The 135,560-nt window shown below is 56.8% G+C and overlaps 7 protein-coding genes across 15 annotated transcripts; 2 read left to right on the top strand and 5 right to left on the bottom strand.

The window, feature by feature from the left end:
* Positions 1–5,938: 5,938 nt before the first annotated feature.
* L1CAM (L1 cell adhesion molecule) lies at positions 5,939–30,024 on the bottom strand. 2 transcript variants are annotated; one of them, XM_032397485.1, is made up of 30 exons: positions 29,941–30,018; positions 29,176–29,304; positions 20,113–20,303; positions 17,344–17,358; positions 16,684–16,789; positions 16,245–16,447; positions 15,147–15,269; positions 14,862–15,032; positions 14,557–14,668; positions 14,258–14,442; positions 13,984–14,115; positions 13,700–13,843; positions 12,973–13,084; positions 12,694–12,860; positions 12,422–12,578; positions 12,117–12,241; positions 11,885–11,995; positions 11,427–11,624; positions 11,152–11,222; positions 10,750–10,972; positions 10,120–10,235; positions 9,735–9,936; positions 9,524–9,646; positions 9,231–9,404; positions 9,012–9,131; positions 8,765–8,917; positions 8,271–8,405; positions 7,880–7,952; positions 7,763–7,774; positions 5,939–7,241 (listed from the first exon to the last, which is right to left on the bottom strand). In XM_032397485.1, the coding sequence occupies exons 3-30, from the start codon at positions 20,186–20,188 to the stop codon at positions 7,010–7,012; spliced, it is 3,771 nt and encodes a 1,256-aa protein (XP_032253376.1). In that variant the 5' UTR covers positions 20,189–20,303; positions 29,176–29,304; positions 29,941–30,018; the 3' UTR covers positions 5,939–7,009. The 2 variants fall into 2 exon arrangements, with proteins under 2 accessions (XP_032253376.1, XP_032253377.1); XM_032397486.1 differs by lacking the exon at positions 29,176–29,304 and having other exon boundaries at positions 29,941–30,024.
* A 16,300-nt stretch (positions 30,025–46,324) lies between these two features.
* Positions 46,325–48,037, top strand: AVPR2 (arginine vasopressin receptor 2). Its single transcript, XM_032397389.1, has 3 exons — positions 46,325–46,349; positions 46,764–47,647; positions 47,834–48,037. Exons 1-3 carry the CDS (start codon positions 46,325–46,327, stop codon positions 48,035–48,037), a joined length of 1,113 nt encoding a protein of 370 aa, XP_032253280.1.
* Positions 48,038–48,586: 549 nt separating this feature from the next.
* On the bottom strand, positions 48,587–66,014 carry ARHGAP4 (Rho GTPase activating protein 4). Of its 2 annotated transcripts, XM_032397524.1 has the most exons (22): positions 65,886–66,014; positions 61,364–61,571; positions 61,124–61,286; positions 60,665–60,727; positions 60,193–60,393; positions 59,386–59,514; positions 59,084–59,305; positions 54,406–54,507; positions 54,055–54,255; positions 53,879–53,963; positions 53,609–53,636; positions 53,252–53,354; positions 52,438–52,498; positions 52,261–52,338; positions 52,043–52,177; positions 51,828–51,933; positions 51,498–51,731; positions 51,341–51,414; positions 51,070–51,253; positions 50,826–50,897; positions 50,432–50,546; positions 48,587–49,149 (listed from the first exon to the last, which is right to left on the bottom strand). In XM_032397524.1, the coding sequence occupies exons 1-22, from the start codon at positions 65,950–65,952 to the stop codon at positions 48,895–48,897; spliced, it is 2,886 nt and encodes a 961-aa protein (XP_032253415.1). In that variant the 5' UTR covers positions 65,953–66,014; the 3' UTR covers positions 48,587–48,894. The 2 variants fall into 2 exon arrangements, with proteins under 2 accessions (XP_032253415.1, XP_032253416.1); XM_032397525.1 differs by lacking the exon at positions 50,826–50,897.
* Positions 66,015–70,144: 4,130 nt separating this feature from the next.
* On the bottom strand, positions 70,145–75,238 carry NAA10 (N-alpha-acetyltransferase 10, NatA catalytic subunit). The gene is made up of 8 exons (XM_032397523.1): positions 75,029–75,238; positions 74,500–74,598; positions 74,182–74,240; positions 73,306–73,351; positions 73,105–73,220; positions 72,871–72,915; positions 71,523–71,607; positions 70,145–71,115 (listed from the first exon to the last, which is right to left on the bottom strand). Exons 1-8 carry the CDS (start codon positions 75,047–75,049, stop codon positions 70,879–70,881), a joined length of 708 nt encoding a protein of 235 aa, XP_032253414.1. The 5' UTR covers positions 75,050–75,238; the 3' UTR covers positions 70,145–70,878.
* A 262-nt stretch (positions 75,239–75,500) lies between these two features.
* Positions 75,501–82,151, bottom strand: RENBP (renin binding protein). 2 transcript variants are annotated; one of them, XM_032397522.1, is made up of 11 exons: positions 82,076–82,151; positions 81,674–81,783; positions 81,440–81,515; positions 81,162–81,237; positions 80,843–81,015; positions 80,050–80,274; positions 79,373–79,454; positions 78,834–79,009; positions 78,049–78,180; positions 75,749–75,836; positions 75,501–75,654 (listed from the first exon to the last, which is right to left on the bottom strand). In XM_032397522.1, exons 1-11 carry the CDS (start codon positions 82,100–82,102, stop codon positions 75,512–75,514), a joined length of 1,308 nt encoding a protein of 435 aa, XP_032253413.1. In that variant the 5' UTR covers positions 82,103–82,151; the 3' UTR covers positions 75,501–75,511. The 2 variants fall into 2 exon arrangements, 1 of the variants encoding a protein (XP_032253413.1); XR_004298518.1 differs by having other exon boundaries at positions 75,525–75,654; positions 78,834–79,302.
* Positions 82,152–84,202: 2,051 nt separating this feature from the next.
* Positions 84,203–109,553, bottom strand: HCFC1 (host cell factor C1). Of its 6 annotated transcripts, XM_032397458.1 has the most exons (27): positions 107,866–109,552; positions 101,551–101,699; positions 101,211–101,371; positions 100,382–100,590; positions 99,385–99,469; positions 98,779–98,885; positions 97,429–97,608; positions 97,268–97,326; positions 96,967–97,060; positions 96,537–96,697; positions 95,860–96,057; positions 95,252–95,476; positions 95,039–95,143; positions 94,558–94,777; positions 94,197–94,339; positions 93,909–94,047; positions 93,508–93,728; positions 91,329–92,859; positions 90,853–91,016; positions 89,761–90,322; positions 89,106–89,429; positions 88,778–88,896; positions 88,557–88,694; positions 88,018–88,203; positions 87,104–87,404; positions 86,527–86,590; positions 84,203–86,309 (listed from the first exon to the last, which is right to left on the bottom strand). In XM_032397458.1, exons 1-27 carry the CDS (start codon positions 108,056–108,058, stop codon positions 86,270–86,272), a joined length of 6,078 nt encoding a protein of 2,025 aa, XP_032253349.1. In that variant the 5' UTR covers positions 108,059–109,552; the 3' UTR covers positions 84,203–86,269. The 6 variants fall into 6 exon arrangements, with proteins under 6 accessions (XP_032253349.1, XP_032253346.1, XP_032253343.1 ...); XM_032397455.1 differs by having other exon boundaries at positions 89,761–90,319; positions 96,967–97,326; positions 107,866–109,553; XM_032397452.1 differs by having other exon boundaries at positions 96,967–97,326.
* A 2,788-nt stretch (positions 109,554–112,341) lies between these two features.
* On the top strand, positions 112,342–114,327 carry TMEM187 (transmembrane protein 187). Its single transcript, XM_032397473.1, is given in 5 exon segments — positions 112,342–112,385; positions 113,587–113,792; positions 113,795–113,989; positions 113,992–114,118; positions 114,120–114,327. Coding segments are annotated over 5 exon segments (780 nt in total).
* The last annotated feature ends 21,233 nt before the right edge of the window (positions 114,328–135,560 follow it).

The raw sequence follows: 135,560 nt of genomic DNA, 5'->3' as shown, positions 1-135,560 counted from the left end.
ATTTATGTTTTGGGTGTTGAGTTTTTTAAGTTCTTTATATATTTTGGATACCAATCCTTTATTAGATATGTCATTTGCAAATATCTTCTCCCGTCCAGTAGGTTGTCTTTTAGTTTTGTTGGTTGTTTCCTTCACTGTGCAGAAGCTTTTAATTTTGATGTAGTCCCTATAATTTTGCTTTTATTTCCCTTGCCTCAGGAGACATCTAGAAAAATGTTGCTATGGCTGGTGTTAGAGAAATAACTGCCTGTGCTCTCTTCTAGGATTTTTATGGTTTCAGGTTTCACATTTAGGTCTTTAATCCATTTTGAGTTTATTTTTTTTTATGGTGTAAGAAAGTTGTCTAATTTCACTCTTTTGCATGTAGCTGATCAGTTTTTCCAACACCATTTGTTGAAGAGACTGTCTTTTTTCCATTGGACATTCTTTCCTGCTTTGTCGAAGATTAGTTGACCATAGAGTTGAGGGTCCATTTCTGGGCTCTCTATTCTGTTCCATTGATCTATGTGTCTATTTTTGTGCCAGTACCATACTGTCTTGATGACTACAGCTTTGTGATATAACTTGTGATATCTCCAGCTTTGCTTTTCTTTTTCAAAATTACTTTGGCTATTCAGGGTCTTTTGTGGTCCCATATCTTAGGATCATTTGTTCTAGTTCTGTGAAAAATTCTATTGGTATTTTGATAGGGATTGCATTAAATGTGTAGATTGCTTTGGGTAATATAGACATTGTAACAATATTTGTTCTTCCAATCCGTGAGCATGGAATGTCTCTCCATTTCTTTGTGTCATCTTCAATTTCATCAATGTTTTATAGTTTTCAGGGCACAGGTCTTTCACCTCTATGGTTAAGTTTATTCCTAGGTATCTTATTATTTTGGGTGCAATTGTAAATGGGATTGTTTTCTTAATTTCTCTTTCTGCTGTTTCCTAATTGGTGTATAGATGTACAACAGATTTCTGCATGTTAATTTTGTATCCTGGGACTTTACTGACTTCCTTTATCTGTCCTAGTAGTTTTTCAGTGGAATCTTTTGGGTTTTCTGTATGTAGTATCATGCCATCTGCAAATAGTGAACGTTTTCCTTCTTCCTTACCAGTTAGGATGCCTTTTATTTCTTTTTATTGTCTGATTGCTGTGGCTCGGACTTCCAGTACTATGTTGAATAACAGTGGTGAGATTGAATAACAGTGGTGAGAGTGGACATCCTTGTCTTGTTCCTGACCTTCAGGGGAAAGCTCTCAGGTTTCCTCATTGAGGATGATGATTGCTGTGGGTTTTTCATAGATGACCTTTATTATGTTGTTTTTTTTTTTTTAAGATTTTATTTATTTATTTGCCAGAGAGAGACACAGCAAGAGAGGGAACACAAGCAGGGGGAGTGGGAGAGGGAGAAGCAGGCTTCCCGCTGAGCAGGGAGCCCGATGCGGGGCTCGATCCCAGGACCCTGGGACATGACCTGAGCCGAAGGCAGACGCTTAACGACTGAGCCACCCAGGCGCCCCGACCTTTATTATGTTGAGGTATGTGCCCTCTAAAACTACTTTGTTGAGTTTTTTTTTTTTTATCATGAATGGATGTTGTACTTTGTCAAATGCTTTTTTTGCAACTCTTGAAATGAGCATATAGTTTTTATCCTTTATTATTATTATTATTTTTAAAGATTTGATTTATTTATTTGACAGAGAGAGACACAGTGAGAGAGAGAACACAAGCAGGGGAAGTGGGAGAGGGAGAGGCAGGCTCCCCGCTCAGCGGGGAGCCCGATGCGGGGCTCAATCCCAGGACCCTGGGATCATGACCTGAGCCGAAGGCAGACGCTTAACCGACTGAGCCACCCGGGTGTCCCACTAACTCTTCTTTAAATGTTTGGTAGAATTTTCTTGTGAAGCCATCTGTCTGATCCTGAACTTTTGTTTGTTGGGATTTGTTTGTTGTTTTTTGTTTGTTTGTTTGTTTTATTACTGATTCAGTCTCCTTGCTGGTAACTGGTCTGTTCAAATTTTCTATTGTTCTGACATCTTGATATCACTGAATTTAGGTCAGGATTGAGTTCAAGTTTAAGTCAACCAAGCAAGTAAGCTGCATGGGCTAACATTAAATACAGAATCTCTGGTAAACACACCCAGCTCAATAGACTGTGTCTTACTCAGTGTTCTATTCTATCCTCCTTGGTGTAACATCTCTAGAATTCATTCCCACACATATTCTCCCAGCTTTCTAACAGTACTTACTAACAAAAATCTTGCTATTCTTTTGGTGTATAAGCTATTTCCTCTTGGGTCTTAGTGTGTGCCTGTTCCCCTGGAGCTTGCTGAGAGTAGACCCTAACTATGGGTTTAATGGCAACAGGGGATGGTTGTGGTGAGTCTTGAGGAGAATGGATACCCCCTTGCAAGGCACCAGAGAACTTTCATGAAAGCCCTAAACATTCTCTTACTTTTCAAGGGGCATCTGGCTAGCTCAGTCGGTAGAGCGAGCAACTCTTGATATCTGCGTTGTAAGTTCGAGCCCCACGTTGGGTGTAGCGATTACTTTTTTTTTTTAACAGATTTTTTTTTTTTTTTTAAGATTTTATTTATTTGACAGAGAGAGACATACTGAGAGAGGGAACACAAGCAGGGGGAGTGGGAGAGGGAGAAGCAGGCTCCCCGCAGAGCAGGGAGCCCGATGTGGGACTCGATCCCAGGACCCTGGGATCATGACCTGAGCCGAAGGCAGTCGCTTAACCAACTGAGCCAACCAGGCGCCCGGGTGTAGCGATTACTTAAAAATAAAATCTTTAGGGGTGTCTGGGTGGCTCAGTCCGTTAAGCGTCTGCCTTCGGCTCGGGTCATGATCCCAGGGTCCTGGGATCAAGCCCCGCATCGGGCTCCCTTCTCCCCCCCTCCCTCTGTTGCTCCCCTTGCTTTTGCTCTCCTTCTGTCTGTCTCTCTGAAAAGTAAGATTTTACTTATTAATTTGACATAGAGAGACACAGTGAGAGAGGGAACACAAACAGGGGGAGTGGGAGAGGGAGAAGCAGGCTTCCTGCGGAGCAGGGAGCCCGATGCGGGGCTCGATCCCAGGACCCTGGGACCATGACCTGAGCCGGAGGCAGACGGTTAACGACTGAGCCACCCAGGCGCCCCTTAAAAAATCTTTAAAAAACAAATAAGATAAATAAAAAAATTCTCTTCCTTTTTGTAGCCATAGGGCTGCTAGTGCTGGGGATCAAGCACAAAGTTGCATTGTGCAGGTTCAGTTGATTCCCAGCCTCTCCATGCTTCTCAAACTCAGTGGTGCTTTCAAGCCTGGAGATGCAAACAAACCAATCCATATGGCCCCTCTTTTGGGATAGGATTCCTGACACCACCCCTGTTACCGGTTTCTCCATCAGTCTGGATCTTACAAGGAAGCCAAAACAAGGACAGGTCCTTCCCTAGTGCCTGGGGAGGGAGCACAACTCTGCGGAGACCTTGATCCTGGACTTCTGGCCTCCAGAACTAGGAGACGCTACCTTTCTGTTGTTTAAGCCCCTGGTTTGTGGTCCTTTGTTACAGCAGCCCCTGCAGACTCATGGAAAAATGGGTAGGGGCTGCAATTCCTCAAACTGAGCAACTTAGAGACAGGGGCAGGGCCTAGCTAGTGCTGGGGCTCCTAAGGTCAGAAGAGGGCCCCGGGGGGCTGGGACTCAGACCTCTGAGGACGAGCGGCATTCCTTGCCTGGTGATGGCGTCTCAGAGGTGGGATGCACCAAAGCTGTTTTCGTAAGTGCTGGGAAATTTGAACATTTGGTTCAGCTGGTGCCATGGGAGAAGAAGACTGCCAGGGGGACACACGGAAGGGGCACGTCCCTTCCTCCTCCCCCAGCCCCCCTCTAACAGCCTCGGCAGCAGAGCCTAAGATGCAGCCAGCCAGCCAAGCATGTGGTTTGCACAGTCCCCATTCTGGCATCACAAAGCGGGTGACAGCAAAGTAGGTTGACCTCTGAGGAGGGACTGCGTGTACCCACTTTATCCATAATAGGCAGACCGGAAACCGCCCAAATGTCTACCAACAAGAAAATGGATACGTAAATTGTGGTGTATCCATACAATGGATGCTGCTCAGCGATGAAGAGGAGGGAACTGACACCGAGAGCCACACGGATGATGTCACCGGAGAGGTGCTCTCTGGAGCAGCTTCTCAGCCGAGTGGAGGCACGAAGGGGCTTTTCCACAGCGATGCAAATGTTCTACAGCTTGATCTGAGTGGCGGGTTTGTGGGTAAAAAATGCAGGTGTGCACTTTATTTCATGCATGCTGAGTCTCAGTGAGGACATTTTTCGGGGATTTCAGGGCAGCAAAATAATTCTGTATGATACTGTAAAGGTGAATCAATGTCATTATACGTTTGTCCCAATCCATAGAACACACAACACGGAGAGTGAACCCTAGTGTAAGGTGTGGAGTCCGGTTAATAACAGGTTGTTATTGGTTCGTCGGTGCTCACAGGTGGCCCACATCAATGCGAGATGTTAATAGGAGTGAAAACTGAGGTTGGGGAGTGACGGACTCTATGTAGGAACTCCACTCTCTGTTCAATTTTTCGGTAAACCGAAACTTGCTTTATAGTTTTTTTTTAATGTTTTAAGTAGGCTCCACACACAATGTGGGGCTTGAACTCACGACCCGAAGATCAAGAGTCACACCCTCTACCGACTGAGCCAGCCAGGCGCCCCCTTAAACCTGCCTTAAAAACCAAAGTCTGGGGCACCTGGGTGACTCGTCGGTTAAGGGTCCAACTCTTGATCTCAGCTCAGGTCTCGATCTCAGGGTCGTGAGTTAAAGCCCCGAGTTGGGCTCCCTGCCGGGCATGGAGCCTACTTAAACAACAAGAACAACATCTAGGAAGGCAGCCCAGGGCTGACGCCGCTGATGCCCCAGGACCCCGGGCTCCTTTGGTGTTGCTGCTCAGCCATCCCCAATAGTCAGCTTCGGTTCAGTGGTCTAGGATGGCTCCTCCCAGGCCACCCAGCATTTGTGTTCCAGGGAGGAAAGAACGGCTCAGCCTGGAGGTTACGCATCCACTCACATTCCACTGGCCCCACCTAGGTGCAAAAGAGGTCGGGAAATGGACCTTCAGCTGAGCAAAATCCTATTGTTATGTCAAAATAAGCGCAGATCCTGGGCTGAGAAGCAGACGCTGACCGCTACAGCTGGAGATTAAGCAGGGATGATGAGCGGAGACAAGTCTTGAGGGGATTTGCTGTCAACCGGAGCACAGAAACGGGACAAGTGCCAGAGGGGCGGGTGTTCTTAGTGATGTAAGCTGTGATAGCAAGTTTGCCCACAGGACTGATCAACAGCGACAGGAAAATTAGAGACGCAGAGAAGAGAGCAATCCCTGAGCGGGTCACGGAGTGGGAGCCATTCCCTGGGCAGAGGGGCTGACCTCAACGGCCTGTGGCTCAGCCACAGGGGCCGGGAGGGCAAAGGGTTCGGGTCCAGGGCTGGGGGACCGATCTGGCAGTGGGAAGGTGGGAACTTGGGGAAAGAAATTCTCTTCTGATGCTTTTTGTGCTCAGTTACAGACGAAACACAGGCTACAAGTGAGCTGTGGGGAAGGCACGGGACCTCACCTTGGAGAGCCAGGGGTCGGACGGACTCAGAAATCCCCAAGGCCGGCTGGTCAGCCCTGTGGGTCCACTTAAGGTGGTCATTCCTTTAAAGTGTGTTTTAGTGGTTGAGAGGGTGGCCACCCCAGGGCAGCAGGCAGCCAGGCAGGTGCTCCCAAGTCAGTTATGTCCTATTACACAGGGAAGAGGGGCTCCCGCACCTGCCCCTCTGGTGGGAGCACACAGGTGTCTCGGAGGCCAGCAAGGCCCACGGGAGTGGAGGGCAAGGCTCTGGAACCTTCCAGTGTGGGACGCGGCCAGGGGAAGTCGTGCTCGGTAAAATGATGACAGTTCCTCTTCATTCGCAGGTTTTTATTTGCCTGTCATAATTCTGATATTTATGTACATATATATATATTTCTTTTGTTTTTTGTAAAGGGCTCATCAACAGACCAAGCAAAGGCATACAGGGAGACCTTGGCTGCCAGGCAGGAGCACAGCAGAGCTGGGAGAACCAATCTTTCCTTTTTCCTTTTTTTTTTTGTGTGTGTGTCTGTTTTTATTTTTCCTAGGATGGGATCATCAAAGCTAATTGCTATAAAACCTAGAAACCACCTAGAGACTCAGACATCTGCCTACACACTAGTGGCATATGGGGAAAGGCAAGCGCACAAACTTTCAAAGTCACGGTGTATTTACATTCCCAAGGTTGAGGGGCAGGGGAGGCTGAGGAGGGGCACTACTCGGACCGGGCGGGGTGGCTAGAGGGCCCTGGGCTGCAGGCGGTGGCAGGGGCAGCGGGGAAGTGTGCCCGCCCCACACCCTGGCAGTGACAGCGGCCACCTGGATGTTGTCTGGTGGGCAGCGAAGGCAGCGTGTGTACAGAGCTCCTGGAAGCCGGCCGCGGGGTCGGGCGCGCAGCGGGCGGCAGGTGCCCACGAGTGTGATAGTGGCAGGTGGGGACTCTTGCCCACCTCCCATCCTGCTTGGAGCAGGTGGTGGGGACACCGAGTTCTGTCCCCAGTCCCAGCCCGGCTGTCCGAAGAGCGGCCACCCCTACTTCCTCTCTGCCCAAGCACGGCCCAAAGGCTGACGAGGCAGCATCTGAAGGCTCCTGATGTGCGGGGGATTGGCCCCCGAGCTGGAACAGAGCAGTGCGTGCCCAAGAAGGGGTGCAGCTGGGTTTTGGCAAAAAAGTGGGGACCGGGTAGTCAGAAGGGGATTAGCAGTGAGTTCCTCTCCTCTGCCCCCAACTTCAAGCCTCCCACAGGCCCAGGGCCAGAGGCTGGGGCCGAGGCCTGGTAGGGGGTGGACGGAGCCTCGGTCCCAAGGGCAGCACAGGTGCTGGGCGTGGGGGTCTCGGCCTCTGACTCCCCTGTGGCCCGGCCCTGGACTTGGCCCTGCCTGGCCTTGCCTGGCTGGAACGCGCTACTCTAGGGCCCCGGCAGGGTTGATGGGGGAGGCGGCCCCTGAGCTGTCATTGCCTCCTGCCGCCTCCTTCTCCTTCTTGCCGCTGTACTGGCCAATGAAGGAGCCGTCCTCATTGAACTGGACGTCCACGCTGCCCCCATAGTCAGCCAGGCTGTCGTCGCTGCCCAGGGGCTTGATGTCTCCGTTGAGGGAAGGCTGGCTACTGCCAAAGGCCTTCTCCTCATTGTCACTGTAGGGGCAGAGGGCAGGAGGGAGTGGGAGGCTGCCCGGCGGAGCCCAGCGGGAGCAGGTGGGTGCTGGCCTGAGGGAGGACGCCTGGCGGGAGGGCGGGGCCCAGGTTCCACCTGCCTCGCATTTGCTCTGAACGCACCGGGGAAGAAGTTCTCATCCTTGCCGCGTGCCCGGGACGGCAGGTGGTGCGCACACTGCCAGCGGGGCAAGGCTTGGGCATGCCCAGGATCCCGGGGGGCCGTGAGGAAGGAAGTGGGCGCTCAGCCTGTAGGTGAGCCAGGCATGGGGGTGGGGGTGGGGAGCTGGGAAGGTGACAGGTAAGCCCGGAAACTGGGTGTCAGTGCGGGGACCAGTTGGGGCACGTTGGCTTCTCCCTGAAACAGGGGTCTGCCGGGCCAGAAGGCTGGGGGAGTGCAGAGCCCTGGCAAGCGGGGGCCGATGGCACTCCCAGGCACACCGTCCGCAGGAGGGCCCCCGCCATCAGGCTCTGACAGTATCTTCCCACCACCCCCATCTTACCTCTCCAGGGACCTGACATCACCCAGCAGCACAGAGAAGAGAGAGAGACAGGGTCAGATATGAAAGCGAGGGTGGTGCTGGGCGGCCGGCCGACACCTGCTCTTACCCCCGGCTCACCTGTACTCGCCGAAGGTCTCGTCCTTCATCGGCCGGGCCTCGGAGTCCACCTGGGTGTCCTCCTTATCCTTCACTGGAGACACAGAGAAGGCCCGGCTTTCTCTCCCACCCCTGCCTGACTCTGGACGCTGGGTCCCATCCCCAGGTTGGAGACACGGGGGAGGCTTCCCCTCTGTGCTCTCTCGACAGCACTCAGAAGCCAAGAAGCCTTCGAGGTATACCACTCACCCCGCGTGGGCCTGAGGGCCATTTGCTGCTGGTCTGCACAGAAGCTCCCTGTGGGCCCCCTGCCTGCCCCCACATGCCCATGCCATCCTGCCAGAGGCTCAGGGACCGAGGACGACTTGTAGAAGCTCTACCACCCGCGCCTGAGCCCCAGGCCAGGGGTTACCTGAGTATTTGCCGCCTTTGCTGCGCTTGATAAAGCAGAGGATGAGCAAGATGAGGAGCAAGAGAATGATGGCGCTGATGAAGCCGATGAACCAGCCCTCAGTGGCAAAGCCGGCGGGAGGGAGCCTCACACGGCCTGCGGGGAGGTCAGGAAGACACTGAGCCTGGGCCCCAGCGAGACACCTACTCCCAGCCCTCTGCCCCTGGGGACAGACACCACAGGGGCTGGGGGCGGGTGGTGGTGATGACCTGGGGCTGAAGCATACTTGAAACTGACACTTGGCGGGGGAACCCTCCGGGGGGCAGGGGGTGGGGAGGAGGAGGACCTCCTGCAAAGATGACTGCCCCGGAAACAGTTAAAACAGAAAGATACTGAAAGGGGCCATTTCAGGGGCCTGAGCTTCTGCATCACGGGCCAAGCAGCACTCAGATTCCAGGAGGAGGACACTGGAGCCATGACATGGGGCCTGGAGCTGGGACAGACGGAAGCCTCACCCGTGCCGTTGGTCTTCACGGCCATCTTGAGGAGCACCCTCTCCTTGAGCAGGTGGATCTCATAGTCGGTGTCGGGCTGCAGGTCCCACTGCGTGTACGAGCTCTGGTTGTAGCTGACGTACTGCGGTGGCAGATGAGGGCTCATCCTCTCGTCTGCAGGGGCGAGGGCGGCAGGGCTCAGCGGGAGTGCCATGCAGCGGCCCGGTCCCATGCCACCACCCCGGGGGGGGGGCCCTTTTGTGCTCACCCCCCAGGGCTTTGAACCAGATCTGGAACCCAAAGTTGCACTGGCCCTCCTTGGGGACCCAGGAGACCACGCTGTAATTCTCGCCGGCCATGGCCGAGATGTTGCCGAACTCCGGGGTCCCTGGGGAGCAAGAGGAGGTTGTGGGTCCTCGAGGCGGCCCAAGGCTGGCCCTCGTGGGCCTGGCTGTGTGCCGGGGCCTCCTCAGCCCCTCCAGCTCACCGGATAAGGCCATGGTGCCTCCCTCCCGCACAATGGCCTCTCCGGGGCCCTCCTTCGTGGTGGCCTGCAGCTGGAAGCGGTACCGCAGATGAGGGCTGAGGTTGGTCAGGTTGTGCGTCCGCAGCTCAGGGTCCGGAAGGTCAAAGGACAGCTGCTCTTTGTCCCCGTCATCCACTGCGAGGAGACGCAGGGAGTTGGCTGTGGCTTCGGGCTCTGCCTCCGCCCCCCACCCCCAGCTCCCCTCTACTCGTCGGCCCAGCCGGGCTGGGACGCGGGGCGCACGGCACACGCACGAGGCTGGTAGGAGAGCACGTAGCCAGTGAGCACGCCGTTGTGGCTGAGCGGGGGCTGCCAGTGCAACAGCAGGCTGGTGTCCGACTGGCACTCCAGGTGCAATGCCTCCGGGTGGCCGGGCACTGTGGGGCACAGAGAGAGCGGCAGGTCCCGGGCCGGGCCCGCCCGGGCGGGAGCGGGGCGGCGGGGGCGCGGCGGTACGAGGCTCACCTCCCTCCGGGGTCCTGAAGGTCATCTCGCTGGCGGGCCCCAGTCCTCGGCCGTTAAAGGCCTGCACCTCCAGGTGGTAGGAGCTGTAGGGCCGCAGGCCTCCCAGGACGGCACTGGTGGTATTGGCGGGCACCACCACGTGGCCTTTGTGGACATGCCTTTTGCTGTGCTTCCTCTGACTGCCCTCCCACCAGTATGTCACCTGCAGGGGGGCGGGGGCAGGAGACCCAACTGCCCTCAGTGGGGACCCTTTCCTCCCACCCCAGGGACTCCTGGGAGAGCAGTTCGCAGGTGGCCGAGGCCCACCCCAGATGCTGCTACTCCTGGTGGCCTCACACCTCACCCTGGGGATCCCCCCACCCCCATGCCTTGAACCCTTCCTTACATTGTATCCTCGGAGGTGGCCCTTGACCTGGGCTGGGTCCACAGGCCACCACCTGACCAGCACAGCACTCGAGTTAAGGATCTTGATGCCTTCCAACTCAGGGCTTGCCTGGGGGTCTGGAAACAGCCAGTGACATGGATGAGGGCCTGTGGCGCCTGGAGGCCAGGCCAGAACCCACCCGCAGAAAGAAGATGGATTTGAATGCTCTATGGGGGGCAGGCAGTTTGATGAACAAGGCGTGTGCATTGTGTCAGGGTCTCTCCTTGCAGACCGTTTATTATTTGCAAGGGACAAAGGATCTGGACCAGGTGATCAAAATTAATATCTGGTAATGTTTCAGATGCAAGGAAAGGAAAGGCGCAGGACAACTAGACTTCATGGGGGATCCTGGACTGGATCCTGGACTGGGGGAAAAGACTGATAGAATTGGAATATCAGCTGCCAACTAGAAAAATATAGTGTATCAATGATAAACTTCTGTACTTTCATGAGGGCACTTTGGTTATGGAAGAAAATGTCCTTACTCCTAGGAAATGTTCTACTGAGAGCCCCAGCATGGAGGGAGGGGTGGGGGCCTCGCACGGGCATGCGGACTCCACCCCCTGTGGGCGGGGCCAGCCGGATACTCACAGTCTTCCCCCGAGTATCCAATGGTAATCTGGGGCTCAGGGCCCTTGCCCTGGCTGTTGACGGCCTGGACTTTGATCTCATAAGGCACAAAGGTGGAGGTGTTGGACACAACCAGGAACGGGTCGCTCACGATCTGTTCCTGCCAGGCACCCCGCGTCCCCTGAGGGCGCCACTGGACACGGTACTGAACCTGGGGGGCATTCCAGTCCATCCACCTAAGGGGCTAGAGGGGGGTGAGCAGAAGAGGAGCTGGTCGGCCAAGAGCACCCCCCTCCTTTGACCCACTCCCGAGCCCAGCCTCATGTCCTATCATCCTCTGGTCCTTCGCACAGCCAGGGGGAGCAGCCAACACCTGGATCCTGGCCTGATGTCCTGGGGCATGCTCAGCCCGGGGCCCCTCACCTTCCAAGTGATGACCATGTTGCTGGTCTCGTTCCCTTCCCCCTTCACATCCACAGGGTTCTTCTCTGGGGCTGGAAAGTAATGTTAACACATCAAAGCTGTGGGCTCCTGCCGAGGCTGTGAAGGTCAAGGCCCAAAGAAGGAAGGGCCCTTTTTGGCCCTGGAGGCCAGGAGCCAGCAGCTCTGAGGGAACCCTGCCTCCCAACTCCCACTGGAAACCTAGAAGCAGAGGGGCTCGGGCAGGTCATTCTTCCCCTTGACCCCAGGTGGCTCACCTGCCTCAGGTGTGACCACAGTCTCGGAGGCTGGGCTGGGCTCTCCAGGGCCGTACTTGTTGATGGCAGTAACTCTAAAGGTGTAGTGCACATAGGGTGACAGCTTGAGGGTGGTGGAGGTCTGGTTCCCGGGCACCTTGCCCAGACTATACCATTCCTGAGGCGCCATCTCCTTGTCCTCAAATTCGATGTCATACTCTGCCAAGAGGTGAACGGGCAATTAAGCGTGTGGTATATGGGGGAGGGGTAAATGGGGGTACAAGTCCGGCTCTCCCTGAGGGGGAGAGGCAGTGCCCAAGGCAACAGGCAACTTCAGAGTCCCATGAGGAACTGTGAGCCCCAAACACAGGTGCAAGCCCCCGGGAGGGGGGCAGCCATGGCGCCACAGTCCCGGGAGGAGGGAAGGCTACCGGGGTGGCAGGAGGGAGGTGGGGAGGCACCGCGCTCGGGCCTCTTACTCTCGATGGGGGCGTTATGGTCCTCGGCGGGTCTCCAAGACAGGCGCACGTGGCTCTGCTTCAGCAGGTGACGATCAGACAGCTCCAGCTGAGGCACCGGCCCGGGGCTCCCTGAGGGTCACGGAGGGTGGATTCGCACTCCGCAGCTCGGGAGAGCCCTGCAGTGTGACCGCGGGCTTCTGTGCACCCCCCCGCCTCTAGGCCATGAGCCCGGTACCATCCCAGGACTCACCCACCACCAGGAGCTCTGCCCTGCTCTCCACCATGTCCAGCTCGGTGCCAGCCACGCAGCTGTAGTTGCCCTGGTCACTGTAGTCCAGACCGTGGATGACCAGGCGCCCGTCCTCTATGAAGTACCTGGCGGGGGGGGGGGGGGCAAGCTTGTCCTTTTGTTCCGCTCCCCTCCCTCCCTTTCTTCCAGAACCTCCCTGCTGAAAGCAGGAGTGCTCCCCCATGGATGAGGCCAGGAGGTCCGGACATCCTCCGTTCCCCAGTCTGCCCCCTCCCACCAGGCCCAGGTTGGGGCCGGGCCCGCACTTGTCACTGTCTCCAAACTCCTGGAGGTGTCGACCCTCCCCTCGCCAGGTGATGCTGTGCTGCAAGGACGGGTCAAAGGAGGCCTGGCACGTGAAAGTCACTTTTGAGCCTTTCTTCTCGATTGCACTCTGCGGCCCCTGTGTGATCCGAGTGGCATCTGAGGACAATGAAGGAAAGGGAGGGTCACTCCGGTGTCCTCCAGAGACCGTAACCCTCCCTCCCGGAGGTGTTGCTGATCACATCAGTGAAGCTGGGGGGGGCTATCACCTGACCTTTGACTTGCAGGTTAGCCACAATGGTCACATTGTTCTGGTCATTGGCAGCCTGGCAGAAGTAGTGGCCAGTGTCATTGGCCTGGAGGTCCCGGATGCCCAGGGTCCCGTTGGTGTAGGGGAAGAAGCGCTCATCTTGCAGCACGGTCTTCCCTTCCTTGTCTAGCCTAGAGTGAGCAGGGCAGGCCCGGCTCAGACCCCACCCGGCGCCCTGCCCTCCCCGGCTCCCTGGCCCAGAAGATGGCTTAGAGGTGCCCCCTTTGGGGAGGGGTCACTCACCACTGGACGCTGGGCACGGGGGCTCCAAAGGCCTTGCACAGAAGATAGGCAGTGCTGCCCTCGACCGCCATGTAGGTCTCGTTGTCTGAGGTCAGGATCTTGGCCGGAAGCTCTGGGGGAGAAGTAGTTACAGAGGACAGGGCAGGGCTCAGGGCAGGGCGAGGGTCCAGGAGCCGTCAGGGCAGGTGCGGGGCTCAGCAGGACGGCCTCTCCCAGGAGGGCTCAGGGGCATTCTCAGGTCCCCAAGAGCCCTGCCCATCTTGCTTCCCCGCACCCAGGCTGAGCCTCCGCCTTCCAACATGCCTCAGATATCCCTCCCATCCCAAGCACCTAAGTTTGACCAATCACTTGAGGCTCCACTGACAGCCCACCTCTTCCTGAAAGCCTTCCTGGCCCGTCCCTGTCTTCCCCGAGGCTCCGGGAGAGGAGCCACCAGGCTGGCCTCAGGCACATCCTGGCCAGGGTGAGGCTTCGCTCAGTGACACATGGTGGGCCAGAGCACTCTCTGAAACCCCTCTGTGACCTATAAATGGTGGCAAGCCCCCGCCCTTCCTCCACACCACCACCCCCCACCCTCACCGCACGCTGTTGATGAAGGAGGGTGAGAGATGGGGTGAAGGACCCCGGGGAGGAGAAAGGCAGCCATGGTAGGCGAAGCAGCTGTTGGCTGAGTCAGTCCGGGGGCCTCGCCTGGTGGGTTTCGGGGACAGACAGATGGGTTACTCACGAACGACATAGATGTAGGCATTGGCCAGCAGGAGCCCATGCCGGTTGCGGGCCTCACACTGCGTCACCATCGTGTCGCTGGGCTGCACGTTGCTCAGGATCAGGGCCCCACGCTGGATCCGGTACTTCTGGTCCGTGGCCAGTTCTGCATGAGCAGCAGGTGGGCCCCGGGCGGTGGGGGGGTGCCCAGGGCAGAGCAGTGAGGCACGCTGAGGCCCCACTCACCCTGCCCTCCCTCCCCAGGGTTCCCCCATGCTCCCTGTCCCTGCCTGAGGCCCCACTCACCGTCCACAGGAATGCCGTTGATTCTCCAGGTGACCTCTGGTTGGGGCCTCCCCTGCACTTGGCAGTCCAGGCGGGCAGTCTCCCCTGGCCCATACAAATGGCTCTGGGGCTTGTGTAGCCAGTAGGGGGCAGCTGCGAGGGGGAGGAGAGAGCCCTGAGCCCAGGGCCGGCGCCAGGCCCACACCCCGCCCCCTGCCACCACCACGGGCATTGCAGACTGCGGTCCCCGGAGGCGATTCCTGGGAGCCTAGGCCGCCCACTGGAGGCGTCCTACCCTCCACAGTGACGTAGTAGGTGTGCCGGTCGCTGCCCAGTGCGTTCTCGGCCAGGCAGCGGTACTCGCCGTCGTCCTCCTCCACCACGTCCAGCAGCTGCAGGGTCTTGTTGTGGTTCTGGTAGGTGACTCGGTCAGCTGGCATGGGCCCACTTGGGCGCAGCCACTTGATGGTGGGTGTGGGGCTGCCCGGGGGGAGGAAGGGAGAGCACATGGGAGAGAGCACAAGGCTGCTCAGCACGGTCCCACAACAGAGGCCCCACTGATCCGCCCACTGTCACCCAGGCGCCCAGACTCACAAGCCCTCAGCGATGCACTCCAGGACCAATGGCTGCCCCTGCAAGGCCACCACATGGCTGCTGGAGTTGCTGGGGAAGAGTAGGCGTGGCTTCCTGTCAATCATGCTGTTGGCTGGGAGGAGAAAGGAAGTGGGTGGCATGGCCCGCTCCTCGCTCCACCCACGAAGTTACCAGGGAAGGGGTCTGGGCCGGGTGGAAGTGGGGGCCGAGCTGTGCAGGAGGAAGACTGAAGTCATCCGATCTCTGGGATGGGCCGTGCCTGAGGGTGAGGGGGTGGGGCGGGTATCCGGGTCTTTGGGACTCACTGGCCTTGACCCGGAGGTCAATGGGCTCCTTTTGGATGATGGTCCGCGTGCCAGGGAAGTGGGCGTGGCAGATGTAGTCGGAGTGGTTGTCCGAGGTGAGGACGTTGGCAAAGTAGAGATTGCCGTTCTGGCCCATTGTCACCCGCTCATCCTGCTTGATGTGCAAGATCTCTGCGGGGGTGGGTGGGGGGCACGGAGGCAAAGGTCAGGCCCCCATCCGGGAAGATGTACCCAGTGCCACCTTCTACCCAGTCGGCAGCCCCCCCCCCCCTCGCGGGCACCCACTGCTATTCATCCAGTAGATCCGGAGTGGCTCGGCACTGGGCGGGGGGTGGCAAGGCAGGACCACTGACTCCCCTTCCTCTGCCTCTACAGGTCTCACTGTCTCTTTCGGCCACTTGGGGGCACCTAGAAGGGACAGAGAGGCTGGCTCTAGGGGTCCCACCTCTCCGGGGAATGGAGGAGGGACAGCCAAGGGCATGGGAGGGCCACGTGGAGAGGGAGTTGATGTTATCAGGAGGCAGGGACTCCGGGGCCTTTCTGGGCTCAAGGCTGAGGAGAGGCTGGGCAGGAGACCCGATGGCTGTGAAGGGTTAACCTGGGCGGGGGTGGTGGGGGAGGCTGTGGTGTAGGGATGGGGGAGGGGAGCTGTGGAAGGATGTGGGAGTCACAGACCCTTCCATCATCCTGACACAGAAACCATGGCAACAGTTCCCAAGGTAACCAGAGGGGTGGAGAGGAGAGAGGAGCATGCTCCGGAGGCAGAAAGCTCAGGGAGGATGGGATGCAGAAGGAAAACCCCAGGGAGAGGACAGCACAGATAAAGACAGAGCTGGAGAGTGGCGGCGTCGAGGAGGGAGATGGAGGGCCAGGGGGGAGGTGGACACGGACGCAGCAGGGAGGAGGGAAAGCGGAGGAAAGAGGCCACAGAGTGATGGGGGAGGTGGCATGAGATGACCCGAGAGCCATGGAGAACAAGATGGGACTGCAGAGATGCAGAGGAGAAGAGGGGACAGAAGGCCAAGCCCAAGCAGTGACTCAGGCAGAGACAGAGCAGACCAGAGGGAGGAACAGGGCAGCTCAACAAGCCTGAGCCCGCGCGCAGGAGCCATGCGGCGGGCCCCGGAGGACAAGACGAGACAAAGCCCAGGGGAAGAAGCAAGGGAAGGGGAGTCAGGGGTGACCAGAAAGCGGAGAAAGAGACAAAGCACGGAAGGAGGAAGGTGGCTGTGGCTGGCAGGGCCCCCAGTCTCTTCCACACACTAAGCCGCCAGCTGAGGGTGCACGGCTTCCAGACCGGACTCCCACACCAGCTCCCTGAGACCTGTTCGGGGACCCTCTCATGTGCCCCAGGCCCTCCCAGGCCCCTGCGGCGCCTCGCACCCTCAGCCATGAGCTGGATCTCATGGGACATGGCCGTGCCCAGCTTATTGCTGGCAAAGCAGCGGTAGGTGCCCTGGAACCTCTGGGCAAAGTTGCTGTTGTTGCCCGTGATGGTGAAGGAGCCCGAATGCGGTGCCTGGTGCACGGTCACACCCAGTTCCTCCTTGGGTTTGAAGTGGACGCCATCCCGAGTCCAGCGGAACCTGTGGGCAGAAAAGGGCTCAGAGGCCTGAGGCCCTGGAACCCAGGACAGGGGCTGGAACAGGCCAGAGGCCAGGCTGTGAGGGCGCCGGGGATGGACTGGGCAGGGCAAGGACCAAGGGTGGTGAGAGAGATGTGGGGCATCTGGGCACAGAAGTCGGGTGGCCCTGGGAGGCACGAGGACTAGAAGCCGAGGTCAGCAGCCAGCAGGAGGGCTTAGAAGGTGAAGGTCACTCACTGCACTTCAGGTTTGCCGCTGGCCTCACACTTGAGGCTGACGTCATCTGTGGGGAAGACGACCAGGCGCCGTGGAGACTGTTCCGTGATGACAGGTGGTTCCATCACTGGGGACAGGATAGACAGAGACGTGGTAAGGATGGTGTCTGGCTGGCTTCGGAGCTTCCACCCCTGTTCCATTGTGAGGGAAGCAGGGTTTGAAACCCTTAGAGCCCCAAGGCTACGGGGGTGGGGGGAAGGAAGAAGGAGCTAGAGAGCCATAGGCTTGTGGGTCATGAAAAGAGGGAGAGAAGGGAACACGGTACAAAGGTAGAGAGAACAGAGAGAACAGCAACAAAAAGTACAAAGACAGACATCTAAGAGAGAGATGAAGCCAGAGACAGTAACCAGGAAGTCCCGGGGAGAGAGGGGAGCAGAGAGGACAGAGCAGCGGCAGGAAGCAGGAGAGTGAGCGAGGAAACACAGGCCAGGGCAGAGGCGAGGGCAGAGATGGAACAAAGACGGCCCACAGGTGAGAGAGCCAGAGAAGCGGGCAGCGCACATAGGGCACCGGGCTCCCGGGGAGAGCTGAGTAGGTGGAGCGTATGCTGGAGGGGGACTGGCTGGCACCCCTCTTTCCCTCTCTCCCTGGCCTTCTGGGAAACACCCTCCCCCAACTTACCACGGTATCCTTCATCTAAGAAATCCAGGCAGCAAGGGAGAGAGCGGAGAGAAACGCTGACACTAAGCCCCAGCAGGGAGCCCAATGGCAGGGGCCCAATAAGCCCCAGCAGACCCCCTGGGGAAGGGGAGGGAGGGAACCGGGCCACGGGTGGTGTGACACGGGGGTTACATGACAGGCTGGAGTTGTGGCAGGTCAAGACCCAGAGGACAGGACAGTGCCCCGATCACTGGTGTCAGGAGTGGGGTCACGCCCACAGGGGGCCAGGCTGTGGGGCTCTCGGCAGACAGGGAAAAAGGGAGAAATCTGTGCCTTTTACAAGGAGTGCCCTTTGGACAGACCCTTGCAACCCCCCACCCCCCCCACCCCCCGCAGGGTCTGCATAACTGACCGCCGTTCCACCCAGGGTGCCTCCGAAGGTGGGGAGGCAGGCAGCTCAGCATCCAGGGCACCCTCCCCTGCTCCAGCCCACTTCCCTCCTAATCCAATTAGCACAGCTCAGTGTTTTCAATTACCAGGCCCAGCCTTCAGAGCCCAGCCGCCCCTCCCCCCGTGAAACCCTCCCAAAGGCCTGGCTGCATCCGAGTTTCCATCGCCTGCAGGGCTAACGCCAACCCTCTCTTTCTCCCCTTCCTTCCTCCCCGCCTGCCACCAAGTTCCCTGGGGCGGAGGCCAGAGCTACTGCCTCCCCGCGCAAGACTCAGCCCGGCACTGGCCTGGGTGGCTGTGAGGCGGGAGAGGAGGCAGGGAGGCAGGACAGGGAGGGCAGTAGTGCGCTCTGAAAGCTTTGTCTCTGCATTAGACCTCCGTTAAGGGCCCACAAGAGAGAGGATGAGGCTTCCTGGGGACACTGCAGAGGGAGCCCTGAGCTGGGGAGGGGCCAGTGCAGGCAGCCCAAGAGCAAGAGACGGTGACTGGGATGGGGAACAGGATGGGGAAAATCGACTGGGTGGAGGAAGCGGGAATAGAGACAAAGGGGCCTGGAGCGGCAGGGAGGGAGCCGGTTCTAGCTGTAGGATACGTTCCAACGGGGAAGCACCAGGCCACTCAGCATATTGTATTGGGGTCAATAACAAGTGCTGGCCGGTGCCCAGGGCAGCCCACTTCTCTCTCCTCACTCCTCCCTTTCTCCAAATTCTCCCTGCCCCTCCACACACGGACACACCCGGCCAGATGGCCCAGCCCGTGTGGTAGCAGGGCAGGCCAGGCTGGTGCCCAGGGTAAGGCCTGAAAAGCAACCAAGAGGAGACGGAGGGGAAGGAGGACAAGTACGTGTATGTCAGTGTGCAAAAGCGTGAATCCAGGCAGACATGTGAATGCTCCTGGGTGAACTGCCTGAAACATGTCTGCCCGGCAATGTGTTTGTATATGGGTGTGTCTTGCCAGAGAACATCTGAAGGCTATGGGTGTGCGTGCCTGCGTTCAGTATTGTACACCTGCCTCCATCTGTGTGGATGACTGCTCCTTTGTGTCTAAACCCCTTGCTTGTGTGTGGTGTGTGTGTGCGTGCACGTGCGCGCGTGCGCCTCTTACGTGTCCTCTTGGGGTCTCTGCCCTTCTGTATGTGCATCTGTAACCGGGGTCCGCACAGGTGTGACTGCATGGGCCTCCATGTGCATATCTAAGGGGTCATCCCCACCCTTTGTCCTGTCGGTCCCTCTCCACCTTCTCCAGACCCTCAGCTGCCTTCCCCCAATGCCAGGTACCTTCCAAGCGCACCTCCCTCCACCCCTGTCCCATTCCTGGCATAGACAGCCTTCCCCACTGCCAGCCCCCAGCTCATCTTTCAGTGACACTGGCCTCCTCCAGGTCCAGGCTCAGAGACAAAGGTGGCAAGGTGAAAGGAGAAAGGATTGGAACTACCAAGGAAGGAGCAGGCTCAAGATAAACATCATCATGGTAACACACACCCCACACGCAAATGGGTACTCACATGTGGCCCCAACTCACATGCATACACGACCCACTATACTCAAATGCTAACAGTCAAATACCTGCAGACCTTCCAAACCTGACCAATAAGTAACAGTTATAGTGACTCACAAACTTACACATATAGGAAATCAAAATCACACTCAAGAATATCCACACTTTGTCAATCACAACCACATACTTCCATACACACAAAATATACAGTCTGTGCAACTCACAAGCATGTGCAAATTCTCATGTTTTGTCTCAAACCTCCAGCCATACTCCCCAACACCCACACACCTACCCATGACCCTCCACAAACGAAAGGTTCCAGCAGTCCCACCCCTCAGCCCCACGCAATCATAAGGATCCAGAAAGCTGCTGGGCCTTTGTAAGGTGTCTTGTCCTGTCTCACTTCACAGACAGGGCTACCAAAAGCCCGAGATGGAATTACTCGTCAGAAGGAAGGCAAAACTTGAATCCAGTGCACAAGCTAGCCCATAACTGGGGCCCGTCCACTTCTCCTGCCCGCCACAATCCTGGCGGCGGGGGCGGGGGGGGAGGGGTGTGCGGGCCAAGGGAGAGCGCGCAGAGGGGGGCCGGCCAGAGCCAAGCCCGCTGTCCGTGGTCCTGAAACCGCCCGCCCCGCCCGCGCCTGTTCCCTATCCATGGTGCTGACACACCCCGCGTCTTCCACCCTGTCCTCTCCAGAGGTCCTGGGTACCTCCCGCCCACTCTGTGCCCAGGAAAGTAGGAGTGAGGGTCCAGAGCCGGCAGAAGGTGAGGAGGCAGAAGATAAAGAGGAGCCCAGCGCGGCGGCGAAGGGAGGCGTCAAGGCTCCCTCCAGCTACTCACATTCGTCGGGGATCTGGATGAGCAGGCAGGGGCTGCACAGAAGGAGAGGCCACAAGTACCGCAGCGACACGGCCATCTTCCCGGCGGCGCCGGCAGCTCGGCACGGCACAGCCGGCCGAGCTCGGCTCAGGCTCCGGCCGGAGGGAAGGGGGCTGGTGGGCGGCTTGGGGCGGGAGCCGGGGGTGGGGGCACTGGGAGAGGGAAGGAGGGAAAGGAAAGGTGGGGGAGGAGAGAGGAGAGAACGGACGACTTTAGTGACTAACATCTGGGCGAGCCCGGGCTCCTGGCCCCGCCCCCCGCCCCGCCCCCAGCTGGCCGGCTCCCCCATCCCTCCCTCCCCCGCACCTTAGAGGGAGAAACCTAGAAGAGTCTTAGCACCGGCTAGGCCTCCAGGTTGCCTTTCATTCCCTTTCTCCTCTGTCTGTGCCTTCTGCACCAGCTGCCTCTCTAGCATCAACTTGTTGCCCCAATCAGCTCCCCTGGGCATGCCACAGGCCACCCTGTGCGTGAGTGTGGATGTGGGTGGGCACGGAGCCAAATATGCATAGTAGTATTTCTGTGGCTGTGTGTGGGCCTGCAGGAACACATCTGTGGGTATGTGTCTGGGAGAATCAATGCATGGGTCTAGATAGCTGTGTGTGCACACAGGAGAAGGTGTGTCTTCTCGTGTGTATCTGTGGGGGATCAATCCTCACATCTGCTATCTCTGTGTGTGCACACAAGCAGGGGCACGCATGTATGTAGAAAGAGAACTCTTGTCAGTCTCACTGTTGTGGGTTTCAGAGCCAACTAATCTCTGGGTGCTGTTCAGGTCTAAAAAGCTGGTGGGGGGCAGTGGGATTTTGGGAAGTGGGGACAGGGGAGGGAAGAAAGGGGCCCAGGAAAGTGGTATTTCATAGAACAGTTTGAGGAAATGGAAGAAGGGCGAAGGAAGCCTAACCTCAAGAAGTGGCAGGAGAAAAGGAAGTAGGAAAGCACCTCTCCTCTGTCCCTCAGGCCCCTGGGGGGGGGGGGGCAATAGAAGTCACCGTGGCCTCTCCCCTTCCAGATGCTGCAAGCCAGGGTCAGGGAAGGGATCAGCGGGAGCTCTGGGACAGTCACCTCTCAAATGTCTGGCAGGCCCAGGTCTTTTTCTGAGTCTTCCAGGCTCAATTGCTAGATGTGTCCACCCAAGCCCAAGTGAGAGCAGCCATACCCATGTTCCACTTGCATGCAAGAAGCCCTGAAGACTGGAGGCAAGGGGAGACTCCAAGCAAGGGGAGTTTCTCTGCCAATGACAGAAGAGGAAACACACTCCCAAGAAGACAGCTGACTTTGACTCCAAACAGGAACGGGTGTGAGAAAGAGGCAAGTGGAGAAAGTGCAGGAGGGGTAAAAATAGGTTGCTGGTTGACAGAGAGCTTGAGGCTGGAGCAGGCTGGGTGCTGGGGTCTGGATGCCCTCCCCAAGACCATACTGGACATCTTCATTGTGCCCAGCCAACACTTCAACGAAGGGGGACCAAGCTTCATCCAGAACGCTGAAGGGGTGGGTAGGGAGGCCTAGGATGCCATGTTAAGGCATCTAGACTCTGTCAGGAAGCAACCAGGAGCCATAAATTGGTTTTGGGTAAGGTGACCCGAGAAGAGTGGTGAATGCAACAGACTGCCTGGGGACTAGGTAGGGCAAATGGATGGTGGTGAAGAGCAGTCAGCTCGGAGGTCTCAGACTCCCACATCCAGAGCTGGACGGGGGAGGTGGAGAAGCACCAGGATAGGTCAACATGGATGGGCTGAAGGTCAAGAGAATGACTTGGAGGGCTGAAAGTGGTGAACACATGGCCAATTCCCAACTTGTAAGAACTAAGCTGGGGCCCAGAGGGGAAGAGCAACAGCTCTGCCCCCACCTTCCCTCACCAAGCCAGTACAAGCAGGGTGGCCCCCAGGCATGCTTGGCCTCCACTTCAAGGCCTGTAGGAAACAGTAGGAGACTCAGATCAGAGGGCAGGCGATCAAACAACAACCTTGGGAGCTCTGAACACTCTAGACTTCAGAGGGGGAGGGGAGAGAAACCAGTGAGGGCAAGCTCAAAGAAGGGCCTTCCTGCATGGAGGAGGCCTGAGTGCTCCCTTTGCTGGAATGATGATCACTGTCATGGCAGCTCCTCTTTGTCCTCAGAATCTAGGCTCCCAGAATGGGGCTCAGCACATATACCCCGGGTGTATATGCAGGGTCAATACAATACTTCCAAGCCCCTGGTCCCCATTCTCTGCCCCATCCCAATGCCCCACAGTCTCCTGGTATTTGCCACCCAGCCTGCCACTTTCCCAGGCACTCAGACAGGCAGGAGCCAGAAGGTTGAGGCCCCCTGACAGCTGGGAGGGGGCTCTGCCTCCTCCACTCCCACTGCTGCTGGGTCTCTGATCTCTCCTCATTCCTCAGGCAATTACGGAGCAAGCAGCTCAGGTTGTCAGCTCAGCAGGGCCCCCCAGCCCCCATCAGCACCTCCAGGGGCAGGGAGGCAAAGAGAGTGTTCCACAAGCTGGTGTGCAGATGGAGCCAAGGCCATGTCTGCGAGGGGTGGGGATGGGCTGGGGCAGACTGAAGGGTGACAGACAGGGTGAGAAAGAGGCAGGAGGGAGCAGGAGAGGCTGAGAAATGGGGCTGGGGGAGGGAGGACAGGGAATGGGAGACAAAGGATGCTGGGCCACCACTACAGTAACCAAGAGAGAAATCCAGCAACAGAGACTGGCACTGGGGAAAGGGAGGGAGAAAAGGAGTACAAGGAGTGAGAGATGGCTGCAGAAAGCCGTGATGGGAAATGGTCCAAAGAGCAAGAAGAGTGAGTGGTGTGTGTGTGCACATGGGCACAGGCCTAGTTGTGCCTTCTTGGGCATCGCTGTCCCTTGGGGGGGTGTGCCAGGCAAGGGACTGGGAAGGAGGGAGATGGGCCTGAGGAGGGGGGCTTCCTGGGCTTGGAGGTCAGGCTAGACTGATAGGCAGGGCAGAGAGACAAACGGCTGAGAAGCTGTTGAGCCAGGACCACAGAGACAAAGCCCACGATAATAGACCAAGCAGCAGGTCCCGCAGGTCCTCGGCCACTTGTGGCAATGGGGCTAGGAGACAGTTGTAAGACATGATGAATGAGCCACTGCTGGCTGGCCCTCCCAGAGGAGGTGGGGACCCCCACAGCCGGGAGGGAGAAGCACTCAGAGGATCCCAGTGGAGTCCTTCCAAGATTTCTGCTAGTGCAGAGTGAGCGGCCGCCTGGCTAGGGGAAGGTGCCCACACATGCACAGGCACACTAGTGGGTGTCCGTGTGCACGCCTGCACTTTGCGCTGGGGAATGCACAACAAAGGCAGGCTGCTCCTGAGTGGGTCCAGCTGGGAACCCATCCCCCCCCCCCCCCCCCCCACTGCACAGACAGGAAGAAAGGGTGTGGCAAGCATGGAGGTAGACTGGTCCACTGGAGCCTGCAGAGAGAGGCTCAGGACTCCAGAGGGGCTCCGCCCTTTGCCGCACCCTAGCTAGATTGTGCCTCTTAGTCCCTGGGTCCCCTGGGGAGTCCTCTCCTCTGGCCTCCTGTCCTCTGACTGAGGGGAAGAGGACTTGGAAGGTCATGGAACGAGGTTGAGACCTGGGGTCGCTGCTTTCCTCCCTGAACACACACACACACACACACACACACATCATGAACCTTCAGGGGTGCCCAGCGTGAATTCCCAGGTCCTGTGTAGAGTCCTCTCTGCCTCTCCCATCTGATAAAAATGCACTTGCTCAAGGGACAAGTAGCGAGAGGGCCCTCCAGCTCAAGGTCTGTTGAGAATGGCAGTATCCCAGGGCCTCACAGGCCCGAGCAGGGGCAGGGCTGGGGGATCAGCGCCCCAGGTGTGTGAGATGGTCCGAGTGTGGGTGCTGGGTCCGCGTACTCATAGACCTGGGGAATGGCTACGTGCGGGCACCCATGCCTGGGCTGTCTCTCCAGCAGGGCTTGTGGGGGTCTTTGAGCCTGTCAGCGTGTACAGGAGGCCGTGGGTGTCACCTGCACCCCACGCACTGTGTTCCTTTAAGGCTCCTCCTCACCCTCCCCGCCCAGGCTGTGGCTGGCGGGTTTCCATGGAGATGGAGCCCAACTCCCTCCACTGGCAGCCGGGAGGAAAGCCTGCCGCAGCCTAATGGGTTATTTAGATAATACATAAAGGAGGCTGCTGGGTGGGAGCCCCACAGGTACCTGGGGGCCTGAAAGCCTTAAAGGATTGCCACCTTGTCCTCTGTGGTCCCCCCCACCTCGCCCCTCCCTAAGGCGCTCCCCAGAGTGAGCCCTCAGCCCCCTCAAGGCTGCAGTCTCCAAGGCAACAGCTCACCTGTAATGGACCATTCTCCTTAAAGGATGAGGAAAGGGTGGGACAGAGGTTAACCCTTCGTGGGAGAGCAGGGAGGAGAGACAGTCTCCACTGGGGAGCGGAGGGGAAGAGCTCACCATCTGCGGCCAGGACAGTTTTTCTCCACCCCCTCACGTGTGTGTCTCAGCCAGGTGCCCCATTTTATTAAATAAATTCATGGATACCACTTACCACACGCCAGGGACTCCTCTAAGCACTTTTACTTACGTCACTCAATTAATCCTTAAAATCGCCCTGGGGAAGGAGGTGCTATCATGATCCCAATTTTACAGATGAGGAAACCGAGGCTCAGAGAGCCAGAGCAGTATCCAAGGTCACAGAGCCAGCATGGACGGACACTCACTGGGGGGTTAGCTTCTAGATAGGGCGGAGGTTCCCAAAGCCACCAAACACTACGGCGGGGCGGGGGGGAGGGGGAGTCAGCTCACCTTTCAGGCACCCAGCATCCCAACATGTGTACCTGCTTGCTTTCCCAGGGGGCCAGGGCCCTGGACAAGGATGGCCTCCAAGCCCTCCTGCCCCCTAGGGAAGGGCTTATTTGCTAGGCAGATGGCAGGCAAATGTGGGGGGCAGGGAGGGAAATCTTGGGAGCAGGCCACGTGGAAGTAGGATGTGACCCATATCACTCCTCAGCACACAGCAGAAACCATCCCATCCCTAGGCCTTGGGCTTTACATGATGCCCCATCCAAGGACGCCATCCAAGAGAAGGCAAATTCCTTTCCCTATTAGGCTTGGGGACAGCCGTGCAGAAGGGGAAACTGAGGCCCAGTGGAGCAGGGGCCAAGACTCCAGCCTCCCAGACCCCTAGAATGCCAGTGCTGTAGCCAAGTTTCCCATGCACAGTTGGGGAAACTGATGCCCACGGCCTAAAAGCTGCCCCTCTTTACCCCCTCTAAGCCCTCCCTTCAGCTCTGGAAAATGGGCTAAGAACAAGACCAGAATACACTCCCATACACACACCTAAGAAATGAACCTGGCACTAGAAGGGGCTTTGGGGGCCAGGCTAGAGGGCACAACGTACATCGCATTGCTATGGGCTGGCAGGGCCTGCGTCTAGAACTCGAGGGAAGAGCCGGCAGGCAGTCCAGGGAAGGTGCCAGGCAAAGAGGAGAGGCAAGAAGCCCCAGCTGTCTGCTCAGATCTGCCAGTCCTGGGACACCTGGCCCACAGAACGGGGTGGGGGACGGGCAGGAGGTGCCTAAAAATGGCTCAGAGACTGCCAGGCCCCTCCAGCCCCCTCAGGGCTCCCCACTCCCAAAGGGCTAAAGAGCAGCAGGGGCACAGGAAGCCTGGGGTGGACAATGGAGTCTCTGTTGTCCCCAGGGCCTCAGCATTCCTAAGGCATGAACGCAGGAGGCCAGGGGAGGGGTCAGAGGGCACCCCCACACACACACAACGGGAAGCCCCATATCATGCGTGTCATGCTGCCACCGCCATCAGCCCCGCCCCTTCCCGGCATCTGAGGGGACCCATTCGGGCACAGAGGGATCTGTGTGCCCACGCTCTCTCACGAACAGACAGATGCACACATGCAACCAGATATAGGATCCCCACACATGCAAAGAGGAATCCTGGAAGCTGCACACACACCCATGTCCAACACCGCCCCCAGGCAAATGTCCAGCCTGGCTGCCCTCTCCGAATGCTCAATGCTCTAGACCGGAGAGCTGAGGGAGGGGCTCCTGGAGACTCATCTCCTGCCTTCAAGCTCCTCAATCAGCCTGACATCACGATGGACAGGCTCAGAAGGCCCCCTTGGCTGAATGCACAAAGCCCAGGACTCTGTCACCTCCTGCCCCACCCAATCCAAGGCTGACAAAGCCATCCCTGATGGGTTTAGGGCCAGAGGCTGGCACGAGCAGGACAGTGGCTGGATGCTCCCCCTGCGGCTTCATGACCTAAGGAGAACACGGAGGGCCCAGGCAAGCTCCTGAGGCCCTGGGTGGGGGGCACTGGACAAAGAAAAGCCTCCAAAAAGGCCAGCAGTCCAGACCCTTCCCCTGCAGAGGGACCCCGGCCCCCTCTCTGACCATTGCCTTTAGGAAGCCACAAAGATCCTGTTGATATCTAGGGAGAAGGCAGACTGGCCTTGCTAACGGCCTGTCCCCCAGTCCTCTGGCTGGTGGCCAGCAGACGCCTCCTGTCCACCGTCCAGGTCAGATGAGGCCCCTACAGGCAGTCTGGGCCCAACCCCAAGGCGTGGAGCCCACTGGAAGAGTGCTGGGGGCAGCAGAGCAGTCACCCCGGGGGCTGAGGCTCAGAGCTGGAGCCAAGCTCAGGGCAATTGGGAATGGGGCAGGGGAGGAGCGGGGACAGTAGACAAAAGGGGGAAGCAAAGAGACTAAGCCCAGGGCACCAAGGGGGAAGGGTGGGGCAGGCAGAGGCAGGGGAAGGGAGGAGGGAAGCAGTGCACTCCCCACAGCAAAACTCAGCTGAGTGGGGAGGAGAAAGGCGATGCCTTTGAAGGGGGGGGGGCATGGAGAGCTGGGCGGCTGGCAAGGAGAGAGCAAGGCGGGGGCAGGGGAAGCAGAAGAAGGGAGGCGGTCAGGATGGGCCAGGTCAGAGCAAGCAGGAGGGTGAAAGACTGGAGGGCAGGACCTGCTGAGGGCCCATCCCAGCGGGGCCCCACCCAGGGACCCAAACACAGCCGTCCAGATCGATCTTGTTCGAGGAGCAGGCAGGGCCAAAACAGCATCTGCTTGGGACCCCAAAGGGAAGGATCAGACCCCCTGCGTCCCCCATTGTCTGAATCACAGGCTGGGGCGGGGCCCCTGGGACTGCACTTTGCGTGTTATCTCCCCACCTCACACCTGCAGAGGGGAGCCTCTTGGTCAACCTCTGCACAGGACCTCCATCTCTACTCCATTCTCCCCTAGGGCATGCCCTCCCCAAGCCCAGGACAACCCTAGAAACCCACCCCCTTCACCCCGGAACTGTTTGATCTTTTGCCCAAGAAGGGGGTCCTGGAAAAGCTCCCACCACCTTTGCCCTGGCTCTCCTGGGGGCTGGCCTGGCACTGCGGGTCATGACTGGCAGGGCCTGGCCGGGCTGCTCTGCAAGGCCACACAGCCCCCACTGCCCGCAGGGGGACCCTGAGACGTTCTTTCCGGCTGCAGCCATTTAGAGTGGCACCAGAGACCGTCTCGAGAGGGACCTTGGAGATGAACGAGTCTGTGCCCTCATGTGCTAGCCAAGAGGGCTGAGACTCAAAGCAGGGAAGGGACTGGGGGGCCCAAGTCACTGGGCTGGGACATGGCAGGTATGGCACGTGGGGCCGCCTCCTCCATCCTCCCCAGCCAGTTTGCCCAAGTGCGTGCCATGGAAGGCACCCGCCCGGCAGCCGAAAGAGGCTAATCGAACAGCCGCTGGAGTAGACCTCAGACGAGGCCCTTCATCATTCCTTGCTTCCCTTTTCCCTTCAGAGAGTCACAAAGGAAAAAAGAAAACCAATTCATTCCCTTGGAGGACAAAGGCGGTGTCGGTCAGGTTTGTTACTGGCTTTTCCATCCGTAGCACGGAGCCTGGCCCAGGTGGGCACTTGGCAGTGAGCAGCTGCCCAGCAAATGACTGCCCACACCATGGGCCGCCGGGCTCCGGGGCAGGGAGGAGCTCATCACTGTGCAGAAAGGGGCCCCTGCCGCCTCGGGGCGCTGTGCACCCACTCGGTGCTCTGCAGGGGGGCTGAGGGCTGGGCACTGGGGGAGGAGCCTCTGGGGAGCAGGTGGTAGCAAACCAGGGAGACTGAGGCTGAGGTGTGCTGAGCGGTGATCGGATCACTGGCAATCCTTAATTTCTTTTGTTCTTTTCTGGATATTTCAAGGGTACCACGATAAAGCTGCATTACCTCTAGGATCGCATACGCGCGGACACAAATAAGTATGAAGGGAAAGAGAGAGACCAGAATGCAGACTAGGAGCCACAGGACATTCCCGGTCTCAGCCCTGACACCAACTTGCCTTGTGGCCACAGATGGCCAAGAGCCCCTGAAGGCTGGGGAGCCCGTGGGTGCACGTGTGGGTGCTGCCTGGGTGCGAGAAGCTGGGCCAGACGGAGTCCCACCACCTGCGGCAAGGAGCTGGTCAGGAGTAAGAGGCCCCAGACAGGATCCTGCCCCAGCCCCCCCAACAAGGGACAAGAAAGATGAGGCTCGGCAGCAGTTCATGGGAAGAAAGGCTGACTGGCTTATTCACTGTCAGGGCCACGTGAGTCAGCAGAGATGACACTGGGCTGCCCAGAAGCCCCTACCCTTTGGGTGGAGTTAACTGGAAGCAGGACACCTCCTGGGGGGGGGGTGTCAGGCCTCCAACTCCTTGGGGCTGGCAGATGGCCCCCGGGCTTGCCTCCCTAAGACAGGCAGTGATGAGCGGGGCTCCAGATCCCTGTAGGGGGCACCGGGGTGTATTAGGTGCTCCTTTGCAACCCCTGCCAACCAAGAGATCCCAAAAGTCTGCCCTAGGGAGGGGGAAAGAGGAATTGCAGGCCCCTCCCTTAGCTGAACAGAGACAGAGACCGGCAACGGGCAAAAGACGTGAGGTGGGTAGTGACAGCGCCCTGAGCATCTCGCTTTCCAGAATCCCTGGCCCTGAGCCACTGAGACCCTCCCTCCCTCACCTCTACCCGACAGACCCACATTCTACACCCCTGTGCACTGCCGCACATCGGAAGGCGCCCAGGCTGACCTCACACAGTGCACCCTTTCTTGGCCACGCCAGGCTGCAGAAACTGAGGCTCCAGACACACCCTGCGCCTCCGCAGGAGGAGACCCCCGTCCTGGTGCAGGCTTGCAGGGGAGCCCCGGGAAGTCCAGGCTGGGGTTTGGAAAGAAGAGGGAGGAGAACAAAGCCCCCCTTCGCCCCCCCCCCCCCAACGCGGCCTTGGGGCGGAGGGCCAGGCAGCGCCCAGCCCTGTCCCCACCCCTCCCCCCATGGCAGGGGCAGCGTAGGCCAACCCCTACAACGCAGGCGGCGGGATTTGCAGCCGAAGGGAGCCCTCGGCTGGGGAAGAGGGGCAGCCACGCCCAGGGCCACACCCCAAGGCGGCCGATGGGGGGGTCACTCGGCCCCCCCACCGCGCTCCCTTTCTCACACACGCGCACGCCCGTAGGGATGTGCCAACTTCAGCCCCCACCTGCCCGCACAGGCCCTGCCTGACTCCCGGCCTAGCGTCCCTCTCCCGATCGGCATGTTGGGCGTCGCCCAGGTACCCCTCACCTGTCGGGCTCCGGCCCCCGGTCTCCTTCCCCCCCCGCCCGGCTCCTGTCCGTGGGGCCCGGAGCCCGGTGCCTGGCCTGGGTGGGGCTCCAGCGAGGCCCCCCCCCCGCAACTGCGGGCAGGGCTGTGCGGCGCTCCTGGCTCTCGTCCCCCCGACCCCGGGCAGGGCTGAGCCGGGGGGCCGGGGGCGTCGCAGCCGCAGCCGGGGCGCGAGGGCAGGCCTGCCCGGCTTACCTGAGCTGCGGCTGCCGCTCGGGCTGCCCGCCCAAGCCTCCGCGCACGCCGGCCTCGGACCCGCTGCCCGAGCGCGTCTGCGATGCCGATGCTGCGGCGGCAGCGGCGGGGCGGGGCGGGGCGGGCGGGCGCGCCGGGGGGGGGGGGGGGAGCGCAGGGGAGGCGGGGGAGGAGGGAGTGAGATCACCTCCCCCGCCGCCCGCCCCGCCCCGCCGCGCCCTCGCCCCTCTTCTCCGCGGACCCCGGCGGCTGAGCCCGGCTGCGGAAGCCCCGCGCCGGCCGGGAGTCGCCTGTGGCCCCCTGCGGGAGCTCAGTGCGACCCCCGCCGCCAGATCTCGCCAGACCTGCGCCGGCAGCCCCGAAGTCCCTGGCCTCTGAGCGCCCCCGCGCCGCGGCACCCCCGCCGCAGTGTCGGCTCGGGGTGCAGGCATGGCGGGGCTAGGGTGCCCCCGGGGCGCGGGGCTGGGCGGTGGAGAGAGGAGTCGGGTGGGGAAACATCCAGGGCGACCAGGGCGCTGGCGAGCGAAGGGCACCCACACGCAACGCGGTCCCGGCCGCGCCCTGGTCGTGGGGGTGTTTGGACGCTCCCCCACCCAGGGACAAGACTCCCAAGTCCCCGGGGTCTCCCCCGAATCCCTCCCATCCTAGGCATCGGGTCCGGTAGGGCGCGGGCCTCGACTTCAGCCCGCCAAAGACGCTCCAGGGATGCGGGCGGCCCAGAGCCCAGGGGCGAGGAGGTCACGGAGAGGGAGCCCCTGGAGCTGCCACTCTCAATTCCTAGATCTTCCTCCAACTCCCTGCCAGCTTTCTCAGGCCAGCGTTTTATTTCTTTGTCGTGAGGATTGGCCCCATCTCGACCTTTCCCAGAGGCCCCACTCTCTCCGGCAGTCTAGCACTGGAAGCCTGGGAGGGAGCTCCTCCCCAGCGCCCCCCCTAGGCCCCCGGCCGTGACCTCCGATGGGAGGCGGAGGGCGCAGCAATTCCGGAGTGAGCCGAGCCGGCCGCAGGGCAAGGAAGGCCTAGGGCCCAGATGGCAGATTGCAGCCCTGGTGGCCATGGTATTTTTATGAGCATGCCTGTTGCCCAATGAAGCATTCCGGGGCCTTCGACTCAGCCTCTCGAGACCCTCCAAGCCATGCAGGAGGCCCACGTGGGAGGGGCCCGGGCATCCTGGCCTGGAGTTCCCACCCCACTGACCAAAGTGCCGGCTTCCAGTTGCCCTGCAAGGCCAGGCTCGGAGTCCTGCCCCCAGTGAGGGTCTGGATGCGATGTTTGTAGGGGTCTTTAGGAAGGAGACTCGCTGAGGAGGATAGGCTCCTGAGTGAAGGTGGAGGGCTGGAGAAGCGGAAGAGCCAAGGGAGCTCCGCCCTGCCCCCCAGGGTTGCCAGTGCGACCCCGCCCCCCCGCCCCCGTTTGGTTCTAGCAGACCCAGAGTGGGCCCAGAGCTTGGAATGGAGGGCGGTCCTGGGCGCCCAAGAGGGGGGGTTTCCAGGGGGCCCTGGGCTGCTATCTGCTTCCTGCCTGCTCTCTCTCCAGCCACCTCTGCCTCCCCACTCACCCCGATAAAGTTCCCAGCCTCTTCCTCCAGCCCCAACTCCACAGATCCTTTACTCCTTTCGGGAATATAGGGTTTGATGCTGATCACTGTGATAGCAATAACAGGAGTGAAGAGGACAGAGCCCAGTCAGTATGCTGCCCCTGAGTGCATAGTGATGGGTTCAGCCTCCTTGATTACACTAGGATTCATTCCTGTTATGACGCTAAATCACGTTTATTGAGCCCTCCCATGGGCCTGCCATTGTTCTGGAGCGCCGTTCATGTATAAGCACATTTACTGAGCACAGCAATCCAGGGAGGTCAATCATTGTTAGGCCGTATTAGAGGTGAGGAGACTAAAGTCCCAAGAGCTCAAGGAATGTGCCCAGGGAGCATAACTAGAAAGGGTCTCTTTTTCTTTGCTAGATCATTGCATCCACACATGACCCTATGATGAAGGTTCTGTTATCCTCACTCTCCAAGTGAGGAGCATGAGGTCCAGGGAGGCCGTCCTGCAGCCAGGAGGGGCCGTGCTGGGCACCCCACATGCAGCTGCTCACCTACTCCTCAGCCCATCACTATGAAATGGGCGCCATTGTTGCCTCCATTTCACAGATGAGGAAACTGAGGTTCAGGCAAGTCAAGTGACTTACCCAAGGTCAAATGGCAGAGCTGGGATTTGCGTTGGCTTCTATTTGACTAAAAAGCCCATTCTCCCACTTCGGTGTGCCAAGATGGAGGGGCCAACGTCAGGGAGAGCAGGAATAAGAGAGGACAGACCAGAGCTCCTCACAGCCATCTTGGGTGCAGTAAACTGGCCCTGGATAGCCACCCAGAGTCTGGCCGGACCTGCCCCCCACCCCCACACAGGACAAAGGCCATGTGATGAGGGAATGGGGTCACTGAAGGTGGTGGAAGCAGCCGGTTAACAGGGTGGACTGATGAGTCTGACATAGCTTTCTCTTTCAGGTTTTCTGTGTCTTCCTGTCTCAGGTGTATCTCTTAAAACAGCACAGAGCTGGGTTTTGGTTTGGTTTCATCCAGCCTAACAATCCTTGCCTTTTTTCAAATCAGCTTTATTGAAGTATAATTTACATACAGTTAAATTTGCCCTTTTGAGGTGTACAGCTCAATGATTTTTGAAAAATGTCTTGTAACCATCACCAAAAGCAAGATATAGAACATTTCCATCACCTCCCCCAATTCCCTCATACCCTTTTGAAGTCAAGCACTCCCTCAAGCCCTGGTCCCTGGCCCCCACTGGTCTGCAGTCTTTGCTAGGATTTACTACAAACAGAATGGGGCAGTGTATAGTCTTTCTTCCGGCTTCTGTTGCTCAGGATAGTTTTTGAGATTCATCCATATTGCTGTGCATGTCCGAAGTTCGTTCCTTTTTATTTCTGAGTAGAACGCCAGTGTTTGCTGAGATCCCGGTTTGTTTAGCCACACACCCGTTGGGTCCTTTCCAGCTTTGGGCCATGATGAATAGAGTGCTCTAAGCATTAACATACAGGTTTCGTGTCAGCGTGCTCTCATTTCTGTACCGACCAAGGAGTGAGATTGCTGGGTTATAGGGTGCCTTTTTCTACCGTTGTTTTTTACCTGTAGGGTTGAGTTGATTATGTTGGTGGTGTTTGCTACGTGTTTGGATTTGTTCTTGCCGGCTTATTAAGTGCTTTCTATCTGCCTTGCTTTCCAAATTTCTCTTTCTCCGCCCCCACCTTCTATCAGCAAAAGTTCAGGGCAGGTCGCAGAAAGGGATTTTGTAAGCATAAGAAAGGGAGTCACAAACACAGCCCCTGGAGGGGCCCCGAAGGCTGTGTTCTGGGCGGGGTCCGCAGCTCAAAACCAGTTCCCCTAAGGAGCTGCTGCCTCTGCCACCATCAGCAAGGTGGGCAAATAGGCGGCCACCAGGGCAAATGTTGGGTTCAAGAAGATAACCCTCAGCCCTGAGTCAGGGATCAGCCAGCTAGGACCAGGAAATCACTGCTGCCAAGTGGAACGCTGATGCCGAAGCCCCATGCTTCCTCGGCCTTGACACCGAGCAGAAGAACAGCTCTGCGTAACAGAAAGGTGCTCTCCTCTTCCTTCAGCCTTCCAAATTTCAGGTGAGTGCACCTAACTGCCAAAATCCAACTTGCCTCCCAGAGCCTGGTTGGCCATGCGCAGTCTGGGAAATGCCACCCTTGGGCAGGAAGTTCAAAGGCACATTGAAAGGAGGTCCCAGGGACGCCTGGGTGCCTCAGTGGGTTGAGCGTCTGCCTTGGGCTCAGGTCATGATCCCGGGGTCCTGGGATCAAGTTCCGCATCGGGCTCCTTGCTCCGTGGGGAGCCTGCTTCTCCCTTTCTCTCTGCCTGCCCCTTCCCCCTGCTTGTGCCCGCTGTCTGACAAATGGATAAATAAAATCTTAAGAAAAAAAGGGAGGTCCAGCCATTCCCTCTGCTCTTGGTCATCATTTAGATAGATTGAATTTGTGTTCTTGTTTCATTTTCCTTTCTGTTTAGAAGCGCTGTATGAATTTTTTTTTTAAAGATTTTATTTATCTATTTGACAGAGAGAGACACAGCGAGAGCAGGAACACAAGTGGGGGGAGTGGGAGAGGGAGAAGCAGACTCCCCACTGAGCAGGGAACCCGATGCGGGGCTCGAACCCAGGACCCTGGGACCATGACCTGAGCCGAAGGCAGACACTTAAAGACTGAGCCACCCAGGCGCCCTTTAATGTGCATTTTTAATAAAGCCTAAAGTTAATCAATATCTCTGCTCTGGTGGTTTTAACCTATGGCCACAAATTCTTTGATGTTCCTTGCTTCCAGAGGTGGTGCCTCCTTTCCTCCTCTTGAGTGTGGGCTGGACTTGATGACTCATTTCTTTTTTTTTTTTAAGATTTATTTATTTATTTGAGAGACAGAGAGAGTGGGGGGAGGGGCAGAGGGAGAGAGAAGATCTCAAGCAGACTCCCCACTGAGCGCAGAGCCCTGTGCAGGGCTCCATCTCCTGACCCTGAGATCTTGACCTGAGCTGAAATCAAGAATCGGATGCTTGACCGACTGCGCCCCTCAGGCGCCCCTTGAGGACTCATTTCTAATGAATAGAAAGAAACAAAAGTGGTGGAGGGGAACTTTGGGGAGTCATGAAAGGCCCTGCTGCTTCCTCCTTGTTCTCTTTCCTGGATTGCTCTGTCTGGCTCAGTCAGGCTCTTGCACTGAGGGGCTGCTGGGCATCCGGGCCTGGCAGATTGGGCACTGTGGTCTGTTCTCGCTGAGCCGAGCCATCACTGGGGGTACCCTGGGTCTTAGCCTCGGCAGGTGGTCTGGGGGCTGTGGGTGGGGCAGCTTGTACACTTAGGACTCTCGCTGTTGGTGACCTCTAAACTCTCCTCATCCTCCGGCAGAGCCCCCCCCCCCCCCCCGAGCCTGAGCCCTCACCATGCCCACTCATCTACTGCAACGTGCAGCGCTGCGTACGCGCCCCCCGCAGGTGGAAGGCGGCGTCTCATGGGGACCAGCTTCGGTACTGAGGAAGCACGAAGATCCTGAGGGAGGTGTGCGGGTGACAGTGATGTTTCCTGCCCCCCACTCCCGCCCCCCAATAAGCATTCCCCTACTTCACATCTTCAGAAAAACACAATAAAGAGAGTAACATTGGGATTCTCCACTAAAACGGCTCAGGTACATCACCCTACAATGAAGGCCACCGCTTCCAACACACATTCTTAAATATGAGACGACAAGCAAGGATCACTAGACATCCGAGAAAGCCTTTAGCGTGAAAGCATAAAAGACGGAGATCAAAATGAAGAGGAAAACAATTTGCGGGAAACAGGACCATGAGGGAAGTATTTTCTTAAAATTCCTTTAGGAGTTTTCTTAAAAACTCCTTCATTTCCTCAGGGAGATAATAGAGTGTGAATATTCACGAAAGAAGAACAGGGTGCTCTAAAAAGGAAGATTCAAAGAATAAACAAGAACTTTCTGTGGTAGGATACAGAAAGTTGCAAGACAACATCACTTCCATTCTTAGCTATTAGAAGGAGGATAACCTACAAAAGCACAGATTTTTTTTTTCTTTTGAGCCTGTCAGGGAGCTGAAGTTGTCGCAAAAAGTGGGCCAAAATCTAAAACTGCAGGCCCTTCCTAGGAAAAAGACCTTGGCTCTTCTATCCTTGGCGGCAGCAGCAACAACAAGAGGAGGCTGCCATAGACTCGTGTAAGAAAACAGGAACTATTAACACATTTTTAAAGGTCACATATGGGATGGCATGACATTTTGAATCCCTAGGGGCCTCAGACACAAAGAGTTTGCATTCACCCACCAACTCTTCTCCACGGACTTCACCAAGAAAGTCTGGAGGCAGCGTAGGTGGGCTGAGGTATTGATGTGCTAGGGGTGCCGAAGTCTGAATGCAGGACAGGAGAACCGAGAGAAACCCCACTCCAGACCTTCCAGTGGCAGTTGGTGGCGGGGGAAGGGCAGAAGAGCTGAGAGAAATACTGGGTCTGCTGAAGTCTTAAGGCAGGGTAGGAGGACTGACAGAAACCTTCCAGGCTCCCTGAGTCCTACACTGAGGACCTGAAAGACATGCTCCTGAGGCACATTTTCATGGATCCACTAAAGTCTAAGGGTGAGGTAGAACTGAAAAAAATCCCCAGACACAATAGATCACAAGTCCACAATTTTTTAAAAAGATTGATTCATTTAATTTAGAGAGAGAGAAAGCACATGGTGGGGGAGGAGCAGAGGGAGAGGGAGAGAAACTTAAGCAGACTGTACTGAGCAGGGAGCCCGATGCGAGGCTCGATCTCATGATCCTGAGATCATGATCGGAGCCGAAACGAAGAATCAGACACTTAACCGACCGTTAAGAACCACCCAGCACCCCAAGTCCACAACGCTTTAAAAGAAGAATTTGGGAAGGGCTCAACTGGGCCGTCCAGCCGGAGGGTCTTTCATGTGGTTGCTGTCAAACAGAAGCTGAAGCTGGAACCGTGTGGAGCTGGAGCAACTTAGAGCTGCCTGGGCATCTCTCTCTCTTCGTGTCTCAGAGCTCTTCCATGTGGTCTCTCCGTGAGGGCTAGTTTGGGCTTCTTCATAGCGTGGCAGCCTCGGGGAAGTTGGACTGGTTAGGTGGTGGTTAGAGGCTGGAAGGTACCCTGCTAACAAAGCAGAAGCTGCGTTGCATTTTCTGACCTAGCCTCCGAAATCAAGCAACATCACTCATACCCTAATATGTTGATTACAAAGAAGTCACAAGCCTGCCAATTATAGGAGAGAGGGTTAACTTCTACCTGGGTTTTTTTTTTTTTTAAGATTTTAAGTAATCCCTACACCCAATGTGGGGCTCGAACCCACAACCCCGAGATCAAGAGTCACATGTTCCACTGACTGAGCCAGCCAGGTGCCCCAAGTTCCACCTTTTGATGGCAAAATGGCAAGGTTCCAGAACAGCAGAATGGGAGATGCTGTTGGGGCTACCTTTGAAAAACATAGTCTGCCCACACACCAGTTAAAAGGCAGAGACTGTCAGGCTAGATAAAATAGCTATATGTTATTTACAAGAAGCATACTTTTAGCGTAAAGACACAAGTTGAAAGTAAAAGGATGGAAAAAGATATATCACACAAACTCCGCATAAGAAAGCTGCTATGACATATTACTATCAGAACAGAATTCAAGACAAAGAATATTACCAGAGATAAAGAGGGACATTTCATAATGGAAAAAGGACAATCAAAAAGACATAATCATTTTAAATATGTAAGCACCTAATAAGAACAAAGCTCCCAAATATATGAAACAAAAATTTACAGCACCCAAGGGTTCTAGAAATAGACAAATCTCCAAACATAGTTGGAGACTATAACATCCCATTCTCTATAATTGATAAAACAGAGGGAAAAAAATTAGTAAGAATATAGATTTGAACAACACTATCAACCAAAGTGACTTAATTGATATTTATACATCAAGAAAATAACAAGATGGGCGCCTGGGTGGCTCAGTTGGTTAAGCGACTGCCTTCGGCTCAGGTCATGATCCTGGAGTCCCAGGATCGAGTCCCACATCGGGCTCCCTGCTCGGCAGGGAGTCTGCTTCTCCCTCTGACCCTCTCATGCTCTCTCTGTCTCATTCTCTCTCTCAAATAAATAAATAAAATCTTTAAAAAAAAAAGAAAATAACAAGAAAATACACATTCTTCTCAAGTGTAGATGTAACTTTCACCAACACAGACTACATTCTGGGCAGTAGAACAAGGTTCAATAAATTACAAAGGATAAAAATCTTATGAAGTAGGATTTCTGACCACATTGATGTTGAATCAGAAATCAATAACAAAACAGTATCTAGGAAATTCTCAAATATTTGGAAATGAAAAAATATGTTTTTAAGTAAGCTATGAATCAAAGAAGAAATCACAAGTTATATCTCATCTATTAGAAAAAAATCTTATTTAATTGAATAAAACAAAAAACATAAAATATCAAAATTTGGGAATTCAAAATTAAACAAGTGATTAAAGGAAGTTGTTTAACATTAACTGCTTATATTAGAAAAGGAAAAATGTCCCAAATCAATTATTTGAGCTTCCACTTTAAGAAACTAGAAAAGGAAGGGTGCCTGGGTGGCTCAGTTGGTTAAGCGACTGCCTTCGGCTCAGGTCATGATCCTGGAGTCCCGGGATCGAGTCCCACATCGGGCTCCCTGCTCAGCAGGGAGTCTGCTTCTCCCTCTGACCCTCTTCCCTCTCATGCTCTCTCTCATTCTCTCTCTTGAAAAAAAAAAAAATTTTAAAAAAAAAAAAAAAGAAACTAGAAAAGGAAGAGCAAATTAATTTTTTTTTCAAATTTTAAATTCAAAATAAGTAGATGGAAGAAAACAATAAAGATAAGCAGAAGTCAATGAAATAGAAAACAGAAAAACAATATAGTAAGTATATGAAACCAAAAGCTGTCTTTGAAAAGATTAATGAAATTGATAAACCTCTAGCCAGTCTGATCAGAAAAAAATGGAGAGAAGATACAAATTACCAATATCAAAAATGAAAGAGAGGGGCGCCTGGGTGGCTCAGCCAGTTAAGCATCTGCCTTCGGCTCAGGTCATGATTCCCAGGGTCCTGGGATCGAGTTCCATGTCGAAATCCCTGCTCAGCGAGGAACCTGCTTCTCCCTCTGCCCGCCGTTCCCCCTGCTTGTGCTCTCTCTCTCTGTCAAATAAATAAATAAAATCTTTTAAAAAACTAAAAAATAAAAATAAAAAATAATAAAAAATAAAATCTTTAGAAAGCAAACTTTAGGGGCACCCGGCTGGCTCAGTGGGTAGAGCATATGACTCTTTATCTCAGGGCTTTGAGTTCAAGCCCCACGTTGGGCATGGAGCCTACTTAAAAAAATGAAAAAATAAAAAGCAAACTTGAGAAATTTTGAAGAAGTCTAATTTTAGCCATTTTTTTTCTTTTATAGTTTGTATTTTGTGTGTCCTATCTAAAAAGTCTTTGCCTAATCCACTGTCGCAAAGATATGCTCCTACGATTTATTCTAGAAGGTTTATATTTCTCTGTTACGGGTTAAAGGTTTAGGTTCATTCTTTTGCATGTGGGTATCCAATTGTTCCCACACCATGTATTCAAAAGACTGTCCTTTCCTCACTGAATTACTTTGGCAACTTTGCCACAAATGGGTCACATGTGTGGGTCTGTTTCTGGACTCTCACTTCAGTTCCATTGATCTGTATACCTATCCTTACACCAGTGTTACACTGTCTCAGTTACTGTAGATTTATAGTAAGTCTGAAATGAGACAGTATAACTTCTTCAACTTTGTTCTTTCTCAAAATCATTTTGGTTAGTCTAGGTAATTTGCATTTTCACATAAAGCTTAAAATCAGCTTGTCAGTTTCTACCAAAGGAAAAAAATCCTGCCAGGATTTTAAAGATTTTATTTATTTATTTTAGAGAGGGAGAGAGAGAGAGCTGGAGTGCAAGGGAGGGTCAGAGGGGGAGGGGGAAGGAGAGAATCTTGAGCAGACTCTGCACTGAGCGTGGAGCTCAATGTGGGGCTCGATCTCACAACCCTGAAATCATGACCTGAGCCGAAACCAAGAGTCGGATGCTTAACCAACTGAGCCACCCAGGCGCCCCTCCTGCCAAGACTTTAATTGCTATTATATTTGAATCTATAGATACAGACGTGAATCTATCTATAGATACATCTTAACAATAATGAGTCTTTCAACCCAAGAATATGGTATTTCTCTCCATTTATTTAAGTTTCCTTAATTTTATAGTTTTTGGCATACAGGTTTTGCATATGTTAAGTTATCTGTAAGTATTTCATATCTTGGATGCTATTGACAATGGTACTTTTCTTTCTTTTTTTTTTAGCACACACATTTATGTAAGTTTTGCAACACACAGGAACACTGGTAAGGAAATGAGGAACTGAAAAAATGGTGAAACCACGTGCTTTTTTATTTTTATTTTTTTAAAGATTTTACTTATTTATTTATTTATTTGAAAGAGAGAGAGAGAGGGAGCGCATGAGTGGGGGGAGGGGCAGGTAGAGGGACAAGCAGACTCTGTGCTGAGCATGAAGCTCAATGCCGAGCTCAGTCTCATCACCCTGAGATCATGACCTGAGCTGAAATCAAGAGTCAGCCGCTCAATTGACTGAGCCATTTAGGTGCCCCAACCAATGGTACTTTTAAATGTCATAATTTGATTGTCAGTTGCTAGTATATAGAAATACTATTGATATTTGCATATTGACTGTTTATCCTGTGACCTTGCTAAACCTACTCAATAGTTCTGTTGGTTTTTGTAGATTTCTTAGGATTTTTTTTACATAGATAATAATGTCATCTCGAATAAAAACACATTTCTTTTTAATCTATGTGTTTTTTTTAAGCACTTTTTTTTTTTTTAATTAAGAGAGACACAGCAAGAGAGGGAACACAAGCAGGCGGAGTGGGAGAGGGAGAAGCAGGCCTCCCGCGGAGCAGGGAGCCCGATGCGAGGCTCGATCCCAGGACCCTGGGACCATGACCTGAGCCGAAGGCAGATGCTTAACCGACTGAGCCACCCACGTGCCCCAAGATTTTATTTTTTTAATGTTTCTCATGTAATCTGTACCCCCAATGGGGGCTCAAACTTACAACCCCAAGATCAAGAGTCATATGCTCTACTGACTGAGCTGGCTGGGTGCCCTGAAAGTTTGCTTTTTAAAAGAGACTGTTATGGGCGCCTGGGTGGCTCAATTGGTAGAACATGTGACTCTTGATCTCAGGCTCGTGAGTTTGAGCCCCACGTTGGGGGTAGAAATAACTTAAAAGAGACTGTTAGTGCAATGAAAACGCAAGCCACATACTGGGGAAAATATTTACAAAACGTATCTTTTAAAGAAGTATCCAAAATATATTAAAAATGAAAAAAACTCTTACAACTCAATAATGGGGAAAACTTTTAAAAATTGACAAAAGATTTGACTAGATACTTCACCAAAGAATGTATACAAATGGCAAATAAATATATGAGAAGATTCTCGGGGTGCCTGGGTGGCTCAGTCGTTAAGCGTCTGCCTTCGGCTCAGGTCATGATCCCAGGGTCCTGGCGTCGAGCCCCACATCGGGCTCCCCGCTCCGCGGGAAGCCTGCTTCTCCCTCTTCCACTCCCCCTGCTTGTGTTCCTGCTCTCACTATCTCTCTCTCTCTGTCAAATAAATAAATAAAATCTTTAAAAATATATATATGTATATATGAGAAGATTCTCACCATCATCAGTCACAAGGAAAATGCAAAATAAGATCCCAATAAAATACTGTTCAAATTAAAGAGGCTGGCACAGATGCAAAGCAGTAGGCCCACAGGTTCTCATCGACTGACCCAGTAGCCTCGGCGCTAAGGACGTACTCTGGAGAAGTTAAGTCATGCGCACCCAAAGGCCTGGACTCAAGATTCAGAGTAGCCTTATTCATAACAGCTTCAAACTAGAAACAGCCCACGTGTTCTTCAACTAGTAATGGAATCAATGATCTGTGGTCCGTCCGTACAACAGAACCCTACTTAGCACAAAAGAGGAACAAACTCCTAACACACACAACAACAGATGTGAACTCAAAGGCATTCTGCTGAGTAAAAGAAGCCAGGCACAAAATACTACATACCCTATGATTCTATTTTTATAAAATTCTAGAAAAGACAAATCTATACTGATAGAAAGATCATGGTTGCCAGGCTCCAGGTAGGGGGAGGAGATGGCAAAGAGCCATGAGAGAACTTTCTGGAGTGAGGCAAATGTTCTATATCATGATTATGGTGCGTAAGAAAAATTTGTGAATTTTATTGGATATGAATCATACCTCAAAAAGTCTGATTTTAAAAAGTCTGCCAAGCCAAGGAGAGAAATCATTGCCTAGGTCACGGCAGTCAGAATAGTGGAAACATTGAACGATGATGAAGTGGCCCTAGCCTCCACCATCAATGGAAGGCTGGCAGGAGGAAGGGGGGGGTGTGTGTGGCGGGGGCACTTGCAACCACATGCCTGGCTACCTCTGACCAGAAAGGAGATGCCCTCGGCCAGGCTGCCTTCCCATCAGACGAGGACCTCGTGGTCATCTGGGGGCACAGCCCTCACCGCTCACTTGCCCTCTACGCCCCCAGGTTCTCAGCCCAGAAGAGGGGTGCTCCCAGTGCCCGCTGGGAACGCTGCCCCTCCCAGCCTTCGGGGCTCCTAACCCAAGCACCACTCTCTTTCCTCCCGAAACTGGCAAGCAGGCTTTGTCTAACTTTCAAAATTACTATTCACTTGAATTTGGACCTCAGGTGAGTGGACACCCTGTCTTGCTAGCACCATGGACCCATGCATGTCCCATGTGTTTTTATTAAATGTGTTTTTGCCCCAGTGGACCCCACCCTCCGCCCCAACACTCTTGCAGACCCCTGGAGCCTCTCCTAGGTGTTCGGTTGCCGTCAGGCTCCCCTCCACCCGCTCCTCGCTCATCAGTCCGGCAGCTGCGCGGGGTTGGCCATCTGCAATGAGGACGTGCCCATCTCTCCTGCCGGCCTCCTGGCCAGATGCTCTCCTGGCTCCATCGCTCCTTCTCCGTGGGTCTGGCGGCCTCCTCTTCCTCTCTCATCCCCGAAATGGTCCTTCAGGGTTTTATTCAGGGCCCGAGAAATGTCTTTCCCCTCCGTTCCATTAACCCGCTAACGGGGTCCCACCATTTCTCCCCTGGGCGGTGGCCTCCCCGCGCGCAGCCCTCTCAGCTGGACCGGCACAGGACCCTGCACTCTTTGGGGCAGGGCCCGGGTCTTCCCACCTCTGCACGCAGGGCACAGGCCCCTCAGCACTTGCCATTTGTGGAGCAAAGGGTTCTGATTACAGAGAGCCAGGGACAGAGCAAGACAGGCAGATCCAGGTCCCGCCAGCTCTGGTCCCCTGCCCTGGTAGCTGGCACCTGGGAGGCTCAGTGCCCCGGCCCGAGGCCTCCTGTCCTCTTCTACTCACACACTGGGCTGGGGGAGACACAAGCCCACACCTTGGCTACCCACAAAATCCTTCCTGCAAATGTAATCCTGGAGGCATGGGGTGTGGGGGGGTGTCTGCTCGGTCCTGCCCCCCGGCCTGAGGCCCACTGAGGCTAACTGGCCCGCCCCGTGGCCAAGCCCTTCTCTGGCCTTTCAGAACCAGCTTCTCAGTGCTCCCCGGGGTGAGTGTGGGTGCATTCGGCCATGCCCCAAGCACCTCTCGGGGATCCCTCCTCTCTCCTCTCCACGGCCCCTACCCATCTGCCTGTCTCAGGGAGGAGTGGCCTCCAGGTCAGTGCCCTGCTCTCGGTTCATGAGAGGACAGGGGCTCTGGGCCGCCCAGTACCATCTCTGCCGACTCACGTGGCCTTGACGGTGAATAAGCCAGTCAGCCTTTCTTCCCGTGAACTGCTGCTGAGCCCCATCTTTAGTGCCCCGGGGCGGGGTGGGGGTGGGGGGGTACCTGGGGCAGGGGCCTGCCTGAGGCCTGTCACCTCTGATCAGCTCCTCGCTGCAGGAGGTGGGACTCAGCCAGCCTGGACCAGCGTCTCACCTGGCCCAGCGCCCATGCAGCAGCTGCGAAGGATCCAGACCCTCTCTGGCATGCCCTCTGTCTCTGGCATGCCCTCCGGCCTTGGTGGCTTCTCAGTTCCTCCTGAAGTTCCCCAGCACCTATTTAGGCTAGCAGGGGCAAGCTGTGGGCCCAGTCTCGCTTTAATGTCTGGTCTGGATGTGGCCACACACCCTTGCCTCTTGGAGCCGGGAGAGAACCACCGAGGAGGGAGAGGCCTTCCCCAAGATCTTTGCCCCAGGCTCGACAACAGGAAACAAGGAGTGCAGGGAGTAGCGTCGGCCAAGGAAGCGGCCTCCCGGCTCAGGGGCTCCGCCCTGCACGTCGCTCTCTGCTGGGATCTGGGCAGAGAGACCCTTCAGCTTCCCTCTCGAGCTGCCCATGCGGCCCCCTGCGTAGCAAAAGTAGGCTCTTCCAGGGGCTTATTGCCAGCCGGCTTCAGGTCTTTGCCCATCCTGTCACCATCGTCAGCCTTTGGGGGTTGGCTTCCCATTTTACAGAGACAGAAGCTGAAGCCCGAATTGCAAGGTCACACAGCGGTCGAGGCGCCAGGCGAGGACATGTGTCCTCTGCAGGTGCCTCAGTTTCCTGGGCAGATGGGAGAGGTCCCATTCCACCTGCGAGGCTAGGTCCCTGGCACGGGGGAGGGGGGGAGCATGAGAAAGGATGCGGGTGTGGTGTTCTAAAATCCTGCCCAGGAACTCCTACTTTCTACCATTTTTGTTGATCTGGACAGTAGTAGAAAAGTTGTTTCTATGCCTCTAGGTTAATAATGGCAGTGTGGTTACAGGGAGGAAAGTGAGAAAGTTCTTGTTCTTAGGAGGTGTGGCTGAAGGGTTCTGACAGGGGGTGTCAGCAAAACACATTATAAAGACGTGTGTGTGTGTGAATGTATGGCACGTGTGCACGTAGTAAGCGTGCAGGGTTGTATTGTGCAGGGGTGGGTGTGTGATGAGTGTGGAAGACCCCGCCCCCTGCTGCCTCCCCCCCCCCCCCCCCCGCTCCCCCGCCAGGCCAGGAAGAGGAGGCCTTAGTCTGGGCTATACTTTTGCCTGGTCAGTGGGAAGCCGTTTTGGCCTTTAGCCTTGCAGGTCATCAGGGAAGACGGACAAACAGGAAAACAGGGCCAACTGGGCTCAGAGCCTGGCCCTAGGAGGCATGCGGGCCACTGCCTTGGGCTGGGCTGTGCAGGCCTGGGCTGAGCAAGGCCGGGATCTGTGGCAAGAGCAGGAGAGGATTGGAAAGAGGGCTCCTGGGACAGGACACAGAAAGGATGGACTGGAGGGGGCAGGGGTCCTGGACGCCAAGGAGAACAAGGAGGGAGAGCCCAGCCCTGAGGCCCCAGGAGGGGAAGCCCCTCTCTCAGACCCTCCACACAGTGTGCGGAGACATGAGCGGGTCAAGTGTGCCTTTGTAGGCATATGGCTCTTGTGTGTGTCTGTTTGTGTGTGAGAGAGACAGAGACACAGACAGAGACAGAGAGACAGAGATCTGAAGCCGCCCCCTCCTCCTAGGACAGGTAGGTGCAGGTGGGGGAGGAGGGGGGGCGTCCCTGGCTCCCATAGGACCCTGGGGAGGAAGCTGGCTCTCACAGGGGCGCATTAAGCCCTGGCTTGACCCCGCCCCGCCCCCTCCCTTCCGGTCCCTCATCTCCGGAGGAGGCCCTCCTAGGCCCAGGAGGAGCCAACACTCATGTACTGGGGATTCCATGAGCTCTCACCCCTTCCTCGCCAGGGCCCAAGAGGGACAGAAGGAACCTGGCGTGAGAAAGGAGTCAAGCTGTGCCACGAGAAAGCTGGGTGCCCTTCAGTCGGCCCCACCCATCTCTGGCCTCAGTTTCCCCACTTATAAAATGGAGCTGCTGAGCTACCTGATCTCCCAGAGCCCTGCCGGACCTGATCTTCTGGTAAGGTGGGCCTTGCGGGGGGCGGGCGCAGGCAGGGGTTGGGGGAAAAGCCTGCCTGATGGTCAGAGCCAGACCAAGCTGGGGACCAGCGTAGGAGGGCTCAGGCCCTCACGAGTGGGGGGGTGGGGAGGACTCCTGGGGACTAGACCTGGGAGGGCCGGGACAGGAAAGGCAGCACAGGAGGCCAGGAGCCTACTTCCCGGTGCCACAGGCAGGAGGCCAGGAGAGGCACGTGGGGGAGGGGAGGGAGAGGAAGTCCCCTCCTGGGCAGGTCACTCCCAGAGGCCGGGCTGGGGCGGGGCAGGGGATGGAGAGCAGATCTGAGCTCCTGGGCCACCTTCGCATCCGCCACTGCCCAGCTGCCCGGAGCCCAGAGAGCCCAGCCAGGTAAGGGGCTTCGAGGGGCCCCCGGGGACATGCTGGGCTCTCCTGCCCAGCCCCTGCCCTCCCACGGCCATCTCTCCCGGCCTCCATCTGCGTGTGTGGGGGAGGCGGGTCTGTACGTCTGCCTCAGATCTTGCGGGCGGCCGAGGTGGGTCCTAGGACATGTTCATCCATCTGCATGACTACTCCTTTCTATCTTAACTTGCCCAGGATTGGGAGGAGCACAGGGGGCCCTGAGGTCCATGACCGGCTCAGTGGGGCCAGACCTCACCAACCTTGATCCGACTAAGGGTGTACCCCCACCTCCCCATTGCTGGAACACACACGCACAGGCACCCCACCACCCTGGCACCTCTCTAGGGGACCCTGCCTAGAGATTAGGACAACGTGGCTGACCCCTCGAATGGGAGGCTGAGCTCGATACCGTGTCTCCTCCAGGCGCTCGAGACACCTGCCCCGGCCCCACCATGCTCGTGGCATCCACCACTTCTGGTAAGGTTCCAGCCCCGGGGCCCCGACCCATCCCCCGGGCCCCGACCCATCCCCCCACCAATCCCTCCACTGGGATGAGCCAGGTAGGCTGAGTGGGGTTGGAAGAAGCAAAGAAGCCCCTCTTCCTGAGACCTCCCTCACCCTGCTCTCCAGGCTGCCCGTGCGGGGAGGGGAGGGCACGGCCCTGCGTGCTCACTGGGGGCTGGGGCTGCCCTGCCCTCCCCAGCACATGAGGCGGGAATGGCATCTGTTTTGCTGGGAGCCGGGACATGGGAGGCTGGAGGGAAGCAGGAGGCCCAGGTTGATGGCTGCTCGGACCACTGGCTCCGCCTGTCCAGCTGGAACCTCCTTGGGCCCAGGGCCCTGTGCCCAGCACATCCCCTAACTTGGCCCTCTTCCTCCACCCCTGCCCAGCTGTGCCCTGGACCCTCTCTCCACCTATTCTGCCTGGCAACAGCAGCAAGGAGCTGCCGGACACCCGGAACCCGCTGCTCGTCCAGGCGGAGCTAGCCCTGCTCTCCACAGTCTTTGTGGCCGTGGCCCTGAGCAATGGCTTGGTGCTGGGGGTGCTAGCACGCCGGGGCCGGCGGGGTCGCTGGGCACCCATGCACGTCTTCATTGGTCACTTGTGCCTGGCCGACCTGGCCGTGGCTCTGTTCCAAGTACTGCCCCAGCTGGCGTGGGATGCCACGGACCGCTTCCGTGGGCCTGATGCCCTGTGCCGGGCAGTCAAGTACCTGCAGATGGTGGGCATGTATGCCTCCTCCTACATGATCCTGGCCATGACGCTGGACCGCCACCGCGCCATCTGCCACCCCATGCTGGCATACCGCCACGGAGGTGGAGCTCACTGGAACCGGCCGGTGCTGGTGGCCTGGGCCTTCTCGCTCATTTTCAGCCTGCCCCAGCTTTTCATCTTTGCCCAGCGTGACGTGGGAAATGGCAGTGGGGTCCTTGACTGCTGGGCCCACTTTGCTGAGCCCTGGGGCCTCCGAGCCTATGTCACCTGGATCGCCCTAATGGTGTTTGTGGCACCTGCCCTGGGCATCGCTGCCTGCCAGGTGCTCATCTTCCGAGAGATTCATGCCAGCCTGGTGCTGGGGCCAGCAGAGAGGGCTGGGGGTGGCCGTGGAGGGCACCGGCCCGGCAGCCCCAGTGAGGGGGCCCGGGTGTCAGCAGCCATGGCCAAGACCGTGAGGATGACGCTGGTGATTGTGATTGTCTACGTGTTGTGCTGGGCGCCTTTCTTCCTCGTACAGCTGTGGGCAGCGTGGGACCCGAAGGCGCCCCTGGAAGGTGCGTGTGGCCGTGGCTAGGACTGCGGGGGGCCGGCCAGGCTCGGCCGCATGGGCACCTTCACCCCCAGACGCCTCCAGCCTCGGGCTCGGGAGCACACATGGGCTCACGTGGATTGCTCTTCCCTAGTGAGCAGATGGGGTCACTGCACCCTCAGTCCCAGCCCGGACTCTTCCACCCCCACAGAGGCCCCCTTCGTGCTGCTTATGTTGCTGGCCAGCCTCAACAGCTGTACCAACCCCTGGATCTACGCCTTCTTCAGCAGCAGTGTGTCCTCCGAGCTGCGCAGCCTGCTCTGCTGCGCCCAGAGTCGGGCCCCACCCGGCCCGGGGCCCCAGGAGGAGTCCTGCGCCACCGCGAGCTCCTTCCTGGCCAAGGACACTTCCTCCTGAGAGGCTTCGAGAGGCTCTGTGAAAGCCCGCTGCCTGCCTCGGGCTGGCCCTGGGGGCTCCGGGGAGGAGGGGGCTCTCGGGGAACTGGCTCCGGGGCGTGGGGAGGGGCTGGGGCCGTGGCCGTGGCCGTGGGCTTCCACCCCAGCCAGTGCCCGCCCCTGAGACAGAGGTCCCAGGGAGCCCGGCAGGAAGGAAAGGGGGTGGAGCCAGAGGACCTTCCTCCCCCCTCCCGCCTCTCTAGTCCCCTCTCACTCTCTCCTTAATAAAGGTTCCAGCTCATTTCCCCCCCCCCGTGAGTCTCCTTGGATCTGGGTAACGGCGGTTGTAGGGCAGTGTGGAAAGTCATTCTCAGATGCCCCCCCAGCGGCCACCAGACCCGGTGTGCAAGTCACCACACCACACGGCCCTGGCACGGACAACTCTGTGCCGAGACCCCTCGTGGAAGCTGTCCCGGCTGCCTTAGCTGCCACGTTTGCTGAGCACCCCGGCATCTGCCAGTGCTTCTGCCTGCCCAGCCCCCAGGACAGACAACTGGCTCGCACGGGGGAGTGAACGCACAGGCCTTTATAAATGGCAGCCCACGCCCGCCAGCCTCCACCAGGTTCCACCCTCAGCTGAGGCAGAGACAGGCCCCGGGAGCCCACCACGCACCAGCCACCGACAGGCCGTCACAGCAAAGCCAGGGAGGGGCCTGCCCCCAGCCTCCCTCCACAGCTGCCTCCCAAGGGGGCCACAGCCAGGGCTGGGGGGCAGGCGGCTGTGTCCTCCTCTGCGAAGGGGGCGAGGGCAGGAGCCCAGCGCTGGCTGCCCGGGGCCAGGGAGAAGCCAAGGGAGGCCACCCGGGCAGCCGCAGAGCCTCAGTGCTTAAGGGGCGAGTCCAGGCTCTGGGGATGGGACGCCGAGGGGGACGCCGAGGGGGACGCCGAGGGGGACGCCAGGGCCCCGGAGCCCCGGGAGAAGCCTCTGTTCTTGCCGAGGCGGCCGCAGGCTGGAGGCTTCAGGCTGTAGGGCCCGGGGCTGGGGGAACTGGTGGACGCTGGCCCGAGGCCTTGGCGGGCGGAGGTCTTTCCCAAGAGCTCCTTAAACACGGAGTCCATGGTCTGTGCCACGGCCTAGAGGGGAGAAGAGAGAGGGAGGGCATCTGGTGAGAGCCTCCCCCAACCTAGCCAGCCCTTTCTCCCACGCCCAGGTCAGGGGGTCACCACCTGAGCAGGAGGGGGGGCCTTCCTCCCTCTGCTGCCCAAGCGTCCACTTGAACTCCTTCTCATTCCCAAACCAAAGCCCTTGGCCACCTTCCTGTCACCACGCCCCTCCTCTCCACTGGCCCCAAAGCTGCCGCCCCCCTCCCCTGCCTGGTTTTCCTCCTGCTACTCTTTTTTTTTTTTTTAAATATTTTATTTATTTATTTGACAGAGAGAGACACAGCGAGAGAGGGAACACAAGCAGGGGGAGTGGGAGAGGGAGAAGCAGGCTTCCCGCTGAGCAGGGAGCCCGATGCGGGGCTCGATCCCAGGACCCTGGGATCATGACCTGAGCCGAAGGCAGACGCTTAACGACTGAGCCACCCAGGCGCCCCTCCCTCCTGCCACTCTTGGTGTAGCTGTCAGAGCCTCCTCTGGGGACACCAATAGATCCCCCCTTTTGTCATACTTACGCTCTCCCTGGCTGGGATCACAGCCACCCCTTGGCCCCCGGAGCCACCAGTGTGCTGGGGCCTCTCAGGTCAGTGTCCCCCTGCTGCCCGCCCCCCCCCACCCCTACCACTTGACTCCTGCTTCCCTGGCATGAGCGTCCGTGTGGCCACAGCTGCTCTTGGGCTCTGTCGTCCAGCTCACACTGGCCCCAGGGCTTCTGTCTGAGCCCGGCGGTGCTCACTGGGAGCCCGCAGGTGGGCGTGCTAGGCCCATGAGAGCAGGGAGCCGGGTCTCCCCACATCCAGCACCCATTCTCTCCTCCTGTGAGAAGCACCACTGTGCCCGGCTCCCCAGCCAGCTACCCACCCCATCTGTCTATCTCTTCCATCTGTCCCTTTCATCCTCCTTGGCCACCGAGTGCCTGCTAGGTCACTTCCTGTCACCTATCCTGGCTCTAGATGCCATGCCTGCCTGGGACTCCCACTTGCCACTTCCCCGTCAAGAACCAAACGTGAAGCCCAATTGCATGAGCCCCTGTGTCCCCCTCCACCCTGCTTCTGGGCTCGTCCTTGTCCTCTGGGCTCACACCCTTGCCGGCCTGTCCCTCCCTAGGCTGGGCTCAGCCAGCTGGTCTGAGGCCAGGAAGGTCAGACTTGAACCTTGGGATGAAAGAGTTTGGTTCCTAAGGGGAGGCAGAGACCCCCCAGGAGAGGTGCCCCCCTGCCCCGCTCTCTGCCACACGGCCAGTCCTGGCTCTCACCTTGTCTACCTCCGCATACCGCTCCGGGGAGGTGGGGACCAAGCAGTGCCGTCTGTGCCCAGAGGGGCCCCCGGGTGTGCCCAGAGGGGCCTCAGGTGGGGTGCATGGCTCTGGCCTGCAGGGTACAGACAGGGCATGGCCAAGGGAGGGGGGAAGAGCGAGGCTGGCCCAGCGGGTCCATTCTGTCCTCCTTTGGCGTCCCTCACCCGGATAACTCTCCCCCCAGCTGGGCCCCTCTCCACATGGCCAAAGCCAGACCCCAGCCCCTTCTGACCTGGCCCAGCACCTGCTGCCCGGGACAGCCTTGGCTCCCCAACAGCAGTGCTCAGGCCGAGGTGGGCAAGGAGGGCCACCAAAATGAGTCCTCCCGAAGAACCATCCTTCCCTTGCTCACCGATGGACGAATTCCATGGCCAGGAGGACCTCGGGACTGCTCGCCTGCGGCCCCTGGCCCACCTTCTCTGCACTAGGGTCGGAGAGACAGCCCGTTGAAAGCACTCATTCCCGGCGCAGGCTCTGGGGGCCGGCGGGCTCAGTGCTGGCCAGAAGTGGTCTGGGCCACCCCAGGCCTAGGGAAGCTAGGACTCGGGGCAGGGGAGGGGCAAGACACCTGGGGGATGGAGAAGCTGCTCACTCACCCCTCGGGCAGTGTGATGTACTTGTGCGGGATGAGTCCCCGGGAGCCTGAGCACTCGCCCCGCCACCAGTCGCCCGAGGCCCGTTCGTGCAGCCGCAGCACGTCCCCGCGCTGAAAGCTCAGCTCCTGGGCTGTGCGGCCCGTGTAGGCAAAGCAGGCCACGGCCTCCACGACCCCCTCCAGGTCTGGGGAGAAAAGGGGGTCCAAGTTGGGAGGCGGAGGGGGCACCCAGGGCGGGGACAGGATCGGGTCCTCCTTCTCTCCCCCCTCACCATCCTCCTGGGCCAGGGTCCCAGCTTCCAGCTCCGGCTCGTTCTCCCCGACCAGGCCCTCCAGCTGGGCATCCCTGAGGTCAGAGCGAGGCATCTGAGTAGATGAGGGGGCTCCCCTCTGCTGGACCCCCCCCTCCCCCGCACACGAAGAGCATACCCCAGGCAGCTGGAGGAGGGCGGTGCCATGCACTTCTCGTAGATGGGGCCGGGCAGCAGGGTCAGCGGTGGGAAAACCCGGGAGGGCTGCACGATGAGAGTCTGCACCAGCTGGTTCACCCGGCCCTGCAAGGCCACGGGGTCCTGCCCGGCGGGCACGGGCAGCAGCGTCGGCCCGAAGCACACGGCCAGGTTGTAGGGGTCCATCATGTTCTCGTCGCTGTACTGAGCCAGGCTGGGGGCACACGTGGGTCACGGGCGGGGAACGCCCCGCCTGGTGGCCCCCGCACGCCCCACCGTCAGCCCTCCCCGTCGCCCAGAAAGCACTCACTGGTTGAGGAAGGTGAAGAGGTAACGCAGGACGACCAGCACTGGTGCGGGCAGCTGGGCCAGGAGACGGCCAACGCGCTCCACCCGCTCGGCCACAGCCTCCAACTCTGCGGCCCAGGCCACCCCCCCGCCACCCGGGGGAGAGAAGCAGGAGTGAGGCCGCAGCGACAGGAAAGCGGCCCCTCCCGCCCGGCCGGCCTCCAGCCCCGGCCTCACCTGCAGAGGCCAGCAGCTCTCGGAACAGGTCCGGTGGGAAGAGCGGGGGATCCAGGCTCCGGAAGTAGAGCTTCAGCACCCCTGCCACTGAGTCCAGGTCGTGAGCTGTGCAGCCCTCCACCAGCGGGTCCTCCCCTGCAGGTGACACAGGGCGCAGGAGGCCGATCACAACAGCTCCGGCTCTCCCCCGACCCCTACCCCCTCCTGCCTGTCCCTACCTCTCTCGAAAGCGTCACGGATCTCTGAGACCCGGGGCTGGGCGCCTGACACCCGGAAGATGCCCTCATGCTGCAGGCCTGGGGGGAGGATGAGAGCCGATGGGTGCCAAGTCCCCTCTCCACCCCCTCGAGGATCGGGTGCCAGGTGGGCAGCAGGAGGGCCCAGGTCTTGCTTACCATTCAGGTTAATGAAGCGGACACAGCTCTCCACCACCAGGGGCACGGGCTGGCCTGAGCTCTGGGGACAGAGAGGGTGCTCACTTCACAGTCCCTCCTTGTCACTGGCTCCCTTGCATGTTCTCTTAACAAGCCATGATGGTTATCGGCAAGGAGGCCTGGCATGTGTTTTGTGAGATTTGCTCCCGGGCGTCTTACATTGTTTGCTCTTTGAATACACACAGAGTGCATAATCACATCATAAGAAAGGCCAGCGCTATTTCTTCTTTTCAGACCCTTCTTGCTTCCCTTACTTCGCCGCCTAGGACCCCCAGTGGCACGCTAGCCGGAGCGGGGCTTGTGCGCTCTACTTCTCACGTGCTCCTGCCTGAGGCTTTCTGTAGATGCCTGGGGTTTTTTGTTTTTTGTTTGGGTGGTTGTTTTTAAATACCTTATTTATTTATTTGAGAGAGAGAGAGAGAGCACGAGCGGGAGGCGGGGAGAGGGAGAAGCAGACTCCCCACCGAGCAGGGAGCCCGACGCGGGACTCCATCCCAGGACCCCGGGACCGCGACCCGAGCCAAAGGCAGATGCTTCACGGACTGAGCCACCCAGGCACCCCTCTGTAGATGCCTGCTACTAGTGAAGGATGTCCCCTTCACTTGGTGGAGGCCTGACAGAGGCCCATCCAGGAAGGGACAGTTGACCAGTTGTCGACAGTGGAGGGCACTGGGGGTCACAGGCAGCCGGGCCACAGAGATGGCCCCGGGCTGGAGAGAAACCAAAATGCAGGGGAGGGTCTGCACTCAGTTGGAGCACGAGGTAAAGCCAGCACCTGGATAAACTTCTCCATGTCTCCCCCGAAGAGTTTCTGGTTATACTGGGAGCTGGGGCGGGGGTGGCGGCTCTTCTGCTGTTTTCTCTGTGTGTACTGGGTCCTGTAGTGGACGGAAGCTGGCTCTGAGGGGAGGGGGCATGGAGAAGAGGATGGCCCACCCCCTAGCCCAGCCAAACAGGGCCTTGGAGCCCACGAGTTAGTCCAGAACCCACGGGGCAAAGTGGGAAATGGAAGCCACGGAACGATGAGCAGCAGAGCTGGGCCCCAGGAGAGGGGAGATGGGGACATGGCAGCTTGGTCCCTGCAGAACCCACTCATCAGAACACACGGGCCTTGCACGCAGCACGCACTCACCAAGACACCTCCCGCTCCTCTTTGTCACCTGGGGGTAGAAAACATAGGTGCGCTTTTCAGGCCGGGAGGTCCTTAATGCACGGCAGAGAGAAAGGCTAACAGGACAGGGGCCAGGAGCCCTGCTGGGTTCTTTCTGGCCTGCCGACCAACCTCTCTGGACAGAGAGGAACATGGGCTGGGTGGGGGCCCCAGGCAGGAGAGCGGAGGGCAGGTGCGCTCCCGGCCCTGGGGGTGGGGAGGTAGCGGCCCAGGGCCAGAAGTGCGGCCCACCTCGCTGAATGGCCTCCTGCAGTTTCTCATGCTTGGCCTGCAGCTTGGCAAGGATGCTTCGTCCACTCAGGTACTCCTGGAGCTTCTGGGAAGCCCGAAGAAGAGCCCAAAGTTTTAATCCCAGCTCTGGGTCCTCCCCGTGCCCCGCCCGTGCCCCCCAGCTGCCCCCTCCCCACCATGATGTAGAAGGTCTCCGTCTCCTGCTGCTGGCCCCGCTTCCGGCCGGCCTGCCGGGTGCCTGGGTCCGAGCTGGTGGACCTGAGGGACTCGGTGGAGGGGGTGGAGGGGCTGGCTTGGAGGGAGTCAAGCACATCCCCGTCCTCTGACGCCACCAGCTCCAGCAGGGCCTGCAGTGTGGCCTTCAGGGTCTTGCTCACCTGGAGGGCGGCCAGCACCAGGGCAGGAAGAAATGGGGCACGAGCAAGGGACAGGAAGTCCAAGTCAGAAGGGAGGGGGAGGGGAGGCCACGGCCACCTGGCTCCCTGGCTCCAGCTCCGTGTCCCCATCCCGAGCCAGGGCACTCATACCTCCTCCGTCTCGATGGTCTGTCGGTCCAGGCGGCTCTGGATATTCTGGGCTCGGGGCAGGATCTCGTCCCGCAGCTCCATCTCCAGCCGGATCTCAGCCACCTGTGCAGGACGGCGTGCGGGGGACTGAGGGCTGGGCCCGGGGGCACAGAGCTCAGGCGTGGGGGCGGGCTGGGCAGCGGGCACCGAGGCCTCCGGGCATGAAGGCAGCGTGCACGTTTCCACCGCCTCGGCGGCTGCTGCCCAGGACCCCCAGTCCTTGACACCCGGCTCTCCCCGAGAGAAAGGAGCTCGTCCGCGCCCGCGGACCCTTGTGTACAGACTTGGCAGCGCTACTCCTAACAGCCCAAGGACGGAGGGAGCCCAGTGCCTACGGGCTGATGAATGGAAAAGCAAGTGTGGGACATCCATACAATGGAATGTCATTCAGCCACAAAGAGAAGTGTCCTGGCTGATCCATGCTGCATGTAGGTGAACATAGAAGACATTCTGCTCTGTGAAAGAAGCCAGACACAAAAGGCACATATATCATACGATTCCATTTACATGACACGTCCAGGAGAGGCAAACCCACAGACACAGACAGGAGGTGAGTGGGTAATGGGGGGATGGGGGAGGGGGGGGGGGAGTGACTGCTTCCTGGGTCCAGGGTTTCTTTCGGGGGGTGAACGTGTTTTGCAATGAGAGAGTGGTGATGGTTGCATAACTCGGCGAGTATTCTAAAACCCACTGAATTGTACACTTGAAATGGGTGAATTACATGGTATATGATTCATACCTCAATAGAGCAGTTGATTATTTTTTAAAACATGGTCAGGAGAGCTGGGGTCTGAGACAGAAGAGGGAGGGCCTAGCTAGAAAAACTGCTCACTCTAATCAGGCAGAAATAGATTCCCTGTGGCAAAATTCGAATGCCTTGCCCTGTGGGCAGAGTGGGGGATGGGAGGAGACGGCTTTAGGAAGCGAGGAATGGCTCTCCTTTGAATTTAAGCATCCGGGGAACTCTGACACTGACATCAAGTTAAAATTGAGAGTGAAGACTTCGGGGGCGCCTGGGTGGCTTGGTCAGTTAAGCGTCTGCCTTCGGCTCAGGTCATGGTCCCAGGGTCCTGGGATCGAGCCCCGCGTCGGGCTCCCTGCTCGGCGGGAAGCCTGCTTCTCCCTCTCCCACTCCCCCTGCTTGTGTTCCCTCTCTCGCTATCTCTCTCTCTCTGTCAAATAAATGAATAAAATATTAAAAAAAAAAAAAAAGGAGAGTGAAGACTTCACTTATCCACGGCAAGCTAAACATGCCCCGCTCTCTGTCCTCCTCAAGCCCCACTGGAAAGGGACGGCTGAAGGCCTAGGTCATGGGGACACCAGGCGAGGCCGGCACTGGAGAAGCCACCAGAGCAGCGGAAATGCCACCAGACCGAGGCGGCAGGCACCTGGCAGGCGCAGGAGGTGCAGAAACCAGGACCTGCTAAAGTCTGTCCGGGAAGCAATACCGTGGCTCCTCAAACACTTATACCTACACTCAGCATAGGAGTCAGCAATGCCCCTTCTGGGTGTTTCCCCAAAAGAAGGGAAAGCAGGGGCTCCAAGAAAGATTTGCACACTCGTGTTCACAGCAGCCAAAAGCAGGAAGCAACCCAAGTGTCCATGAAGGGATGAATGGATAAGCGAAACGTGCTCTGTCCATACAATGGCATGTTCTTCAGCCTTAAAACAGAAGGAGATCCTGTCACAGGCTACAACATCCATGAACCTCAAGGACACTATGCTGAGTGACACCAGCAAATCACAACAGACAAATACAGTATGAGTCCACGCGCATGAGTGATCTAGAGTAGTCTAGATCTAGATTCAGAGAGACAGAAAGTAGGACGGTGAGCGCTGGGGGGCTGGGGGGAGGGCGAGCGAGTGTCTAACGTGGACAGTTTCAGTTTGGGAAGATGGAAAAGTTCTGGAGACGGAGGGTGGGGATGGCTACACAACAATATGAATGTGCTTAATGTCACTGAACATCGCACTTAAAAATGGTTAAAACTGGGGCACCTGGCTGGCTCAGTCAGTAGAGCATGTGACTCTTGGTCTTGGGGTCGTGAGTTTGAGCCCCACGTTGGCTACAGAAATTACTAAAAAAAAAAAAAAAAATCCATCCATATATACATATACAGCTAAAATAGTTAAAATGGTAAATCTCATGTATGTTTTATCAGAATTATAAAAAAAAGTCTCTCCAGACTCTAGGAAACATTAACATTAGAAGACCCTCCCCCAAACCCATACAATTAGCAGAAAAGTAGAGATTTAGCCTCTGGAAAGGATAAATCAGAGGGATTCTGGACTTAGGGCCACTAGTCACAGCTAAAGAAGGGGACAAAACTTCCTACTGATGAGAAAGAAGGAAGCAGCCACTACCATCTGGAGCCGCCCAGATGGGACGTGGTGTTATCCTCCTGAACATAAGGAATGTCACAGAGCATCAGCGTCAGACAAGGTCACTCTGTGACCGTGAGAGGTGATGACAAAAACAAGGACACCTCATAATCACATCCGAGTGCAGACAAAAACAAGAACTTTGTCGAAGCCACAGAAATAACCAAACCTCCCTCTGTTCAGGCTAATAGGAGTGTGGGCTGCTTTAGCCTCCCTTCATCCACCACCCCCCCAACTCCTGCCTTCTAGATAAGATTTATGAAGACATCCAATCAGAGTTACCCCTTCTTCCCAACGGTATCTAGGCCGAGTCCCTCTCCCAAATCCTGTAACCTCAGCCCAGGTCCTACTAGTCCTTTCTAGCACCTTCTTACCAGGACACCCCAGGCTCCCCACCATGGGGGTTTCCCTCAAAGCGATGGTCTGAGTCCCTTCCCTGAGGGGAAGCCCCCGTTGACAAGCTCTGCTCATGAGCATCAGATATCTCATCTAATCTACCTCTCAGCAGCTCCTCTTAAATATGACCTGATGGCCAAGAATTGCCAGCCATTTGAGGGAAGCTCTAAAATGAAAGGAAAAAAAAATGAAATGAAAGAGAAAGACGAAAGCAAGCTTTTTTTTTTTAGCTGTAAGAAAAAACAGAAAATGCAGAGAGCAGAGAAAAATGTCAAGAAAACAAAAATGAGGGGCGCCTGGGTGGCTCAGTCGTTAAGCGTCTGCCTTCGGCTCAGGTCATAATCCCAGGGTCCTGGGATCGAGCCCCACATTGGGCTCCCCGGTCCGCGGGAAGCCTGTTTCTCCCCCTCCCACTCCCCCTGCTTGTGTTCCCTCTCTCGCTGTGTCTCTCTCTGTCAAATAAACAAAATCTTAAAAAAAAAAAAAAAAGAAAAGAAAAATGAATGTTTCAGAATGATTTGAGAAAACATGATGTCCACAAGACAAGTACAAAGGGTTATTTTAAATAGGAATTTGGAAAACAAAGCAGAACTAAAAGGTATAGAGGTAGGAGAAGAGGAAAGAGAAAAGATAAGAAAATTAGAGAATCAACCCATGAGGTCCAACATCCAATTACAGGAATTGCTGAAAGTGAGAGAAAAGAAAATTAGAGGGAGGAAATGATCAAAGGAATAATATAAGCCCAAAACCTAAGGCCACAGTATTCTAAACTGACAATGCCCACCGGTTGCCCAGCACCGTGAAGGATAAAGGATCCCGAAGGAACATCATCACAAAATTTTACCAGGCAGGAAAGAGACTCCTAAAAACTTCAGGGAGAAGAATCGCAGGTCACACACAAAGGATCAGAAATCAGAAGGATATTGGACTTCGCACCGATAATGCTGAAAGCCTGGAGCGATGCCTTTAACAGTCGAAAGAGAAACTTATTCTCAACGCTGAATTCTATATCCAGCTAAACTACCAACCAATTTCAAGGCTAGAATACAGGCATTTTCAGACAAGCGAAGCCACAGGCTGCCTGGGGTGGTGGACGGAGGGAGAGGAGCCGGGGGTAGGGCTGCGCACTAGGCTAGCCGGCTGTGGAAGGAAGTCTGTCGACAAGCAACTAGCAGCGTGCTGTGCAATTTGAACACGGGGAGGGAAGCCCCAGAAGCAGCAGCTAGGGGACGGCAGGGAAGTGGCTGTTTCTGGGGAGTGGAATCGGGAACAGAAAGGGTGAGTCAGAGAACTGCCAGGGGCCATCGTAAGCCTTGAGTAACATTTGACTTTTTCAACTATGACTCGGATCAATATACAGATTAAAAAGCTACAAGTTCTGTGCAATCCCTGTCCATTCACAATGCCCATTTGGACAAACTGGTAAGGAAAAAAAACAGCTCAGGGACAAGTGAAAAGATGTTAGCTATATTCTACAGCTTGTATGGTTTATTTCCCTTCAACTTGGTATTATGCATTGTCTAAAACATGCAGAACACTGGGACAAAGACTATATGGACAGCTAGATACCCACCTACTACCTGGCGTCCACCTGGTGCTAGTTTTGCTGTGTTTGCTGTGGTGGGGAGGTTGCGTTCAGCCAATGAACGGCAGAAGTTTGCTTGCTTCAAATGCAAGTGGCGAAACTTCTAGGGAGCCTCATTTGCCTTGAGGCCATTGAATGAGGGTCTGAGAAATAAGCTGCATTCAGGAGTTTCGACTCCTTAGCAAAGTGGGATTCATTCGACTTAACCGCTGTTACAATGAAGACCAGAGAACACAAAGCCCTTTGCGTCCATGCCTGGGGGGCGGTGACCCTCACCTCATCTCCCTCATGGGGGTGGTAGTCAAAACGCTGTGGGGGACAGAAGGCAATTCCATGCACTTCCAGCACCTTGAACTTGTCCCCTGGAGGATCTAGGGCCTCCACGGCCTCTTCCAGGCTGCCCAGGCCCTGCATCTGGGAGACTTGGGTGCGGCTCTCGGCAGCCACGTAGCTCCGGAGCACCTGCCCCAGGGCTAAGTGGAATCCTGTGTCACAGCACTGCGGAGGAGGCAAGCACATGGCTCAGGTGGGCCCCAGTGCATAGCGCCCCGCCCCCAGCCTGCCCCCCCAGTACTCACATCCATGAGGTCCAAGACGTCGTGCAAGTAGTAGTTGCGGACGGCAGCATTGACACTGGCCAGGCTGAGCAGGTACTCGTTGCGCGCCTTTGTGCACTTGAGTTTGTGCTCCAAGAACTTGGCCTGGCGCTGCTCAAGACCACAAAAGTACACCAGGGTCACCTACTCGGCCAGCCAGCCAGCCGCCATCTCAGGCCTCCCACGGACTCTCCACACCCCCCTCCCCAAGTGGACATGTGCCTCCGATGTCCCACAGGCCCCTCAAAGCACATGGCCCCGAAGTCCCAGTGTCCTCCCTTGCTGCACCCCCCTCCCCCAACCGCCACGCAGAAACTCTCCCATCTTGGGCCGGCAACCCCCGTTCTGCCTCAGCTCCTCCAGGCTTGGTACATCCCCAACCTTTCAGGGGCCACCTCAAACATTCTCTCTGTGCACATCACCCAACCACCATCCTATGTGTCTTCTTGCCCCTCTGAGACCTGACAGCACTGTGCGAGGCAGGGATGGGTGGGTGCAAAGGCTTCCTGAGTTGGGAGCACCAAAGCGCTCTTCACTCCAGCTGGGTAGGGGAGAGCTAGGAGCACAGGGAGGACGGTTCTCCTGCCACCCCCCTCTCCGGTACCGCATCTACCACCCTAGGCTGGAGAGCCCTCGAAAGCCAGCAGAACTGACTAGGCCCAGCCTTACCAGCCCTGCTTTCTCCCTCCATGCCCCACCTCCCAGCAGGTCCCAGGGAGAGCCAGGGATTCCAGGGTCAAAGGTTAGAACCAGAGCCTTCGAAGACAGACAGGTGCCCTCCAGGCCCACCTTTTCCACCAGCCGCCCTCCCTTCTTGAGGGAGCTCTTGCGGAGGGGTCCTGCCTCAGTGGTGGTGGTGGTGGGGGGGGGGGGGGGGGTGGTGGCGGAGGCACTCCGACCCGCCCGCTTCTCCTCCTGCCGCTCGGCTTCCCGGAGCTTGGCCTCGGCATTCACGCTCTCCATGTGGTACACGTGGTACGTCTTCTTGGCCTGCAGGGAGGACCAAGGCCAGGCTGCCCTGCTGAAGGCCATGGCCACAGCCAGCCCTCCCCCTCCTCCTCCCAGCCCATCTGGGATTCAGACCCCATGTGAGCACTTGGGCCAGCCACCCTGTGCCCAGAACAGGGAGAGACGGCCGTGCTTGCAGTCCCCCCCAAACCCGGGACTCTCCTGGGCACTCGATCCTCTTCCTTGCGCCTGGCTTGGGGGGGCGCGAGATGATGGCCTCGCTCTGATGGGGGCGGGCCCCGCCCTGTCTCACCGTCTGAAGCTCCGACACCACCTCCAGCAGCTCCTCCTGCAGCTGTTGCTCCAGATCCTTACTCTGAGGGGGACGCCGAGCGTGAGCGGGGTGCTGGTCCAGGGCCGCGGTGGCCGCCGTCCCCGGCACAGCTGGGCCAGCGGGCACTCCAGGCTCCGCCCAGCTCCCCTCTGCCTGACACCCACCGGGCCTCCCTCGAGCCTGGGGCCATCTGCACCTGCTGCGCCCAGGGCGGAGGCCTTACCTTCTTTGTTTTTTTTTTAAAGATTTTATTTATTTGACAGAGAGAGAGACATAGCGAGAGAGGGAACACAGGCAGGGGGAGTGGGAGAGGGAGAAGCAGGCTTCCCGCGGAGCAGGGAGCCCGACGCGGGGCTCGATCCCAGGACCCTGGGACCATGACCTGAGCCGAAGGCAGACGCTTAACGACTGAGCCCCCCAGGCGCCCCGAGGCCTTACCTTCTTGACGATGCGCCCCACATCCTCTGCGATGTGACTCAGGCGCTGGGCCAGGGGCCCGGCCAGCACCTCGCTGAGGGTCGCGCTCTCCCGGCTCTGCTGCCGCGTCTGCTGCAGCAACACGGCCCAGCAGTGCAGGGGCGACAGGAGGGACGGCTCCTTCCTGGGGCAGAGGGGCACTGAGACCCGGAGCGGGGCCCCCGGGCCCTGCTGTGGCCCTCCCGGCCGGCCGGTACCTACCGGAAGCTCTGCTGCTCCCGGCTGCTGCCCCCGAGGCGGCCGCCGCGGCCGGAGAAGCGCTCTGCCAGCTTGTCCAGGCCCCGGGAGTACTCGAGCTCCACCTCGGCGCGCCGCCGCATGAACTCGGCCAGCTCCTGCAGCAGCTCCCGCCGCAGCTCCCCCTGCAGCTCCAGGCAGCGTAGCTGCTCGCTCAGCTGCCAGCGCATCTCTGCGGGGGACGGCGGTTCAGGCCTGGGGGGGGGGGGGCAAGCCCCGGGAGGGGAAGGAGGCCGGCCCCCAGGGAGGTGTTCTGCGCTCAGGCTAGAGGGAACAGGCCAGGCCCGCCCAGCTGAAGGAAGGCTGCTCTGGGGAGAGAGGGAGCGCGGCCGATCCGCTGTGATGGTGAGAACACAGAGCTGCCCCAGCCCCGTCACTCCCCGGTCCTTGGAAAGCCCCTGACTTGTTTGCTCTGCCACTTCCTGCCTTCCGGGTGCCTGGGACCCCAGGCGAACACACACACGCACAGGGCTGCGAGCGGGCAAGGCTGTCACGGCGCTCTGCCCAACCTGCACTGAACTGGTGGCCTCAGTGGCCAGGAACCCTGCCCTTGGCCCCCCAAGGGCAGCCCCACCGTGAGGGCCAACGGCCGGAGCAAGCTGGTTGGAGCTGACAAGTGAAGGAACTGAGAGAGCTGGCCTGCTTTCTGTCTCCGGTCCCCACTCCCCATCACCCACCCCACCTCCCGGCAGAAAGAGCCACACCCAGGGCCCCCACACCGCTGGCTTTTGACACCTTATCGCTGGCTTGATTTGGCAACACTGCTTTCCCCACTAAAGCAAAGAACCGCCTGAATGACAAGCTTAAGCAACCTGCTACAAACACTTTTGCCACCCACTGGGTGCCCAGGTGGGCACTGGGGATCCCAGGTAATAACACTGTCTGGGCTTCTGGCAAACAGGTCGCCCCCTGACTAATCTCCAGCCACATACCCAGGGAGGGACGTTAGTTGATTTCTCCATCCCGGAGATTGTTGATTACATACCCAGTCTGTGCCGGGCATGTTCTAGATGAGGAGATACAGTGGCAAAGACTATTGACCAAGTGCTTGCCCTCATGAAGCTGGGATGAGAATGGGGGTACAGATCACAAGTGCACAGGGTCATCTGGGGGGCTCAGTCAGTTAAGCGTCTGACTTCAGCAGCTTAGGTCATGATCTCAGGGCTCTGCATTCAGCAGGGAGTCTGCTTCTCCCTCTCCCTCTGCTCCTCCCCCCACTCATGCTCTGTCTCTCAAATAAATAAATAATATCTTAAAAAAAAAACAGATCACAAGTGGACAGATATATACTAGAATGTCCAGGAGCAAGGGATGCTGAGGAGGCAAACAGCAAGGTGAGGTCAGAGCTGGAGGTGGGGGCGGGAGGGGTTCTCTTAGAAGAGGGTGGTGGGGAGGTGAAGGAGGTGACAGAGGGGCCACAGGGCCATTTGGGAAAAGTGTTCAGGCCAAGAAAAACAGTGAAGGCTGTTGGACCCAGTGTGGCTGCTGGGGGCAAAGTGGAGACGTACGAGAGGCCCATGGTGAGGGAAGGATGTCCGGCTGGCGCCGAGGGAGAGGGAAGCCACAGCACCCGGGCCAAGTGGGGAGGCCAGGCAGAGGTCAGGCGATAGACAGAAAGTGCCCGGCCCAGTTGGCACCTCCTGAACCAGTCCAGACAGAAGACGGTGAGGGCTCAGACCAGGGAGCGGAACTGGCAGGAGGTGAGAAGGGGCGGGACCCGGGGTCCACTCAAAGAAGTCCACTGTGACCAGCTCAGTGCCGGTACTGTTTGCATTTCTGTCCTGCCAGTGACTTCCCGGGGGCTGTGGGCACGGGGCAGCCTCCAGGGGTTGTGCCTGCCCGGCATCCCCATCGCCTCCTCCGATCTCCCTCTGGGGAATGTCTCCTTCCTATTCTCAGCCCCTGGGTCCCTCTCCCAGACGCAGCTGCACACACAGTCCTTCAGCCCCCCCCCCCCCCCCCAGCACTGGCTCAGCGACAGCCTGGGGGCCACAGTCCTTACGCCTTCCCTGGAATTATTGAACAAGAGAGCTCTCTTTCCACTGCGGGATCAGGCTGGGTAAACAGAAGCCAGAGGTGGGGGGTGCTTCCTGACAGTGAAACCAACACAGAGCAGGGCAGAGCCAAGTGAGACAGAGTCTCCCTATACCGTAGGAGGCCAGGCTCCGGGGGCTGGCTCTCGGCTCCACGGGTCGGGTGGAGTGGGCTCCATGCCCCTTGGAATCTAGACATTCTTCACTGAATCAGGGTAACATTTTGGGGATAAAAGTACATCTCATTTCATTCTAAGCAAGACCTGAGATGGCCCAGCTCACCTCACCTCACCTTCCTCTGCTGTTTGCCCCGCCCTCCCAGGGCAATCTTTCCCTGAAGACCAATTGCAACTGAACAGTGCTGAATAGAACAGCCATGCATCGGTTGGAACCTGGATTTGCACACTGACTGGTGTCAAGAAGATCCGTGACTGGGGCTTGGCCCCCAGCCTCTGGGCTGTCACTATCCCGCTCTCAGATCTCAGCTCAAATGCACTCATCACCAACCCCTCCCTGACCTCCCCCCAAACTAGGTTTGGCCCTCCTCCCACCCCCTTTCTTGACATCTGTGCTTTCCCTTTATAGTGAACCTGAATGTGTTAAGGGTTTTTGCTACATGTCTCCCCGCCAGGCCCTGTGAGCCCTGTGAGGGCAGGGGCTGGTTCTTTTGCTTAGCACTGTATTCCCAGGGCCTAGGACAGAAGAGATGCATGCAAAACATCTGTCAAAAGGAAGGATGGAATCCACATATGCTTGCATTGCAGAGCTGGGTCCTGGGCCCCACCAACACTTCCTGTGAGCAAGGCATACGGTCTCACTTCTGCTGACAAATAAAGCAAAAGAGAAGATGGCCACCGAAACCACGACTATGCTGACCTTTCAGAATTTAGGGTGTCAAGACAGTGATCCTTTTTTTTTTTTTTTTTTTTTTTTTTAGTATGGTAAAAAGTTTCTTTGGCAGGGAGGAAGGGTTTAGAAGCTAAAGTCACTGGAAACCCAGAGCAGGCAAGGAACATTTTAAAGACAGCCTGGCTCAAACTCCCAATTTTTCAGTGTAAATTAACTGGTCCATATTTGCTGACTGAAGAGTTTCCAAAGTCCTTCAGCTTCCTGACATTTTGGGGAAGCAGGATGGGGGTCATTATCTCCACCTGAGAATGATGAAGGCAAGGCTTCTCTCACCCTGCAAAGTCACCTCAAGCTGGCTCCGGGCAGCAAGCCACCTTTTCCAGACGGGGAGGACTCAGGCATACTTTGGTGTAAATTGCTCGAATTGGATAATTATGTTAGAACTGCATCTCGGGGCACCTGGGTGGCTCGGTTGGTTAAGCGCCTGCCTTCGGCTCAGGTCATGGTCCCACGGTCCTGGGATCGAGTCCCGCATCGGGCTCCCTGCTCACCTGGGAGCCTGCTTCTCCCTCTGCCTGCCGCTCCCCCTGCTTGTGCTCTCTCGCTCTCTCTGACAAATAAATAGATACATAAAATCTTAAAAAAAAAAAAAAAAAAAAGAACCTGCATTTCTGGGTGGGAAGGAACTTCAAGGGTCATTTCCTTCTCCCTCCTAGGGGTTGTTATTGCCGTGTGACCGTGTGCCAGGCACTTCTCCCTGAGCTTCAGTTTCCTTCATCGGTAAAAGGGAGCAATTAAGAGTGATATACGGGGTCACACATCTGAAGACACAGGGAAACTTTATGGCCCCAACTGTTGGCACTTGGATGCTACCTTCTTTCTTTTGGAAGAGTTACCACACCCTGGATGAGACAGGCAGAAGCTGCCGACTAAGAATTTGCAAAGCCGATTTGCATGTGATTTGCACAAAGTGATTATCAGAACCCAAGGAGGTCTACCCTCAGAAGGCTTCGGAGCTGGCCCTGCTGAATCTCTAAGGCCGATATCCACTGTGCCAGTCTGACCCAGAGACAGCAGCCCTCAGCTCTGAGCCACCTCAGTGCCCAAGAGAGGGCAAAGGAACTGGTTTCAAGGCAAAGCCATCACTAATCCAGGCACCTTAGGCACGCAGACTCCTTGACCTCCTCGGCAAAACCAAGGTGCTCAATTTCACTCTGGCTACAATGCCACTTTCTGGGGGGCACCGGGTGCCCCCTTCCCTCACTCGGGCTCTTGGGTGAGGTGCAGGGAGAACCAAGGAGGGCAGAGCAACCAAAGGAAGGGAGGGAGGAAGGAAGGAAGGAAGGGGAAAGAGCCGGCGGTTGAGACCAAATGGGCGCGGAGAAGCGGGCAAAGGGCTCAGGCTGGGGGGGGGCGGGTCGGGGTCGGGCTCCCTCCCTCCGTCCCTCAAGCCCCTCCGGAGGTCGCAGGGGGTGGGTTGGGGGAGGGGAGGAGCAGCGGGCCCCGGGCCAGCGGCGGGACTTTCCCGGCTCCCCCACGCCCTTGGGGTCTCGGTAGGGAAGCGGGGCCGGGGGTGGGGGGGCGGGCGCCCGACGCCCTCTCACCTTTCACTTGTGCCTCATACTCGGCCTGCAGCCCCCGCTCCCGGCGCAGCTTCCCATGCGCTGCCATGGCTTCCGGGCGGCCGCGCCGTCGAGCCCCACTGCTCCCACGCGGCCGCGAGCGGGCCGGGCGCCGGGACCTGGGGCTCTGCAGCCAGCACCCCCGGCGGCCCCGCCCCGCCCCGCCCCGCCCCCAGCGCGGCTCCGGGGGCGGGGCGGCCCCCCGCCTGGCACTGCCCGCAGGGCTTTCCGGCGGGGTCCACTGCGGCTGGACCCTGCCGCCCCCTCGTGCTGGGCTCTGGGCACACACCTGGGCACACACCCCTGGGAGAGCCTCAACGGGTCCAGCAAGCTGGCACCCTCTGGCTGCCGCCCCCCTCTCAGAAGGTTGTCTGGTCGCCGCTGCCAAACCACACCCTTCACAGCATGGCCATGGGCCCTGAATGCCAGTAGGGCAGTGACCCTATGGCTGCTCCAGACCCCCAGGACATCAGATGGAACCTACCCATCCCAACTCAGAGCCCTGAGAGAGAAGCTCAAGGAGCCTGGAGAGCCTGGTGGGAAGTTCCCAGGGTGGGTGGGGAAGGAAAGCACCAGAGATTAGAACCTCAGCCATTATTCCCTCAGGCCCCCTCGTTGCAGGGAGAGCAGGGTTTGGCTAAGGTTCCCCTTCTGCTCAACCCCATAGGGAGGAACAAGCCTCATTTCCCCATAGGTAGTTACCACTTCCTACCACTTCCTGCTGCCGGAAGAGACTCTTCTGCCTTCTTTCCCCTGCCGCTTGCACCTGCCCTGTCTTAGACTTGGGGCCGGGGGTTCAGCCTTCCTCTTCCCCGCTCAGCGTAAGGCCTTAACAAGCCTGGAGGCAAACCTTGGGGCCTCCCTTATCCAGGTGTGCTGGAGTTTCCCTCCACCCCTCTCTACCAACTCAAAGCCAAAAGGCAGCCGATTTTCTCCAGTAAACTGGGAAGGCAGGATGTAGGTGGCAGTTGACAAACCAGACCAGACAACGGTCTTTAGTTCAGTGGGAGGGAAATCCCTGGGGTATAGGTGGTGGGAGGGGGCGGGGCAGTTAGGTTCCAGCCGTGTGCCCAGGGAGGCGCGGAAGGCCTGTAGGCACTAGTTCAAGGAGTCAAAGCCAGGCTCAGTGCAAATGTGGGCACATGTGACCTCGACCTGCAGCTGGGGGTGGGGGGGGGGGGGAGGAGGCTGTGCAGGTCCTTCTTGCATCTAACCTATGAGCAGTTCTCTTGCCCAGAAGGGGAAAACAGATGTCCTCAGCTCCCTGCCCACCCACCCCTACTCCTGCCCAGGACCAAGGCCCTTCTCTAAGACACCACGTGTCCACGGGGCCTGGGGTTGGAAGGCCTGGGAGCTGGCCTGACACCAGCAGGCCCAGGACCTGGGCTTCCAAGAGCTGGCCTCAACAGTACCATCGCTGGAGTCCTCTAGCAAGGCAAGCGAGCCTCCTGCCCCTTGCCGAAGCACGCACAGGCACTCCCGCACCCAGACCTGCTTGTGTGTCAGGGACCCAGGCACCTCATCAGCTAACCCCAACACACCTTGCCCCCTACCCTCCATCTGAGCACTGACTGGTCCCCCAAAGGCACTCCCCCATCCAGCAGAGCCATGCACAGACCTCAAGCCCCTAGGAAACTGCTGCTGAACTGGCCTCATCTCCTACTTTCTTTTCTTTTTTTTTTTTTTTTTTTTAAGATTTTTTATTTATTTGACAGAGAGAGATAGTGAGAGCAGGAACACAAGCAGGGGGAGTGGGAGAGGGAGAAGCAGGCCTCCCACTGAGCAGGGAGCCCGATGCGGGGCTCGATCCCAGGACCCTGGGATCATGACCTGAGCCAAAGGCAGACGCTTAACGACTGAGCCACCCAGGCGCCCCAAGGCCACTGCTTTAAAACTTGACATAAGTCCTGGCTTTTAGGATGCTTGTTTGGCCTTTGAGGCCCTAGTGCTTGCTCTATCTTCAGCTACATTATTGCCTTTCAAAGAATCCAAAAGCCTATTATCCCTCAGAAGATGAGGACCAGATGTGTGGGACCTTGTACAAGGTGTTCAGGAGTGGAGTATGCATCCTGAGGGGTGACCTCAGGGCTGACATAGGTCAAGTGCGCTGTGCGGAGGATGGACTAGAGGAAGATGAGATCAATGTTACAGCCGTCCATGTCAGAGCGAGAAGAGACGAGAACATGAATTGGGCAGTGAAGGTCCCATATGAAGATGCTGTGAGGCCCCTATTTTCCTACAAGTCAGATTTCCAGAAGAAGCTTAAGAATGGGGGCTTCCCGGGGGGGGGGGCGCCTGGGTGGCTCAGTTGTTAAACGTCTGCCTTCCGCTCAGGTCGTGATCTGGGGGTCCTGGGATCCAGCCCTACGTGGGGCTCCCTGCTCAGCAAGGAGCCTGCTTCTCCCTCTGCCCCTCTCACTGCTCGGGCACTCTCTCTCTCAAAATCTTAAAAAAAAAAAAGAATGGGGGCTTCCGGGGTCAAGGTTGTGCACCCAGTCTGTGCACAGGTTCACCCCTTGGGGAGACGTGCCCGGAGGCCAGCCCCAGCCCCCGAGAGAGAAGGTAAGGGCGGGCCTGCTTTTCCACCGTGCGCCTTCCAGCCCCAGCTCCGCTCAGCAAGCCCTGCACAGCAGCGGCCCCTCCCACGGGCGGGGGCTGCACGGACCGGGGAAGAGCTGGGCCCCAAGGGCCGCTCGGGCCTGCAGCTTCCCCTCTCCGCGGCCCCCACCTCCGCCCAGGAAACCCAACCGCCTGGAAGCCGCCTAGCGTCAACCGGCCGCCAGGGACACAGGGCACGGAGGGCAGAGGGCGGGCCAGGTCCCTGTGGGCCGGCCGAGGGCGGAAGGAGGGTGCGGCCCCGCGCCGTGGGAGCCTCCGCGGACTCCCTCCCACCAGCGCTGGGGCGCGGCCGAGGCAGCGCGCATGCCCGCCCCGCCCGGGAAGGCCCGCCCCGCCGCCGCCAGACCAGTCAGAGCCTGGGAAAGAAGGCGGCCGCGGCTGACGAAGAGGAAGGGACTGACGCCAGGCGCAGGGGGCGGGGCAAGGCTCCTCCTCCCCCTCCCACAGCGCGCCGGCGAACGGGCGGGCTGGCGCAGGCGCACTTTTGCAGCCTCGCCCTCTGTAGTCCGGGCTTCCCCGGAGGCCTGATGGTCACGTGCCAGGCGCCAGCCAGAGAGAAAACGGAGCTCCGGGCCCCCGGTGGCGAGTCACTCAGCCTAGCAGGGGAGCCGGCACTGTCTGCAGCAGCAGGCGCATGAAGTACAGTGACAGCTTTGGAGTACTGAGCTCCGCGGGGAGGTGGGCAACCCAGGCAGAGCCTGCCCAGAGACTAACAGCAGCAAGTGATCACACTGCAGCCGGAAGGAAGGGCAGGGACAAAGGCACGGCAGCAAATCTTAGGGCTGGAGTAAAACCACAAAAACGGAGGCCTTACAGAAACACACCCAGGGGCGCCTGGGGGGCTCAGTCGTTAAGCGTCTGCCTTCGGCTCAGGTCATGATCCCGGGGTCCTGGGATGGAGCCCGGCATCGGGCTCCCTGCTCAGTGCTTCTCCCTCTCCCACGCCCCCTGCTTGTGTTCCCTCTCTCGCTGTGTGTGTCTCTGTGTCAGATAAATAAAATCTTAAAAAAAAAAAACCACACCCATAAATACAGAGCACAAACCGCTGGTTGCCAGAGGGGAGGGGGGTGGGAGATGGGCAAAAAGGAGTGAGGGGAGTGGGAAATACTGGCTTCCAGTAACGTAATGAATATGCCATGGGAATGAAAGGCACAGCACGGGAATATAGTCAATGATACCGTAACAGCACTGTATGCTGCGCCATGGTAGCTACACTTGCGGTGAGCATAGCATTACAGAGAGATGTTGAATCACCATGTTGTATACCTGGAACTAATGTAACATTGTGGGCCAACTATACTCAAAAAAAAAACCCCCAAAATGGAGGGCTTATATTCTGCAGGAAATGACATTATGCATTTGTCAAAAAACAGAATGCAGGGTGCCTGGGTGGCTCAGTCGTTAGGCGTCTGCCTTCGGCTCAGGTCATGATCCTGGGGTCCTGGGATCAAGCCCCGCATTGGGCTCCCTGCTCCGCGGGGAGCCTGCTTCTCCCTCTCCCACTCCCCCTGCTTGTGTTCCCTCTCTCGCTGTGTCTCTCTCTGTCAAATAATAAAAAAAACAATGCACAACACAAAGAAGGAAATGTAAACCCTGGACTATAGTTAATTATCGATATTGGCTCATCAACTAACAAATGCAACATTTAATACAAAATGTTAATAGGGGAAAACTGGGGGGGGGAGGGAGGTACATGGAAACTGTACTATCTGCTCAGTTCTATAAACCTAAAACTGTACTAAAAATAAAGTCTATTTCCAAATGAAGGTTTAGGTTAGGGGACAGATTCCATGGGTATTACGGTGGTCAAACACACAAGACTTTCTGACCTCTTGGATGGCAGGGGAGGGAGGAATCAAGGACAGTTAGTTGCCAGGGCTTGAGCAGCTGGGTAGCTGGTTGGGCCATTACCAGACAGGACACCAACAGAGAAGCCCAGTGAACAGTTGGATTTTACGCAGCAGGAGCCCAGCAAAGCAGTGGCAGAGCAGGGCTCAGAAGGCAGAACATCTGCCTCCCTGGCAGGGACTGGCTTCCAGAACTTCAGGGTCTCCCTCCCCTGGGCCAAAAGGTGCCAAAAGCCATCAGACTTGGGAGCCCCACCTCTAAATCCCTGACAAAGCTCTTCCCTTCTACTTGGGCTTTGGCAGGACACGCGGTGCCAAAAGGCTATGAGGTCCATATCCACAGGGACACAGAGGGGCTGGAGAGAGGCAGTCCCCCACCCTCTCCACCAATGTGCACACTCGCACACACAAACTCCCCAAGGCCGCTGGGTGAAGTTTATTGTGAAACCTCGAGGGGCAGCGAGGACAGAGTGGGCGTGTCAGGGTGGGGAGAGGAGCAAGTGCAGGCTCTAGGAGGCGGAGTCAGAGGCCTCTGAGCTGTCCTTGACGTCGGTGCTTTCTGTGGTCTCGCTGACCTCGCTGAGGTCCTTGCTGTCCCCACCGCTATCCTCAGCAGCCAGGCCCTTCTCCTCACGACAGGCCTCTCCCGAGCTTGGAAGTGAGTTGCCTCTGCTCTCCACCTTGTTCTCGATGGAGCCCAGCACCACGTGCCTGCCCTTCTCCTTCAGCTCCAGGTGCCGCCTCAGCTGCCGCCAGGAGTCCAGAGAGACGCAGGAGGAAGGAGACAGGGCCTAAGTCTCCAGACCACATGGGCCCTCTCCTGCCACCCACGCTGGGGACGGGGGAAGCCTGCACCTGTCACTTGCTGGGGGCAGTAGGGCCAGGGCAGGACCCTGACTTTCTCCTCTGCCCAGCTGTGTGTCACCCCTGAACCCCGGGGGCCCTAGTTCTCAGCACATCCAAGGGCCTCCTCCCTCCCCTCTGCCATCACGCCTCAGACAGTACAGGCTTCTGCAGAGAATGGCGTCTTGGGGGCGATAGCCTCCTTTACAGCCCTGCCACGGCCCAGCTCCCCACCTGTCAGCTGAGGAACGGAGGTGAAGAGGGCCAGGACTCCCGGCTATGCCGGCACCAGTCCCCTGGGGACACTTACCTCATCGGCCATCTGGGTGAGGTCCCGCTTCATGGCGTATGCGTCTTCCCCATCCGCGTAGTACTTGGGCTCCACTTCGCTGATCCTGGGGGGCGGGAGGTGCAGAAAAGAACGACCCAAATCAGAGGGCAAATTCTCCTCAGTCTTCTGGCATTCTCGGCTAGTGGGACAGCATATCTACTTTTCCCTTTGTGCCCTCCGGCAGTTAAGCAGTACGTAGCCCCCAGTGCCTTTACGCCTCTGCGGGCTGCCACTGTCCTGTGTCCCTAACCTGGCTCGCAAGGATCAGTTTCTGTGGTTTATTATGAGCTGAAGCCCTGAATTTAGCCATCCCCTTCTCTCCATGCCCTGTTCCGTGTCCCTGACTGAGCAAGGAAGACTGACTCCTGCGCCTAGCAACTGGAACCGAGGAGGACGGGTGCTGGGGCCTCGTTTCCTGACAGTCACTGCCAGACCATGTGACCCCCTGCTCTGAGCAGCTTAGGGGCCGAGCCCGCACCGGCGGGGGGGGGGGGGGGGGGAGGAATGTATGTGCAGACTCAGGCACCTTGCCACTGTTTGGAAGGGGCACGGACTTGACAGCCTGGGAGGGCCTGGCAGCCCTAAGACCTCAGAATTGCTGGCCACCAGAGACATCTACATCCAGATCAAAGATCCCTCCCTGAAGGCCCGTCCCAATGGTCCCTCTTCATCCCCCACCAAACTGAAGCTAAAGCTGTCTCTGTGGGCCCTCCATCCCCAGCCTCACTTTCAAGCAGCTTTGGCCACCATGTACTGTCATATCACTTCCCTGCCAGGCTTTCTCTGTCCTGTGCCAGGCACACAGAGACTCCCATGTCCCCAAGTGGGCTTGCCCTCATCCACCAGGACACCCCAGAACTCTAGGTCCCTCCATTGCTCTTGCCGAAGGCCCTACCTGCCTGGACATGCTTAGGTTCCTATAGCACCACATTCTCCTTTCTCCCGGTCCCTCTTAGATGCTTCTAGGTGCCAGGTCACCTTGGGCCCTGCTTCTGCTCATGTGCTGGGCCCTCACCTCTACTCCTGAAGCTTTACCAAGAAGCCTGTGTGCCCTCCACCTAGCCCTAGCCGACATCAGGCGACACAGCAAACCACACCAAACACTCTCCTGCATCACAACACGCAGCTGCTGTTGCCACAGAGACTGGAGAAGACATTCTCGTAATGTGTGGAGTCCACAGCCTGCCTCCCATCTCAGCCGACTCCAGGTCTTTCCTCCAGCCACCCCCATCCCCCCACCTGGAAGGCAGCTCAGCCCATCTCAGACGCCTGGATGAGCCAGATCTGGGACCACCCCATTCTATTAGAAAAGTCTCGAGCTACTTACTGAAAGTTGAGGGTGTTGGAATAGAGGTGCAGGGCGGCCCGGTTACTGCAGGGGAACAAGGCACTGCTGAGCTGCACAGACTTGGCCAGAAAGGGACAGCACGTCCAGGTCCAGCCCCTCCTCCCCACTAATCCCACTTCCCAGATCTTCTCCAAAAGCCAGGGCACCCCAGGACCCACATCAAGACAGTATCTCCTCCCCGACCCTCCTCCCTCCCTCAGCCCTGGCTTCCACCTCTTCCTGACATGCAGGGAGACGTATTTGGCATTGAAGTTCTCTATCATGGCTCGGGAGGCCTGGTCCATCAGCTTCTGAGCCAGGCCGAGGCGTCGGTGGGAACGCTTCACAGCCTGGTGGGAGAAGGAAGGGACCTCAAGGGCTGCCCCAACTAAGCCCACCTCCACCCCTGCCAGAACCTGGGCGGGTCCTACGCACCAGCGAGGTTATATGTCCATGGGGCACATCATCCGGATCCTCTTCCCTAAAGCAAAAAGAAAGGAGAGGCTAGAAAGGAGCCTGGTGCAGATGCAGTCACCACCCCACATCCCCGGTGTGTACGCAGAGCAGGAGCACAAACTCCTCTGCTGGCTCCAAAGTTCCCCCAGACCCAGGGTGGGGGAGAGCTGGGACTCTCAAAACCCCATGCAGCAGCCAAAACACAAGCGCGGTGTCAATGGAGTACAATGGAAATGCTGACCATGCTATAAAGAACTGAGCTATCAAGCCATGCAAAGACATGGAGGAACTTTCAATGCACATGACTTAAGTGAAAGGAGCCAATTCGAAAAAGCCCCCTACTGTATGAGTCCAACCATATGACATTCTAGAAAAGGCAAAACTATAGACAGTAAGTAAGTATGTCGGTGGTTGGCGTGGGGAAGGGGGGAGGAGAAATGAAATAACACGGAAGATTTTTAGGACACTGAAACTACTGATTCTAGAACAGCAGATACTTATTATATACATGTGTCCAAGCCCACAGAAAGTACAACACAAAGTGTGAACCCTAATATAAACCAAGAACTTTAGTAATGTAGCAATACTGCCTCATCAACTGTCACAAATGTACTCCAAGGTGTTAGTGATAGACAAAACTAGGGATCGAAGGGCAGGGGGTGTATGGGAACTCAACACTTCCCACTGATTTTGTAAACCCAAAACGGAACTAAAAATCAGTAGATTAATTCATTAAAACAAGAAAAACCGATACAGGGTGGCATCCACCAGACACGTGTGGTATTGGTGCCCCCCTCCCCCCCATCCACTCCCAACTCAGGCACCAGGCTTCTGTCTCCTTCCTTGGTGACTCACATTTTGGCCAGGACGTACCCCACAATCTTCCCGTTCTCATCCTCTGCGATGTAAGAGAGCTAGGTGACAGGGAGGAGAAAGAAGTTAGAAAATAACTTCCTGTCAGAGCTGGAGGAGCCCTTGGCAGGCACTTGGTCCCACTGCCGGCCTGTCACTGTGTGCATGACAGCAACCGATCAAGTGGCGAGTTTAGTGACAGCTCCTGATCTCTAGGTCCAGTGGCTTGGTTTCCTTCCACGCACCCCACTGCTGCTCCTCCCACTTGGATTTTCCTTGGCCTGGTTTTTTTCCCCACCCCCAAATTCCGAAGCTGCCCACCTGGGGCCAGGAAAGGCCGTGGTAGAAGTAGTATTTCATCTGGTAGTTCTCCGGCAGGCACAGCAGATTGCAGTGCTGCATGTTCATTAGGTCCTCCGGCTGCGGGGAAGGCAGGCAGGGGAATGCAGTCAGGCCAGGGGCTGCGGTGCCTAAGTAGGCCTCAGCCACATCAGAACCCTGTTCCCTGTCTGTCTACTCAGCGACCCCCACCCCCGCGGGGCTGGGCGGGCGCTGTGACTGTCTGTCTTTGCACAGGCCTGGCGCACAGCCGCTGTGCAAAAAACATCTGTTCCAGGAATGGACGTGAGCGCCAGGAGGTTCTGGGACACCATGCAACTGAGCCCCGACATCCCTGTTCCGGTAGGTCCAGCCCCACGGGGACGATGGCCTTCACCTGTCCGTGCCCTGAGGCCGCAGGCGTGTGGGGCCACCGGCCCGGGGCTCGAGCGGGCCCCTCGGGAGCATGCGCACGCGGCCACGGGGCCGCGGACCCACGCGGCGCGGACAGCCTCCCGTCCCTGCCCCTCACCCTCGCATTGCGGATGTTCATAACGGCGGCGGGGCACGCGGTTCCCAGCGGGTCGTAAACGCGCAGTCAGCTGCCGCCGCTCTCCAAGGCGACACCGGGGCGGCCAGGCCGGGGCTGGGGCTGGGGCTGGAGCCGGAGCTGGGTCTCGGGACTCGCGGGGGCGGCGGAAGAGGCGGCGCGCACCAGGCCCGGCCATCGGCCGGAAGTGCGCGCCGCCGAACCCGCCCTCGCGGCCGCCGGGCCAATGCTTGGGAGGGGGGCCGGGGCGGGGGTGGGGCCTGTCCGCGAGGCGGGGCGGGGCGCGGGGAGCGCCAATGGTCCGGCGAGCCCCGGCGCGGGGCGGGCCCAGCAGAGGGGTGGGGCGGCCCGGCGCGCAGGGCGGGCCGGCGTCTGCGGAGGCTAGAAGGCTCCAGCCGGCCCCGGGCCACCCTCCTCCCGCGATCCCACAGACGAACGCACACCGGCAGCGCAGCAGGCTCAGTTTTATTTCGCGCCTTGGCGGGCGGGGGGTACGGCGGGAGGGGAGCCGGGACTCGAGCCGGGACTCGGGGCCAGGGCGAGGCGGCTCAGCAGGGCGCCCAGCATCTCCTCGCACATGGCGAGGCACCTCGGCACATGGAAGCAGCCTGCGGGGAGAGACAGGACAGCGGGTCGGGAGGCCCAGGGACAGCCGGCTGCCCCAAGCCCCTGCGGCCCCCGCCCTTTCTGTCGCCCACTCACCTTTGAAAGGACCCCCTTTGATGGTGAGAGCGACCTTCCCCTCTTGGTTCAAGTAGCCAAACCATTCCCCGTACTCAGGATCGCGAAACTGGAATAACAAGATAATGACAGCCAGGGCCTGCAGGAGTCTCCCAGGTGCCATAAGGCCAGGAAAAGGGGCGCTCACTGTCCCCACCGCACCCCTACCGCGCGGGGTCAGAGCCAGGGCTGACCCCAGGTCACGTGGCTCCAGAATCAGTGCTTTCATTATTTTTTATTTAAGATTTTATTTATTTATTTGACAGAGAGACCCAAGGAACACAAGCAGGGGGGAGTGGGAGAGGGAGAAGCAGACTTCCCGCCGAGCAGGGAGCCCGATGCGGGGCTCGATCCCAGGACCCTGAGATCATGACCTGAGCCGAAGGCGGACGCTTAACGACTGAACCACCCAGGCGCCCCAGAATCAGTGCTTTTAAAAGCGAGACCGCATCCAGGACTAAGATGAAGGCCTGGGGCTTTTCCTCCTTCTGCCTGGGGATGGGAGTGTGCAGCTAGACAACCCGCTGGGGGAGGGGGCCACAGGCTGTGACCTGAAACACTACAGAGAGGGCCTAAGAAGCACCCTGTTTGGGGATGACGAGAACGTTCTACATCTTGATAGATACACAGATGGGGTTACACAGACGCATACATTATTATATCTTAGTGAACTGAACACTTCGCATGGTATGTTTTACTGTGTATAAATTGTACTTCAATAAAACTTATTTAAAGTAAGGAGAATCCTGGTGGAGGTGCTGACCTTTCATGTAACTTTGCAGCAAGTTCCTTCCTCAGGGAGGAGTCTGCTGGAGATTCTCTCCCTCTCCCTCTGCCCCCTCCCACCCCCGGCTTGCACATGTGGGCACGCACGCACTCTCTCTAAAATAAATAAATCTTTCTTAAAAAATAAAATGTATTCTTGGGGCACCTGGGTGGCTCAGTCGATTAAGCATCTGCCTTTGGCTTGGGTCATGATCCCAGAGTTCCACTCAGCGGGGAGTCTGCTTCTCCCTCTGCCCCTCCCCCCACTCCTGCTCTCTGGCTCACTCTCTCTCAAATAAATAAATAATCTTAAATAAAATGTATTCTTTACATTTCACTTTATGCAGTTAAAACTGGTGGCCTCTAACACACGTTCCTTATCAATGCATTCAGTATTAAGATAATAGCCTCAGGTCTCCTGATCCTGCGTTTGGAAGTAGTGATGTGTGTGTGTGTGCGCAGTACTTGTAATTACGAACACATCTAGGATCTCTCTTGATGACAAAGTCTGGCACTGCTAATACCGCTGTGGAAATGAACGTTGGATTCCAATTAGAGGTTAGTGCAAATGAAGATGTAATTTTCTCCCAGGTTTCGAAGCCCACACACCCCAGAATAAGACCACCTATATAGTCCCTCCTGTGCTGGGATCTACCAATGGAGTGGATCCCGGCTTTAGAAACACACCAGGAATCTGCATTCATCACTAGGCTCAACGCCCAAGGTGCCCCCTAAGCAGCAGCGAGTACATCACTCTGCTCATAGTGCTTGGCCTCTGGTGGACCCCTGGCTTCCTTCCGACCTCACAGCTGATTCCTGTCTCCTTTGCTGGGCCCTCCTAATCCCTCTCCTCTTTCCCTTCTGTACCCCAAAGCTTACTTTGCCTCACAACTTACAGTATCATCTATATTCTTATGATACCCAAGCGATCGTGGCCAGCCCAGACCTCTCCTGCTCGACCAGCCCATACTCTGACCCCTCTGCCCGCTGCAGCTCACACCCCAGGCCAGGCCACCATCCTCACCTGTCTCCCTGCCTTTGCCCGGGCTCTACAGCCTCCCCTCCCCCCCGGACCCACTAATGCCTAAATCCCACAAGGTAACTCCTCTGTGCAGAGCAACCCCTTCTGCCTTTGCTCCCTCCCACTCGCCCCCCAGTCCCGACCTTGATCTATTTTCCAAAGCTGTCATTGCCATCTACATGTTCGTGTGTTTACTTGTTTATAGTCGACCCCCCCCCCCCACACACATCAGCTCCAGAGGGGCAGGGGCTGCTTTGCTGACTGCAGAGAGGGCACCAGGGTCCAGACCTCCAGGAACTCAGGCCAGCTGAGGGACCATGCCCAGTGAGGGGGAGAAGAAGGGAGTGTGGGATTAGCCTCCCCATCCTGGCCTAGCCGCCTCCCACAGCCCGAGAGAGCCTGGCTGTGGCCCGCCTGGAGAGGGATGGCTGCCTGCTGTTCCCTCCACACCCACACTGAGCCCAGGGAGAGCTATGGACCAGGAAGCACCACTTACCTGGCGGAAGGTGTACTCAGCCACCTGGTAGAAGAGGTGCAGCAAGGCAGGGTCCCCGCTGTCACTGTAGCCCATGAGGAAGGCAATCATGGCTTCACTGTGTGGCCACCAGAGCTTCATGGCCCACTCCAGCTGAGAGCAGAGCAGTGGCAGGTGTCTGAGAGCCCTGGGTCCCACCCTCTGCCACCCCTCTGAGCCCATCCTCCAGATCGTGGCTCAGACTCCAGCCGGCCCAAGCACTTGGAGCTTCATCACGGGATGGCTGTCCCTGAGGGTCTGAATGGCCCCTCTGAATGGGACTAGCTTCCTGACCAGGATGCACCCCCAAGCCACCCCTTCCAAAGGGCCAGGGTGGGGTGGCCTCCCCTTTAACCCTGGAATTGAAACCCTGTCTGCCTGGTCAGCCTGTCTAAAGCCCATTGGACACCAGCTCCTGCCGATGGCAGGGTCAGTCCCCCTCTGCAGATCTCAGCGGGATCAAAACACAAGCAGAGGCATCGTCAGACCTAAGGGTGCAAATCTGCTCCCGCTACTGACGCCTGAGAATCACCCAGAGAGCCTTTCAGAGATGAAAGGGACAGATGTCTCAGAAGTGGCCTTGTCTGCACGTGAGGCTGAGAGCCCCTGGCCTAGAAGTCAAGAGTTTACCACCAGGGTCACACTGGGCGAGTTCGGCACTCTGAGACTCAGGTCCCCCTCCATGAAATGGGTGATGACAGCGCCCACCTCCCAGAGAAGAAAGCCTGGAACAGGCTAGTACCATGTGGCCCTGGGCACATTCCCACCTGGGTAGGGCAGAGGCCATCAGCATCCTGGAAGTAGAAGAGGCCTCCATGGTCAGGGTCCCATCCAGAGCGGAAAGGCAACAATAGGAACTTGTTGATAACGTGAGCTCGAAGCTTGGGGTCACCCTTCCTGATGGCGTAACGGAGCAGGAACCAGCCAGCTTCCAGCGCATGGCCTGGTGAGTGCTCGGGCTTAAGGCAGGCAGTGGACCCCCCCTCCACAGGCAGGGGGGTCCACCTCCTGTGCTGACCACAGGTGCCTCCCTTCCTCCTCCACTAACCGTGGGAGCTGCTCTGAGCTCACCCACAGCCACTCTCCTGCAGGAAGCTTGCCCTCCTGGTCTGTCCCAGACTCTCTCTCCTGCTGCTGACACCCCAGCCTGGGAGGCCTGTCCCAGCTTCTCTGCCTGGTCCTCGGTAGCGGGTGGGGGGTGGAGGGAGGAAGGCAGACCCCAGGCACTCCCGACATCTGAAGCACAGAACCCGACACTGAGCATTCCCTTCCTCCTGGGCCACCCCCAGCCTACTCTACTCCTCACCTGGGTTCTGGTGCCTCCCCAGGCAACCAGAAAGTTCCTCACCGCCCTCTGACACGTTCTCCAGCACGGCCTGCCCATCCCTCTGCCAAGGAGGGAGGAAGAGGAGAAGGTAAAACTGCCTTCAGCTCCTGCCCACCGACCAGAAAGGCCCGCCCGCCCTTCCCTCTGTCATCTGCAGTCCTGGGCAGACCTGGCTCGGGGGCGGGGGGGGGGCATTTGAGAAGGGGCCCAAGGGCCTGAACGGGTTCTTACCCTTGCCTGGGCCCCCAAGGTGGGAAGGGTGACACACTGAATGGGGGCTGAGATTAGGTCAGCTGGGCTGCCCACAGAGGCCCAGAAGAACTTGGGTCTGGCTGGGTTTCCTGCTCTCTAACGTGCCAGGGCTTCTGGCACCTTCCCTCCTGGCCTTGGCCCTAGCGGGCTCCCCCGGGCCCTCCGCCTTTCCCAGGGTCTAGGCTCCTGAGCCCCAGTCGTGCTCCCCGCCCCACCCCCACCCCGCTGTGTCTCCCCCGTCTGTACAAGGGGGCCACCGAGGCCCAGCTGGGGGTGTGGGTGTAGGCAAAGGAGGTGCCCCAGGGCATAGGGAGTGGGAGTCACCTTGCCCCCCCCCAGCTCCCAGGCCCCATCTGGCAGGTGAATGTCAGCCTCCTGTCCCCTGGGTGTGTCCCCCCCCCAACCTGGACATGCCGCAGAATCCTCTGGGCACACCAGTCCCCCAGCTCCGCGTAGTTGCCCGCCAGCTCCTCGTCCGCCTCCCCGAGCTGGTCCACCAGGTTGAGCAGCATCATGGGCACTGCCATGGACTCGGAGGCCAGGGCCCCGGGGAGACGGGGCCGGCCCAGCCCCGACGGGTCCTCCCGCACCCAGTACACGATCTGATCCATCATCTCCACCGCTTCCTTCTGGGAGGGGAGAAAGGGAGACGAGGGGAGGCCCAGGCCGAGGCCGCCCCCCTGTGCAGTCTGGTCCCTCAGGTCCTGACCTGGGGTGGGAGAGCCTCGTCCTCCCACCCGCTCATAGGACACCTTCACCAAGGGCCTACTCTGGGCCCGGCCCTGGGTTGGGTGCTGGGGGGGCCGGGGTGGATCTGCCCCACCCTGCCTCGGGGGGCTCCCAGTCTGTGGGTGCAGGCCACTCCCAGGCAGTGAGGTCGGGTGTAAAAGTCCAAGGGGCTCCAGGGAGGAGGGAGAGCTCCCTTCCAGCCAGAGCCGGGTGTACATTGGTCTCTCTGTGCTGTGTGTGTGGAATCAGAGGTAAAGACTGCAGGGAGGGGGCACCCCTCACAGTAGAGCACAATGAGGGGGGTGTTGCCAGCAGCCCTGGGGCCATGGGGGCCCAGAGGACGGACTGACGTGGGCAACAGACCCCGCCTGCAGACAGGGCCCAGGGAGGAGGCTTGCACACAGGACAGGAATGCATCAGCCCAAGTGAGGGCATGGAGACTCATAAGGCAGCCTTCCTCCCACACACCTGGTAACGCGCTTCCCCAGTCACCCGCCACAGCTCGTTCATGGCCATGGTGTAGAAACACTCGCTGAAGATGGTTCGCTGCACCTTGACCGGGCGGCCGTCCCGCGTCAGCGCAAAGGCGCACTTCTTTCCGGGAGGTGCCACTCGGGCATAACGCAGCAAAAATTCGCCACCTGGTGGTTGGGAAGTTGGCACGCTAGAACTCAGGTGAGGACGCCCCCTGCCCCCGCCCCCCGCCCCTTCACTGCTTCTCAACCTCCCTAGGAACTAGGGTAAACTTGGAGGTGCCTCTAGGGACATGGGGACACGGAGGGGGCACCTGCTTTAGCTGAATCCAGAAGTTCAGGGCTGCGGAAACGCTCAAGTTTTCGGTACAGGCGACAATACATCCACACCTGTGGGGGAGTAGAGGGAATATGGCTGAAGTGGGGAGCAGCGGGGGTTCTCGGGGCTGGGAGGAGGAGGAGTCCTTAGGCGCCCGTGTCATGGGAGGAGTAGTGTGGAGATGACCGGCCTCGTGCGTGCAGACTGAGGACAGGCCAAGCTGACTCCAGCTTCTGCCTCTGGGAGAGCTTCTAGCCTGGGCACATCCCCTACCTGCCTCCCCTGCAGCCAGACATACTTGAGGTCATCGTACACCTGCCCATCTCGACCAAGGCACGTGAAGAAACCCCTGTGGGATGCACAGTATTAGCCAAGGGGGGAAGGGGCCTGGCATCCACCGGATCCACTGCTCTGCTGGGCTCAGCAGATCTGAGTCAGCTGACAGTGAGGTGGGGGCTCAGGAGGGGCAAAGACCCCTACTGAGGGCACCAGAAGGGCGAGGCGCACCCATGCTCTTGGTCGTGAGAGTGCTCCATCCAGAAAGCCACCACACGGTCCAGTTCCTGCTCCACACGCTCCTTCCAGGTCTGCAGAGCCTCTCGCTCCTTTTCCATGTCCTGGGGGAACTCGGGACTTGGAGACACAGCTTCCCCACAGATCTCCCCATCTTCCTAGCTTCCAACCTCCCCAACAGGCTCCTCTGTGCCCCAGGTCACCCCACACTCCAGTGGACCCCAGGGCTGCCTGAGCCATCTCCCCTGGGCCCCCAGGCCTCAGAACCCAGAACTCAGGGTTCCCCACACCCTTGCACGGAGCTGTCCTCTGGCCCGGCCCGGCCCCAGGACTGACCCCACGGTCCTGAGAATCCTCCAGGACAACACCCTCCCCACTACGGGCCCCACCACTGGCCTGCCACACTCGGAGACCCCCGCTCATCCTTCCGTCTCCTCCAGGAAGCCAGACAGAGCTGGTCTTGGTCCCGTGACTGTCACTCAGCTGACCCAGCCGCGCCCCACCCGCCCCCTCCTCCCGGAGGTTCCGCAGAGTCTGGGGGGCGGGGCTTGGCGGTCGCACGGCTCCGCCCCCGTGTTCCGGCACCGCCCCCACGCTCGCTGGCCAAGACCCTTGAGCCGCAGAGCAGGGCAGAGCTGCAGCAGTGACCACTGCTGGGCGCACTCGGCTCGAGAGCCTCCTGATGGGAAATGCTGGGTGAACTGGCAGGGCGCTCTGGGGCGGGCAACACGGGGCTGGCTCCCGCACACCTGCTCCTCCCAGCCACCTCTCCCCACCCTTGAACTGAGTTGGGGGGGAGTGGTGGGGGAGGGGCCTGGGCAGGGCAGGGCTGCTGAGGGTGGTGGCCCCAGCTCTTGCTTAGGGGAGGTCCTGGCTTTGGGTCCAGCTGGGCTTATACCCAACCACCCACCCTGCTCACAGAGGCATGTCATTAGTTATGGTATATCCCTTCACGCCCAGCCTCTCCCCCTGCTTTTCCAGCACTCTGTCCCCCTCATGCCTAGCCAAGGACAGGCCTTTGGTATGTGGAAGGTTCTAAGGTTCCTGTGGGTGAGCACGCTGGCCTTGGCCAATCCCAAGGCAGAGAACTGGCACCTCGAGGCAGGTGAGCAGAGGGATGGTGGATATGGGTGCCACACAGCCATCTGACACACGCCTGGCAGATCTGCACAGGCCCCCACCCCTCTGGGGCCAGCCCCACATGGACCCTTTTTACCGGCTGGCCGGCATCCTCCCAACCCCAGCCATCGCTCCTACTGCTCCAACTTGAAGGGCATGTGCCCACCCCCACTCCCACCACTGGGTTCCAAATCAGATCAGAACTGGTGCCATGGGGAAAACAGAGCCATGGTTCCTGGTATCGAGATCAACAGGACAGGACCCAACATGAGACACTGTGAACCCGGTGGAGTGAGCACCAGGGAGAGGCTTGCCCTGGGAGGCTTCCCAGGAGAGGTGGCCATGAGCTGGCTTGGCGTGGGCACACACCCCCAAAGGGCAGAGATGGGACGACCGGATGAGAGGGTAATGAGGACATCTCCCCATGCCCCCTCGGGTCCCTAGCACGAGCACCAAGTCACAGCACGGCTCCTCCTGGCCACTTGGCACGAAGGACTCATCCCATCCATTTAACCCTGGCTATACCACCCACGCCAGCGATACCACCACCAGTTGGACTGCCGGGGTTTGCTCCATAGCAGTTCTGCTCCTCTTGGGAGCCTGACTCGTGTGCACGAAGGAGCCAGCAGCGGGAGAGGAGTCACTCCTACAGCACCTGCTGAGCCTCAGACACAGGAACCACCCCGTGGGCGATCCAGGTCTGTCCTGGGGAGTGCTCTGGGGACCTGAGCTCTCAGTGGAAAGAGCCCAGCTCAGCCCTCCCCACCCGTCCAAGGAGGCTAGTGGCTGGTGACCTGCACAGCCTCCTCCCCCCCACCCCACCCCCAGCTGCAGGTCGAGGTCACATGTGCCCACATTTGCACTGAGCCTGGCTTTGACTCCTTGAACTAGTGCCTACAGGCCTTCCGTGCCTCCCTGGGCACATGGCTGGAACCTAACTGCCCCGCCCCCTCCCACCACCTATACCCCAGGGATTTCCCTCCCACCGAACGAAAGACCGTTGTCTGGTCTGGTTTGTCAACTGCCACCTACATCCTGCCTTCCCAGTTTACTGGAGAAAATCGGCTGTCCTCTGGGTGGGGAAGGGAGGGAAGGCGATCTGGTCTCTAGACAGGGACTTGGCAGCAACTGCGCAGGGAGCCCCTTGGCCTCTACACCATGGCTACCGTGGGACCCTTTGTGGGGAACCAGGTCCTGGCCCAGCTCAGTCCCCAGGACTGTGGGCCTCGGTGGAGCCTTGAAACTTGGGAGGCAGTCGGGAACCCTGCTAACTGCCCTTCAAGCAAGAGGCTCCCAGGGGTTCGGTGAGCCACGGGGGTGGGTGGTGGCATCACACTTCCAGCCTCCTCCCTGGGAGTCCTGGACACAGTAAAAGAGCAGGTGGTTATTTCAAAAAAAGTCTTTTAATTGTTCAAAATAGCACAAAACGACATCGCACTATGGTAATATTGAGTCACGGGGGTTACTCTACAATAGATGAACGGGGCGTACTGTTCTCAGAAATGAGAGAAATCAAAGGGCGCTCAGGAGAAGGGACAGGGAAAACAATGGGACCAGGCGAGTGGGCTCCAAGGTGACTGACTAAACGTGACATTTTCCACAGCAAAATATACTATAATACAACAAACCAGAGGCCCCAGAAGGTGCGGGCCAGTGGCAGGGGTCTGCAGAGGCCGGGCCCCTCACTGCAGCTCATCTCCAGGGCAGAGATGGGGGGGTCTGAAAATATTGGCTGCTCGCTTTAAATCCTGCACAACCCGCTGGCAAGCCTTGCTCAGTGCCTAAAGCTTGGGTGTGGGGCAGAAAGCTGTCTCACGAGCCACACTAAGAAGTGCCCCAAGCCTCCCAAGTTCGGCCCTGGGAGGATGGCCGTGGCCCTGTAAATTCACAGAACTGGTGCTGGTAGCCTGCTGCTTCCCCACGGTCTCTCCTGGGTGACACCACACATCTGCTCTCCCAGGCTGCTCTCTGAGATGGAGTTGCCCCCCAACCCCTCACCCCACCCCTTTTGACACTTTCGCCTGGAGGGCGTGGCTGCAGGAAGCAGCAGTTGAGGGTGGCAGATACTCTAAGCCAGTTTGCCAAGGAGGGAGCCTGGTGGCTGGGGGGGGAGGGGGGGGTCATAGGGAAGGGGGTGGGGAGGATGTTGAGAGCCCTGCGAACCCAGGACCTGCTCCTCCTCAGAAACCTGACTTTAGGCTCCAGCAGACTCTCAAGCTCAATCCTACAGGTGTAGAGCAATCACCCATGGGGAGTGAGGTTTGACAGCTCACCCCTCCTTTGTCCCAGAGGCCTGGGGACAAGCAAAGGGGCAGACGGCAGGGGCCAGCAAGAGGAAATTGGGCCAGGCAACCAACACCAGGCCCGCAGGGGAGAATCCACGCCTCTCCTGTGCCAGCTGCCCCCAGCTTTTCTTCCAGAAAGATCCCTGCCAAGGCTTAGCCAAGGAGAAAAAAGTAAAAGTTAAAAAAAAAAAAAAAAAAAAAGATACACATTCTGTACACAGCTAACAACAACAACAAAAAAAGGGACAAAACCCCACACACTAAGGCTAAAATTACAATAAAAATGTTAACTTCATCAATTCCAACTTAAAAAAAATACAACAAATGCAGCAGTTGGTGGTGTGGCCCCTAGCCCCGACCCAGGGGCCAAAAGCCAGGCTCGGTGGGGGCTACTCTACGCCCCGCTGGGAGTCAGGAGATTTGCACAGAACACTGCTCAGGCCACCACGGGCTCATTCTTCCCCCTTTCTTTCTTTCTTCTTCCTTTCTAGCTCTCTAACTGGGGAAGAAGAAGGAAGGGGCAAGGGGTGGGAGTACGAAGGCCGCTGAGACGGGGTTGGACAAAGCTGAAGCCCAGGGCCGGGAGGTGGCAGGATATCCAAAAGTAACAAAGGAAAATGGAACCAGATGGACATCGAGTGCACGGGTGCCCCGCCAATCTTCTCGGAGCAGAGGCAGGGGAAGGGAGCTGGGAGGGGGGCCGCGCCTTTCTTCTGCTTCCATGCTGCAGCCCCTCCCGCCCTTGGCTGCCCCCCTCAGGACCAAGGTGACAAACTGCAAGAGGCGTGCGGGTGCTGGAAGGCGCGTGCATTCCGTTCTCTGCGTCTCGGCTGCTTCATCCGAAGCGTCTGTCGAGCTCCCTCAAGGGCCTCGGAATTCCGGGCTTGCTCAGCTCCCAGAGGAGGGCACTGGTAAGGAGAAGAGGGGAGGAGGGCACACTTGTCTCACTTGCTCACTGCTCTTCCAGATCTGCCTTCTGCTTCCTCCCACAGCAATGGTAAAATGTGCTTTCTTGAGATTATTTCAAAAAGAGAGAGGGAGAGAGAATGAGTGGCGGCGGCCAGTGGCTCCTGAGGGTGAAGTGTGAGCGCCGGGTGGGTAGGATGGGTGGGCCCTGGCAGGTGGCGTTCCTGAAGCAGAAGGGGGGGGGGTCTGGCGAAGAATCCAGGTGCAGGGGAGCTGCCTCTCACTGACCATCTGCCTTAGATTTCTTTGGAGCGGATTTCCTTGGAAGAAGACAAGAAAAAGGAAAGAGAAAGCGTCAGCATGGGTCCTGATGATGCTGGGAAGCCAGAGGCGGGCCTCACACCAGCTCACACCCTGTGAGCAGAGCCCCCACCAACGCTTTGAAAGAGACGAGCCATACTATTTGTACCGCCGCTTCCTCCCAGGAGCTGTCTACCCCCAGCCTTAGAAGGTTCCCAAAAGGGGCTTCCTGCTTACATTTCCGGAGAGGACATGGGCCGCTTGCTGGCTGGCTTGGTGCCAGAGCTGTCTTTACTGGTTTCTGAAAGCAAAGCCGGAGTGGTAAGCAGCCCAGCGAGGTGGGAGGGCCGGCCGACTTCAGAACAAGAGTGGAGGAGACAGGGGCACCCTGTCCACACCCTACAGAGGCCTGTGCAGAGTGACGGCCCCTCCTGTGTGCGCCACCTCTCGCAGTCGCCCTAGGCCCAGGTAGAGGCCCTCACGGTTCTCCCTGGTCGGCCTCATGGGAACTGGCGTGAAGCCCGACAGGGCATCCTGGGGCGTCCATTTCCCACCCTGCCCCCTGGACTTGGGCGTCACCTTGTACCTCCTACTTGAAATTCGTACAGTCCCCCATCTCACCTCAAAACACCCCCGGGACAGCTTTCCCCAAACCTGCAGATGAGGCAAGATGCCCCCTACAAGACCCCTCCATAGCACCCACCCTAGGTCATCTCCCTCAACTCCCTCATGTAAAGCTCTCCAGTCCAGCTTGGAGCCGTGTCACCCCACCTCACGTGATGCTTGCCCAAGGAGCCTCCTGAACGACACCCACCTTGCAACCACCTCACTTGGGTAGCCGGGCCATAGCCCTTCTCATTGCGGGCGGCAATGCGGAAGATGATGGCGGGCTTGGTGGTGTAGTCGATGTGGGCGTTGGAGAGGCTGGAGGACTGCACCAGGCAGGAGGGGCTGGGCCCGCAGTACACCCGCATGAAGGCCAGCTGGGCCGGGGTGGAACTCTTGGGCTCACCACCGGCCTGCGAGCTCTGGATGGCCAGGTACACCGAGTACTCGATGATCTTGCCGGAGGTCACAGACGGCGGCTCCCAGGTGAGGTGAGCACCATCTGGACTCTAGAACCAAGGGGCCAGAGGTCAAGCCCTGCTGTCTGTGGTCCTTGTGGCTATCTCACTCTGCCTGTCCAGGAACAGAGGAGCGAGAACGCTCCGCAGCTCCCAGATCCGACTGCTCGGACCTCACCCCTGTTCCTGACACGACAGAGCTATTTCACAGCAGATGCAAGGAGCTCTGAGGACATGGCCTCGCCTGCCCCGACCCGGAAGGCAGCCTGACAGAATGATGAAGTAACCTGAACGGGGACTCAAAGCACAGCCTCCCTTCACCTGCTCTGCCACCGACTGTGTGACTTGGCACTTAGCCTCTTGCTGCCTCAGTTTCCTCATCAGATCCCAGACCTCCTCAGAATGTTGAAGGATTGGATAAAAAAACATGTTGAGCGTGGCAGGTAACAGACCCTCACTGAACACTAGCTGCCATGTCAGAGAGGGAGAGGACGAAGACGGGGAGGGGAAGGAATTTACGCTCATCCCATCCCAGCAACTGGTGACAGGACCAGAAGCTGCACCCCAGACCTGGCCCGGCAAGAAGGGAGCTCCCAGTGTACGGACTCAGGCTAGGCCTGTTCGACTCCAGCTGGGCACAGGGTCGCCCCACGGCAAGACTCACTTTGCTGATCTTAATGGCACAGGGGGCCCCTGGGAAACCAGGCAGACAGGTCTTAAAGGCTGAGATCTCGCTGAAGGGCCCCCGGCCGCAGGCGTTGATCCCAGCAACTCGGAACTTATAGGCTGTGCCCGGCTGCAGCTCCTGCTTCTTCAGCTGGTTGTAGTCGGGGACGGTGCCCGAGTCATCCTGGGGAAAGAGGCCGGAAAAACAGGAAGAGAGAGAAAAAAAGGTGACCTAAAACCCACTGTTGAGAGAGCAGCTCTGGGGTCGGGCCCCGGGGCCAGCACAGCAGTTTCCCATCCCGGGGACGGGGCAGGAGGGCAGCAATGGCGAGAGGGAACTAGCACTGGGCTTCTCTGCAGCTTCGAGAGCCACGAGGAAAGGAAGTGTGTGCGGAAGGCTCTACAGCCGGCTGTCCTCGGGCGAGCCCCAAGATGGAAGGCCCCTCTGGGGGGCTTCAGAAGTTCCCACGAGCCCTGATACCTGCCTCATGGCCAGGATCCACCCACCCGAGGGCGTCGGCTCCCAGGAAAACTTACGTCAGAAGGGACAGCATCATCTGGTGGCAGGAAATAGTGTGTCACCATTACATTGGTACCCTTAATGACCCCCACATCAAACCACTGGTTCTCCTTCTTCACAGGCGCTTTGCTGGGCGGGGGCGGTAGGTCTGGCTTCTGGAAGACAGGACGGAGATCAAACCCTCAGCCTTTGGGGCCCAGAGGCAGCATCCCCTGAAACCCCATCACACCAGACTCACCACACCCAGGGACTCGATGCCATTGGCCACTTCAGTCAGGGTAGCTGCAGCCTGCAGCTTTGCGGGGCTGGCTACCACCACGGGCTGGGGGGCCACAAATGTGTTGGATGGAGCCAGGCCTGTGAAGGAGAAAGACATCAGTGGGAGCGGCCCCAGAGACCCGGCTTCTGTGTGGGGAGCCCTTCCCTTGGGCCAGACTGTGTGGAAGGACCCAGACGCTCGCCCCCAGACCTTTCCTCCCCAGTCGGCACAGCTCCCGGGAGGGGGGGGGAGGGGGTAGTGCCGCAGGACAGGTGCACGTGGCCGAGGGGGGGGCCCTCCTGCTTACTCTCGGTGGCCGTGGAGGGCAGCAGGGCCACGGTGCTGGGGACGGCCGCGGCCAGCTCACTGAGGCAGTTGCTCTCGATGGTCGGGTCGTTGAGGCTGTCGGCAGGGGCCAAGGCCTCGGTGGGGAGGTGGTGGTGCTGCTGCTGGGCCTGCGCCTCCTGCAGCTGCTGCTGCTGCTGGACCAAGGCCGCCAGCTCCTGCTGCGTCAGCACGATGGGGATGGTGGTAGCCTGGCCCTCCTGGCCTTCGGCCGACAGGTGGCCCAGCTCCGCCTGCGTCACAGCCGCCGCTGCCTCGGCCGTGTCCATGGGCTCCCCGGTGCCTGCTCCGGGGGGACACACACACACACACACACGCTACTCAAGAGGAGTGCCAGCCGGGGTGGCCCAGCCCCCCCGCCGCTCCCCTCCTAGCCTAGGGTCCCCTGGGGGCAGCTGGGATGGCCGTGGGCCTCACTTCCTGGCCCACCTGCACCCTGCCCTCCCCATACCAAGGGGCTCTGCCTACTCCTTGGGTGCCAAGTCCAGCCCAGCCGCGTCTAACTCGTGCCACCCTGGCAGGGAGGCTCCACAACCCCCTGTCCTTGCTCCTCCCGAGGGGCCCATCTTCCCCCGACTTAAGAAGCTGCGGTGAGCCCCCCCCCGCCCAGCACCTACCCATGACGGCCTGCTGGGCGGCCTGGAGCACCGCCTGGATGGCCAGGGCCTGGGCCTCCTCCGTGGCTGCGGCCTGAGCGGCCGCTTCAGCAGCAGCAGTCACCGCCAGCTCCTCAGGGGTGAGCCCCGTCACCATGAGGGTGGTGGTGCCCGCCTGGGCCTCAGCCATCAGCTCCTGGGGAAGGGACAACTGGTCTACTTCAGACTGTGTGGGCGGGGGCGGCTGGACCACCACAGTGGCCACCACGGCTGAGCTGGCAGGCTCCTGGCCCGAAGACGGGTCCCCTGTACTGCTCAGATCCACGGCGGCCTGGAGCTCAGGGGCCTGGGAGGCGGACTCCCCCATCAGGGGCGTGGAGGCGGGCTGCAGGAGTTGCCGAGGCGGCAGCTGCTGGCGAGGCCCTGGCGAGGCCTGGAGCTCCTCTGGGGGCTGCAGGATGTCAACAGCAGAGAAGGGCATGTCAGAAGTTTCTGTGTTGGCTATGGTCACTGTTATCGTGGCCGGGATGGGGACTTCGGTGGTCAGAGCCCCTGGGGTAGCCTCAGTCATTGATGAGATCTTCTAGAAAGGGAGAGAAGCCCCCGTCAGAGGGGAGGAGCGAGTGCCCAGAGCCAGGCAGCCTTCATCTTTCCCTGGAGACCTGGTTTTTCATTCTCCGTGGCCAGCATCACCCCATTTGGTGGGGAGGGCAGCAGGTGACTGAGCAATGCGGGGCGGGGGGGAGGGGTGCGGCAAGATGGGAGACCCTTGGGACCTGGCCGATTTTCACCTATCCTCAGAGAGGCATCCTGGTCTAGCCAAAGGGGCACTCCAGCTCCTGCCACGTCACTCCTACAGTTTATAGCCAAACAATAAGCCACGGGAAACAACTACGGAAATCAAAGCGTCTCCGAGACGCTGGGGCCTGGGAGACCCCTGCCTCCTATCCTATGATGCCCCAGGCTGCCCTTTTCCGATCAGGAAGAGGGAAGGAGCAGCGGCCCTGTGCCTGGTGCGAGAGTGACACCTGGTGCCCAAGTCTGGAACAGCACAGGCCAAAAGTGCAGTGGGCAGCAGGGAGGAGACACAGGGGATCCTCCTGGGGCTCTTACCGGCACCGAAGGGCCCGGGACCGGCGTGGACTGTGTCACAGTGGTCACAGCCCGCGTCAGTGTAGAGGACACGGTCGTTGTAACGGCACTGGAGCCGGTGATGTTCACGCTGTCACCCTGGGTGCTCTCCACCTCTCCCTGGTCACTGGCGGCTGGTGGGGGATCTGTAGGGGAAGGGAGCAAGCAGAGAGAAAGGTGACAAGTACTAGGCCAGCAGGGACCTGTGTGTGTGTGGAGAGGGGGGAGTGGGGGGGGCAGCAGCGCAGGTCAGCAGGAGCCCCAGGGCCTCTAGCTTGGCTTTGCCCCGCAGGGGACACAGTCTCCTGGAGTACCCCAACCCGTGCTGGGACACTGGGCCCCAAGAAATCAAACTACTGGCCTCTGGCCAGGTGGATCTTTTAGTTACCACCCCCTCCTCGGCCTCTGAGCCCTGGGCTCCAGGAGACGACGAACACCACGAGGGTATCTTCACTCACCTTGGTTCGAGCTCATGTTGGAGGTGACGGTGGTGGCCGTGTGCGTGGTCCCGGTCTCGTGCGTCTCACAGGGGGGGTTGGAGCAGACCCTCTGTGTCGGGAAAGGAGCCAGCAACGAAGCAGCGGCCTGAGGGGCGACGGTGGCCGGTGCTGCCACCTCCAGGCCGGACTCTAGGGTCCTGTGGGAGGGAACGGTATCGGGGAGCAGGGCACCCACACTGACTGACATGGTGGTACCAGTGGAAGTGGTCTGGTGGGTCTCACAGGGGCGGCCGGCAGGGGGCTGCTGCCCCCCCTCGGGCTGGCCCGCGCCCCCACTGGAGGTGGCCGTGGTGGGCGTGTGCGTGGTGCCTGTCTCGTGGGTCTCGCAGGGCGGGTTGGAGCAGACCCGCTGGGCGCTGCCCGCGTTCGAGGTAGTGGCAGTGCTGGTGGTGCCCGTCTCGTGGGTCTCGCAGGGCGGGTTGGAGCACACCTGGCTCACGGGGGCCGGGGGGCACAGCAGCGCCTCCAGGGCCGTCACAGTCATGGCAGCGCCCGGCGAGCTCTCGTACGCGGGCGTGGGGGTGCCCCGTGCCTCGCCGGGCTCCCCGGCGCCCATGGCGGAGCGGACCGTGGTGGGGGTGTTGGTCGTGTGCGTGTGATGGGCCTCCGGCTGGCGCCCCACGGACAGCAGCGGGCTCAGGACGGCCACGGGGCCATCCCTGCCTCCGAGGACGCCGGCTCTGACCTGGCCGCTCACGGGAGCCAGCTGCACGAGAGCAGGGCCGTGGGCGCCGGCCCCCACCGCCAGGCCCGGCCCGAGGAGTGGGCCAGCCGCGCACGGGGCCGCTCCGGTGGCCATCACAGTCATGGTGCTGCTCGTCACGCTGGTCTGGCGGGCTTGGCAGGAGGGCTTCACGGAGCCCTGGGCTCCCTCCGACGGCCCGGCAGCCGCGCTCACCCGCAGCACGGCGGGCGCAGGGCCGGCCCCGCAGGCACGCCGGGCGTCCCGCTGCTGGCCGACGCCGATGCCGGCCACGGCCGTGGTGGCGGTGCTCGTGGTGCCCGTCTCGTGCGTCTCGCAGGGCGGGTTGGAGCACGCGTGCTGCCCGGCCATGTTGGACGTGGCGGTGGTGGCCGTGTGCGTGGTGCCCGTCTCGTGGGTCTCGCAGGGCGGGTTGGAGCAGACGCGCACCACGCCGCCGTTCTGCTGCCCTACCGCTGGGGTCACGAGGGAAGCGGCGGCCTCCTGCTTGTCACAGACGAACTGCACTTGCGCGGCCTGGGGCTGCCCCCCGAGGTTAGCCACGACGGTGGTGGTGGCCGTGTTGGTGGTGCCCGTCTCGTGCGTCTCGCAGGGCGGGTTGGAGCAGACCAGCGTCACCGTGCCTGGCTGCACCTCCCCCTGGCCCGAGTCAGCAATGGTGACCGTGGCCGTGGGCTGCTCTGTAGTAGGTGAGGCCAGAATGGACACGGGGAGGTCGTGCACAGGCTGGGCCTCGACGCCACTGGGTGCCGTGATGAGAGTCACCTGGGTGGGCTGGGAGACAGGCTAGGGGAGAGGACAGACGGGAAGGGTTACTTCTGTAACTTCCTGTCTGTCCCTCCGGCCATCCTACGGCGTTACTCATGCTGGGGGGACCATCCCCTCAGTTCCTAAAGCGACAGCCCTGGTGAAGCCAGGACCTGCTCTCCCTCTGACCCCCAGACACTGACTTGCTCAGGGACCAGGGAAGAGGCACGGCCTCAGCTCACAGGCCATTGGGACTGGGAAGGGGCTGCGGGGTCGGGTCCGAGGCTGGGGCCAGCCCTTGGTCAGGGACGGAGCCCCAGATGCTTTGCCCCTTCCACAGATTCAGCTTAAGATACACGAAAAGAAAAAAACGCTACGTATACAGGAAGAGAAATTGTCGCATCCTCTACGTTGTAAGAGAAAATGTCTGCCAGGTGTTCAAAAAGTAGAACCACCTAAGACCTAACGTCCTGACACGACAGTCGGACGGTGACTAAGAATCACAGTGGTGCAACAGGGACGCGCCCTCCCCCACCCCCGCCCCCGGGGTCCACGCGACTGAGGACAAGAGGGCCTGGCGTGGGGCCCCAAGACGAAGAGCAGGAGCCTCGGGCTGTGGCTCATCCGTGCGCACACGGAGTCCGGGACGCGCGCCCGCCCATCCCCGCGCCCCCCCAGCTGTCCTACCTGCATGGTGATGGTGGGGGTGGTGAGCCCGCCGGCCGCCGTCAGCGTGGTCTGCGCAGCTGACACGGTGATGGCAGTGGGGTTGATCACCTGGCTGGAGAGGGTGGCAATGGTGCCCAGGGTGGTGATGGGTGTGGCCAGGGAGGCGCTGGTACTGTGGCCCCCAGCTCCGGCAAGGCTGGTGGAAACGGTGCCTGTCACTGTGCCGAGGGTTGTGACGCCTGGAGGGGAAGGGGGCAGGGTGGGGGTAAGGCCCGCGGCTGGGGCCTTGCCCCTGCCAGCAACTTTTCCCCTGGTGGGGCCAGGACACGGGCAGATGTGGAGCACACCCCAGGGGAACAGAAGGCTGGGAGCGGGCACCTCTCCCACGGAAAGGCGGGCCCAGCATCTAAGCTACACACCTGTGGTGCCCTTCACAACCAACGTGGTGACAGCTGGCTTGACGGCAGAGACAGTGACAGGAGTGACCAGGCGGACACCCCCCATGGGCACGGTACGGAGGATGGTGCCCGGCTGTCCAGGGGCCCCCTTTAGCACCACCTGGAATGCCAGAGGAAAGCGCCCCCATGTCACTCCAAGGTTGCCCAGACCCTGTGCCGCCCCCTCCCGGGCCCCTCAGGAGGACACGTGTGGCCTGCTGGGGTCCTGGGCTGGACACTGGGGGGAGGGGAGAGCCAGGCATGCCTCACCTGAGTCACTCCTTGCTGCCCGTGGCCAGTGGCGATTTTAGGGACAGCTGTGATGATTTTGGCAGGTGCTCCTGTTCCCGAAGTCATCACTTTGGTGGTGATGATGGTGATGGGGGACTTGATGCCAGGACTGCTGGTCACACCTGGACAGGAGAGGGGCGGCTTGGCCTCAGGGGCTCCTCTCTGTCAGTACCCTTTGCCCATCTCCCTCACGCCCTCCCACCCACCACCCCTCAATTCAAAGGCGAGAGAAAAAGAGAGGAAAAGCAGAACAAAAGCAAGAGCATGCCACAGCCCAGCCTCCGCCCGCCCATGTGGCCTCAGCCTCCCTCCTCACCCGTGCCCTGGGGGCGGCCCCTACCTGTGGCGCCAGCCTGCGTGATGATGGCCGACATGGGGATGGTCTTGATGATGGTGGTTGTGCCAGGCTTGGTGGTGCTCGGGGACACGCTGCTGATGCCCAGGATGGTGGGCTTAGTCCCAGCCCCGCTGGCCTGCGTGGTAGTGATGATGGTGGTGGGCTTGCCATCTGCGGAGGTCACTAGCTTCAGGATGGTCCCGGCCGGCAGGGGCCCTTTGGTCTGCAAGAGCAAAACAGGTAGAGAACAAGGTGAACTGGCATCATCGCCAGGATGGAAAGTCTGACACAAAGTCTGCCCTGGCCACTCTCTACTGGTGGCCCAAGCAGCTCATGGAATGTTCTGAAGACTGGGAGAGACGGGACCAAGCCACAGGACTCTCTGTGCCACACGTGCTTGAGATCTTCTCTAGGCAGGGAGGCGAGTTCTTCCTGCGGCCCAGTGCCTCCCACTTATGCCAGAGTCTGGGGCCCACAAGCTCACCTGGATGATCTGAGTCACTGGGCCCGTAGATGCCTGGCCCGTGACTGCCGAAGTCTGAACCGGTTTGGTCTGAACCACTGACATCACTTTGCCCAGGTTGGAAATCTAAAAAGGAAAGGATGGAGCAAGGAGTGATATGGCAACCAATCAAGAGTGTGGTAGCGCCACAACCTGGTAGCTGTCACGTGTAGCAGGGTGGCGCCTGTCACTCACCAGAGCACTGCCTCCTGGGACAGAGATGGGGCTCTTCACCAGGGTGATGGTCTTGGTGACTCCACCCACCACTGTGGTCACCACCTGGGCTTGCTGGGCCACTGTCACAGTCCCTGACTTGTGCACTGTGATGATGGGGCGGGTGGATGTGTTGGCAGCAGAGGAGACTGACGTCCCCACCTGGGCAGCTGCAGTCTTCAGCATTCGAGTGGCTGGGTTGCTCACCTTGAAGGGGCAGAGACGGGCCGATGAGCAGGACAGAGAGTCCGAGCCCCCGCCCAGAATGTCCTGGCAGGCCCACGGCCCCCTCCCCACCCTGCGTGCTCTCCTACCTCCCCCACCAACCCACCTGCAGAACGGCTCGGCTTCGTTTACCTTTCCTTTAGTGAAGCAAGGGAGGACACTGGCAGACAGCACACCTAGCCTAAGGCTGTCCCAGCCCCCAAAGTAACCTCTTGTTCCACAGCCCACGGCAAGCAGCAGTTATGGGCCAACAGCCCTGCAGCTTGGTCCAAAGCCCGGAAGGAGCGACCAGTGTCGTATCACGGTGCCCAGAAGGCCCCCGCCCCAAGGCTGCTGGCTCCGATTCAGGCCTGAGGAGTGCTCACCATGACTGGCGAGGAGGCCACCTTTACGGTAGCCGGGAGGGTGGTGGTGCCAGGCGTCACAGCCACGGTTTTGACGATGGTGGTGCCCGCCGGGACACTCAGCACCGTGGGCGCCGAGGAAGGAGGGATCTTCTGTGTGGCGGCGGCCGCGGCCGCCAGCGCGGCCATGCCGCTCATCTGTGGGCTGCTGCCGATCACCTGCGGCGGGCACAGCGCGCATGAGCCCACAGAGTGGCGCTGAGGCCACCCAGCTCCCTGCTCCGGACGCTTCGGCGGAGCCCAGCAAGACGCTCAGCCCTGCCCAGGGAGCCTCCCTCCTGGCCCAGCAATCCTCTCGGCCCCAGCCCGGCCTCCTGCCACTGGCCAGCATCTGCCAGAAGCTCTAGGTCTTTTCTAAAGACCACGGAGTCAGGTAGAGCTCTCTCCTCCTGGCGCCGGGTCAAACCCCAGCTGGCTAGATTCTCCCCTCAGGCTTCCAAACAAGAAAGTTCATGCTTAGGATGCCCTTGTGTGAGTCAGATTCAGACAGCAGGGAGGTCCTCCTGAAGCATTAGCTTATTAATTTATTATTAACTCAGTAATGACAGGTTGCCTCCCCTGCGCTTCGCAGCCGAGAAAAGCCCAGGCTGGGCGCCATCGATCACTAGGAAGTCCCACCCTACCCGATGGCTCCTCACCGTCCCCTGGGCACTCTGCGTTGGCACAACCATTCGCACGCCTGCAGGAAGGGAGGTCACAGTGACGGGGGCTTTCCCAGCCTGGCTGGCAGGTCGCATGGTGACCAATGGGGTTCCTGTTGTTGCCTGAGGACCGGTGACTTTCAGAACAGCGGGAACACCTGGCGAGGGAAGCAGGCGGCCATCAGCAGAGCCCCAGACCTCTGTTGCGTTCAGTGTGTAAACGTGAAGCGCTTCCGTGACCCGCTTGTGCGTCACGTACGGTCCTTCCAGACACCCTCGGGGACTGGCTCCGCCCCAGCGCTCCACGGCCCGAGCCGGTGCCGATGACCATCAGGCGTGCTGTCTTCAGCAGCCCTCTCGCTCAGGCACAGCATCTCCTGCGGGGCTAGCCCCCACCCTCAGGCAAAGCGCCAGACCCCCAGCTCACCTTGAGTCCTGGCTGCAGCGGGCACGGAAATCGAGCTGCCAGGCACCGTCGGCAAGACCTGGATGGTGGTGGTGGTCGGGGGTGCGGCGGCGGCCTGGGGCAGGAGCGTGATGCCTACTTGGGTCAGCGGCTGCACGGCAGGTGCGGCTGCTGCTGGGGCAGGGCTCTTGGGAGGGTTGGCAGGCACAGACGGGACTGGATTGGGTGTGGGGGAGGTGGCAGTAGCAGCCGTGGCAGGAATGTCATATTTCTGGAGCTGCAGAAGGTAACTGTCGGCTGTCGCCACTGCCCCCCAGCTCACCTCCAGGGAGTTGGTGTTGGCTCGTACCAGCTGTACCCGGGCCGGGGGCGGTGGCTTTTCTGTAAGAGAGCGCAGCTGGTGAGAAGGGGGACCGGCATAAGGCCCCACCCTGGGCCTCAGCTGGGCTGTGGCGGCCTATGGCTCCTACCCGGCTGCCTTACCTGTCTCCAGGTACCAGAGGTCCTTGCAGCAGACCTGGTTGTTCCAGGCCTTTCGGTAGCCGTCGCGCCCACTCCATATGTATAGGCGGGTATTGATGGCTACGGCACAGTGGCCAGCTCGGGCCCGAGGAATATTGTCCTCCAGCGTGTCCATCAGGATGGTCTCCCAGGCCATGGTATCTGGGGAGGGCGGGAGGGGGAGGTCAGCAAGGGGGTAGAGGAACCCACAACCCCCAGTGGCCCTTTGGCCTTTTGCTGTCAGGGATGGGGAATTAAAAAACAGGAAGTCATCAAAGATTACTAAACTAAAAACAAACAAACGAAAAATAACTCAGTGTGGCAAAAAGACCGTAAAAGATAAAATTATAAACCACAAACTACAAACTGGGAAAACTATTTGAAACGAACAGCCAAAGGTTTCACTTCTCGCACATCAAACAACACAAGAGCCTATAGAAAGAGATGGGCACGGAGGAACGCGAGTTACGGAAAAGGCGACAGAAGGCTCTAAGGAGAAATACATACCCTCGCTCAAAGTAAGAGAAATGCAAACTGAAACCGTAAGGCGCCTGGCAGTTTGATTCTCCTGCCTGTTGCAGCGGGGGCTCCAGGTGAGCCGGGGGGGTGGGGGTGGGGGGCTGGGGGCGGGCCCGGGGGGAGAGAGTCAGTCACCTATCAGACCTGGGGAAGAGCACTGTACTGGCGCTGCTGGGGGCCAGGGGCACCTACGTGGGCACAGCGTCTGTGCAGGACGGCTTGGCAATGGCCTTCCACAGCGAGTCTACCTTTAGGTCTTTACCCTTCAAATGCACTTGCACGTAGGCGAGAATAGTGCAAGGATACTCACGGAGCAGCGTCTGTGCAAGTTTCAACACCTTGATAGCAATTCAAAAGAATGAGGCCGCTCGCCGTGCGGGGATGGGATGGTCTCCAAGACAGAATAAACCGAAAAGGCCAGGCGCGGCGCTGCGGAGAGCAGGCTGCCGTTGTGTTTGTTTGTTTATAAAGGAACCTACAAACGATGCTGGTATATGTAGAAGAGTCCCTGTGGGGTGGATGAAAGCCCCCAACACGGCTGCCTCTGCAGAATGGGGGGCGGGAGGGAGGCTCTGCACAGTTAAGCTTTTGTACTCTCAGATGTCGGAGCATGTGTAGGAAAAGAGCCTATTCAAAACATGAAAGCGAGCATCCCTCAGAGCGCTCGGACCAGTGGCTACTTCTTGTGGACTCTAGAGGCACGGGCCTTAGAAGCAGCTTCGCTCCCTGCACACCCCACACAGCTCTCGGGACTGAGGAGGGCCAGCCTCCCGCAGCCCTCCGCAGGCCACTCCGAGCCCGAGGAGGCCATACCCAGGTTGAGACAAGCCAGTGTGTTGGTACACTTCCACTCCTTCTCGTGTGTGGCCACTTTGACGTCATCCATGACGAGAGGCACCCAGCCACCAAACACGTACATTCTGGGACGAGGGAGGGAAGAGTAGGAGAGGGTTGTAGAGGAGGTGCCAAGCTAGAGGCCACCTCTTCCATCCAGAAAGTTCTAAACACGCCTGGTCCTCCAGCTCTCCCCCGGAGAGTCCCCCGGGATGCATGAGCTCCTGATGCAGCCCTCTCCGTGGTGGCTCAGCTCTCACAAGAGCTGCGTCACCTCCACCACGTGGCATCGTTACTTAGCTCATCTAAAGCTCACCTCAGTCCCCATCGCTCTCATATGCGCTTTGGGACCTTGGCGTTGACAAAGACACCCAGCTGCTTGTGGAGAGTATCTAGAACAGTCTGCGCCCCTCTACCCCGAGTCTTTCTTGGTCTCCCGGGGTCGTAATGTAAAGACGGGGCTGCGGAAGGCCAGCCCAACCAGAAAGAGGCCTCCTCAGGCCTTAGGAATTGCAGGAACAAAACTGAGAGCCCTTTGGGGGCGGGGGTGGGCTAGGAAGAGAAAAGCCATGGCCAGCTACTCACTTGTTTCCTATGGTTGTGGCTGAGTGAAGGCTTCGAGGAAGAGGTGCCACCCCGCTGAGACTGGGCTTATTCCACGTCAGAGTCTCTGTGCAGAGCAACGGAGAAGGGAGGGTTACCTACGCTAGGTCAGACTCGGGCCCTCCGCCCCAGAGGCTGTTCCCCAGGTGCAGGGAAGGCTCTAGAAGGTGGGTGCCCACCAAGTGCAAGAATTCCATGCCTGGCCTCCCTACAGCCCAAAGAGGCCCTCTGGTCACCAGGTTCCAGCATTTCCCAAGCTCGGTTCACAATCCTGGCAAGCGCATCTTGTCCGACACTTACTGAGCACCTGCTATGAGCCAGCACTGCTCTTGGGGGTTCGGGTTGGAGCGGAAAGCGCATCCTCAAAAGGCACCGCACTCCATACCCTGCTCTCCACGAAATGCGTCCACCCCCATGCTGCCTCCACTGTCTATGGACCGAGCGTTGGCAAGCGCTGCGCTGCTAGGAATTTCGCTCAGAGTAAATGGTTTCCTTTGAGTGCCAACGCTGATCTACAGTTCAACGTAACCCTGCAGACACAGCTTCTCCCCTCAGCCTTCCTTCAGGCCAAAAACTTGACCTTTTTTCAACCGCTCCTGATATCCACCCTGGTTACGAGCCCAAGTTGTCCCCGGAGCTCTCATGGGTCTCTCAATATCCCATTTGACTGTGAGAGACCAAGGTGCGTCACTCCTGTTACAGTCTCATCACTGACGAGTTGACAGGGACGAATGCTACCTCATTTAGCCAATTCCATCCTAGAAAGGTCTTTACCCCCTTCCCCTTATCCTCCTCTGAGAAAGCAGACCAACTGAGCCAGCTGAGCCTTGCTCTTTCTTAAAAGCAATGCCACAAGCCCAGGGCAAAGAGCACAGCCACCAACAGGGTCCTGCTCCCACCCTGCCACGACAAGGAGGAGGAGCTAAGCAGCACGCTCACTCCATCTCCCCACCCCACGCCGGCGGCACCCACGTCTTACCAATGTCCAGGGTCCAGAGGTCCCCCAGTCTGCAGCCACTCATCCCTCCATAGATCACCAGCTTGGACTTCTTATTGTCTTTCTCAGTGTAGACCACAGCAGTATGTGACTCCCGGGGTGGAGGCAGGACGCCGTAAGTGATGGGGATGTCCCAGGCTACCACTCCGGAGCCTGGCCGCAATTCCAGGATGTATAAGTCATTCAGGTACCTAGGGGAGAAAGGCCAGTTACGGCAAGCCCTGACTCCACGCACCAGAGGCCTCACCAGCTCCTAGGGGTGAACAGCAGACTCCTTCGGAGACAAAGGGTGCTAAGTCACACGAACTCTAAGTTCTTCTACCCCTGGCCCTGAGAAGGGGCTGCCAGAAGCTCCCAAGGATGAGTGTGAGTCCAAGAGGAGCAGTGGGATGGGGTGTGCTGAGCCGCCTCGCACACAAAACTGGGCACCATACTAGGGCCTCCTGGGGTAAAAGGGGGTGCCAGTTTGGGACCACCTTCAGACTTCAGAAAGGTACTCAGCCCCTGGCCTTGGAAAATACCATCACTAAGACTGCAGGCAGCAAAGGCTAGGAAGGAAAGCGCCAGCTCTAACTTGGTCTGAGGAGCAGGGACCAGCTGAAGGCAAGGTGGGTTTTGACCTCCTGGCCCAGCCCTCCTGCCATGCCACCTCCTCTGGGTTAGAGACCTCAGAGCCAGAAAGCTCCCTACAGGGTCTCTGGCGTCACCCTCTCATTTCACAGAAGAAAGGGACTCGGCACGGTGGGGTTGGCTGGTACGTGCTGAAGCACACCCACCCTCAGGATTCCACATGGAGAGGACAAAGCCTCACCTCGGAATGTTGTTCTTGGGGTCCTCACTATCGTTGGCCAGACCCCCAAACAGGTAGCACTTGTTGCCCACAAGGGAGAAGCTGTGCCCAAGCCGAGGACACGGAGGGGGTCCGTTTTTGGGCGTCTTTGCTTTGAGTCTCTTCCATTCCCACCGGCTTGCCTGCAAAATCAAGACTCAGGGATTGAATCAGGGATGAGCTGGTCACCATCAGGGCCTGGGCCATTTGTCGTGGAGGGAGGAGCCGGGGGGGGGGGGGGAGGTAGGCACCTGAATGGAGTAGGAAGGTCCTGCAGCCTCCCCTCCCACCCAAACATTGGGAGCACACTGTGGGCCATTACCTGAAGCTCATAGAGGTCATTGCTATATTTCCCATACTCCACCATCCCACCAAACACCAGCAGGCGAGTCCCATCACACACGAAGCCATAGGCTGCACACCCGGGGGGAATGTCCCCTCTCACGGCTGGGATGAACCACTGGTTAGTCGCTGGGGAACGAAAGGAAGCAGAAGTCAGAACACCTCAGGAAGTCTTAAGAACCAGAGGCCCCACTCCTCTTACTCCCCAAATCCAGCAGCCTGCAAAACGTGGTCTGAGAAAGGAGGGGCCAGCCCTCCATCCAAGCCATCTTCTAAGCCCCATGACCTCAAAGGCCACCTCAAAACAGCCTGCAATCACCCAGCTTCTCATCAAGGTCGTCTTAATAAGCAGGAAGTCACTAACCAGGATAATTCACTAGCTTCTGGGAATGTGGCCACTGACTTCCTTCCCCACCGCTCAGTGGGTCCAATATTGGAAAGAAATGTCTAACACCCGAAATACCCTCTCAGTGGCCCTGTGCACCTCTTCCTGGGGGCGCAGGGCTACACCTCTAAGTGGCTCAAAGAGTGACTGTGGCCAGCTGAGGGAGGCCAATCAAGGCAGCCCAGCCTACTGGCTGAGGAAAGCCGGGGCGGGGGGGGGGGGGGGGGAATCAATCTCTGCTGGTGTCTCCTAGGTGATGGTCCACAACACCCACCCTTCCCCTCATGTCACACCCATGCTGATCTACAACATTCCTGAAACCCAGAAGTGGTGGCTGCAAAAGCTTCCCCCAAATCCATCACCTCTATGTGGGGGTGGGGTGAGGAGGCCACCACCAAAGAAGAGGGTGAATGAGAAGCCCTCCCTTGCTCCACCCAGCACCCCGCTCCTCCCCTCACTTCAGGCTTGCGTCCTGGGTTCAGCTCCCCATACACCTGCCATGCCAGGGCCTTCCAAAGAAGTCAGAGGGCGCACATCCTCCTCTTTTGAGGGATCCTTTTCATTACACATTATTTAAAGGACTATCCCTGGGGCACCTGGGTGGCTCAGTCATTAGGTGTCTGCCTTCGGCTCAGGTCATGATCCTGGAGTCCTGGGATCGACCCGCATCGGGCTCCCTGCTCGGCGGGGAGCCTGCTTCTCCCTCTCCCACTCCCCCTGCTTGTGTGCCCTCTCTTGCTGTGTCTCTCTCTCTGTCAAATAAATAAGTAAAATCTTTAAAAATAAACAAATAAATAAATAAAGGACTGTCCCCAAACAACATGCCACACTCCCTCCAAAAACCTCAAACTGGGCACCAGATGCAGGTCTGATTCCACACGCCTGCACTGCTTTTGGTCAAATGTGAGTGACTTGAGACCGAAGCACGTGGTGGGTGGACAAGGTACCGGAGCATGAGCAGCCCTGGAGTCTGAATGGGGGTTAGGATCATCCCACGGGGAGGCCCTTGGGAGGCCCCAGCTGCTCAACTGCTTCTCAGCCTTTCTGTATATGCATGTACTTAACTTGGTCCTTGATACATCTCCCCTGCACACTAGGTGACAGGTCCTACATACACGTCAGCCAAAAGGCCCGCCCTCACCTAAAAGCACACTGGACCTCCTGAGAGTTAGGGCCTTTCCTGGGGTAAAAGGGCCCCTGTCGCTCACCGCTACCCAAACTCTACAGGTTGGTTTGGAACAGGCTGTTGATCCTCCCCCGCGCCACCTACCCCTCCTCCATGGTTCACTGGCGTCACCGGGACTCCAGGATGAACAGCAGCAACGCCCCCCCCCCCCCCCGCCGTCTGCCACTTTCCTGGTAGGGGTGCAGCGCCTGTGGCATGTGCGTGCACCCAGACCCTGGGCCCCGGCTCACCGCCTCACTGTCATCCCCACTGCGAAAAACCAACCAAGAACCGCCGAGGCGAACCACCACGCACACATTGGAAGAGACGGAGTTCCATCCAAGTTACTGAGATAAAAGCTAAAAGCAGCCTTGGAGACTGCCTCAGCCAAGCCCCCTCAGTTGATAAAGGAACAGAGCCCAGGAGGGGAAGTGACTTACTTACCTGAGGTCACAGAGCAAAACAGACACAGACAAGAACCTCGTCACCAACTTACACTTGATCTTAGCCAAAAGGCCGAGAAGCGATACCTCGTCACCAACTTAAAAGCAATCACTAGGTACCCACCCAGGGGCCCCACATACAGGGAGCCGTCGGCCGCCCTCACTCACCTGAGCACCCTCCCAGCTGCTCCACAGGGCTATGGAGCCATCACGGGCCGGCGGTCAGGACTCTGACAAAGCTACATGGCAAGCAGGGTCAACCCACAGCTTTCCCATCGCGCTCGAATCACCGGCCCAGCTGGCCAGGCTAGAAGTGACGTCCCAAGAGCTCACGATTGCCAGCTCATTTAAGAAGAGCTGATCTAGGGGCGCCTGGGTGGCTTGGTCGTTAAGCGTCTGCCTTCGGCTCAGGTCATGATCCCAGGGTCCTGGGATCGAGCCCCGCATCGGGCTCCCTGCTCCACGGGAAGCCTGCTTCTCCCTCTCCCACTCCCCCTGCTTGTGTTCCCTCTCTCGCTATCTCTGTCAAATAAATAAATAAAATCTTAAAGAAAAAAAAAAGAGCTGATCTTGTTCTGGAACACTCGGGGCAGGGGCCCTCCACACCGCTGTCGAGAGCAGTCTGTCGGGCAGCACCCGTTTCTGGTATGAAGCCACAGCCCCAGTTCTGCCCGTGAGATGGCACAGTCGCCGTCTCGAACACACCAGCTGCTCTCAGTCGCCCCGTGATCATATTATCTCTAGCTCATCGAGCGGGGCATCTTGTAACCCAACCTCTGGGTCCCACATTCTCCATTCGCTCTGGCTTGTCAGTGCGCTCAGCCGGGAACGGGTTTGAGGAGAGGAGGCCACCTGCACACAGGACCCTTCGTGGGATGACCAGAAACATGACTCCATCTTCTCTCTCCTCGGCAAGCCTGAGACCGCAGCTTTGGGGTTTTATCAGCTGCCCCACCCCTTTCCCCACTGGCCCCCTCCATCTGTAGTCGCTCCTGTCAACCTCTACGCATCACCCCCTAGAGACAGCGCTTCCTGCGTGGCGGACGCAAGGCCAAGCGCAGGGAGGCACAGACAAGCCCGCTCTCACCCGCAAGCTCCCGATCTAGCAGGAAGGCCGCCGTGCCCTCCACTCCCGATGGGAGGAGCGGCCCGGGACACGTCTGCAGCACGCCGGAGCTTGGGAGCACAGAACAGGGCAATGTGGCAGAGGGGGCTTCTCAGAAAAGGTGAATTTGGAGCCAGGCCTTGAAGGGTGAACAGGATTTCCTGACAAATGAAACTAACAGGCCCAATCAGGAAGTGACTGCAAGAGCTGAGTTAGAAGAGAGGAGGTCTCAGAATGGAGGGGGGCAGACGTGAGAAGAGCCTAACTTAGCGGCCAATTCGCTACAGGGACAGAGGCACAGGAAGGTGTCTCCAAGGCGGTGGCCTGTGCCTGTTAACTGAAGGAACAGACAGCCCAACTGTCTCCATGAAGATCTGTACTCTAAGCGCTCCCGCGTGACCCTACCACCAGCTGGCAGGGTGACCCTAAACCTGTCACTTCCCCTCTCGGACCCTAATTTCCTCATGTGCAAAAACAAGGAAGTTCCACTAGATGTTTTCCAAGGCTCCTTGCAGCTGTAACAGTCACCAGACGTTAAAGAACCACTGAGGCAGACCAGCCTTGGGCAACTGGTTTGGTGACCAGCCACACCCTCTCCTCGCCAGGGCACACCCCACCGTCAGGACCAGGTCCTCTCCATAATCCGCTTTGCTACGCTGAGATAAAATTTCCTAAGGCCAAGGACAGTAGCTACCTCAAGACCTCCCAAAGGCCAGTCAAGTGTCCCACAGCTGCTGTGATAGCTGTCGCCAAAGAGGAAGGACATACACCCTTCAAATGTCACCCCCAGATCACTGAGCTAACCAAGACAGCAAAGTGCTCACACACGCCCCGAACGCGCCCCCTGGAGCCATTTATCTTAGCAACAGGGAATGCTTCCAGCCAAATCAGCTCTCTCTCCACAAGGTCTCTCACCCCACAAAAGGAAAAGTGCAAGAGAAGAGGCATAAGGAGGATATGCTCTGACCTGATTTAAAACAAAACAATGGCAAGCAGAAGGGCAGCTGTCGAGGCAACAGCTAAGGCTCCCAGGACCCCGCGTCCGTGCCCCCACTGGTGGAAGAGGGGCATCTCTCCCGAGGAGAACGCAAGAACCTTGCAGCTACAAGAACCACAAGCAGACAGCAAACGCTGGACAAATTCCTGCTCCGTTCAAATAATGAGCAAACCCTCGGAGGAACGGGGAGTTGGGTCTGCTAGTGGCTCTCCTGAGAAGTTGCCTGAGGAGTTGATTAGCGCAGTTTCCAAACTGCTAACCTGGGGGAATCCAGGGCTGCAGCCCTTTGGAAGGCTGGCTACCCTCTACTATATGACATTACCCTTGCAGATGGGAAATGAATTAATGTCAAAGTGGCCAATTCATTTTAATAAACTAATGAATATGCAGAAGCCCCTGGAAGCAGTGGACTTTAGAGCTGATGGTAATTAGGCCCCTGCCCTACTTTCTAAAATTGTATTTCCCTGTTAAGGAGCCTGCTCCAGGCCTTATGAGAATCAAGTCAGTCCAAAGAGTTTAGAAGGTTCTGCTCAGGGCAGTGGCCTCTCTGAAACAGCCCTGCCCCTTGGCCTTACCTTACTGAGCGAACTGCCGCCACCGCAGCTGTCTGAGCTGGCACAGGGCACCACCAACCAGCCCAGCCTCGCTGGGGGCAACAGGTGCTGAGACCCGGAATGCAAAGGGTCACCAACAACCCACCAGCCTTTGAAAGTCAATTTAGTAGGGGCAACAACCTACAGGGAGCAGAGAAAGCTGCACACTCTGCCTCAGGGGAGGGAGAGGGGAGCACCCAACCCTCACCACGCTAACCACCTTCTCCCTTGGGTGCCAGCTCCCCACCCCAGAGCAACCTCAAAGCTGGGAGGACGTGCCCAGATTCAAGGACCTGGTATTGCCAGAGCCCTGGGAAAGAATGGACCTGGAGCAAATGGACTCTGCTAGAAGCGATGCCGGGGGAAGAGCTGGAAAACAGCTCCTGGCCACCACCAAGCTGAACGCATCCCCCTGCTGCAGAGGGGGACTTCCTAAAAGACCACTGACAGGTGTGTGGGTGGGTGTGCGTGTGTGCTCGCAGCCAGCCTGTGCTTTTCCCCCAGAAGAGTGCACGCGGGCCCACTGGCCTCAGGGAGAATGCCTAGCCCCTCCTTCCGAGCAAGGCGAGGTGCTGTGTGCCATGGTCCCTTCAACAGGCAGCAACACGGTGTGCAAAGCAGGCCAAAGAGGCCACTACGGGCAAGAGGCCGCAGGAGGATGCGGCCCAGTCCCAGAGCTAGCAAGGACGCTAGGCAAGGGGCACGCACAGCAGCTTTCTGTGTCCGGAGGAATCATAGTCCTCCCAATCAACGACACCCTGGGTTTGGGGGAGGTATGAAAATGGGCAAGGTAACGTCAACCTCACAGAAGGAGAAAAGGTAAGGACCCACCTAGCCCACTACGGATCACTGGATTTCACCTCCTACACTGGAGGGCCCTAGATCAAGAAAAGAAGCAACCCGAAGAGAAAAACACTACAGAAGTAAACGGCGAAAGGGGGAGACAGCAATGCCGCCCTATCTGTGAGTGCCCAAGGCTCCTGCACAACCTCCGAGACGGTTACCCAGCAGGGCGCACAACCCCCCCCCCCCACGTCGGGATTAGGGTGCTCAACTCTGCCCCTAATCCGTAATCTAGAAGCCTGTCATTTCTCCCGAATAAGCATCAAAGATGAAGAAGAGCTGAGCAGGCGCAGGAGGAGGGAGGAAGGGGGTGGGACTCTGCCTGCGCCAAAGGGACGCATCCGCCAGCCCGCCCGCCCGCCGGGGTAACGGTGTGTGTCTCAAGTCTACGCCGGCGACGCCCCCGCCCCCTCACCAACCGGACTGGAGAATTTCTCTCGGATAATGAAAAGCACTCCTCAAATACAAGAGCCGAGGGGGAGGGGCCAGTGGAAGAACGGGGAGAGAGAAGGAAAAAGCAGAGAAGCCGGGCTGAGCAAAGGGTCGCGGAACAGAGAGAGCTGATCAGTGCGGAGGGAGAGGGAGGAAAGGGAGGGAGAGAAGGCAGGAGGGGAGGGGAAGAGAAAGGAGGGGAGGGAGGGGGAGGGGGGGAGGAGGGAGAGAGGGGGGAAGGAGGAGGAGAGGGAGGGAGGGAAGAAGAGGGAGAGGGAGGAGATGGAGGGAGGGAGGGAAAGATCCCAGGACCCAGCGGGCTTTGCACTCACCCGTGTTGTACACGTGCAGTTCGTCCACTATCCCCTCGTTCCCGCCGCCAAACACCACGATGAGTTCCTTGATGGCCACGGCTCGGTGGCCGTGGCGGGGCCGGGGCACTGGACCCGACCAGCCCACCACTCGCTTCCAGCGGGGCTGCAGGAGAACCGCTGGCGAGTTGGCGGGCGACACGGCCGAAGCCATAGTTCCGAGAAAGGCCGTAGTGGGAAAAAGTCACCCAGCGGGAAGGGAGCCCCCCAATTCCTCTCACACACACCCCCTTTCGTCTAAGGTAGCTCTCACGGAGAAGCGGTTCCTCACACAGCGGTGGACGGCTCCATGGAGGCCGCCATCTTAACTACCCTCCTTCCCTTCGGCTCTTCCCCTTCTTCTAGCTCACCCCGTCTCTTCAAGAGCCTCCCGAAACTTTCGAGCGCCTAGCCCCGAGAAGCTGGAGGCCGCCAAGTCCCGCCGCCCTGACTACTCGCTCGGACGCTCCCGCTTACAAGCTCGGGCGGGAGGCCCTGGGAGCCGCCATCTTGAGCCGCCTCTCTCTCCTCCCTTCCTCAGTCGTAGCCCTCCCCCGCCGGAAATGGCGGAGCCCCGGCCCGGTTCCCACACCCCCCAAGTCCCCTGCACTGGCCGGCTTCCGGGGCGGGTGGAAAGGAGCCACAAGCACCGCGGTTGTCCCAGCCCCGCCGGCGCTCACACCACAATTGTGGGAGCCGCCATCTTGAGACCGTCCCGCTTCCCCGCCCAGCGCTTAGTGCAGCCGCCGCTCCCGAAACAGCCTCGACACTCGTAAGGAACAGAGGCGCGCCGGAGGCCAATGGAACGAACTCGAATGCTCGGGGGCTGCTCGGAGACTTGCGCCGTACAGCTCGTGAGGTCTCGAACCTCTCCCCCAAGTCCGCCTCTGCTGCTCAGGCTGCGCCTGCCGCCCTGGGAGCCGCCATCTTGAGACTAACTCCCCCTTCCCCCCTATTCTCTTCCTCCTGGGTCAGTTCTTCCACTGCAAACCAAACGCAAGGCAGCGTCCGATCCTCGCTTCCCTCCTTATGACTCCTTCCCACAGGAGCCGCTCCAAAGAGCCAGAGTTAGGCCCCGAAGTGGCAACTGTACGGCAGGAGGAGCGGTAACGGCAGGGCGCTCATGCCTCCTCCCTGGGAGCCGCCATCTTGTGTGAAGAAGTAACAACTAAACATGGCGGCAGCGGCGGTCGGGCGAGGGGGCGGAGTCGGGCGACGTCACTGTCTCTTCCCCCCCCCACCACCCCCGCCCTCGCACGGCTGCTCCGTGAGCCGAGGCCTCTTAAAGGACCCCCGCGCTGCCTCGCGGCGAGGGCCCAGGTCCGCCGCGCGCTAAGCTTGGGCTCAGGCCGCTCTCGGGTCAGGCGCAGGCGCGCCCAGCCCCGCGGCCCAACCCCCCCATTGCGCCCTCACGCCTCCGCCCTGGGAGCCGCCATCTTGCCACTTCCCCTCGCCCGGCCGTCCACGGGCGTCAATAGCGACTTTCAGCACAAAACAAAGATGGCGGTTGAGGCATCTGGTAAATGCCCGGATGAGAATACCTCAAACGAGCTCGTCCCCGCCCCCTTGGGAACAGTCCCCCAGGTCGCTGAAGGAACACACGCCCGAGGAGTTGCATTTAACTAGCAGTGGGGACAAGGCATAGACTGCTGAGGGAGGCTGAAGGGAGACATCAGAATTGCGCCTCGAGAGCGGACATATTCCCACTCCCCACACCCAGCGACCGCGGGAGAAGCGGCCCGAGACGCGCCGAGGCGGGGGGGGGGGGGGAGTCGGGGGCGGGGCGTGTGGGCGGTGACGTGCCGGCTCCCAGGCTCGCCGGCCCCGCCCTCGGGAGCCGGCGCCACCGCCGGCGCTCCAACTAAAGGAGCCGGGCCGTGCGCCCGGGACCGCTTCCCGTCCGTCGCCCCGCCGGCCGCAGGGCGGGCAGCCAGGCCGGCGGTACCCGAGCCGAGCGGGAGGGCGCGGGAGAGCTCCGCGTCGCCCCGCGTCACCTCGCGTCACCCCGCCCCGCCTGCTTCCCAGAGACCCGCGCCCCGCCCCTACGCGCAGGCGCAGGGCCGCTTTTCGGGTCCGCCCTTCTCCGAGATTTGAATTTCCCCCAGCAAATATAGAGAGGGAAGTACCCGGATGGTGATCACTGGCCTTTTCGCGCCAATACTGTAAGATCTCGCCGCAACCTTGAGAGGTGGGTGCTGGCATCAACTCCATGTGCCAAACCTCGCAGGAGGCCGCCCAGGCACTGCACCGTCATCTGCACTGTCAGACTCAGGCTGTAGCGCAGGGGTCCTGCGCAGGTGTCTGGGAGCTTGGAGCCCCAACAGATGGTTTTCCCACTTTCTCTCAGCTTTGTTTTATCTGTATTTTCACCAACTGATAGTCGAAATTTGGCCTTTCCTGCAACTACGAATGTAGGCTACAGAGCACAGAGTGTTAGCCTGGTGACTTTGTCACCAGTGGAAGTTACACATCATTTCAGATCACTTAGCTTTTGTTGTAGTTATCCTGAAATTAACTCAAATACAAGACTTACCAGCAGGCAGAATAACGACTTGGAAATTATTGTAGCTGCAATCTGCCCGTAGATTCTGTAATTTCATTTACTAGTAAAGTAGCACATATATTACCGAATCACACATTTCCGAAACTATTTCCATACCGTCTTTAAACATATTAAATTTATGTTGTAACTCTCTGTTTTTATGCATTTGGAAGCGTTTCTTTGAGAAAGGCCAAAGAGACCTGTGACAGCCAAAGGACATTTACCCTGTAAATGACTGTGCCACCAACTGCCCTAAATGACCTTGGGCATTCACCTCATGTCTATGGTCCCAAGTACCTCCCCTGTAAAATAAGGAAGATGAGCTGCTGGTTTCCAAGGGCCCTGCCTGAATTCAGCAATTCTCTCCCTAGAGTTCAGGAATCACTGGCGTTGCTCCAGGCTTCTCGGGTAGCCAGGTGGCCCCGATTGGCCTCACCTGCTGGGGGTGTCCCATGTTACAGCCCTGAGGCTGGCATCCCCGCATGGGCAGAAAGGCAGCAAGGGTGGTCAGGATGGTCAGGGACACAACAAGCAGTTGTCATAAATGCTACAGGAAAGAAGCCACCACTGTGCTGACTGCCTCTTGCTTAAATGCATATAGCCCCAGGAAGCAGGAGAGTCTAAGGAACATGTGTGAACACCTTAGCCAGGATATTGTCATGCTTTGCAGGACTTCCCCCAAAAGACCCCAGAACTGCAGGCCAATGCTGTTGAGCCTCTGGCCTTCGTGTGCCAGGTGCTGGGGGAATCTGTGTCGTGTAGCAAGGGTCATGACAGTTCAGGTGTGCAGAGGAGCTTGGCCATAAAGTACCGAGCCTGGTCTTCTTGGTGGATTCAGGAAGGTGGTTTGATGACATGTCACTTTCAGCTTGCACAAGGGCTCAGATGGACTCTGCCCAGCAGCCAGAGAGAGGAGTCATTTTCCACGCCCTTCCCGGACCTCCTTCTCTATCAAGTTGACAGTATTTGACTCCTGTCCCCGGCTCTCATCCATGCTTGCGGGCAGACAGGAGGTCCCAAAGGCCTGGCAATTCATGCCACAGAGCCAGGCCCCAGAGAGGTGCAGGTGAGGTGTCCCAGCTGGAGTCAGGAGCTGAATGGGGAGGCCAAGTTGAAAGTGTTAGCAGACCTGAGGCAGGAGGGAATGAGGACAGCAGGATCTCATTCTAGCTGAAGGACAGACCGGGCCTAGGGAGCTTTCAGGGCTCCATGGGGATGGCACTTTGGTGGCCTGGAGATTGGGATGTGATCATGCATGGCGTGGAGAGCCAGCCCAGTGTTAACTGGGGACTGGCACCATCCAGCCCAGCGGTACTTGAGGAAGATGCTGGGGGCTGTTGTGCGCAGACCACGTTAGCAGCGGCCAGCCTGGAAATAGGAACCCCAGGGCGGGGGGGCAGTTCCCCCCACCCCCGCCGACCTGGACCTGGAAGCTCGTTAGAGAAGGGCTTGGGGGAGGCATGTGACACAGCCACGAGCTGAGAAGGAGGCTTATAGTCAATGAGGAGATGCAGAGTCGGGGTGAGGGCTTTAGTTCACTGGTGGAAATGCTGGGCCTTGTGGTCCTCCTTAACGATGGGCCCCCAAGGCAGAGTGGGAACAAGAAAGCTCAGTGGGAGGCTCAGCAGCTCCCTCCCCAGAGAGTATAGGTGGATGCCCAGGGCCCAGGTGAGAAGTGAAATGGTAATGTGCCAGTGGAAGCATGAGAAAGAAGAGTAGAGGTGCTGGCTTGGTGCTTGAATTGAATTGAATTGGAATTGAGCAGGGACTCACTGAGCAAGAAGGAGAGCAGAGAGTCACACCCCACCCTGCCCTTTCCAGGCCTAAATTGCCGGAGGGGGTATGGGCATTGCAATGCCTCAGAAGTAAACACTGTGCAGTGGTCCTTATGTATAAGAGCTGACTTAATCCTCGCGATGACTCCTCCGCTGGGCGGCCCTGGCAGCATCTCATGGGACAGGTATGCAAACTGAGGCCCAGACCCGTAAGGGCTGAGGTCACACAACTAGAAGGTGGGGGGAGCCGGAGTTTGAACCAGACAGTCCCTCTCAACCCCACCTGCCGCCCTCTTGGCGTTTGAGTCATTTTCATTTTCAGAGCACTGAACCTTTTCTCTCTACGATGGAAATACCTTTCTTGGCTACTAGGCCAACTCACACCACAGCTGGCCCCAAAGCAGTTGACAGTCAGTGATAAGTGCACATGGTTTTCCCATGGTCTGCTTCTGTGACTGCAGGAAATGGAAAGAAGGCAACTTGGGACAGTGTGGCACTTCAGGGAAGGGCAGAGGGCTAGCCGAGGGAGCGGGCCTGGGGGCCGACTGCCATGCCGCCTGGCCTTGCACCTGAGAAGCACAGCGGGGAGGCTTGTCCTCCTCCCCTCGTCCTCTCCCCCACCTTCCCCTCCTTCTCCTGCCCCCTTCCCTCCTCCTCCCCTTCCTCTTTTCCTCCCCCCTCCCCTCCTTCTCCTCTAGCACTGTCCCATCCCTTGCCTTGGATTCCAGAACTCACCACAGCTAACAGTCTCTAGATATTGGTTCTCTGGATATTTGGGTAAAAGGGCTTGGGGCTGACTGGAAATGTCAACATTTATGATACCGCTGAGGTGGGAAAGCCCATTCCGAATTGTAACAAGAGACCTTAGAAAGGTCTAAGTCTCTAAATGCAGTGGTGCTAAGGGACCTAGGGCAACGAGCAGGATTTTTCTAGCACACAGATGAAAGAAGAACCGCGTGGGGGTCAGGAGAGAAGGGCACGAAACCCCTAGGGGAGAGAACATTCTAGAGGCTTCCAGAAGCCACGAGTAAGAAGGTGAACACACTGTGGGTATTGCTTTACTTTTATTTCTGTTTTCTTCTGATGAAAACTGTTGGTGGATCCTAAGGCAGAGAGTTGGGAAGATGGAGGCTCTCTTTTGGATGGTTTTCTTTCTAACCACACTCTTTTCATAACCACAGAGGAAAAAGGCAGAACGCTCTTCCACTCCTGCCAGCCAGTCGGCAGGACCGCTACCTCTCTCTGGCCTGCGTCCACCACTCTGGGGCAAGGTCGTGCCATCTGCATCGGGAATCATGGGGACTTCTTCCTGCTGAAGAAGCTGGCTCAGCCGGGAGGCCGAGGCGCGTTTTACAAAAGCGGTTTATCTGAATTCTGAACTGACAGTGGAGGCCGCCCCGAGTCCTACCCAGGGCTCCATGTGAAGCCCGAGTCCAGGCAGGCCCTCTTCCATGGGGCTGTGGCCAGCTGCTTCTGCATGGCCACCGTCTACACGGGGGTGTTCGATGGCATCTTCGTCCAAGTGGGCTATGAACACCATGCCGAAGCCCGCGTAGCCAGCCTCCCCGCCTTCCTGGCCATGCCCTTCAACTCATTAACTTGGCCTACGTCCTCCTGGGGGTGTACTGGCTACAGAGAAATGCCAGGGCCCCAGGGCGCCCCATGGAGGCGCAGAGGGCTCGTTACCTGAAGGATGTCTTTGCTGGCATGGCCCTGGTCTATGGCCTGGTTCGGTGGCTCACCTTGCCCGTCTTTGCATGGCTGGTGGCCTGGCGCCTCTCCCTCGACGGGTTGGGAGGTTGTTCCTTGCCATCAAGTGTCTCTCCCTGGGCAGTTACGGCCTCGCCCTGCTGCACCCCTGTGGGTTTGAGGTTGCGCTGGGCGCCCACATCGCAGCTGCCGTGGGCCAGGCCCTGCGCCCACAGGCACTACGGCACTGCCTCCTCGGGAGTCTCCTTGGCTCTGGGCACGCTCTCCTGCTTGGGCTTTGTGGTCCTCGAGCTGTGTGACCATCAGCTCGCGCCGTGGCATCTCTTCCAGTGGCTCACGGGCCCCTTCTGGTCCAAAGCCTGTGATGTGCTCCAGTTCCACTTTTCATTCTTGTTTCTGACAAATTTTTTTTTTTAAGATTTTATTTATTTATTTAAGAGAGAGAATGAGATAGAGAGAGAGAGCATGAGAGGGGGGAGGGTCAGAGGGAGAAGCAGACTCCCTGCTGAGCGGGGAGCCCGATGTGGGACTCGATCCCGGGACTCCAGGATCATGACCTGAGCCGAAGGCAGTCGCTTAACCAACTGAGCCACCCAGGCGCCCCTGTTTCTGACAAATTTAAACACTTGCCAAAGCCCTCCTCCTGAGGGGAAGGTACATTAAAGTGTGGAAAGAAAAAACTTAAAAAAAGAAGAAGAAATGGGGCGCCCGGCTGGCTCAGTCAGAAGAGCATGCGACTCTTGATCTCTGGGTTGTGAGTTCGAGTCCCATGTGGAGTGTAGAGATTACTTAAATAAAGAAAACAAAACTTAAATAAAGAAAACCAAAATGTGGAAAGAAGCTGCTTGCAGCCCTGACCACCCCCACCCCCCTGCAGCTGTCATCGGTGTTAAAGTTCCCGGGTGTGATACGATACGAGGATTACATGGAAGACTGTCCCTTCCCTCGAAGTTATGGGCTTCAAGATTTAGAGGTGAAATGTTATGCTGTCTGCAACTTACTTTCAAAGAGACTTACTTACTTCAAGACACTGTCATGGAACACGCCCCGCATTTAACCGACTGAGCCACCCAGGCGCCCCAGAAGGGCATCTGTTCTTGAAAGACAAAGGTGAAGGCAGAGTTAAAGAGGGCGCTGTCTCTGCCGAATGACATCTCAGGTGGGCTGCCCACGTGTGCCTGCTCAGTGTCCCCCAAGGCCCCTCTCCCTGGAGCCTGCAGTTTGGCATGTGGACCATTGCTATGACTGTTGAGATGCTTTTGAGACTGGGTACCTGTGCTGGATGTTCTGTCCCACCTGGGCACCTCTCAAGTGGGTGGTGGGTCTGAACCATGAACCAAGCCATCACCTGAAGAAGCCCGCAGCTGAGGGCCGGTGAGCCTTGCCTCTGCTCGGGCAGTGGGCAGCCAACCTCTAACCCTCCCACAAGGCCCAGGCAAATGGTGTGGCCTGGCTCAGCGTTGGGGGCCCGGAGGCAGGGCATGCCAGTGGGTGAAGAGCAGGGTGGCGTTTGCTTGGGGAAACAGCTTTGTTCCATGACAGTGTCCTGAAGGCTCTATATGCCTTAGAAGAGGAAAAAGGCTATGGGTGTCTCTAGGGAGGCCACCCTTACCTCAGAGAGATCAGCGGGAGGGAGGGGAAGATGTGCTTCCTTGGGTGGCTCAGGTAGGGATGAGGATGGGAGGGTGGGGGCAGAGGGGACCAGGGTCTTATATGGGGTGGGTTCTTCACCTAGTATCTGAGTGGTTCCTCCCCCCACTTTTGCTGTTTTTCTCTTAGTAGCTGTTTGCCTCATGGAGAATGGCTGGGGTCTGCACGGCCTTGTTCATTCCACACCTTTGAGCAATAACTTCTCATTTGATTTCATTTCATTTTTAGCAATACTTAATAAATAAGCCTGAGAACCTTCTGGTTTTTATGCCACTCCTGTGTCAGACTGGGTCTGCACAGGAAACAGGTGGCATGCTCACATTCGGGTGACTCAGGACAGTTTCATGGAGAACTAGGCACACCACTGTGGGGGTGGGGGACCGCAGGGGGCCCTTTACCACGCCGGGACCCGGGGAGACACGGGGCAGAGCAGAGACCTCCAGAAGCCCAGCCCCCTCTGTCCTGCCTGTCTCCCATCCAAGGTTGTCAGATAAAATGTAGCACTACAAATGATGTTTTAGGCCCAGCGTGTCCCAAATATCACATGAGAAGTGCTTATTCTAAGAAATTGTTGCACTGTTTATCTTAAATTCAGATTTAACTGGGTGTCCTGTCTATTTGCTAAATCATCTAACTCCTCTAAAGCCAGAGGCCCGGAACGTTCTCTTCTCCCTGCCCCCATGCGGCTTCCTGCATCCCCTCCAGCCCTGGTGAGCCCCAGGTTCTGGGGCCGGCATCGCAGAGTGCCTCAGCCCGGCAATGTTTGAGCCAGGAGAGGAAGAAGGCTGTCCCCACCCCCATCCCTCACCCCTTGTGTCTGCTCTGTTTCTCCATCTTACCGCTGCAAGGCTGAGAGGCCAGTGGTTACCAGAGGGGCCCTCTCCCTGCTTTTGGCCTAAACGGTCTAGAGGTCCCAAAGCTGGGAGGGCTCTCCGAAACCATCTGCCCCAACCCCCTCATTTCACAGAAACGAAAACTCCAGAAGTCCCACTTGGCTGACAGTTGCAGCAGAAACCCGGCATCCCGCCCCCCTGCCCAAAGTCCTGCCCACTGCGTGGCTCTACCTCTCCCTGATGTCTCAGCCTCTCTTCCTTGCTTTCCCATAACCACAGCCTGGGGATGGGCCCCCAGTGAAAACAGTTGGGTTGGTTTTGCTGATTGTTGAGGTGACACTGGCTCATTGGGCTGGGGTGGGGGTGGGGTGGGGGCGGACAACGAGCCACCTGAGAGGCCTGTCAGGATTCTGGTGGCCCTGTCACGGGACACGCAACTCTGTGCACTTGCATCTTCTGTCCTTGGCGGGGGGCTGATCCGGGCTCCTTCACCCCGTCCTCATCCGGGCGCTGATTCCTTCCCAGCTTTCACCGGCTGCGCGCAGTGCTGCTGGGAGCTGCGTGTGCGCTCCACGCACCAGAAAGGGGTTACACGCTTTTCCACTTTGTGCGAACGGACACCGTGTGTGGTGCTCATGCATTTGTTCTTCCTCATTCTTCTTTTTTTTAAATTTTATTTATTTGAGAGAGAGAGAGAGAGAGAGCGCACACACGTGAGCAGGGGGACTGGGAGAGGGAGAAGCAGGCTTCCCGCTGAGCAGGGAGCCCGATGCGGGGCTCGATCCCAGGACCCTGGGACCATGACCTGAGCCGAAGGCAGACGCTTAACGACTGAGCCACCCAGGCGCCCCATGTTCTTCCTCATTCTTGACCTGTCTTTTTCCTTCTTAATTTGTAGGAACTCTGTTTTATATTATAAAGATTAACCATTCATCTGGCATACAGATGATAAGTATTTTTTTTAATCTATCATTTGTGTTTTGACTTTGTGGATATTTTAAAGTAACATGGTTGAAGATTTACATGGTCCTGTATGTCTCTATGTTTCTCTTTTTCTACATAGCTTTTGGGTTTCTGCTCTTAAGACATTTTTTCAGGTCCCTAGATTATGCTTGTCTATTCATCAGATAGCTTTGTCAAACCTTAACATCCCTCCAGCTGCTTCAGATCTTTTCACTATAAAATTTTCATTATAAAATTATTAAAAATAGGGGCGCCTGTCTGGCTCCATTGGTGGAGCGGGCGACTCTTGATCTCAATCAGGGTCGTCAGTTCGAGCCCCACGTTGGGTGTAGGGATTCCTTTAAAAAATTATTGAAAACAGGGAGCCTGGGTGGCTCAGTTGGTTACGTGTCTGCCTTTGGCTCAGGTCATGATCCCAGAGTCCCGGGATGGAGTCCCACATCGGGCTCCCTGCTCAGCAGGGAGTCTGCTTCTCCATCTGACCCTCTCCCCTCTCATGCTCTCTCTCACTCTCTCAAATAAATAAAATCTTTTAAAAATTATTTAAAACAGTAATTATAAAAATAGTTAAAATTTACATTTAGAAATAAAACCGTTCAGCTGATATTGTCAACATGACAGTTTACCAAACTGTAATTAGCTGGTGCTCTCTGTGATCACGTTGAATTGAGGAGAGAAAATGCCAAAACTGTGTGTAAGAAGTTGCACTGTATGGGGCGCCTGGGGGGGCTCAGTCGTTAAGCGTCTGCCTTCAGCTCAGGTCATGATCCCAGGGTCCTGGGATCGAGCCCCGCATCAGGCTCCCTGCTCAGCGGGAAGCCTGCTTCTCCCTCTCCCTCTGCTGTTCCCCCGCTTGTGTGCTCTCTCTCTGCCAAATAAATAAATAAAATCTTAAAAAAAAAAAAAAGCTTCATTGTAGCCTGGGAGGACAGAGGCATTTCCAACAGGTAAAGCACTTCCCTCTGACATCTGGAAATCTCCATGAGTTGAAATCTTTGCATGAGCATAAACCAGGTGGTTTATGTCCTCCAATGTGATTGGAGAGCACCTCTTCCCTTTCCAAATGGAGGCTTGGGTCCCGGGTCCTTTTAGCAATCCCCGGGCCCGTTTCTAAGACAAGCAGTCTTCCTCCTAGGTGCCCCTTGAGCCCCTGCTGCCTTTCAGCTGACCATGCTGCTTGCTGTTTGCAGCCTGGGCCAGGGTAGCCTAGCAGGTCCTTCCAACCATGGTCATGTTTTTCTAGTCTTTTCTTCCATTTCCTGCCCTTCGCTTTGATCTTTGCCCTCTGTTTCTCTTCAGAATCGCTGACTTCTGGTTTTACTTCTGTCTCTTCTTTCTCGGCCCCGCCTGACTTCCACTGGGGCCTCTGCCAGGGTGTGTGGGCTGCTACCCTCTCAGCCGGCTCAGGTCTCTTCCTTTGAAAGACATGAAACCTGACATGAGCCCCATCCCTGCCTTCCTGCCCCAGAGGTTACCCCCACCCAGGCTCAGGTATCCCCTATCCCCCCACGTGCTCTTAATTCCTTTCCTGTGTGTGGGTATATGCACTAGCCATATTTGCAACTGTGTTGCGTGCCTTGTAACTTTCTATAAATGCAACACAGCGTCCAGACCCTTCTCCCACAGCCTGCAGGACTGGATCAGTGCGAGTTTTTCCCCGGGTCTCCTGGGGCGTCCGTTGACGTAATCCCTTCTTGGGTGCCGCATCCACGCCTCTCTTCTTATGTGTGAGCCCTTCACGAGAGTGTCTGCCGTGCACGGCTGCACTTGACTAGAAGTTGCCAAATCTGTCGCCAAAGAGGTTGCTGAAATGACTGCCCACCAGAGTTCCCATTGCTCCCTGTCCTCACCAGCACTCGGTGCTGTCAGAGGATTTACTGTCTGCTGATCTAATGGGGGTGAACAAGAATGTCATTCCCTTCTTGGTTGCCTCTCCTGGCTTAAAATAGAGGTTGCCTGAGCAAATTATGTGAGCCAGCAGTGCCACTTCTGGGTGTATCCCCAAAAGAAGTGAAAGCAGGGGGTTGAAGAGAGATTTGCACACCCATGTTCGTAGCAGCATGGTTCCCAATAGCCAAAAGGTAGAAACAGGGGCGCCTGGGTGGCTCAGTCGTTAAGCGTCTGCCTTTGGCTCAGGTCATGATCCCAGGGTCCTGGGGATCGAGCCCCGCATCGGGCTCCCTGCTCAGCAGGGAGCCTGCTTCTCCCTCTCCCTGCTGCTCCCCCTGCTTGTGCGCTCTCGCTCTCTGACAAATAACTTAATTAATTAAAAAAAATAAAAGGTAGAAGCAGCCCCAAGGGCCCATCGAGGGATGAATGGAAAAGCTAAATGTGGTCTATCCACGCAACGGAATGTTCTTCGGTCTTCAAAAGGAGGGACATTCAGGCACCTGCTACAACACGGGTGAACCTGGAAGACATTCCGCTGAGTGAGGGAAGCCAGACACAAAAGGACAGACACTGTAGGAGTCCGACCTCTATGAGGTGCCCAGAGCAGTCAGATCCAGAGACACAGGAAGTGGGACCGGGGGGGGGGGGGGGGGGGGGGGGCGGGGGGGGGGTCCGGGTCTAATGGGGGCAGAGTTTCAGTTTGGGACGATGGGAAAGTTCTGCGGAAGGACGGAGGGGTTGGCTGCACAAAATAGGAATGTTCTTAATGCCACAGAGCTGTATGCTTACAAACTGTTAAGACGGTAAATTTGATGTTCTCTGTATTCAACCACATTTTTTTTTAAAGATTTTATTTTATTTATTTGACAGAGAGAGACATAGCAAGAGAGAGAACACAAGCACGGGGAGTAGAAGAGGGAGAAACAGGCTTCCCGCTGAACAGGGAGCCTGATGCGGGGCTCGATCCCAGGACCCCAGGATCACGACCTGAGCCGAAGGCAGACGCTTAACGACTGAGCCACCCAGGCGCCCCAACCACATTTTTTTAAGAGAGAGAGAGAGAGAGAGAGCAGTGGGGTGGGGGGAGGAGGAACAGAGGGAAAGGGAGAGAGGGAATCTCAAGCAGGCTTCACGCCCAGCATGGAGCCCCAACGTGGGGCTTGATCTCAGGACCCTGAGATCATGACCTGGGCAGAAATCAAAAGTTGGATGCTCAACCGACGGATTCACCCAGGCGCCCCCTAACCACATTTTAAAAAATCGGTGTTGATTTTTGCCATTGACTAGTTTGGGGGTATTCTGTAAGTTCTCTGTACCTCACTTGCCTCTCTTGCTCCGGGGGCGGGGGCGTGGTGGTGGTGGTTGTGAGCAGCCTAGCAAGCATCTGCCCATAGTAAGGTGCCCTTCATACTTTGCCTTAGAGATGAGGAAACATGAATCATACTGGCAAGAGCTAACAGTTATTAATTAAGGGCTTACTGTCTTGGAAAGTGAGTTTAGAGAAGTTGAATGACCTTCAAGTTCCTGCAGGTACGAAGTAGTCAAGGTGGGGTTCGCCCCGGGGCTTTAGACTGCCCTCCCCACCTGTTGCTGCTACTTTGTTGTTTGTAACTGAAGCCTCAACAGGCTGACTTGGGATCCAAACATCATTTTGAAAATACAGTTTTAAATTGAGATGGAAGTCACATCCCATACCGTTCACCCTTTTAAAGGGTACAATTCGGTGGTTTTTAGTATATTCACAGGGTTGTGCAACCATCACCACTGTCTCATTCCAGACCATTGTCATCATCCGAAAAGAAACCCTGGACCCGTTAGCAGTCACTCCTCATTTCCCTCTTCCCCCCAGCCCCTGACACCCACTCATCTCCGCTCTGCCTCTGTGGATTGACCTGTTATAGACATCTGGTATAAATGGAATCGCTCAATATGTGCCTTTTTGTCTGGGTCCTTTCACTCAGCGTGTTTGCAAGGTTCATTCATTTTGTAGCCCATCAGTAATGACCTAGGCACTCGTCAGGCACAGCGTTTCCACCTTTTGGCTCTTACGAAGAATGCTACCGTGAACATTTCTGTATACGTTTCTTGTGCGCGGGAACAGCCCATGACTCCGTGATGTTTTGTAGCCATAAAGTAAGTAAGTCTGAAGACCTGCTGTCAGAGCGCATTCTCGGAGCCCAGCGCAATTCGGTCAGAAGTCAATAAACGGGCACTCTGACGGGCCGGCCTTTGTTGCTATTGCTTCCTTATGGCCATTCTAGTGGGTGTGAAGCTTTGAAAACACATTCTTAATTTTCAAAAGCCTCTCATCAGAACTGCAATAGCACGTGCACTAGGATGCGGTGGGGGCCCGGTGTGGACACAGGAGGCCTGCAACACCGCCTTCACTAGAGAGAACCCTGCCCTTGCCCGGCAAGCGGTTCAGAAATGTTTTCCAACGTGAAACTCTTCATCGCTGCCATTTGGATGGGCTTTTTTCCCCCAGATGATTGTTGCTTACATTGTACAACCCCAACAGGTTTGGGGAGCTGAGCCTGTGACTCCCACAAGGGACTGAGCCAGACCCACCACAAACAACAGATACCACCTCTGAGGGGACTTCAGACAGGGACACGGTCAGAGATTGTCATAGCGTATCAAAACCACAATGTCCAGGCATATGCTGTTTACTAGGGACACACCTAAAACATGACTGCGCAAGATTACATGTGAAAGAATGAGAAAAAAGATACACTTCGGCACCTGCTAACCGAGATGGCTGGTAGAGCCATCGGACAGAATGAGCTTTGGGACAAAACAAGAACATTTTGGAATAATGTTAAAACAGTTTCAAAACACATAAAGCAAAAATTGACAGAACTCCAAGGAGAACTGGACAAATCTAGCATCAGAGAGGGAGGTTTCTATGGGCTTCCCTAGAAGGTATTTAGGTCAAAAAAAAGAACAGTTCTGTGCAGTTGCAGGAAACGTGAACCAGCCCATGACTCCCGGCGCTCTGATGGGCCGGCGGCCCCCCGGGCCCCCCACGTCTGTGAGTGGCATCGAAAGCCATAAAGCAAGAAGCAAGTAAGTCTGAAGACGTGCTGTCAGACCACATTTTTGGAGCCCAGCGCGATTCGGTCAGAAGTCAATAAACACACACACACGCAATTACCATACAAGTTTTACAAATCATCGTGAGAATTTTAAAATACAACTACATTAATAAAAATAACTACATAATAACACTGGTGGGTGATGGTACTTCAAGTGAATCTTATAGCATGAAAAGCTGACATAAATTCTTTCTATGAGCCTTTTAAGTACACGACTCGAACTTCACACACACGATTGTGACCTCTATCACCACAGATTGGTTTTGCATGTTCTGGAAGTTCACATAAATGGAAGCATATGACCTGTGACATTCATACCCATAATAGCACGTACATTCCTTTCTGTTACTGAGTGGTATTCCATAGTATTGAGACAAGGAAACTAAAGGGACCCCATGAAGAACGGCTTTTTTTCGCTCCTTTTCCTGTTTCTGTTCTTGCTAGGAGCTACGCCCCCGCCTTACACATGCCTCCTAGAACAGATAGTCTATGTCCTCCTTGTGAAGGTCAAGGATTTAATGATTTTTTGGAGTCTTCCAGTCAACAGATAACACCTAAGGGGTGACCGGACAGGGTCGTCCAGAACATTTTCCAAGCCCACTGGCTCCTCAAGACCCCTGGCTCCAGGGCATAGGTGACTTACGGAGGACATCTACATACTCATGTTTGTTCCTGGGTTACTGAGGGGACACGCACCAGACCGTCGTCCTCAATAAAAACCCCAGATAAACTCATTCCCTTTTCCTTCCTGAGTCTCTATCTACACTCTCGTAGGTCTTTGATAAACTCTACTCTCACTTTCTCTTGGCTCGCAGTTGATTTCTTTCCTGCATGAAGCCAAGGACCCTCGTGGCTGGTCCTCTGGAAGCCCCTCTGGGTCCTCAGACCCACCCAGCCTGCATCAGTGTGGATATTGGACAGGTTTGTGGATCTGTTCATTTTGTTGGTGAGCATTTGGGCTGTTTCCAGCTGCTACGGACAAGGTCTTTGTGTGGACATATGCAGTCATTCCTTTTTGGTGTAACTTAGAAGTGGAATCGCTTGCTAGGGTAGGTGAAGTTCAAGTTCATAAGAAACTGCCCAACAGCAGATAGCCTCTCCTCTCTGCTCCCTTGGGGTATACTCAATAAACTTCTAGCTCCTTAAAAAAAGGAAAGAAAGAGAAGAAAAGAAAAAAGCAGAAACTGCCCAGTAGTTATCCATAGTATCCGTAGTGGCTGTCCAAGTTTACACTTCCCCTGTCCTCACCGACACTTGGTACGACCAGTCCTTTTAGTGTAATCATTCTAGTGTGTGTGTGTGTGTGTGTGTGAGAGAGAGAGACTGTCTTCTGCTTTTCTCTTGCATTTCCCCTTGACTAATGAGGTTGAGCATCTCTTCCTCTATGTCTGCCCTAGTGGGGAGAGCCAGAGGCAAGGGCGGCAGAGAAGGAGAAGAGGGGTTGCGGGGAGGACAGCCCAGCAGGGAGAAGCACTGGGGGCCCTCAGGGCAGGGCTCCTCACGCTCCATCAGCAGTAACTGGAGGTGAGGTGCTTTCTGGGTCTGTGGCCCTGAGCCATGGGAGAGCCACAGGCTCTGGGCAGGGCCTCTCCTGGCTTTGTTCCAGACTTCCTGGCTTTGGTGGGAGGGGCCCTCGGCACCCCAGTGGGCCGTGGGTAGCAGGGTTTTAAGGCACACTCCCACCGTGGGACAGCTAGGAGAGCAGGGAAATTGACATGGCCAAAGTTGACCCCAGAAGAAAGAGAACAGCTGAGCAGAGAAGAAAATGGGGAGAGACATCAGCCAGCCAGCCCTGCAACAGCGTCAGGCCTTTCAGATCATTCGTACTGCCGTGTGACCACCCCCACCATCCGTCCCCTGAATGTTTCCATCTTCCCAAACTGAAATCTGGTCCGATTTCAGTTTTAAGGCACACTCCCACCGTGGGACAGCTAGGAGAGCAGGGAAATTGACTAGTGTATTAAATAAAATAAAGAAAAACCTCCAAATGGGTTTTATGAAACCAGAAGAACCTTCTCCTTGCAGGAGAACATTAGCAGCACACAGACAGACTCTCTGTGGGTTCATTCCAAGAGTTCAGGCTGACCGAATGAATGAAACTGGTTTCCAGAGTTGACAAAGATAACACCCCCCTACACACACACCACAAAGAAAACTGCAGATCATTATCACTAATAAGTATTGATCCACGTTTTGAAAATAAAAATATTAGTTAATATAATCCAAAAGCAGGTTAAGAAATGAATACACCTTGCAGGATGGTCATGAATGAGACTGGCCTGGTTTGGACTCCCATGGGGCTCCTGATCTAATAGAGGAGAGGGATTTAATAAACACACACGCACGCACGCACACACACAAATATACAGTCAGAAAATGTGACATTGTGTCGTGGGTGAGAGTAGAGGGACTACTCCAGGCAGAAGAAATAGCACTTTTAGTTGAACTGGCTGAATTCTGCCCACTTCGCCGTGTGGCCTTGAGCAGCTCACCTGACCTCTCTGAACTTCCTCCTTTCACCCAGAGAGTAGAAATAATATCTGTAGCTTCACTGTATTGAACTATGCCCATATGATTTATCGTCTACAGAAGGACTCTTTGAAGAATGAGAAAAGGGCACTATTGCAGTAAAACATGACATCAGTAGATGTCAAAAAGGTATTTGAAGCAATTTCACTTCTGGGTGTCCACTCAAAGGAACTGCATGCAGGCAGGGGCTGGAACAGACACTCCTACACCAGTGTTCACGGCAGCTGAAAGGTGGAAGCCACCCAAGTGCCCATTAACTGATGGATGGATAAACAAAATGTGATAGAGACATACAATGGAATGTTATTCAACCTTAAAAGGGAATAAAATTCTTTTTTTTTTTTTAAAGAAGATTTTATTTTGGAGGCGCCTGGGTGGCTCAGTCAGTGAAGTGGCCAATTCTTGGTTTCGGCTCAGATCATGATCTCAGGGTCGTGGGATCGAGCCCCGAGTCGGGCTCCGCACTCAGCACTGAGTCTCAAAAAAGGAATAAAATTCTGATACATGTTTCAACACTGATGAATCTTGAGAACATCCTGAGTGAAAGAAGCCAAGATATAAAAGGATACCTAGTGTATGATTCCATCCTATGAGATGCCTGCAGCAGGCAAACTCAGAGAGACAGAAAGTAGGACGGTGGGTGCCAGGGACTGGGGGGCGGGCTGGGGAGCAAATGCCTAATCGGGCCAGATTTCAGTTTGGGAAGATGGAAACATTCAGGGGATGGATGGTGGGGATGGTCACACGGCAATACGAATGATCTGAACTTCAATGCCACGGAGCTATACAGTTAAAAATGGTTGAAATAGTAAATTTTATATGCATATTTTACCACAATAATAAAGTAAAAGAAAAAAATACTTGATGAAATTCACTTCTCTTCATGACCTAAGAATCAGAATAGATGATGTTCCAGGTAACTATGAACTCCCCCGAAATAGTGGCTTCGAACAAGGCCGAGCGCTCGTTATGCTGGTGAACCTGCAAGGTGAGCAGGGCTCATCCCGCCGTCTGCGGCATGGGGAGTTGGTGCTGGACGTCAGCTGGTTCCTCTGTACACAGGGCCTTCCTCACAGCGTGGCGTTTGCTTCCAAGGGAGAGCATCCCGTGGGAGGGATCCGGCCTTGGACGTCACCCGTGTCCCTTCTGCCAGCCTGCATCTCGTCAAGGCACAGAGAGGCCCACCCAGGGCCAAGGAGACTCCACTTCTTGGTGGGATAGTGGAAATGTTCTAGAAGAGCAAGTGGAATGGGTAATATCATTCCAGCCATGTCTTTTTTCAGGAATATAGATCTCGGGGAGCCTGGGTGGCTCAGTCGGTTAAACGTCTGCCTTCGGGTCATGATCCTGGGGTCCAGAAGAAGTCTGCTTCTCCCTCTGCCCTTCCCCTTGCTCATGTTCTCTCTCTCTCTCTCTCAAATAAATAAAATCTTAAAAAAATAAAAAGACAAATACATATCTCAAGCCAAAAGGCAGTGCTATGCCTAATGGTGAAACCCGGGAGCATTTTCATTAGCCAAGAACAAGATGATATCCTCATGACCACCGCTATTATTTGACATTGAAAAAGAGAAATACAAGGAATATATGTTGGAAAGGACAAAGCAAAGTTCTCATTATTTGCAAATAAGATGATTGTACAACGGAAAATTCCAAGAGAATCAACTGAAAAAGAATTCTAAGAAATAAGCAAATGTAGTCAGTTGGGTGATTACAGAATTAACACCATGCCACAAAAGAGTGGGTTTCTACATAAAAACGAGTTAGAAAATGTAGCGGAGGACCCTGTTTTGTACCCATTTCCTGTAGCGACACCACCAAAGAGAAAAACTAACCAACACGCAAGAGAGCTGCGGTCTTTCCGCTATCAAGTGTCGTTTAGTGAGATGCCGGTCAGTGTTCCTCTTCTGACTGCCCCCACCCACCGTGGAGAGGGTTCATCCCCCTGCCCTAGCTCTGACTTTGGTGGCAGGAGACACACGGTGGCCGTGAGCCCAGCGGGAGAGCCCCTTATCAGTCAGCAAAGTGTCCTGCGGTTCCATTTGCTAGAATCGTCTTGCCAGCCTGGATTCTAGTCTTTTCACTGGGCCGAACTCGATTATCTATGGTTTCAGTTCTCGGCTGAGTAGCTCACATTCTGAGGTCAAAAGCTGCCGCATCTGAGGGAAGCCACCTCTCCTTGGAGCTTGCTGAGGGGCGTAATTGAGCAGAACTGGCCCCACTTTCTCTTCAGCTTGTCTGATTCTCTTCAGCACCGGGTTCACCGTTTTCCCCAGTCTTGGGAGTAGTCTCAACTCTATGGAAGCAGACACATGTAATGATTATATTTGTACCATCGATTGCTCCTCCCTTCAGTTATACCAAATCCCCGTTAAGATACTGGAGACCAAGTCCGTTGCTTTTCAGGACTCCTGTAGCTATTCTCCTTCTGGTTCTTAATCTCAATGGTGTTCATTTTCAAACATGACCCTTGTACCCAATTCCAAGCACTCCCTTGCACGAGGACTCCTGCCTCACCCCTCAGCCTTGCTTACCCCACAGTTCTTGCCGCTGGCGGCCCTTCAGTAGGAGATGCTTGTGGGTAGGAGCTTGTGAAGCCCACTATCTCCTGGTGGTGCCAAACAGTGGCTAGAGGCTCTACCACTTCTAGATGAGACAGGGTGACTTGAGCAGAGGACAGCTGGTGGCACTGGGAGGGCCAGTTCTGCTCAGTTACGCCCCTCAGCAAGCTCCAAGGAGAGGTGGCTTCCCCCAGATGCGGCAGCTTTTGACCTCAGAATGTGAGCTACTCAGCCGAGAACTGAAACCATAGATAATCACCCAGCCTCTGGTCTCCCAGTACTCACATGCCTTTAGTATGCCAGGAAATTCTCGTCTAGGAAGAGGAAGTTGCAAATAACTTGATTGTTTATTTCAGGAACTTCCTCAAAATCCATTTATCCAAACATTAAATTAATCAACTAGCCCTCATCAGGGTAACAGCTCCCACCAGAGAACACTAGCTGGCTCAGTGGGTCTTTCCCTGGCTCCCTCCAAAGCCTGCGCCTTGAAGCACCCACCAGTCCTAAACGGCTTCACGCAATCCCCATCACATGTCCTCGCTGAACGTCCCGCCTTAAACCAGACCCGAGAAACCGAATTAAAAACACCCCACCCTTGACCTCACACTTCCAAGAAGCTTGATTTTGCTTGACTTCTAGGGGAGTGGGAGCCACCACGGGCTCAGGGGTCTTAGTTGTGAAATCTGAAACCGACATCCTTTCCTAGCCCTGCGTTAAACCGCACTGACGTCACTCAAGACTTCCTGTCCCCACGGGAAACTGCGACAGGGATCCTTTCTCATTCCGTTGTCAAACTGGGTAAGAGCAAAGTCAAGTCACTTCTAGCGCCAGAACATACTCATTCCCGGAAGGTAAGACTGTGACCCAACGCTTCGTGGAGCCTCGTCTCGGCTCTTTCTGAGTCATGCCTCTAGGCTGTGGCCACAAATCCAATGTGATGATGTCATAACCTTGGACTCTCAAGGCTCTGTGTGTTTCTGCTAGTTTCCTCTGTTGAGGCGGTGCTCTTCCTCATTGCAGTGAGTCCAATAAACTCAGCTTTGCTTGATCAACAGGTTTTTCCTGTGGTCTTTTAGGGGGCCCATAGCCAACAGCTACAATTGGAAAGTGGGGCGGGGACCCCCTTTATAACCCCTGATGGGTCTGGCGGCTCTGGTGGCCACGCACAAGGTAAAAAGAGACCATACACATTCTTAAAGTAGGTTGTGTTCGGTTCCCAAGTTAATTAGCCAAAGATGCAGAATAGTGTCCAAAGCCAGATGGCCACACTGGCAGGACCAGATGTGGCCCCCAACCCCCTACATGCCTCATCTGGGCAGGGCCTCCGAGTGTGGGAAGTGTTCGTGTCTTCTAATACTCGCTTCCTGGGCTCGCCACCTTGCGTGACTGCCTCTATGAAAGCCAAGAACAGTTTATCTAACACGACCATGGATTGCGCCTGTCACATGGCAGGGCCTCTGACCTGGCAGTTCACCCCATATATGAGTTTTTTTAAGATTTCATTTATTTATTTGACAGAGAGAGACACAGCGAGAGAGGGAACACAAGCAGGGAGAGTGGGAGAGGGAGAAGCTGGCTTCCCGCCGAGCAGGGAGCCCGATGCGGGGCTCGATCCCAGGACCCCGGGATCGTGACCTGAGCCGAAGGCAGACGCTTAACGACTGAGCTACCCAGGCGCCCTCTACTTCTTTTTGAGACAGGTTTGGAGATTTCTCTTTTTCAAAGAAAGTCGTTCAGTTAATCTAGAATTCCAAAGGTATGGGCATAAAGTTATATGTAGTATTTAGTATTTTTCATTTGAATTTCTTCCTCAACCCAAACTTTATTTAGAAGGGTGTCTTAAAACTTCTAGTTGAAGGGGCCCCTGGTTGGCTCAGTGGGTAGAGCATATAACTCTTCATCTTGAGGTTGTGACTTTGAGGCCCATGTTGGGTGTGGAGCCTACTTAAAGAAACAGAAAATAAAATATTTTAAAAAATTTCCAGTTGGAGATTCTGTAGGGAGGAAGGGCTGTCTTTTCCTGGTTCATCCGAATTTCTTTGCATTGTGCTCAGTAATCTGATTTCCATTTCTTGGAATTGGTTAACATTTTCTCTGTGGCCCACAGCACGATATTTTTCTGAATGTTTTGTATAAGCTTGAAAAGCGTGTATCCTCTGTTTGTCGGGCACATTCTCTGTGTGTCAGATCAATGTTGGTCTTTTGCATAAAACATTTAAACATTAAAAGATAAACTCATAACAAAGAAAATATAAGTGACCTTTCAAAATGATCTTGAACTGGGAAAAGCTTTTTTTTTTTTTAAAGATTTTATTTATTTATTTGACAGAGAGAGAGAAGCCGTAAAGAAAAAGATTAGTAAATTTTTGCATGGAAACTACCACAAAGTTAAAGACACATCACAAACCAGGGTAGAATATTCACAACACATGTGTGCCCAGATCAAGGTTATGATCAAGAATATGGAAAGAACTCTTCATACCAATAAGAAAAAGTTGTGGAAATCTGACCACAGATCTGACCAAATTGTGCACAGAAAGGAACTTTGGGGGGCCTGGGTGGCTCAGTCAATCAATTGACCGTCTGACTCTTGGTTTAGGCTCAGGTCGTGATCTCAGGGTCATGAGATGGAGCCCTGCATTGGGCTATGAGTTCAGCTTGGAATCTGCTTGAGATTCTTCCTCTGCCCTGCCCCCCCCCCACTCCCCCCTCCCACGTTGCTGCTCACTCTCTCTCTCTCAAATAAATAAATAAATAAACCTTTTTTTTTTTTTTTTAAAGAAAGGAACTTCAAAAGCCAGTGAAGACAATAAAGGAATGTTTAACCTCACTCATACTGAAATGCAAATAAAAAGCAAACTATGCTTTTTCACTGATTAGATTTGCAAAGGTGAAACTTTTGCCCAAACCCATTGTTTTGGAGGCCACTTTAGCAAAATGACCTAGTAATCTGGCTTCTAGAAGTCTCAGCTAAAGATACCCTTGCCTAAGTCTGCAAAACTACACATGCAGGGATTCTGGACTGTTTATGATGGTAAAGGCACAGACAGAAAAACTGGAAACAATCGGACTGACCCTCCCCAGAGTACCAGTTGAATCTCTATATAGTGTATATTCATACAGTGTCTACTGGGCAGCTCTGCAGAAGAACGAAAGTGAGGTTTATCTGTGTGGAGCCCGGAAGGTGCAGGACGGTGAGTGTAGTTTGAGTCATGGGAGGTGACGGTGCTGGTTCGTGGGGCCACCCTTGCTCGGGGAGAGTCTGGGCTGGGAAAGTGAGAAAGTGTTCTTCTTCTTCTGTACTGTTTGGATGTCTTTGTAATGAGCAGGTATTTTTAAAAGGAAAAGTTTGTTTTTTTTTAAAAAAAAAATGGACTCTAAAAATGTTCTGGCTAGGGGAAAAAAAAAAGGGCCACATGGTGGCCGGGAATGGGACTCCCTCTGATCCCAGGTTGGCTTGACTCCCAGTCTGCTCACTGGTTGCCTTAGCAACAAGCTGAAAGTGGGGGAGTCGGCTATCTCGGGTAGCCATGAAGGCAGTGACTCAGCAGAAAACCCAACCCAAGAGGGAGGTCTCCATTCACTGTTTTCGCCTGCTGACTTTCATTCTCTTCTAGAAAAACAACAGCAGGGGGGATACTTCTGGTGTCACATTTGTAATCTGGTGAGGTAACACAAAATGAAGGGGGTAAGAGAAGTTGACCCTCTCTTCTAGTTGCTCCCGAGGTGAGCGTCGCTTCTCTGCTGTCCTGTGCTTAGGATACCACGGGTCCCCGTCCCTCTGCCCGCCTGGCCTTTGCCTCTACTTGATAGGCAGCCCTGACTTCTGGCGCTTCATTCTAGATCCTCCTGCTGACAGTGTAACGCTTCTTCAAGGTTGTTACAGCGACTGGTGGCTGGTAGACTAGAAGCTTGGCTCTTGGAGATCTTTAGAAAAAAGCGAAACCAAACCAAAGCAACCCACCCACCACTAGTGGTTTGTAAACCAACCGAGAGTAAGGTGAAGGGATGCAGGTTAGATTTGCCTGTGCACATATCTGTCGTGAATGAGAGGAAACCAGTGGCAGAGTTTAACATCTTATTTATTTTTGTTGTGATGCGACCCTGCTGTGCTCACATTGACAGAACTGAGGACTGAGAAGTTGGACTGTGCTGAGCTCCCTGAAGGGTAGGGGAGGAGGCCAGAGGGTGAGGCAGGGGTGGGGTGCCCACAGCAGGATGGCAGAGATGCTGGTGGCCCAGGCCCAGGTGGGGGCAGTGGAGATGGTACAAGGCAAATGGGAGAAGACGAGATGTGTTGGTTCTTTGGTGTTGGCCTTGAGTGGGGGCCTGGGAGGAGTGAAGAATAACTTTTGGATACTTCTGACTCTGGCCATGATAGAGCATATTAGACTAAACCTTACAGAAAACAGCTATAAAAGTTGGACAAAATGTACATTTTGGAGAACAAACAGCAGAGGCATGACTTGAGATAAGGATGGAAGGAATACTTGAGATAATGGCTGAGAATCTTCCAAATCCCCAGATTCAAGGAGGTCACCAAATTACAAATATTAAACAACATAGATACAAAGAAAATCACAACCCTGTACATCAAAGGTAAACTGTTGAAAATCCCAGACAGAGAAGGACTATTCAAAGTAGCCAGTAAAGGCACTGTGAAGACAGACTGCTGACTATCCAACAGAAAGACCAAAAGGTGATGGGACAGCGCCTGTAGGGGTTGAAAGACAAAGATGGCCAATGCGGAGTTCTATACCCAGAAGAGTAACCTTTAAAAATGAAGGCAAAAGAAGAAGAAGAAGGAGGAGGAGGAGGAGGAGGAGGAGGAGGGGGAGGGGGAGGGGCAGGGAGAGGGGGAGGAGGAGGAGGGGGAGGAGGAGAAGAAGAAGGTGGCGACAAAATAAATACATTTCCGGCAAAGGCTGGGGCAACTTGATGCTCGCCTACCCGTTCTGTAAGAAATATAGCGGGTAGTTCTTTAAGCTGATGGAAATGATCCTGCACATGAAAAGATGCTCAACATCATCAGTCACTAGGGGTGTGGAAATCAAAAGTGCAGTAAGATAGTACTTCACACCTACTAGAAAGGCTGTCATCAACTGCATGGATAGTACCAAGTGTTGATGAGAACACGGAGATATTGGAACTCTTATCCACTGCTGGTGGGGATGAATTATATCTTAATAAAGCTGTTCAACACCCTAGCATATTCACCCCAGCCCTCTTAATAAACACATGAAGGAGACACACATTTCCCCCATAGCATATTTGTTATCTACAGTGTTACTTGAAATAGACTGATGTCTATGTTGTGGGACCCAGAGAGGGTCTTTGGTAGTGTTTATAGGAGTAGTCAGGATCAGAATATTCATTAATGTCTTCTATAGTGATGGTACCCTCTCCTTTTCTTGACCCAATTTTCTGCCAAGAAATGAAGTAACTTGTGAAAGAAAGGGAGGGAGGGAGGGAGGAAGCAAGGGAGGGATCCAGCTGGAAGAACCAATCTGCAAGAAGGCATGGAGAGCACTAGAAAGGGAATATATGTGAGTAAACGTAAGTAAAAATGGACTGTTTAAAATAACAGCAGTAATGCCTTTGGGGATTTAAAATGTATGAAAAGAACAGTGTCGAAAGCGAGGGGGGGTAAATGCAGGGATGCATGAGGGTAACCCTAGAGTCATAACACTAGTGATACGGAAAGAAGATGAAAAAATGAGAAAGGAGGGGCGCCTGGGTGAAGCGTCTGCCTTCGGCTCAGGTCGTGATCCCAGGGTCCTGGAATCGAGCCCCATGTCAGGCTCTGTGCTCAGTGGGGAGCCTGCTTCTCCCTCTCCCTCTGCTGCCACTCCCCCTGCTTGTTCTCTCTCTCTCTGTGTCAAATAAATAAATAAAATCATTAAAAGAAAGAAAAAGAAAAAGGAGAAAGGAGGGAACAAGGAGCAGATGGGGCAAATGCCCGAAAACAGAACTGTGCGCTTGTGTGTGTGTGTGTGTGTGCGCGCGCGCGTGCTCACGCACTTGTGTGTGGGGCGTGGGGGTTACTGGTTAAAGGGCACAGAGCTCCGGCTGGGAGGACGGAAAGGCTCTGGGGTACAGAGAGTGGTGATGGTTACACCGCACTGTGAATATTTAATGCCACTGAATTGTATACAAATAGCTCCAATGATAGGTATTGTCATGTGTATTTTCCACAATAGACACACACACACACACACACAGACAACCATATTGGGCAATACATTAGAATGTCAATGGATAAACAATGATTGCAGGGCTGGATAAAAGGGGGGGGGAGTCCCAACAAAATGCTGCTTAAAAGAGACACTGTATTTTTTAAAAACAACTTTATTGAGGTAGAATTGATATAAAAGGAACTGCACCATTATTTAAAGCCTACACTGCGGAAAACAAAAATAAAGCCTACACTGTTAAAGTTATATCTGTGAAACCATCATCCCCAAAGGTTTCCTCATGGCCCTGGTCACCCCTCCCTGCAGCCCCTCCCTCCCCGCCCACTCCCAGGCGGCCGCTGACCGGGTTTCTGTCCCAAGAGATAAGTCTGCACTGCCTAGAACTGTGTACGGATGGTCTGCTCCTTTCACTCCACTTAGTGATTCTGAGACCGGGGGTTCTTCCTTTCTTATCGCTAAGTAGTCTTCCATTGTAGGAACATGCCCTTTGCTTGTCCAGTCACCTGATGTCCATTTGGGTTGTTTCCACAGTCCGGCTGTTGTGTACCAGGCTTTGTGTGGATGTGTGAGTTCAGTTCCCTTGCGGAAATCCTACAAGTGGAATGGTTGTACCAAACCGTTTTACATTCCCATCAGCAGTGGATGAGTGTTCCAATTGCTGTATCGTCTATATGTAAATGCAAACGGCCTACAGGAGGAAAGCCGATCATGAAGAACAACCCGGAGTAACAAAGCTAGTGTGGTGTGGGTGCGGGCATAGGCAGAGACGCTGATGCGGCAGGACCGAGGCTAGAAAGAGACAGCCAGCGGATCGATGACTGACAGAGTCCCCACTTTCATTCTGTGGGGAAAGATAGTCTTTTTACCACCTGGTGTGGGATAAATTGGATGTCCATGTTGGGGAAAAAAGGACATCTTGATGTCTGCCTACCACCAAAAACAAAAATCAACTGGAGATGTAGCATAGACCTAAATATGAAAGGTAAAGCAATGAAGCATCTAGAAGTCAAAGGAGAATATCTTCATGACCTTGGGATAGGCAAACATCTCTTCAGCAGAGAACAGACAGCATTACCTAGGACAGAAAAGATTGATAAATTGGACTTCACTAACATTAAGAACTATTCATCAAAAGGCCTCATTAGGAGAGTGAAAAGGTAAACTCTGGAGTGACGGAAGACTTTTATGGTACACACATCATCCAAGACTTACGTCCTGCCTGCTCACCTATGACCAAGAATGACAACCTAACTGCACAATGTGTGAAAGATTTGAATGTGCCTTTCACGTACACAGGGCCAATAAGCAAATGAACTGATGTTCAACATCGCTCATTGCAGAAATGCAAATGACAACCACAGTGACGACAATTCAAACATGTGGATGCTCTCAAGTGTTGGTGAAGGTATGGAGCAACCGGACCTCTCATACCCCGCCCGGGGGAGGTAAATTAGTACTGCTGCTTAGGAAAATGTCGGGAAGGACCCCCTGAAGCTGACCTTATGACCCAGCGTTCCTACGCCCAGTACATAGATGTGCCTGTGCTGCTTTCGTTCTGTAGCTTCTCGTGGGGTCCTGGGTCAGGGTTGGCCTCGGGAGAAATCGGCATGGAATTTGGCAAGTGGGAGTGACAGAGTAGGCATTTTTATGCTCTACCGGCCGGCGTAGGGCCAGATGCCATTCTGGCCTGGGCAGTGGCCACCAGTAGCAATTCCAGCCCAGAGACCAGCCCTGCCGACCTGAAGTCCAACAGCAGATGTGGAAGTCACAGCCTTGTGTAGACGGCCGGGGCTAACAATATCCATATTTATTATTCTCTTGCTTGCAGTGGTTCTACTTCTCGGACTGAACTGTGTTACCACACCTGAGACATGAGGGCACACGTCACCAAGACAGGCACTTTATTTACGCCAGCCCCAAATGGAACACCCCCCG

The sequence above is a fragment of the Phoca vitulina genome, unplaced genomic scaffold, assembly GCF_004348235.1.
Source record: "Phoca vitulina isolate PV1807 unplaced genomic scaffold, GSC_HSeal_1.0 scaffold99, whole genome shotgun sequence".
Classification (NCBI taxonomy): domain Eukaryota; kingdom Metazoa; phylum Chordata; class Mammalia; order Carnivora; family Phocidae; genus Phoca; species Phoca vitulina.
Note: the sequence above shows the minus strand (reverse complement) of the source record. Positions and strands in the feature narration are given on the sequence as shown.

What these genes read in the sequence shown, in the direction of transcription:
- ARHGAP4 (XM_032397524.1), bottom strand. Translation starts at nt 65,952, where the DNA reads ATGGCAGCGCATGGGAAGCTGCGCCGGGAGCGGGGGCTGCAGGCCGAG. An exon ending in TGGGGCGCATCGTCAAGAAG is followed by an intron (nt 60,728 to 61,123) that starts GTAAGGCCTCGG and finishes CGTCCCCCTCAG; the next exon opens with AGTAAGGATCTGGAGCAACA. An exon ending in CCGCTTCATTAACCTGAATG is followed by an intron (nt 52,339 to 52,437) that starts GTAAGCAAGACC and finishes TCCTCCCCCCAG; the next exon opens with GCCTGCAGCATGAGGGCATC.
- HCFC1 (XM_032397452.1), bottom strand. Translation starts at nt 108,058, where the DNA reads ATGGCTTCGGCCGTGTCGCCCGCCAACTCGCCAGCGGTTCTCCTGCAG. An exon ending in ATGACCTCTATGAGCTTCAG is followed by an intron (nt 101,372 to 101,550) that starts GTAATGGCCCAC and finishes TTGATTTTGCAG; the next exon opens with GCAAGCCGGTGGGAATGGAA. An exon ending in CCCCCACCATCACCATGCAG is followed by an intron (nt 92,860 to 93,507) that starts GTAGGACAGCTG and finishes CCTCTCCCCTAG; the next exon opens with CCTGTCTCCCAGCCCACCCA.
- AVPR2 (XM_032397389.1), top strand. Translation starts at nt 46,325, where the DNA reads ATGCTCGTGGCATCCACCACTTCTG. An exon ending in CGTGGCATCCACCACTTCTG is followed by an intron (nt 46,350 to 46,763) that starts GTAAGGTTCCAG and finishes ACCCCTGCCCAG; the next exon opens with CTGTGCCCTGGACCCTCTCT. An exon ending in CGAAGGCGCCCCTGGAAGGT is followed by an intron (nt 47,648 to 47,833) that starts GCGTGTGGCCGT and finishes ACCCCCACAGAG; the next exon opens with GCCCCCTTCGTGCTGCTTAT.
- NAA10 (XM_032397523.1), bottom strand. Translation starts at nt 75,049, where the DNA reads ATGAACATCCGCAATGCGAGG. An exon ending in ACGGCCTTTCCTGGCCCCAG is followed by an intron (nt 74,241 to 74,499) that starts GTGGGCAGCTTC and finishes CCTGTCACCTAG; the next exon opens with CTCTCTTACATCGCAGAGGA. An exon ending in ATGGACATATAACCTCGCTG is followed by an intron (nt 73,221 to 73,305) that starts GTGCGTAGGACC and finishes TTCTCCCACCAG; the next exon opens with GCTGTGAAGCGTTCCCACCG.
- L1CAM (XM_032397486.1), bottom strand. Translation starts at nt 20,188, where the DNA reads ATGGCCGTGTCGCTGCGGTACTTGTGGCCTCTCCTTCTGTGCAGCCCC. An exon ending in TGACCTCCGGGTCAAGGCCA is followed by an intron (nt 14,669 to 14,861) that starts GTGAGTCCCAAA and finishes TTCTCCTCCCAG; the next exon opens with CCAACAGCATGATTGACAGG. An exon ending in TGTGGTCACACCTGAGGCAG is followed by an intron (nt 11,223 to 11,426) that starts GTGAGCCACCTG and finishes ATTACTTTCCAG; the next exon opens with CCCCAGAGAAGAACCCTGTG.
- RENBP (XM_032397522.1), bottom strand. Translation starts at nt 82,102, where the DNA reads ATGAGCGGGGGTCTCCGAGTGTGGCAG. An exon ending in TCTCACGACCAAGAGCATGG is followed by an intron (nt 81,516 to 81,673) that starts GTGCGCCTCGCC and finishes TGCATCCCACAG; the next exon opens with GGGTTTCTTCACGTGCCTTG. An exon ending in ATGGCCTCTGCCCTACCCAG is followed by an intron (nt 78,181 to 78,833) that starts GTGGGAATGTGC and finishes CTCTGCTCTCAG; the next exon opens with CTGGAGTGGGCCATGAAGCT.